Source organism: Sceloporus occidentalis, unplaced genomic scaffold (genome assembly GCF_023333645.1).
Source record: "Sceloporus occidentalis isolate IW3139 unplaced genomic scaffold, rSceOcc1.0.p SCAF_1, whole genome shotgun sequence".
Taxonomy (NCBI): Eukaryota; Metazoa; Chordata; class Lepidosauria; order Squamata; family Phrynosomatidae; genus Sceloporus; species Sceloporus occidentalis.
In genome coordinates, this window is record NW_028316981.1 from 237,937,033 (window position 1) to 238,081,211 (window position 144,179).

A 144,179-nucleotide genomic window follows, 5' to 3' on the forward strand; every position below is an offset into this window, starting at 1 on the left:
TTTGGCACAGGAAGGTGAATTGACTTGGCTTTTTTTGAAAGGCACCCTTCAGCATTCTGGTTGGCACATGGGCCATGAGCCAACCCCATCATGGGGTTTTATACAGCTGAGAGTGTGTGACTTGCCCAAGGCATTCCCCCCCCCCCCCCCCGAAGTAAGCTCCATTGATTTCAAGGGGACTTACTTCCAGGTAAGTGTGTACTGGGAGGAAAGATAGAATATGAATAAATGTATGTGGTTCTAATCCTACACACACGTCCCTGGGAGTAAATCTCATTGATTGTAAGCCCTGAGGGCAGGGAACCGTCCAATTTAAAAGACTGTATGTACAGCGCTGAGTAAATTTACAGCGCTTTATAAATAAAGCTTAATAATAATAATAATAATAATAATAATAATGATGATGATAATAATAATTTCAGTAGGGCTCATTTCTATGTAGACATATCAAGGATTGCATTGCATGTTGTGCATTAGACTATCTCTGTGTTAGCTAATGTTGATGGGCTTGTCTTGATTTTTGAAATTGTGTATCCAGATACCAGTGTCCTATCAGCACAGTATAATGTCCAATCATAAAAAGAAAAAAAGATTCTTGTGGCACTTAAAAATCTACAGAATAATGGCATAAAATTTTTATGGGCCAAATTTGCACTTTATCAAATACGTTGAGTGTGATGCAGAGTTAAAAGTATGTACACAAATGGTTGGGATGTGTGTAAACAGTGAGATCAGAGGAAAATGAAATGCAAGAAGTACAGACAGTGAGAATTAGTTTAATTCCTGCATCTGATGAAGAAGACTATTGTTGATGAATGCTTATGCCATAATAAATAATTTTTAAGACCCCACAACAGCTGCAACAGACTAACACACAGCTATTCTCTGGAATCTGCTCATTTCTAGTAAATCTATTTTATGTTAGGAAATAAACAACTGATTTAGTAACAGTTTAATGGGTAGATTTTAATAAAGTTTACATCCAAAACACTTGTGTATAGAAGTTAATATGAACATATCTGAAGCTACACCATTTATCAGAAATTTGCTAATGATTCCCACTGATAACAAAGCATCTGTTTGATATATATGTAAGTGCTTTTTCCAAGCTCATAACAAAGGCAGCTAATAATACTATAAACAGCACACTACCCCGAATTGTGTAAATATTATTTGTTAATAATTTCTTTTTCACAGAACTAAGTTATACTCAAATTAGGCAAAAAATTTTTTTCAACAGAATTCAAAGCCTGCTTAAGATTTCCCTTTCTTAGTAAAACAGATTAAAGAGTTTTTAAAAATGACTGTTAAAAGTTAAAAGAATGTATTTTTATAGACAGAAAGGAAAAAAAATCAAATTTAAATGAAAACTTCAGCTACAAAATATTTTGCTGTACTGCAGGCCTTCACAACTTTGCTTAACCACTGGAATTGCCAAGTCCTATTCCATGCAGTGACATTATGAATTCTTCTGTGGAATTTTGATTGTGACAGTCTTAACTTCTGTATATTCATGAAGGCCATACTCTCCCCTTAAAAGAAACAAACAAAGAGTAAGAATACAGCTCATAAGCATATTTATGTTTGTCATCAGGCAAGCTCGTACATGAGAAGTAAAGTTACAATGTTATAGCCACACAACTACATTTTGTCTCAGATGTAAATTCAGTTGTCAGTTAAGGGGAGTAGCTTCTGCTTGCATTGAGATCCCTTCAGACCATCTTAACTGACAACAGAAGTAACACTTTTCTTCTCCTGTATGATTTTTAATATCTTTCTTCACCATGTTGAAGAAATATGAGCTCCTTCCCATGGTCATGCAGAAGTGACTTGATTCTTTGGAATGTGGCTACAATGCCACCACGCTGTATTATCTTGCATTCACTGCTTTAAAAGAAAACCCCTTGCACAGCACGTCATGTTCTTTGTAGCTTTTACATTCTGGCTGGTTGTTTCTCAGCAGCTGGAAAAATGTTACAGAAGTATCTCCAGAAGTGCTGACTTTGTAATCACTGTTTCACTGTTCCATGAACACCACATTATAGGATATATATATATATTGTTAACAGTTTGCACAGCAATGAAATTTCATTTCATTTCTATCCCATTGTTATTTATGTTTCTCATAAGCCAAATCAGAGAGCTGGAATTCAGAATATAGAGACAAAAGCAACCTGAAAATAAGCATTTTGTAGTGATATTTTGCTGCTAAAACTGATAGTAAGTCCTTGCTTTTTAAATTCCTGTGAGTTTTTTTTTTTAATAGATGAAAATCCAGCATCAAGATCTGAAGGAAATACCCACTGGCATTACTTACATCTCACGGCCATTTCCTGACATTTTGAATCCTCCAAAAGGACACTGAGAAGCCACTGCACTATAGCAGTTAACCCTGAAGAGAAAAGATAGAAAGTGAAGGTCACTTGTTAGTGGTTTATAGGGAGTTACAACTAGCTGAGAGACAGTGTGGTGTAGTGGTTTGAGCACTATGACTCTGGAGATCAGGGTTTGATTCCCGGCTCAGCCATGGAAGCCCACTGGATGATCTTGTGTGAGTCACATCGGGGCCATACAGACAAGTCATGTTAGTGCAGCTTTGGCGTGGCTTCTGGCCTCTTAGGATGCATGCATCATTTAAAAAGCACACCTCCAAAGTGACCCGAAGCAGCTTTATTTTGACCTGTCTGTATCAGTCCATACTCTTGGCCCCAGAAAACCCCATGTGGTGTTTATCTTAGAGTTGAGATAGGTTGAAAACAAATGGAAGGCATACAGCAACAACTATCTGAGCTTCTTTACAAAAACTGATAGTATGCAATGTCAACCGGTGATTGTCATGTCAGTGGTGCAGATATTCAACTCCAGGTTTTACTCCAGACTTTGAAGGAATTCAATTATCAAAGATGCTGAACCATATTCTCCAAATAAATTCAGCATGTTGGATAGTTCCTTTAAAGCTACCCAAAAATGAGAATGAATTTACTGTTTCACTTGTATGGGAACCACCAGCGGAGCAATGTGTGGGATTTTCACAGAAGAAACTATGATTTTTCCATTTCTTAAGTCACTGAAGAAATTTAAGAGTTGTATATCTTCCATACTGTTCTGTCTGTCAACAAATAGAAGCAGTTTTGAATTATGCAACCCAGTTCCTAAAAAATACAGAAGTACCACACTATCTAGAAAGGGAATAGTGTTGGTTATTAATAATAATAATTCCCTTCAACTGTTCCTGGTTATTAATAAAAACAGTAAACTTTTACACTTTGATTTAAACACCAGCTTAGCTAAGGATTCCCTGTGTAATAAACAACTTTAACTTTGAAGTGCAATACTTAAGGCTGGATCATTACTTTCAATCTTTCCCAAAGATGAATTATTTACACATACCCAGGGCAAGCCCAAGGCATTTACTGACTGAGACAAAATGCCACCCTCTCTCCATGTTTAAAAGCTGACTGGCTTGGCAGCTGAATTTTACTTCAATGCTGGTAACTGGATATCATGTCTGAGGGAAACTGTATAGTCTTAAAAAAGGGGATGGGCAACTGTGTAAGGGCAAAGTTGTTTTTGGTTGCAAAAAGTTCTCACTTTTGCATGTTTTTAATTGTACTATTCTTTTAAATTGTAAGCTATCCTCTGAGTCCCAGGTTTGTGGCCCATGAGTTGCATTTACCCAACTTCTTTTCTAGTAGGCACAGAATAGTCTGTGGCAAGGGGGTTCAGAAAGAAGAGCTGGGGACTGCCACTGCAGCCCTCAGGTACTTGTGGGTTCCTCACTCCATCTAATGGAAAAGCCAGACATGGCCACAGTAAGCCTTACTTCAGACACACGATCTACGTCTAAGCAGCCTTCAGTGTGGGCATTCTTTGCAAATATAACTAGAAACTAGACTAAAGTATTGGAGTATAGGACTCTTAATTATACAACAACTTCATTGGTTCCTGCTTTGTTTTCAATACAAGATATTGACCTTGAATTGCAGACACACAAATTAGCTCATTGGGTTGCGAATAAGAATATTGCAAATGATATGAAGATGGTTTAGTTATATTATTATGATGATTGATTTAGTTATATTATTATAATATATAAAACATGAAAAATAGCATCAAGGATCCATACCAGACTGTTCCAGCCTGAAGAGCAGCTGTAAATGTCAGCGCTTTATCAATGTCTTTGGTAAACACTGCAGCTGATAGGCCATAGTGAGTGTTGTTTGCTCTTTTGATGACTTCATCAATTGTTTTGAATTTCATAATCTGCTGGACTGGTCCAAATATCTGTTTCATACCAGAAGAAACAATAATTTGTGGGGCAAATAGCAGTTTGAAAAAATAGTAAAATGGAAACTAATACTTTATTTACCACAGGGGTGAGGCTTAATGCAACATGGAAGGCCATTTTTGTGGCCTTTCCAAGAGTTGATGAATCTCAATGCCCAAAAGCTTTTGTAGGTTGGAAATGTTTTTCCCCAACATTTTCCAAACCTTTTCCAATGCCATTAACCAAAATCTCCAGCATGTGCTATTGCCTATTTTGTTACATTTAAATCCAAATCATTTAAAAGGCTTCTGCAGGCCTTTAAGAAAACAACCACCAGGAATTGACCACTTTACATGTAGTTTGTACGTTCTAGGAAGAGCTTTCTTTCCAACACCTCACTCAGAAAATCTTATATATAGTCTGGAAGCCAAATCCTGTGAAGAACAGTTGAGAGAGTAAGGGATGGACACTTTATTGGAAGTATAATGAGGATGGACAGTAGAGAGTACCGTATTTTCCGGCGTACAAGACGACTTTTTAACCCATGAAAATGTTCTTCAAAGTTGGGGGTCATCTTGTACGCTGGGTTAAGCCCCGGCCTGCTCCCAACTGCCCAGGCCCAGGCCTCTGCAGAGGCCGGGATGGAGCTCCGTGGCCGGCGCGATCGCTGCTGGCCTGCTCCTTCCTTCCAGGCCTCTCAGGAGGCCCTCTGCAGGGGCCTGGAAGGAGCGTGTGGCCCCCATGATTGCAGCCAGGCTGCTCCCTCCTTTCAGGCCTCTGAGGAGGCCGAGGCCTCCGCAGGGGCCTGGAAGGAGCGCGTAGCCCCCCGCAATCGCCGCGATCGCAACCGGGCTGCTCCCTCCTTCTAGGCCTCTGAGGAGGCCGAGGCCTCCGCAGGGGCCTGGAAGGAGCGCGTGGCCCTCCGCGATCGCAGCTGGGCTGCTCCCTCCTTCCTGGCCTCTGAGGAGGCTGAGGCCTCCGCAGGGGCCTGGAAAGAGCGTGTGGCCCCCCGCAATTGCTGCGATCGCGGCTGGGCTGCTCCCTCCTTCCTGGGCTCTGAGGAGTCCAAGGCCTCTGCAGGGGCCTGGAAGGAGCGCGTGGCCTCCCGCGATCGCGGCCGGGCTGCTCCCTCCTTCCTGGCCTCTGAGGAGGCCGAGGCCTCCACAGAGGCCTGGAAGGAGCGCATGGCCTCCCGCGATCGCTGCAATTGCAGCTGGGCTGCTCCCTCCTTCCAGGCCTTTGAGGAGGCCAAGGCCTCCGCAGAGCTTATGAGGGAGCACGGCAGGCACAAGCACCACTGGCCTGCTCCCTCCTTGGATTTGGATGAGGGGTGGTCTTATACAGCGAGTATATCCCAAACTCTATATTTTAACAAGAAAAGTTGGGGGTCGTCTTATACACCCAATCGTCTTATACGCCGGAAAATATGGTATGAGTTTTGTGAGGGAGAGGGGAAAAACTTTGAGTCTCTTCTCATCTGCCATTTGTTCTCAACTCTCATCCCTCTGAAGTGTGGGGATCAGACATAGCCCATACCCCACAACATTTAATACATGAAAGCCAAGATACATTAGGAATGTAGTTCTTCTACTTTCTTCTGCTTTCTATTCAAAACAACCATGTGCAAATTTTGCATAGAATACATCCTGAACTGTGAAAGTTGTCATCAATCCAAGATTTTCTTGTCAGGAGGGTTTCTCAACACTCAAGAAACATGCTTTTCAACAATTTTTGAATATTTTCTAATATTGTATCCATGTGGAGGACACATATGGCCAAGCAACATCAGAAAGTGGTGAGGATGACAAAAAGTTATTAATGAAGAACAACACACTTTAGGAGAGACTGCAGCAGTTTGCTTTTGCTTGAGCCTAGTGGGAAAGGCAAGATTCTGCCACTGCTCTTCTCTTCCCCCTGTTGAATTAATTGAGTGTGAGATACCTTTACACTCTGAACTCAGTTTGAAGCAACTGAAGTAAGCTGAGGACAAAGAAGGAAAGTGGGAAGAGAGAGAAATGTGGACATTTTAAAAACAGCTGAATAAGTGGATGACAGATCATTATTTGAGTCTGTCCCTGCCAAACCTGGACAGTTGGGGAGATGTAAATGTCAAGCTGCCAGGTTATTTGGATGATGAAGCAGAAAATCCTACAAATGCCCCTCACCTTCTCTCACAGTAAAAATATAACATCAAGGTAAATAACTAACCATGTTCTGTCCTTTCAGTGCTTAGAAAATTTGGTACGTGAGATGGCCTAATGCTCAGGCCAATGAGAAGTATAACTGTTGGGGATAGCAAAACGAGGGCATTCCCCCAAAAGTAAGACTTCTGTCCTTAAATTCCTAGCACAGCAGTAAAATGTCTTCTGAGAATTTATAAATACAGTTTAGGCATCCAAAGGAAAGGATCTGGCAAATTTACAAAGGGAATATGAACACAGCAAATATGAAAGTTCTAGGTGCAAATGATTTTCTATGTGTCTGCAATGCTTGGAATGCTTGGGCTGAGGGAAAATTTCTTTGGGGGAGCAGAAATCTTATTTAGAGGAGCAATGTCCTTATTTTGCCTTACCTTAGTAGCACCACTGAAACCAGCCCGAAAAAAAAAAAACACTCTACAAATGGATCTCTTATGGAAATATGGATATGGGAAGATAATGGTTGCAGAAAACATCCAAGATTAGGCAGTACTGCTGACACATCCTATTTAGCTAAGTGCACACATTACTGTAGAAACCCTTTATCAGGTTTTAAAGCAGTCTAGCCCAAGCGGGGGAAGTACTACTGTGTAAATGCCACTCTACACATATATATTTTTAAAAAATGCACATTGTGTGCATCTACTGAAACAGAACACTGAGTTAAAAAGCAGTCTGTCCTGCTTTCGCTTACCTCCTCTTTGGCAATGCGCATGTCATCTGTAACATCCGAGAACACTGTGGGCTGGATGAAGAAGCCTTTGTCTCCCCAGGGGCCTCCTCCACATTCCAGTTTGGCTCCTTCTTTTTTCCCACTCTCAATGAGTGACAGTATTCTATCATACTGCTCCTTATCAATCTAAATAGAAAACATTGTGTCCTGATAAGTCACTCTTTGGCCACTTATTTGGCCTCAAGATTAACAAAGCAGAAACAAACTCTTTACCAGCAAGAGGCGAAGTAACAACTTACCATTGAGATGCTGGATCTTTGCCAGTCTCATGAAGTCCAGTAATTAAGAATTTAAACACAGAAGAATCAAAAGATAAAGAAAGCACTGCTCTGTAAAGTTCTCAGCATGCATATCGGCCAAAGATTTTCTTAAACTCCCCTTCATTCGGAATTACACTCATTCCTCACAAAGTGTTTTAACTCAGTGGGTTACATTTTGAAGTCTGACTTCTCCACTAGCACAGATGCCATTCTCAGACCAATTACTCAGATGAAGCCCCACTGATTTCAGAACTTAGAAACTGATGTTAAGATTGCAGTCAGACACAGTTGTTAACAACAGCCAGCAAGAAAAACTGTGTAAAGCTTACATTATGGAGATAAAATTGTTTTTGCATTATACACACTTTCTTTCAGGTATTTCCTGGGCCAAATGCAAAGTATTGGAAATGCCAGGCTCATCATCCAAAAACACTATTCAACTGCATTATCTTGCAACTTAGCCTGGTTCCAGAATTTGGTGGATGTCTGATTACAGAATTCTGGGCATGTAGTTGTTGACCTTGGGATCTTTAGTTCATAGCCCCAGGATCTCTACATTTGTAGTTTTCCACCTGCCATTTTTCATGGGGATAACCCAAGTTATTTCCAATGGTGAATATTAGGATTGCTGAAGAGACAGAGGTCTGGTTTTTAGAACTCTTAAGGACTGGTTCAGACTCACAGTTGCCCAATGGGAGTCTGCTGGGAAAGAATTGCCAGAGGTTTTATAAGTCAACTAAAAAATGTACAGGGCAGGGATAGGAACTGTGTGGCGCACCAGATGTTGAGCTACAATTGTCAAGCTTTACTGAACAGGGAGTTCCAGTTGAGCAACATCCAGAGGGCTGCAGAATTCCCATGCATAGTTTAAAGCTACACATGCATTGTACATGTTGTGATGAGCTTCATTCTCAGTGACAAATGCAAAAATATTTGTGCTTTATTTGTCAAAGCATCACATGTTGGGATGGGTACTGTGCTTCCCTGCAGGCTTGTGTTGAGAAGTCAAGGGTGTGTCAGAATCACTGCTTAGAATGGCAGGCTGAGGCCAGTTCCCTGAAGGTAACCTAGGCAGGTGCTGGATGGAGGGGAAAAGAAAGCAGTCGAGTCAGCTTAGGAGAACCAGGAAAGCTTGAGAGGCTTTGAAGAGACCAGGAAGCAGTAAGTGGGAACAGACTGAGGAAGCTACTTGCCTGCCACAGGGCCTTGATCATTAAAAATAACTATCACCCGCTAATTTCTTACACATTTTAACAATTTTAAGGTAATTTTAATAGTTAAAAGTTATATAATTTTAAAGTAGTGATTTCTGCTTTTCATTTCTTTAAATCACAAATGGCCATTTTTTGTCATTTTAATTTTTTTAATGTTAAAGATTTAGCAATCAACGAATCAATGGAGAAATTAACTTGATATAATTTTTTAATGGACAAACCACATTTCTTTCACTAGCTAATAACAGAATTGGAAGAGACTACAAGGGCCATCCCGTCTATTTCCCTACCATGCAGGAATACACAATCAATGTTGTTGCCACTGATGGTTGTTAAGTCAGCTTCAATGTATGGTGACCCTATGAATGAGAGACCTCCAGGCCACCCTATCATCAACTGTCCTGCTCTTGCAGATTCAAGAGGCGTGGCTTCCTTGATTAAGTCTATCCATCTGTAGTGCAGTCTTCCTCTTTCCTGTTGCCTTCTACCTTACCAAGCATTATTGTCCTTTCTAGTGAGTCACCTCTTCCCATGCTATGGCCAAAGTATGACAGTCTCAGTCTCACTTTAGTCATCTTGGCTTTCAGGGAGAGTTTGGACTTGATTTTCTCTAGGGCCCATCTTTAACAGTCCACAGTATCCATATATATCTTCTCAAACACCACGTTTCTCAGCTTTCTTCACTGTCCAGCTTTCACAACCATACAATCCTGTATATATTTATCCTTGAGGATCTTGAATAGTTCCTTCATAATGGGCCTTTCAAGCCTAGTCTTAAGATTTCTTGACTTGTCTCCATTTTGATTTATGACTGAGCCAAAGTATGGAAAATCTTTATTTCAAGGTCTTAATCATCTGCTTTAAAGTAATTTTAAAAATCTGTGGCTATTATTTTTGTTTCTTAATGATCAACTATAAACCTGTCTTTGTACTTTCTTCTTTTACTTTCTTCAATAGTCCTTCCAAGTCCAGGTTAACATTAGCATGTCACTAATACAAATGCATCCTAATCCTGGCTTCAGTGCAACAAGGCTTTTGACAGGAAGGACAAATTTTTAGGGAGAGGAAAGGGAATAGCAACATCAGCTTCATTTATATACCGCTTCATACAACTCTAAGCTGTCTCTAAGCTGTTTACAACTATAAGCGAATTGCCCCCAACAATGTGGGTACTCATTTTAGCAACTTTGATGGATGCAAGCCTGAATCGAGGCTGAGCCCTGGCTGGTATTGAATTCACAATCTTGTGGGTGGGTGGGTGGGTGGGTAGCTGCAGTACAGGCATTTAACCACTGCACCACCAGGGCTCATAAGGGAAGTGACTAATCACACTGAGGAAGGCTAGTGAAGTACCTTGATTCAACAGGCTACCTTGATTCAAGAAAGGCTTGGGATTTTACAAAGACCACCTGATGGTGTGGAGACCAATCTAGGAGGTCTAGGATTCAAGTCTACATATGACTGTAAAAATCATGGCACAAAATATTACTCTTGAACTTACCTGAGGACCTTGATTTATTCCAGCATTCAGGGGATTTCCAAGCTGAATTTTCTTAACTCTTTCTATACTTCTACGTACAAATTCATCATATATTGGCTCTTCCACAAAAATCCTAGATCCAGCTATACAACATTGCCCCTGATGGTAGAATAGGCCAATATGTGCATATTCAACAGCACTGTCCACTGTTAAGAGAAAGCAGGAGTGGGTAGGAGATAAAATGAAATGAACTATACCCTCTGTCATGACAGCATTGTGTCTGTTGGTCAGTACTTGCTTGTTACACAGCTGTACTTTTTTATTTTAGTAAAAAAGTCTGTGGTTGTTATACAGTCATATTATCCAGTTGTCCACTTGCTTACATACCAGAACTTAGAAACCTGCTTCTAAAAAGTAATAATAATAATAATAATAATAAAGTTTATTTATATTTCCCACCTCTCCCAAGGATCGAGGCGGGATTACATCAATAAAATAATACAAATACAATTGATAAAACACTAATACTGAATTCACCACATTCCTATTAGTTCTCTAAAAAACAGTTCATCAGTAGCCAATAATCATAGTCGAGAGTGGAACATCATCATAAGCTTTTATATGGAGTCCGATGGATAAGCCTGCCGGAAAAGATCTGTTTTGAGTGCCTTCTTAAAGGCCTCTAAGGTATCGATGAGACAGATCTCTTCCGGTAGGCTATTCCATAATTTTGGAACCACAGCTGTAAATGCCCTATGGGAAGTTGTCATTAACCTAGTATTATGATGTTCCAATAAGTACTTCCCTGATGTTCTGAGAGTGTGGGGCGGATTGTGTAGGGAGAGATGTTCCCGCAAGTAACTTGGGCCCGAACCGTGTAGGGCTTTAAAGGTAATAACCAACACCTTGTATTGCACCTGGAAGCTAATTGGCAACCAGTGAAGAGATTTTAACACTGGTGTTACATGGTCAAATCTAGATGTGCCGGAGACCAATCTGGCTGCTGCATTTTGGACCAATTGAAGCTTCCAAACTTGGTACAAGGGTAGCCCCAAGTAGAGCGCATTACAGAAATCTAAATGAGAGATTACCAGTGCAAGAACCACTGCTTCAAGGTCCTTTTGGTCCAGGTAGGGACGCAGTTGGTGTATTAACCGAAGCTGGTACCAAGCACTCCTGGCTGTCACATCTATTTGAGATGATAACTGCAGGAGTACTTCCAAAGTGTGAACTTCATCCTTTAGGGGAAGTGTGATCCCGTCCAGGACTGGTTGACAAATCTCCATCCCTGGACTTGAGGTACCTATTGCAAGTACCTCTGTTTTCTCTGGATTCAGCCTGAGTTTGTTTTCCCACATCCAGCCCATTACCCACCCGAGGCAGGAATTCAGAAGAGAGATGCCATTCCTAGTCACTGCAACAGTCGGAGACATAGAGAAATAGATTTGGGTGTCATCAGCGTACTGATAACACCATGCCCCATATCTTTAAAGCAGTTCATTGCAGTTAAAGTTTCAAGACCCTATCTATCTGTTATCTTGGGAGCCAGTGTGGTGGTTTGAGAATTGATCTATGACTCTGAGAGACCAGGGTTCAAATCCCCACTCAGACATGAGAGTTGGCTTTGGGCAAGTCACATTCTCTCTCAGTCTCAGAGGAAAGCAAAGGCAAATCCCTTCTGAACAAATCTTGCCAAGAAAACCCTCTGATAGATTCACTTTAGGGTAACCATAAGTGTGAAATGTATTGAAGGCTCACAACATCTAATATTCTGCTTTTCTCCCAAAATGGGACTCAAGATGAAATCAGTGAGAATCAAGGAGTTTTCAAAGTAGGTTGTTACTAATGTAGCTACTGGCCTGAATCCAATCACTTAGTTCTAACAAGAGCAGAATTATTAAATTCATTGTTGAATGATGAGTCAACATTTGTATAAATCCTATTGATTAAGTGAGTCTACTTTAATTAGGACCAACAATAGTGTTCAGGACATTGTTTTAAAAAAGTAACTTTATTGTATTTGACCATGTAACATTCCACCTTTATCATTTGGTGAGGCCATAGTTTCAGAACAATTGTAGCAACTGAGGAGATGCAGTTATACTGCCAAAAAGGGTAATGTTATCCCACATTAAGGTGTAATTACAATGTGACTTAGTTGCTGGCAAAGTAATTAATTTCATATAATTAATTAGTCCTGGTGCCGATTTGTGTACATGGGCACCACCACAGTTATGTAAGTGCCACATGGCATCCGCACATTGTCGTGCGGTGCTTACATAATGAGTGTGCCAGTGGTGCACTTGTTACACTGCCCCTGCAGCTCAAAAAGAACCCAGTTTTTCTGGGTTCTGTTTCCTCTGTAGGGAAGCCACGTGGTTTGGCGGCTGTGGATTCCCTCTGAAGGAAATTAGACCACCAGCAGGCTGCCCTTTTGGGGCGGTCTGTCCCTCGCCTTTGTTAGTTATCCCCTGCAAGCTACATTCAGAAGACTCTTTAATGTGATAGCTTTTAAAAAAAGCAAATCGAAGAGAAATATGGCACTCACAGTCAGCATCTGCAAAGATGATATTGGGACTTTTTCCTCCAAGTTCCAGAGAGACCCTCTTCAAATTGCTCCTTCCAGCAGCTTCTTTGATCATCTTTCCAACCTAAAAGAGAATACAAATGGAAATATTCCAGTCTGCAAGGGATAGCTTGGCAAAGTTACTTTTTTGGACTAGAATTCCAAGAATTCTCCAGTGAGCATGGCCACTTCTCTCTCATTTTTACAAAAATTCCACTGATGCTTTCCATGTTATAGGGGCTCATTACAGATGGGCAAAATGTGCCGTGGCGGTGGCGGTACTAGGGTTAGGGAGTGCACACCATTCAGACGCTCCCTAACCCTAGTACGTACTCCGTACGTCAAAATGGCGGCACCCTGTAGACATGGGTGCCGCCATTTTGACACGATGAGCGCTTAGCATCCGCATGTTGTGGCGCACTTGTGGCACCATTTGCGCACTTGGGTGTCACAAGCATGACAAAAAAAAGAACCTGCTTTTTGTGGGTTCTTTTTCCGCCGGCGGGAAGCTGCATGGTTTATCCGCTGTGGCTTCCTGCTGGCAGAAAAGGAGGTGGTGGCAGACCACCCTTTTTCGGTGGTCTGTATCCCGCCATAGTGTATCTATTTTAGGGAAATGTGCTAACTGAATTGTACTTTTTTTGATGCTGCCTCCAGTAATTTTCATGGGTTATGTCTCCGTACCACCTTAATAAGATAAATGCTGAGTAACCTATTTATGTATTATGTTGTCCTTAACTTTGTTCTTTGATGTTTGTATTTTATTAAGGGAATTAGCCTACTCTGGTTGGTCAGTCCGTCTGTCTCTCTTTCTCTCTCCCCCTGTCCCCCTTTATGGAAAAATAAAATATGCACAGAATTGTGTGTTTACTTTAAAAATACAACCAGGCATATAATTATATCTTCTCATATACTTTTGCTTGAAAAGATATTTCTTCATTTCAAACAGTGTATTATTTGAGGTGATTGTAACCACAAAGAAATCATTAAACTGACATTGTTTAACAAGCTCAGTGCCAGAAAAAGTAATACAGTTACACAAAGAAAGTCAGGTGCTAAATCATTTGTCAGAATCATGGTGCTTGGAGACTTTCTAGTTACAATTATGTGCAGTTAGGGAAATACCTCGGTGGAGCCTGTGAAGGCCACTTTATCTATGTCCATATGATTGGAAATGGCTGCTCCAGCAGTGGGTCCATATCCTGGAACAATATTCACAACTCCAGGTGGAAATCCTGCCTGAGTATCAGAGGGAAAAAGAAGACAATTTCACCTTTCAGTCCTACAGTTATACTCATTTTATTTGTTATGCTTTCATCCCATTATATCTCAATGCAGCTGAAAATGGTGTATGTGATTTCCCTACTTTAATCCTTACAACAACCCTGTTGGATAGATTAAAACAGCTACAGGCCTAAGGTCACATAGCAAACTGTGTCAGAGCAAGGATTTGCATTTGAGACTGCAGCCATTCTACAGAAATAAAACAGTGTGATACCACTTTAGTTGCCATGGTTCAATGCTGTGGGATTTTGAGATTTGTAGTTTGGTGGGGCACCAGAGCCCTCTGATGGGGAAGGCTAAATATCTAACAAATCCCAGAATTCCGTAGCATTGAGTCATGGCAGTTAAAGTGGTGTCAAACTGCTTTATCTCTGCAGTGTGGCAGCAGTCTTCATCTAAGCAATCTGAGTCCATCTCTCTACCCCTTATAGCAAGGTGCCTCTCCAGAGTGAACGTATTCTGTTTTGCAGCCAGCTTTAAAGCTCATAAAACTCACATCAATCTTCTCTGAATCATCTGATAACAAACTGGCTTTGCTTTTTTAAACAGCTGTACGGTAGGCAGGCTTCCTTCATACAAGCAACATCTGCAGCTATGTGGTCTATATAATGTTTGAGAACTCTCTCTTGGGGTGGATAGGTGTTTTAAAAAAATCTTTATTTTAACTGTAGCCTACCCTTCCCCCTGCAGAGGATCCAAAATAGTTTACAACATAAATTAAAACAAAATACAGCTAAAATTAATCCTTCATGATGTTAGAGAAAAATTAAACAACTTTATCATATGAAAACAAAGCACATAATGGCCTCATATATACTGAAGAAATGTGCAATGCATAATAATGACACTTAAAGTAATACTAACACTTTAATATCTCAAGCACTGTTCCTCCTCTGTCCATGCTCATTGCCGCATAAGGCCCATTGTATCCATAGGATTCCCATCCCATAGCTAATCGATCTTATGGTAGGCAAAGTGCAGCCTGTAGGCTACCTGAAGCACCCCTAGCCCTGTTTCCCAGTATCTCATGCTCTGAAGGCCATTCAATTTTTTTTTCATTTAAAAAAATATTAACATTTAAGCCTTTCAAACCTGTTCTAGGTCAAAGTAAACTTTTCCGGCAAACTGGAATTACAGCTCCCAGAAACCCTCAGGCAATATGAGCATTACCCATTTTAGCTATAGAGTTCTGGGAGTTCTAGGCCAAAAAAAGGAGCTTTTCAAATTTCTGGTCCATCCTGATCAGTATTGCTTTCTGCACCATGGGATCTTAGTCTCTGGTCTCCAGATGTTTTAGACTTCACTTTTCAGAAGCCCTAGCTGGCATGGCCAATGGTAAGGGATTCGGGGAACTGATGTCAAAGTATTGGACTGCCAAAGGTTGGGAACCACTGTTTCATGCTGTTAATTGTCTTCCAGTGTCTTAGGGTGCATCTACACCCTCACAGTCCCTTACACAATGCAGTTTGACACCACTTTAAGTGTTGTAGTTCCATCCTATGGGAATGCTGGTGCCTCACAAAATTCCAAATCCCAGGATTCTATAGGACGAAGCCATAAAAGTTAAAATGGTGTCAATCCGCATTTCTACAGAGTAAATGCACCCTTAGCTAGGTTTCCTCTCACCACTTGCTTGAAATTGAACATGGGATCTTTTGCATGCCAAATATGCACTTCCCAGTTTAATTATGCCATCTCCTGGTTTATACCACCATCTCTTTACCATTTTATTTGGCTATATTTGCTCTTTTTGCTTAACTCCTGTTGGTATGAATTGGACTTAAATTGTTAGCTTTGATGTACAGCCTTACATCAGGTCTATTTTATCTCCTGGGGTACCCCAGACCTGACTAGTAGCTATTTCAAGCTGATACTCTTTCATTTCATGGGCAAGGTCAATATTCCAGCCAGGTCATTAAATTAAAACATCAAGGTGTAGAACAGCATTTTGTGAAGAAAAAGAATCTCACCCCCTTCAGCCATTACCCAACACTCTGCCTTTTTGAGTCCTTGTTTGCTTTTGCTTCTAGAAGACCTGGCGCTTGCCAAGACATTCAGTTTATTAACCCACTAATGATTTGTTTTCTGAGCAATTTAGGCTGGAAGATGATGCCAGCTTCTTGCACTTGATTTGTTTCAGTGGTTTGCACCACACTGCAGTTCCCCAAGACAAGGCTAGACATGCTGGGAGCTGGGGCGATGACACAAAACAAACTAGCCCTTGCTGTTTTATAAGCATTTGCGGCAATGGCAAGGTGAGTGCTCACACAGCATGAGCTTTCCTTCTTCAGGAAAATGCATATGGTAGTTTTGTTATGGCAACTCACCTCTATAATTAAAGAGCCCATATGAAGAGCAGTGAGTGGAGTCTGCTCTGCCGGTTTGATGACCACGGTGTTTCCGCAAGAGAGAGCAGGGGCTATCTTCCAGATGAACATTACCAGTGGGAAGTTCCACTAGAAAAAAAGAAAAGAAAGGCAGTGCAAAAATGGGGGGACCAACAAATGGCTAGGACATATCCCTACTATCTATTCATACTTTTTAATTCTTTGTGAGACTTGTATATTTCTACCATCAACAGCAGTGTAAGTCATTTACACACAGGATTTGTCAGTGCTCACTGATATCAGCTGGAGGGCTGGGTTGACAGGATACAGGTGACCCAAAGCAAACACCTCATTTTTACAACACATTGCTTAATTTGGGGACCAACTGAAGACAAGACCACTGCAGCATGTGAGAGCTGCACAAAGGCTCTCTGTGCCACATTGCTAATGAAGAAAGCTGTGGTGTTGTTACATCATATTGACTTTGACTTAATGGTCTTGTTGTTAACAGCCCTGTTTTTGACTACCTTTTAGTCAGTCCACCTGTAATGCTATTCCTTTTTTCATACTACCTTCAAGATGATGCTACCTCTCTGTTTTTCAGGAACACTTTAGTTCTCATCAACAACCTTCCATCCAGAGCCTGAGAAACTTAACCTTTTCAGATGACAACAACCAGAACACTCCAGTGCTGGTTGGAAAATGTGGGGAGTTATCATCCCCGAAAGTAACTTTCTGAGGCTTTGCTCCCACTCAGAGCATTGACATCTGCTTTGCAATATGGAAACTCACCCTTTCACTTCACACAGTGATAAATTCATTCTCTCCAAACCCTGAAGCAAATGCTGACCTAATTCAGAAGTATGCTAATTGGATTGATACATATTTCTCTCTCCAACTCCCTTTACTAAATAGACCTCCTCCTGTAGGAACTGAAGGAGTACTTTGCCACATACTTCCCTTTAGATTGGTTTTGTTGGCTGCAACTCAAAATGTTCCTTTCTTGGGCCTCCTTGAGCTTCAGAGATTACAAAGTGGTCAGTTCTGTCTCCATCTCAGAGATCTTGGAAGGATGGGGTCTGCTGAGCTGCAGTCAGCGTGAAATGTCTTCCAAGCAGCCTGTCTGTCTGCCCACAGTGGGCAGCATCAAGCATGTGAAAATGTTGACTGGTCTGTTCGTTAACACACAAAAGGCTTAACCTCATCTGAGCTTCATGGGTATTTAGAGGCTTGTGTGCATAGTAACTACTTGACCTTCAACATGACTGTAATTACACTCAAGTAATTCACAAGACCTGTCAGATTGTTTTGCATTAAAACTGTGTGTGTGTGTGTGTGTGCACGTGTACGCATTTGCATGCATACATGGATGCAAAGCTTGGAAAAGTTACCTTTTTTTACAACTTTTAGAATTCTTCCATCAGCACAGTCAGTGGTCATGCTGACTGGGAAATTCTGGAACCTAACATCCAAAACAAGTAGCTTTCCCAACTTGTGTGAGCACTCGTGTATATGTTAAGGCTACTTTGTGTTTTAGAGTGTATCTATTGCACAAACAGTTTTAATTAAGCAGTTTTTATATAGTACTTAACTGTCATGGATCCAGCCTACAGAAACTCTGGGACTTTAGTTCAGTTCAAACTTAAGGGACAGGGCTTCTGTGTCTTCTTGTTGTGCAGTTAATACCTGAGATTCCCTCTTTTGTGTTGTTGTTGTGTGCCTTGTCCTTATTTCACTTGGTGGGTCTAGTTCAGTGAGGTAATTAGAATTCAATCGTAAGGATCTCTAGTGCCCTCCCAAAAAGTACTCATGTCTCAGAGACTAAGTATCTCACCAGACTAGTGAGGATTTTGTTGGATGACGCCATAACAGTAAAACAGGTATCAAAATGTTACTGCAGTACACTGTAGATACACACTCAACTGAATATACCATGTATACTCAACTATAAGTCAACCTCATGTATAAGTCGAGGGCAGGTTTTGGGGGCAAAATTATGGATTTTGATATGACCCTTGGATAGGTCGAGGGTAAAATTTAGGAACATGCAACAAAGGATCCAAATGATGAAGCAAAGGAAAACAATGCCAAAGAACCTACAAATTTCTGGCAGGCATAATGGTTTTGGCTCACGCTAAAGGATGAATGGAAGAGAGAGCAGAGAGTGGTCAGTGCTTCCAAAACAGATACCACTCTTGCCTTTTACCAGGGATGGTTCTCTTTTTAATAAGAGTTAAAGTATAGTATTTACATTGACCCATGGATAAGTCGACCTAGATTTTTGGGGTCAATTTTTTGACTAAATTTTTTAGACTTATACATAAGTATATACAGTATTTAAAAGATGGCCATAAAGCAAGTTCCAAAATGTGTGAACATCTGCCTGTGTAAGGGACTGTAAAGGGATCTATGCCCCAGACACTTTTCTTATTTAAGTATCTTAGAGGTCTTGCCTCTTTGCAAAATCTCAGAATTACAGTGGGGGACCTGAGACTGCAAATGTTGTTTGATCTCACATTTTACTAACCCTAGCCAGAATATCTAAGGGTCAGAGCTGCTGAGATAAAGTCTGACAACATCTGAAGACCGACAGATTCTATACCTCTGTCCTGGAAAGTATCAAGGACTAGGTTTATTCATTTCACAAACTTGTCTCCATTGAATATGGTACTAAAATGACAGGAAGTAGATCTTCCTCACAACCGGTTTAATAATTTGGGTTTTGTCATCCACTGTTGCACTTTAAAAAAAAACAAAAACAAAATCTCAATCTGGTTTTACATTTACTATGTAGCTTACAGAATTGTTCTTTATAAAGCTACAAAAAAGATAGCAAAGCAAACATCATCCCACTTGCTATAGAATTGTGGGTGTTTCAGTATGTCATTAGACTAATTCTTTTTAAAAGTATCTTTCCAAGGTCTGCCAAGAAGCAAAGCTCTCCAAAGAATTCAAACTAGCTGCTGGGTAAACACATATTGTGCGCAGACTGCAATTATAGGAGGGCAGAGTAGACATCTGGAGTACTAGCCCTTGGTTTCACATTTGGGGGTGGGGAAGGACAAAGCAAGTGTAGGGGTTGGAAAAAGGAAAATACCTCTTCCCCACCACTCATACAAAAGTGAGTCCCAGTTTACATGGTCGGCAAGTGTGCAAGCCCATGGAGGGGGGAAAGGTGGAGCCAGGAAGGGATGTAATGTACTTATTGGGTGTCTATAGTGTGGGCAGGAAAAATGGGTATGTCCTGTGTTGACTTCTTCTGCCAGCCCTAATCCAGACAGCACATCAGAACTTCCATTAGCTTAGCAGAGGGTTGGTTCCTCCTGGACAAACCTGAAAGAAGAAGTATTCTCTCTGGTCTGCTATGCAGACATACATTTTTTCCTTTAGTTCTGCAGCCTCTTTTATCTGGTGGTAAGCTGGTTGGTGGCTTCTTTCACCCTAACAGTGAATGATTATTCTGACTATCCAATTTTTGTAGTGCTGCTGTTTGTATGCTCCACTGGGTGCAGGGCGGGCCTATCTATCTATCTATCTATCTATCTATCTATCTATCTATCTATCATATTTGTTACTGGGTCACTAATTCAGTAGATGGTGGGAATGCTGTGGTTGTCATTTATCTGGATTTTGGCAAAGCATTTTATAAGGTCTCACATATTAAATATGGAATGGATGGACTAAATATGGAATGGATGTGTCTGTGCTTTAAATTGGAAGGAGGTCTCAAGTGAAGTGCCACAGAGTTCTTTTCTGGGGCCAACACTTCAATACTTGTATCAATAATTTAGATGATGGGACGGAGAAAATCTTTATCCAATTTGCAGATGGTACAAAACTGGGAGCAGTTGCTAACACTTTGTAAGATATGAAAAGAATTAAAAAGGACCTTGATAAGCTAGAACACTAGGCTGAAATTAATAAAATGAAATTGACAGAAATGAATGCAAAATTCTACCTTTAGACCACAAAACACACACACACACACAAATGTACATATATAGGAGGGGTATACTTGGCACAGCAGTAGTACATGTGAAAGGAACATGTTGAGATTATTGTTGATCATAAGTTAAACAAGAGCCAGCAGTGTGATGGTGCAGCAAAGAAGGCAAGTGTTACCTTAGCTTGCATTAATAGAACTATAATTTTGAAGTCAAAGGAAGGAACAGTCCCACTATATTGGTCAGGATCCATCAGGAGTACTCCATTCAGTTCTGGACACCTCATTTTAAGGATTTAGACAAGTTGGAGCAAGTTCAGTAGTATGGAAAAGTAAGTAGTATGGAAAGCAAAACCAGCCCTCCCTTCAGCCACCATCTGGGAGAGAGAGGCAGGCGAGCTCCAACTGCCTTCCTCGAAGAGGACCAGCCCTCCCTTCAGCCACCATCTGGGAGAGAGAGGCAGGCGAGCTCCAACTGCCTTCCTCGAAGAGGACCAGCCCTCCCTTCAGCCACCATCTGGGAGAGAGAGGCAGGCGAGCTCCAACTGCCTTCCTCGAAGAGGACCAGCCCTCCCTTCAGCCACCATCTGGGAGAGAGAGGCAGGCGAGCTCCAACTGCCTTCCTCGAAGAGGACCAGCCCTCCCTTCAGCCACCATCTGGGAGAGAGAGGCAGGCGAGCTCCAACTGCCTTCCTCGAAGAGGACCAGCCCTCCCTTCAGTCACCATCTGGGAGAGAGAGGCAGGTGAGCTCCAACTGCCTTCCTCGAAGAGGACCAGCCCTCCCTTCAGCCACCATCTGGGAGAGAGAGGCAGGCGAGCTCCAACTGCCTTCCTCGAAGAGGACCAGCCCTCCCTTCAGCCACCATCTGGGAGAGAGAGGCAGGCGAGCTCCAACTGCCTTCCTCGAAGAGGACCAGCCCTCCCTTCAGCCACCATCTGGGAGAGAGAGGCAGGCGAGCTCCAACTGCCTTCCTCGAAGAGGACCAGCCCTCCCTTCAGTCACCATCTGGGAGAGAGAGGCAGGTGAGCTCCAACTGCCTTCCTCGAAGAGGACCAGCCCTCCCTTCAGCCACCATCTGGGAGAGAGAGGCAGGCGAGCTCCAACTGCCTTCCTCGAAGAGGACCAGCCCTCCCTTCAGCCACCATCTGGGAGAGAGAGGCAGGCGAGCTCCAACTGCCTTCCTCGAAGAGGACCAGCCCTCCCTTCAGCCACCATCTGGGAGAGAGAGGCAGGCGAGCTCCACCAGGCCTGCCTGGAAGAAGCAGAGCCCTCCCTCCGGTCCATCTGCCTTGGTCCAGGCCTCAGAGGGAGAGAAGAATGCTGGACCTGATCCCCTCCCCCCTCACCATTCCCTTCTCCTTTTGTGTCGTGTCTTTTAGATTGTAAGCCTGCGGGCAGGGAACTGTCTGGTTAAAAATAATAATAAATGTAAGCCGCCCTGATAGCCATTAGGGCTGAAGGGCGGGATATAAATACCTAAATAAAAATAAAAATAATAAAATATTAGGAGAGGCTGAAAGAGCTGGGTATGTTCAGCTTGGTGAAAAGAATGCGCCTGCTCCCTGTGTGAATGAGCCTGTGTGATCATGTCACACTCTTTAAATATCTCAAAGGCTTCCACAAAGAAGAGAGGGCAGGCTCATTCTCTACTGCCTGAGAAGAGGAAACTGAGGACTTTATCGCACCACCTCTGGTGCCTGACTTACCTCTTCTGAATTGGGCTCAAATTCGGAAGTCATACTGATTTTACCACATGGACATTTTCTTCAAAACTGCTTTCTGTTCCCTCCAGTGTAGTATTTGGCCCCCATAAGTTGCTTCAGCAGCCATTTTTTTTCAACTCGGAAGCTTCAGAATTGGAAAGAAATGGCCACCAGAGCAACAAGCCTTCCCTTCTTCAAAAGCCTGTCAGTGTAAAGAAGGATTTCTGCCACTAGGAGAAAGGAAATGTTAGTTGCAACCCATTTTTAGAGCTTGGAAAAGTTATCTTTTGGGGGCTACAACTCCCAAATCCATCAACCATGCTGACTGATGGATTCTGGGAATTGTACTCCTCAAGGAGTAACTTTCCTAAACTCTTTCCATTTTACCCCTTATAAGTAAATAGATCTAACTTACAGGAATAATTTGACCACAGACTCCAACAGGCTCGTGTCTTGTATATGTGAAATAGTTTCCATCTAGGTGAGATAATAAAAACAGACTGGTGAGACATAAGAAGGTAAATATCAAAAAAGCCTTTGTTATTCAGCATCACTGGACATTGTTATAATTATAATACAATCAGAAAAGACGATAAATATATCCAAGTTCAATATTGACCAAGAACAGAACACAGAGGATGACAGTGGTCAACCTTCTGGCAATAGGATTCCTGCATTTTAAACAATTACACAGAAGAGAGGAATGTTTCAGATATGAGATCAGGCTCTGGTGTTCACTTCCTTTGTTGGCTTTCTTTTTCATTGTTTAATTTTACTAGGTTGGGGATTTAAAATACTGAGAAACAACTCAAAAGGAAACAGTCATCAGTAGAGAAGATGGTGAATGACCAACTAATCAGAAAGGTTGTTAAAGATGTAGCCCAGATGATGAAAGCAGTGTTTGTAGGCTGTTCGTTATAGGAAGCTGCATGTTCAAATGAAGGCTGCAAAATGTTGAGAAATTCAGCTTCTTGAGAACACCTCCCTTCTATTTCTCCATCAGTCTTATGATTAGAAACTATCTCCTATCTCCTTTCACTTTTTTGGCTTATGCTGCTCTGTGGAGCATCATGGATATTACTTAAGGTGCTTATATAAATAATACATGGCAGTACAACAATAATCTCGTAAATACCAAATATCTAAACTAATGAAAATTTCTAAGACCAGCAGTTACCATCCTTGGAAATCTACAGGAGAAACCCTATTTCCTGCCTACCCTGGCTGGACTCAAGGATTAGGGGAAAAAGATATGGAAAACACAAAGTTGTACAGCATACGAAAGTATATAGGCAAATCATTTTTGTTAAGACTTATTGCCAGTTGAAGCAAATGAAAATTTATTACAAAATATTCATGTTGTTGCCCCAATAGCAACTGAAAGTGTCTAGAAAATGGGGCTGCCCAACTTACTGGGTCGGCTCTGTTGCTGTGTGGAGAAGTTGTGGCTCACTGGCGATCTTCAGGCCTGGCAGAGCCATAGCATCCTGTGTGTGGGGCCACCGGGATTGGGATTGGCTGGTGGTACCAGGAGGAGGAGGCACTTCTGCCCTGCGCAGGGACTACAAGTCCCATAAGGCAACGGGAGGATGGAAGTGCTTCCCATTGGGTGGCGTCATCACCGGGTACCGCCTGGGATTGATTGAGGGGCTAGGAAGGTGGGTCTACTGCCCCATCCTGGTCTCTCACTGGTGAATTGGCCTATATAAGGCCATGTCGCACCTGTGATCGGTGGCATTAAAACTTGGTTCTCCCACCTACCCTCCTTCAGTTGGGAGTAGGGTATTGCTGTCCCAACTTTCAGTTGTGTTAGCATGATTGGGCATGATTTCCAGAGCTCTGTAGCACTGGATCAGGAGTCCCAAGGGGGACCCAGGAGTGCTGGGAGTGTTGCAGTGTTGTCATTGCAGGAGCAACATCAATTCAGTGCCCCCCAGTGACAAAGAGATGCGACTGAGTAATCAACTGGTTACCTGAGATGTGGATGGGCATTTAACCGGGCAGCCCTTTGTCATCCTGAAGCTTGGCTGTGACCAAGCAATCAGGGATTGATGCCTGACAGATCCAGACCTCATGCTTTGAGGCCAACCCTATACTACAGCTATTCAATAAAGTTGTGGCCTTTTCCTTCCAATTGTAGTTTGGTGGTCATTCTTGTGGTGGCTCCCCTCCATTGCAACTGGTGGCTTTTATGCCGGTGGATCAGTGATCCATCCTGGAGTTTAATCTAAACTTTAATAGAGGTCTTCAACATGGTGAAACCTATCCCAAAATAGGTTCATAACCTTTTAAAGATCACCTGACAAGTAACAGAAGCCACCATCCACCACTGACGGAAAGTGGACTAGAATGAGGACAGTTTGGGAAAATTAAATACCAGTTCTGTGACTACTCTGCAGACTAAAATCTACAGTGTAGCAGAAATGTAAAAATACTGCAAAATGATGTAGGACAGTGTTTCTCAACCAAAGTTCCCTGGAACTCTAGGCATCTGTGAGTTTGCAAGGGCTTCTGCAAGACATTGTGATTAGATTTTTTTCTTTTTGAGCTGTAGATATAACTTTTATTCCCTGAGATCTGAAAATTACTTCAATGGTTCCTCTAGGATAGAAAGGATGGGAAAGGCTAATACAAATTATGGTCAAATAAGTAAGAAACTGTGTATAGAATTAAGAATTCTCTCCAAAATGTATCCCCAAAACTTTTCAGATATCACACTTTCTTAAATACACAGAACACAGCATCCTTTTCTTTTTTCTTTTTCTTACAATTAAGCATGTGCCCCAGCTCCTGAATCCAAATCAGGTGCACCATAGGAGAGATTTAAATCTTTCTCCTAAAACTGATTTTTGTCCTATATTCACCCCTGTCCAGCCAGAGATTTTTTTAAAATATATGAAAAATCTCCCAATCCAGATCAGAACCCCAAGAGAGGCTCAGCTACCTGCCACAGACGAACTGTAGCTTCTTCCTTTAGAAGTCACAGCTTCTGGAACTTTTACTCCCTAACTCCACAAGTCTGATCTGGTTTCACTTTCTGCACATTCATTTCTTTCAGATTCTGTTTGCTAGTTGTCTTTGACTAGATCCAATAACTTAACTGTAATGGTTGAAATTATGTGCTTGTGTGGAATGGATGGGTTAGAGGGCTACTCTACTTGCTAATGGAACCTAGACCCACTGAAATAACCACACTTGGGAAAACATATACAGAAAAATTGGATTGTTCCAGACATTTTCAAACAAGGATTGGGAAGGAAGTGTGAAGTATAAGGCCTGCTGACACTTAGCAATAATAACCTATTTTTTAAAAAAAGTATTCATATTGGAACTCTGCCAATCTGTAGGAGCTTCAAGGAAGATTGCAGAGCTAAACAAATGAATTCAGCAAAATGTGCCAATAGCATTTTAAAAAAAGAAGATAGCCACCCCACATTGATGCTAATGTAACAGATTTCTAAAGGTTACATTTTTCCAAGATAAGAAATTCTTTGAATGAAGAATGTTACCTCTATTTCAAATTAAAGTTCCATAATTACTAAATGGGCCCTGGAATCATAAAACCTTGTCAGAAGGACTCACCCATTGGGATGGTACGGCCGTGGATTTTATCAGCCCAACCTGCACAGTAGCGTAAAGTATTGATACAGCCACCTAAGTCCATTAGGTAGGAATTGGGAAAAAGTTTCCCTGCATCAATGCTCTCCATTGTCTAGAACAAAAGTAGTCAAGAAATTATTCAAGGGAAATAAAACAATACAATTGTCAAAACTACGAGTGTAACATAACAAATCAAATAGCTAAGATACTGATGCATTTTCATGACAGCTAACATCTGAGGTGGTTGTTTTGCTTTGCCTCATGATAGAGCTGACTCCAGAGCTGTAACATACTTTCCCTACTTTTAAAGTTACAGATTCACAGCAGTGGAATTGGTTATAAGGTATGATCCTGTCACAGAAGTGCTTACAGTAAATTTAACCTACTATTCATCTCCACAGGCAAATCCCACTGGTTTTTCTCAATCAATATGCTATAACAGGGTTTTATACATTGCACTCAGACATTCATGATCAGACAGGAACTAAGAGGGTTGCTCCTATCATTAAGCCATGCTAATTGCATGATCGGGACCCCGAAGATTATCACAGCCCCGCATGCTTATTCCGTTTTTTCCCTGTCCATAAAGAGTAATGGAGCCATCATTTGGTATTAATGGGAACACCCATTAATACAAAATGATGGCTCCATTACTCTTTACGGAGAGCAGAAGGATGGGATAAGTGTGCGGGGGTGTGATAATCTTCTTCCGATCACATGATTAGCATGGTTTAAGGATGAGAGCAAGCTGCTTGTTTGCTCCCATCTGATCATCTGGGGTCCCAATCATGCAGTTAGGATAGTTTAAAAACAGGAGCAAGCTGCTTGTTTGTTCCCACCTGATAATCTCCACTGCAGATTGTAGTAAGCACAATGCTTGGCAACTTTTTATTTCATAATTTTGGGAGAGGACATTACTGTTAGGATTTCTATGATGGAATTTGTCTCTTCATGAGTGAGAGAGAATGAATGAATGAAAAGAGAGAGGGAGAGGGAAGGAGAGAGAGTTGAGCTAAGTGTCAACTGTGCTGTTTATTACTTTATTCAGCTTTCACAGTTAGGGAGCTCAAATCCCACTGACTTCTGTGAGATTTAATAGTTTAACTGTGCACAGGATTATGATTTTTTTTTTAAAAAAAGGCTCTTCCAAAATTATTAAGAACAGTTGACAAAACAAAATTAAAAATACAGTGGTCCCTTCCCTTATGCGGGGGATCTGTTTCAGGAACCCCCCCCCCAAGTAAGGGGAAAAATGCATATGCTCAAACCCCATTTAAATGAATGGGGCTCGTGCTTGTGGTGGGTGCGTCGGCGCGTGTGCCATTGCGCTTTCTGGTACATGGCACCGCTTCTTCCAGCGTGGCTTTCAGCATATGCTTAAAGCCGTGTATACTGTGCCTGTGTATGACGCAGGTGCACTGTATCAGATATTGAGGAAAACAATAATAAGCAGAGAAATGTATTGTATGTGCCTTCAACTTGCCTGTTGATTTATGGTGACCTCATGAACATCATGAGGTTTTCTTAGGCAAGGAATACTCAGAGGTGGTTTTGCCAGTCACTTCCTCTGAAATATAGCCAACAGCACTTGGTATTCAGAAAAATAATCCATATCTATTAAGTACTATTTAAGATAAGGGAAGTCTAATAAGCTCAAGAATCATTTATAGATTACTTCAGTTCTACTCCCTTCTTTGCTTGACTGTTCAGTCTATTCCTGAAACAGGACCATCCAGTCCCTGGCCTGATCCTGAACCACAAACACCAACTGTTATGCAAAGAGATTTTGCAGCACCTTTGACACTAACAGAAAGATAGAAGTTGGTAGCATGACCTTTCGTAGTCTTGAGCCTTCTTCCTCAGATACTGAAATAGTAGGCTGAAGTAAAAAAGCTCATGCTACCAACTTCTTTTAGTTAGTTTCATAGGTTCTACAAGATCCTGTTGAATACTGATTTTCCGTACTAAGCTATGTCTTTGAATTCTGCCAATTGTTACTGATTGTTTTCTTCCTAGCCTTGAATCTATTAGTCTCAATCAGAGATTTTTGTTTCATATAGTTTAAAATAAAAAACTACCATATTTCTTCATATTCGGGATAGAAGTAATTCCAAAACTCTCCCATTTCTTCCATATTCTTTAATTTCGCATAAGGAAGCCTAGAGCTGATTAAGGGTAGATTATTGCTCCAGATCAGACATTAAATTTGTAATGTCTGAGGTCCAAAGATACTACCAAAAGTAGAAGAGTCCTGACCAAAGGATTCTTCATTAGTAAGGTATGGCTTTATAGAAAAACAAATATTCTAGACTAACAGTAGCTTTGTTTTTGTTGGCCTAGCAAAGACTGGAAAAGAAATGATTAAACTCTCTGGTATTTGTCTTGTGTTTCCAGTTCTTATTTTCATTCTTCCATACCAGACAAATACATTCACATTATCTGAGATAAGCCAAAGAGTTCATTCAGTTTTGTTAATTTTCCTCTTGTTTGAGAGATGATAATCTCAGTCGGGTTGCATAGCCAGTTTTCAATTACTATTTAAACAATAAACATACAAGTAGAGTCCGCCCTTTCCTTACACGGGGGATCCGTTCCGGCCCCCCCGCATAAGGGAAATTCCATATATGCTCTAGCCCCATTTAAATGAATGGTGCTTGTGTACGCGGCAGCAGAGCACACACCATTACCCCTTATGGGGCGTGCTGCCCCTTTTCCCAGCACGGCTTTCAGCGTATGCTGAAAGCTGCGTAAGGTGTGCCCACATATGATGCGGGCGCACTGTAGTTACTATTAGTTGTTTTTTTTTTTTTAAGGGAGGGTAAGGATTTACAACTGGTTTTGAGCACTGTGGGTTATATGTAATACAGTAATTCCAGTGTCAGAACTGCTTCTGTCAATAGAGGTGGGCAATGACACCTCCATCTCTTGCTTTCTTCCCTATGCAACCTCAAAATTTACAGTGGTAGTGATTCTTCCCCTGGTCTCTGCAGATTTTCAGGTGGTGAGGAGGTACACATGACATAAAGTTGAAGAGTGTCCGATTGTGCTAATAGACGTATGCCACTGAGATGCTGGACTTAAGCCTATACTTCTGGTTGCCATAGACATTCAAGAAAAGTCTATCCTTTCAACTTCCAAAGGCACATGTCTGGCTGATGCTGAAGTGAGAATGTAAAGAATATTCATTTTTTCTCCTATTCAGTGATAAAGGCTATCAAAAAACAAGTCAATCACAATTGTTTTTAGCCCATGCAAAAATGCTTCTATTCAGTACCAATAGAAAAAAAACTCAAAAAAACACATTGCTTTTATATCAAAATTGTACTTTGTAATAATAAATAAATAATAAAATTTTTATTTCTATCCCACTTTTTGCCAGGCAATCAAAGGTTAAAAAACATCCATAAACAGCGTGCCTGTGCCATACGCGGGTGCGCTTTACGTGGCTTGAGCATACGCGCTCAAGCCGCGGGGCGCGCACGAGGCGGAAAGGGCGGTGCATGCCATTCAATTGCATGGCGCGCGCGCCCATTGCGCCCCGCCACATTGCTGTGCACCGCTGCGCCACCGCACCGCCGTGCACGAGCCCCATTGTTTACAATGGGGCTTGAGCACAAGCGGAATTCGCCTTACGCGGAGGGATCCGGAACGGATCCCCGCGTAAGGCGAGGGCCCACTGTATACATAATACCCCCCTTAACACATGATTAAACAATGTAATATTAAAAACTACATATTAAAACCGGCTAAGCTAAATAAAAATCATCATGGGCAGAGTTCACTGGATGGGAAGTCTTATTTGTGGCCAAGCATTGTGCAAAAGTTGTATTTTTTATTAAACATTATGCACAAACTCATTGCATTTGGAGCCAACAAATGTGCAAAAATACAATTTCCCTCTTTTTTTTATCCAAAACCCCCTGAAATTGGGGGGAGGGAATCATCAAAATATGAAAAAAGATCTGATAAACTTGCCTAGCTTTGAAATGTTTCATTCTTAGTGAGAATGAATTAAGCTCAGATTTACATCCTTTTGTTGAAGTGCCATCAGACTCAGTGGATTTCTGGTGAGATGAAAAAAGAGTTGCTATGGTCTTATAATCCTAGTGTCAAACCAAGAACAAACACACAGTATTTTCTTAACCTGCTTCTGTTCCTTGAACTGATCTAAATGGAGAAGATATGCATTCATATCAGAGAAATGCTAATTTGGAGCAGAGGTCAATGGAGCTGGAGTCACACTGATCCAGGGCCAAGTGAGTTTGCTCAACCCACCTTTGCACTCAGAGAGATTGTGAGAGCTCTAATTGGCAGCCTCCTCCCTTCCCTACTTTTCTTCTACAGCAGCAGGCAGACATGACCTTAAAGTGGCACCAGCTGACTTTTGAGTCTTGCTGAACACAGAAAGAGAAATTTTTATCTAAGCTCAATGTCAAGCAAACACAATGGGCCACTCGTTTAGAAGGGAACTGTGCACAGAGTGGAATACAGCCATGAGTGTTGATTGGCTGAGTCAGACCTTGGAAAAGTTATTTCTTGGACTGCAACTCTCAGGTCTTGGTGGCTGTAAATTGTGGGAGCTGTAGTGCAAAAAGATAGGTTTGAGCTGAGCCTTTTCCTCTTAAAACAAATACTCTTTTAAAAAAAATAAGAATCCTCCTTAAATCTTTAAAAAGACATTTTATGTGTCAATTGACCGAACATTCAATATTAATTGTATTGCTGAAAATGTGGTCAATGAAAAATTCAGACTTACAGCTAAGAGGAGGCGATCCCTTTCAATTAAATCAGCCAGTTTGTTCAACAGCCTTCCCCTTTCCGAAGCATCCATTGTTCGCCAGCGGGAGCCAAGCTCAAAAGCTTTTCTTGCTGCTTTAACAGCCTTGTCAACATCCTCCTGTATGGAAAATCAGTATAAATACAGTAAGTGTAGGAAAATTCATTTATTTTAATGGAATAGGCACCAACCTGCTATTTTTGTCGTAATGGTGGTGTGATTTCAAGTCATTTCTGACTTATTGTGGCCTTAAGGTGAACAATCATGGGTTTTGTTTTGGCAAGATTTGTTCAGAGAAGGTTTGCTTTTGCCTTCCTCTGAGGCTGAGGGCATGTGAGACTGAGACAATGTGACTGGCCCAAGGGCATCTAGTGGTTTTTCATGGCTGAGTGGGGATTCAAACCCTGGTTTCCAGAGTCAAAGTCCAATACTCAAATTAGCAACCCGAAAGCCAACTATATCCCATTGGGGAGCAGTCACGTTAATTGTAAATGTGTTTAACACCAAAGAAATGTATCCAAATAGCCTCCATTACTCTAAAGATGTTGTACAATTCCCCTTTGTTCCTAGAGCTATCCTTCACTTTTCTGATGTCCAAACCAGTCTTTCTAGTTAGATGGGAGCCCATCCTGGGGACACATCAGCTCCATTCCTATGACTTATTGCAGTCAAGTGAGGATTTCATCACCTGAATTCACTTCCTCAAACTTAGGCCACTGCCTTGCCTACTCTGAGAATGCAGTTTCTTACGCATCAACCTTTTTGTTTATTTCTCAACTAAGTTTATAGCCTACTTTTCCTCTAATGAGCTCTTGGATGGCCTCCTCCCCATTTTTAACTTCACAAAACCCCTGCAAAGTAGATCAGGCTGAGAAAGAGAGTAATTCACCCAAGGTCATCCAGTGAGGACTTGAACCTGGATCTTACAAATCTGAGTCTAACACCTAAACCACTACACTAAAGTTGCTGTTATTCATCACCTGCCTCATTACTGGGAAGAAGGTTACAGAAGCATTGTTCTCCCTTTCTGTCACTCACGTAATTTCTTGTTGCTTCTTTCACTTATTTTTCTTTCTGAAACAAATCTTATAAAGAAAGAAATAAGGTGTAACTATGTACTACATAATAGTACCTGGGGCCCTTTCATACTACATCCTTATACACCATGGCCCAGTACATAGTGCCAGGAAGTGGTATCCAATTCTAGGGTTAGGGACCGTGCACCAACCACACGGTCCCTAACCCTAGCATGTCATGGTGGCGGTGTGATTGCGGCCTCCCATTCATACGGGGGCAACCATAGTGACATAAGCAACGCACAGCGTTTAGATGTCGCTGCACATTGCTTATGTCATGAGTGCACCAATGGTGCATTTGTGACATTTTTTCCGGGTTCTTTTTTGGAGCAGAGGGACGCTGCACAGTTGGTTGCTGTAGTGTCCCTCCAGAGGAAAAATGGCCGCCTCCAGCCTGCCGTTTCGGAGCAGTTTGTTTTGCCCCCATGATTCCATTTTTCACTGCCATGGCTCTGTCCTATGGAATCCTAGTATTTGTAGTTTGGTGAAAACTAGAGCTCTCTTGCTAGGGATTCTAAAGGCCACTCCCTAAGCTGCAAATCCCAGTATTCCACAGGATGGAACCAGGATAATAAAAATGGCAGTTTTTAAAATGGCATCACAGCACTACAACTGTGCAGAGTGAAAGGAGCCCAGCAGTACTGCATCTGAAAACACCACTCTTTTATCCTGGATAATGGTCTCAGGAAGTAGAAGGAAAGTTTAGAATGAATCAGCAAATCTAAAGCATGAGAAAGATTTTTAAAACACACCTTATCTCCTTCTTCCACCTCACAGATCTTCTCTCCAGTTGCAGGGTTAATGACGGGGAACTTTTTGCCACTAGTTGAAGCATGCCACTCATTATTTATAAATATCTGCAAGAAAAAAGGAGTAGGAAAAACTTCTATTATATTTCATATCTCACTCCTGTTATTTCTCACCCATTTGCAAAGAATATATTCTGAAATGCAAGATGATATTCAACAACCATCATAGAATCATAGAGTTGGAAGAGACTGCAAGGGCCATCCAGTCCAACCCCCTGCCATGTAGGAAATCTAAATCAAAGCATCTCTAATAGATGGCCATCCACCCTCTGTTTAAAGACCTCTAAGGAAGGAGACTCCACTACACTCCGAGGGAGTTTGTTCCACTGTTTAACAGCCCTTACTGTCAGGTAGTTCCCCCTAATGTTGAAGTGGAATCTCTTTTCCTGTAGCTTGTATCCATTGCTCCGGGTCCTAGTCTCTGGAGCAGCAGAAAACAGGTTAGCTCTCTCCTCAATATGGCATCCCTTCAAGTATTTAAACAGGGCTATCATATCACTCCCTTAACCTTCTCTTCTCCAGGCTAAACATCCCCAGCTCCCTAAGTCGTTCCTCATAGGACATGGTTTCCAGACCCTTCATCATTGTGGTCACCCTCCTTTGGACATGCTATTCTTGTTCAATAAAGTGCTATGGTAGGAAATTAGACTGAGGAAAAAAACTCAGAATTCTTGCTCAGAGTGGTAGCCTGTACTTAGGTTGCTTCCAGTTTTTATATTACAAAGTAGATTTTATACTACATAATAGATTTTTTTCCTACTCTATAAGTCAAAGCCAACTTGAAGGCAATTGATAACAACAAATTAATATGTCAAGGAAAGGGAAATATATAAGACCCTATTATGCAAAGAGGTCTATAAATTAGGACAACTTCTGATATAATCTTTGTAAATTCCTCAGGAAGTTCAACTACACAGCAGTCTTGGTGGTCCTGATCCTTGGTGCCTGATAATTTCAGGGGATGCCTCAAGCCCTTACTGCCAGCTGACTCTGGGGCCCATGCATGTGGACAACCGGAGATGTCAAAGACAGGAGAGCAAACACACTAGGTAGTTACATTCTTACCGTAGAAGATGTACAGAGGACATTTGAGAAACATACCATTGAGAAATATTTGTTTTTTTTATCCCCATGTTGGCTTTGTCTTTTAAATCACATATACAGATTTGTTTTTCCATTCCACATAATCATGAGTATTTCAGAATAATCGCAGTAAATATATAACTGGAAACATACCATAGTTTGGACACTCCAGAAATCATACTGGTTTATTCAGCAGAAATGCTGCAAAAGCTGAAATTCTAGTTTTAAAAAAGTGTGAGGGAGCCTTTTACATATGAAATGTTAACCTTTACACAGCAAGAAGCAGAAGGTGCCACAAATCCCTTTTTATTGTGATGAAAATAAATGCCTCCTGCACTGATGGAGAAACTTTATACAGAAGCTTATATCCAGACCCAGGTGTAGATTAAAAAAAAACACCATGAGGGCAGAATTGTGATCTGTTACTATGAAAACCAAATTAAGCATGAGTCCATAGCAAGCAGAATGTAAAATGAAAGAAACCCCTACTTGGCAGCACGGTTGGTTCCTTAACAATGAGAGCAAAAGAGTGTGTGTAAAAAGTAAATATTAATATAACAGCTCCCTGTGATGAGACACTATGTCAAATTCATATCTGTTTGTAAAAGAGAAAATTGTGAAACACCTTTTTTGGAAGTTCTCATAGCCTTTATTTTTGGCTACGTTTAAACCAGAGGCTCAATGACTTTCTCTCAGGTATCTTCTATTACTGCCTCATGTCATTACCTTAACATCAAAACTTGGCCATAGAAGAGCAAATATGAATTGCGAGAGGTAAATATTTTTAAGTTTGAAAAGGAGATGCAGTGGGAATATAGAAACCCAGATTGATTTGTTTGAAGTATTAATATCTTGCCCTTCCATTGAAAGTACCCAGGGCAGCTCATACAATTAGTTTGGAAAAGTATAATCACATAACATCACTAAACCAACACCAAATATATAACCAATTAAATATATAGAAATGTAAAGTAGCAAGCAGGTTCATCTGTATCTTTTATCTGTCCTTATTTTGAAGGCACACTTAAATATAATTGTTTTCTTGCTATACAGTCGACCCTGTTTTCGTGGGGGTTCTGTTCCACCCCCCACCCACCCGCCCCCCGCATGAAAACAGACTTTTGCATATATTCAAGCTCCATTGGCTTGAATATAGGCACGTGGGTGTGGGAGTGTGCGCATGCGTGCCTTGGGCAGGCGCTCCATAATTTCACCCTCCGTTTGTCCCTTGCACATAAGCGAGGGACGTGGTTTCCAAAACCACGAGAATGGAGGGAGCACTGTATAAAAAAATAGAAAAGGAAGGGCCTAGGAGGCTGGTAAGAATTTAAGATCCCTCTCAGCACCTGGAAAAACTGACAGCACTGTCCAGAGATAACAGTGGCTGAAGACTGGTTCCATTTGCCAACATTGTGGATACAACATTGGCTCTAGCAATTAGCCTTTTTGCTTCATTAGCCCAGGATGCCTAGAGAAAAAATAACAACTAGTTGGTAGGAGACAGCATCATGGGGCAATCAATTTCTAGAGTAGCTTGACAATTCTAGAGACCAATTGAGCCAAAAACCATGAGAATGTAAAACTTCCTGAGACTAATGCCTTGTCTGCATGGGTCAAAAGGCCCCACCCTGCCACCCCATGGCATTGGCTTATTCAGACGACACATAGCCCAAACTCCAGTTCTAGCATGGGCAGTTTGGACAACGTCCAGCCTGTCTTGCATTAGAACCAAGGCATAACAATGCTAAAACAAAATTCCACATTTTACCTTTTGCTTTAGATCTTCTGGGATGATCTGGGTCCTCTATCTCCACACTGTCTGTATGGGTATTCCACTGGGCTGCCTGGCACATTTGCTACCACCACAGGTCGCTCATTCAGGGGTCAGAATCCAGCCTGTAACCATCGCAGGAGGCCTCATTCTAATCTTAGAAGCAAGTGATCCATGGCAGCAGTGGATACACCAGGCAGCCCAGAGCGATGCCTATGCCATGGCACAGAAATGGAGGCCAGGGTAATGGAGGTAGGTCATGGCAGCTGTGGGACCAGGATACTTCAGGCTGCCCTGGAGTATACTGGCCAGTGCAGATAGTAAACTATGGTGGGTTACAGACCGCCATTAAAGTACGAGCTGAGTGCGTACTAGGGTTAGGAAGGGCCGGTGCTTCCGCACCCCCCTAACCCTAGTACGCGCTCTGCGCGCACAAAATGGTGGTGGCCGTTCCACATGCCTGCCGCCATGATGGCGTCATGAACACGCCGCCTCCAAATGAGGCGGCGCGGACGTGATGCCATCACTCCGTGCGAGGGCGCTTAACGCGCCCTTTCTGCAGAGCAGGAAGGAACTCCGAAACGGAGCTCCTTCCTGGTTTGCGTCGCTGGGCGCAGCCTTCAGACGGCTGTGCCCAGCGACACAAGGGAGAAAGGGGCCAAGCGGCCCCTTTCTCCTCCTCCCCGCCGCCACCGGGTGTCCTTGGGGCTTCAAGCCCCAAGGACACCCCTTTCCAGGCTTCGGGGAAGCAGCCTTTTGCCGCTTCACCGCGGCCCGGAAATTGGTGGATCGGGGCCTCAGCGGCTGCCGATCTGGCCACTGAGGCCCCGATACACTGGGGAAAGGCGTGCCTACAGGCCGCCCCAAAGGGGCGGTCTGTAATGCGCCTATGAAACTATTTTCACACATGTAGGCAGTCTTATGTGAATTTAGACTTGTAGCAGTGATAACCACAACTAACCCTTATGTAATCTGCATTATTATTTAAGCCATTACTGGGAGCTGGGTATAACTGGAGTAACTTATGAAAGCATTACTTGTGTGCTCCCATCCAACGGTATATTAGTTGCACCCTTCCCTTCTCCCCCTCCTCCATGACAGCAATCAAAATATGCTCAGTACACTGTTTTTCCTTAGAAGAGTCCAATATTAGACTTGTTAGCGGGGACTCAAGGGCTGATCCTGAAAGAAATAGAACTGATATGTTTGAAAGATTACAGAAGCCACTCAAGAGGACTACACAAGACACAAACACTGTCTGAAGGTCTGTGAGATTCATCTGGAGGACTTGTTCCTTGAATGCTATCTTAATGTTAAAATGTAAATTGTACTGCTAAATGCAGCCAGTGCATTGCTAAAGACATTGTCACCCCATGCCCCCTAGTGATGCCACTGCCTTGATCCAGATTTTAAAATGGATCTGGCCTTGTGAAAGACTTCTGCCTGATATTCTGGAAAGCCATTGCAACAGTAAACAATACTGGTCTAGTTGGACACTAAGGATTTTTATCACAGCAGCCTTCTGTTTTGCCACAATTGCATTAGTGTAAGAAATCAAAAGCATACCAGTTTAGGAGCATTCAATATTGCACTTCTCTGTAATAGTACAAAGGTGCTGCTTTGGTGATCTATAGTCTCATGTGCTCTCTTCTCCCCATAAACCCATCTCCTTGCCCCATGCCCTAGCCAGTGTGCCTTTTTATCATAATTGAGCTATTATGGCAATGCAGTGTAATAAAGAGAAAAGAAATGGAAAACAGACTGCTTGAGAATACGGGGGGGGGGGGGGCGGGGGGGGCGGGGGGGGCGGGGGGGGGGGCGGGGGAGAATCATGCCAATTAATGGAAATATAGCAGAGGGAACCTGAGACCATAATGGGAAAACAACAATATTAAGAGCCATTGATGAGTTATCTCATCAGTGAAAAGGTGCGTTCTACCAATGATTGAAATGCAAAGCAACAATGAGAGGAACAAGATGTCATGTGATAACTATGGCCAAAGTTGCTATTATCCAGCTTTAATTCTAAATTTAAAACTTTGTTTGATAAACTCTGCTTGAGTATAGAACAGCTCCCTACGTTCCCCCCATCTCATGGGTTTATAGGAAATAACTGAAAATAGTGCATAATTCCTATGGTGGTCGTGGAGGTAATAGTCCAAGTTTGTAGCTTTACCCTAGCTTCTAGATATACTTCTCTGGAAACTGTGCTTAATTTTGAGAAGGCAGAATGCATGACATTGTAGAAAGAATGTGATCTACTGAAAGGGAGAGAAGTCAACAAATAAGCCAGCAAAAACATCAACAGCTGTTCTGGGCCTGTTTGAACTGGTTCCTTTTGCTCTTGATGAGCTAGAACAAGTATTAGGATAATATGATGAGGTATACTTTCTGGTGTTTATTTTGCTAATTGTGGTTATGGTTTATTTCTGTAGCATACTGCAACTCTCTTGTAGTGTGGATTTTGTAAAAATGAACACTAATTCAAGAACAGGGATCTAAATCTTTGCTTATTTCACTCTCTGATGCAATAACAAATATTTCAAACATTTTATTCCCACTGGGTGAGATCATGAAAGTTTTAAAATGTTTTCAGTTTCATAGCATTTTGGGACCTTTTGCCAGTTAAAGTGGTGTCAAACTGCATTATTTCTTCTGTGAAGATTAGACCTGAACTTAAACTTAAATAACAAATAATGTAACTATCTTAGTGTGTATCCAAGCCTGTATATTTCACTGAAATAATAGCACATAGTGATGAACTAATACAGGGAATTTTTTTTCACATTCCAACTCAGCCATGCTACCTATAGAATTCTAGGAACTATAGTCCAGACAAGGAGTTTCCTAAGCTCTGGGCTCTACAAAGTTTTCTAACAGTGCATGAGATTAGTATGGTTAATTCTGTATCCATTGTAAAAGAACCAAAAACATACAAATGCTCCAGTGCTTATCCGTAGGAGTCTGCAGAGGCAAATGTCTCCTTGGAAAGTATACATGAAGTACACTGAATTCCTGTAACACTGTGCCATTTGGCACCATTCCCATTATTATTTTTTTATCATTTTCTGAACAACTTGCTTTTATAGGCTCCAATACAAGTTTACTTAGTGAGTCAGTAAAATTTGGAAGTGGAGTGGGGGAGGAAATTATAATGAAATGGCAGGAGCAGCGTTCAAGGACAAATGTCATTTAATTATTAGAACCATGATCCAAATATTAATGATTTACAGTGCAACCTTATACTGTACATGTTTATCAAAGGTAAGCCCCACAGAATCCAATGAACCATTTCCCCAGACAGGATTGCAGCCTTAGCTATTCAGTGACTGTGATATGCCAACTACCTCCCCTTTTCTTTACTCACAACAGCAACGTATATATGTATTTATATACGTCTTTTTCGCTGAATTCATTGTCTTAAGAAACATATGGATTGTCACTTGGAATGAATTGAATACCAAGAGCACTGATAATCACAATGGTACAGCACACAACAGTCAGAAACAGTCAGGAAAGATACTGAAGAGTCACCTTCATATAGTGGTTAAGGTATCTGACTAGAATGTGGAGCCACTTAGGTTAATATCCTTACTCAAGCATAAAGCTCACTGGGTGACATTGGACTAATCACCAATGTACCATCTAACCTGTTGTGAGGATAAGTGGGAGAATGAACTGGGGAAGAGACAACACCAACTTAACTTGGGGGAAGTGTGGGATAAAACTTAAGCAAACAAATGAGGCTTAAAACGTTGGAAAGGATCCATTCTATGCTTTTGTTTTGCATTCTACAATCATATTTGAATTACTCTGGCCCTATACAGACTGGCACTTTAGGCTGGCATGGGGGCGGAGTTGGGTCGCAGCATCCTCACAATGCACGTCCCAACTTCGCCCCCCAGGGTGCCTTGATGCCATGTGCCACTCCACACGGTGCGTGGCATCACTTCACTCCTCTGGTCCTGCGTCCATACAATGCAGTGCCAAAAGAGCGCCACATAGCCATGCCACCGCAACCATCGTTGCTTTTCGTGGCTCCTTTTTGCGCCCTGGAAAGGCCAGATCAGGACCATGGTGTGAGGTTGCCGCAGCCCCAATCCAGCTAGGAAAGGGGTGGCTGGAGGCTGCCCCTTCAGGGCTGTATGTACAGCCCCTCTGCCTCTTTTTACAGCACATTAGAGCTCTAACGTCTTCAGGAGAGGCCCTTCTCTCTGTCTCACCACCTTCTCAAGCATGTTTGGTGAAAACAAGAGAGAGAGCCTTCTTGGTGGCTGTTCCCAAAGTTTGGAACTCCCTTCCTAGGGAGGCTAGAATGGCCTTCCTCCTTGCTCTCCTTCTGCCATCAAGTCAAAATATTCTTATGCTGACAGGGTTTTTGAAACTGACTGTGACAAGCTTTTAATAGTATGCTGTGTTGTTTTCTGGTTTGTATTTAGTTTTTTAGGGAGCCAGTGTGATGTAGTGGTACTAGAGACCAGGGTTCAATTCCCAGCTTGGACATGAAACCCTCTGAGTGACCTTGGGCATGTAACAGGCTCTCAACCTCTGGAGAAGGCAATGAACAAATCTTGCAAGAGAAACCCATGATAGGTTCACTGAAGAGTCACCATAAGTCAGAAACAACCTGAAGGCACACAACAACAAAGATTTCGTATTTTAATGAATTTTAATAGTTTTAACTTTATAAATAGTTTAATTGTCTTTCAGATAACATTTTGCAGTGGGCTCTTGGTATCTTCTGGAGTTTGGTTCTAGGACACATTGAAATATTCCTTTTAAAAAACAGAACAGAGCAAATCCCTTCTCCTTGTGTAGTAAAATTTACAGTAATTCCAGTATGAGTGTGTGTCTATCTATGTTATGGAGTATTATAATTTTTCAGTGAAGGCAACTCTAGTGAGGTCAGTTCCAGTTTTGGACATTTGTTAAATATTTCCACAGTCATGTGACAACCCTGTACCCCTTATCAAAGAAATACAAACATTAAGATCGATGTGGGGGGCTATCTCTGGAGTGGTGGGAACAGACTACAGAACAAGGTAGTGCAGCATTAGAGGGAAATATATCCTTTGAGAAGAAAGATAATTTGGAAGTTCATGTTTATGTGTACTTTTGTTGTTTTTGTGTGCCTTCAAGACATTTCTGACATATGATGATCCTAAGGGAAAGGTATCATACAGATATCTTGACAAGATTTGTTCCTTGGTAGCTTTCATTGCCTTCCTCTGAGGTAGAGAGAGTATGACTAGCCTGAGGTCACCCAGTGGGCTTCCTCAATTGAGCAGGGATTCAAACCCTGGCTTAGTCTTAAGTCCATCACTCAAACCACTACACCTTGCTGGGTCTTATAATAAATACATACTTGAAAGCTAACATTCCTCTGATGCTTTATCATCTCAGAAGATGACTTTCCAATGTTGCCTTCTGTCATTTATTATTATGTGGACATTATGTGGTTGCAAGGCATTCCTGCCACCAAAGGTGGACAGCTTTCCATCTGAGTGGGAGTGAAGCAATCTGATTCTTCTTCCTCCACTGAAACCAAATGGTCTTAACAGTACTTAACTTTGGCTTATGGCTGCCAGCTGCCCAGGAATAAAACAAACAAACATCCAAAGGCCTGCCTCAGCCTGCCCAATCCTGTCCTTTAAGAGCACTTTAACATGCTGTAGCTGGCAGGTGAACATTTTCACAGTCCAGCAATAAACCTTATCACTTGCCAATGACTTGCACATCAAGTTAATGTTAAAGTCACAGGCAAGTAATCCTGGTTTGGCTCCACTGTATTCTTTGTTTCTTATCCAAAGTTTGACTAGGTTGTAATTTTCGGAGTTTATCACACAGACTTTTGCCCCCAATCTGGTCGCGGGTAGGGGGCACATTTGGCTGAGTGAAAATGCATTTTATCACATGCTGCACTGTCCTCAAGGCAGCTCCATGCCATCGCCTGGTGCCAAGCCATTCCTGATCAAGGCTCAGGTGAGTGAATCTTGAAAGGCGGAAGCTTTCTGGCGGAGCAAGATCACGCAGCTGAGTCCTAATCAGGGATGGCTTGGCACTGGGCAATGGCATGGGGCCACCTTGAGGACAGGGTGGTGTGAGATAAAATGCATTTTCACTTGGCCACGTGTATCCCCTGTTCGTGCCCAGATAGGGGGTAAAAGTGTGTGCAATAAGCTCCTTTGTTTCTCTTTACTATTAAGCCTCACAATTGCACTACCCTGTTTCCTCTTCTCATTCAGTCTCCCTGAGACTCTCCCACAGTTCACATGACTTTGCTAACCATTTGGTCAAAGTTCAGAAATACTTTGGAGAAATCATAAAGGAAAACAGGAGGAAAAAGAGAAAAGGTGGAGTGAATGCATGGAAAACTAATTTAAGAGTTAGACTGAGATAATATCTCAATATCTCTTATCTGTCTTTTTTGCATGAGCATGGAAAGAATTTGCTGAAATGCCTTTTACCTGATAAAGCAGGATCGTTCTCAGCAAGGGTTTTCCTTGCTCTGTTGGAGGCAGGATACATAGCTGGATATACAGGTTTATGGACAGGGTAATTTACTTTTAAAATGTCTTTCTCCCTCCTCCTAGTCTCTTGACATTGGCCATACTAGCTTGAACATCTGGGAGTTGAAGTCCCAAGACATCCGAAGAGCCAAATATTTTTCCACCACTACAACAATACTTCCTTGGTCCCATCTGTTTCAATAGGTTTTGCTTCTGGGATAACATGAATAGGATCACAGTGTAAAGTATGTGCAAAACATGTTAGGCTCAATCCTGTTATATCTGCTCTATGAAATTAATATCCCAGAATAGTAGATGGAGTTGTGTTTTGTTATCATGACCTTACTAAGATCTGACAGAGCTAACATAATCTTCATTCCACATCTGTGGTGCAAACAAGCATTGCATCATGTGTCTCTCACCTCAATGCCCAGTTACACCTGTCCTAGCTAGGAAATGATGCATGGAGGCTTGCTTCTGAAACCTGACCTATGGATCAGTGGATCTGAAAAGTGAAACTGAAGCCAATTTAGTCTTTCTGAACAAAACACTACCCAACTGTTATAAAACACAGATGTTGTTGTGTGCATTCACTTCTGAGTTATGACAACCCTAAAGTAAACCTACCACAGGGTTTTCTTGGCAAGTCTTCAGAGGTTTTTTTTTCCTATTGCCATCCTCTAAGGCTGAGAGTGTGTGACTTGCGCAAGGTCACCCGGTGGGTTTACATGGCCAGGATTTGAACCCTGGTCTCCAGGGTCTTAGCCCAATTAGCTCAAACTACTATGCCACACTGGTTCACAAAATGCAGATACTCCTTGCCACAAGCTGCTGAATGTTGGAAAACTCTGTTGGGGCATGTAGAATCAAGAATCTAACATGCAAACATGTAGAAGACATGCACGTAGGCCAGGAATGCCAGCAGAAGGTTCTGTTGAAGCTCAGCTCCAAGCTGCAAAGAAAAATTCCTCCCATGCAGAGGCTGCTGCTGCCTTGCTGAAGATCTGCTAGACAGCCAGTTACTCACAAAGAGGCTTTTGACTGTCAGGTTCAGATATTTACAAATCATACAATCAAACTGCTCTGCCAGACACCAATACAGCAACTCCACCACACAGAGCATTCCTCCCTCTCCCTTACATACACTTTCCCTCTCCTGGGATGTCACTTGGCAGCTATGACTTTGACCAATTGAAGCCTGCTGGTTTCACCTCCTGTGCCTGTGTCATCAGCTTCCTATGGCTAAGGAATCTCTAAATAATATATAAAAATTATATTAAGTGCTGAGTCATTATGGCTGCCACTTGATCTCTGGTAACCCTGTCCTCTTTGTCCCAGTTCCTCCTGTGGCCACATCCATGACATTTTCTGGACCAGAGTGCATTGTGCTCTGACAAAACCTGCTTGGGTGAATGTGACCCATTGATTTTACATGGTGGCTTTCTTCCTTCCTGGAGTTTGGGGAAATGGGGGGGGGGGGGGGTACAATGTGGGGCTTGGTATTGCATGTGGCCCACAACCTGCGTGTTCCTTACCCCCCCCCCCCCCCTTTGCAGTGTTTCAAATAGTTTATGAACCAGATTTCAAAGTAACATAGTGAAGGCCCTCCAGTCTAACTGCATTGGAGTTAAACCAAGCTTCATATTTTCAAACTTGATTCACTCTAGTGAAGTAACAACAGGAATGTAAGCATAGTCAATGGACTTAAAATTTCTTTCATTCAATACATCTTCTTGTGACCAGGTTCTTTAGCTTAATTGGGTAGGGGACAAGAGCTCAAGCTCTCCCACCATCCCATCTCTTGTCTGGAATGCCATGTGTTCCTTAGATTCTAATCATGTGGGCAGGGATTGTTCATTTCTTTTTAGCTCAAGAGTGGCTAATTTGCTTTTATGCACTAGTCTTCTAAGAAATTATTTATTAGGTCCCATCAATTTTCATGCTATTTACAAATTCAGACAAAGTGTTTTAGTTCAGAGCTTGGCAAAGTTACATTTTGGACTACATCTCCCAGAATCCTCAGTTAGTGATTATGCTGGTTTGGGATAGTTATACCCCCCCCCAAAAAAAGGGAACTAATTGTAAATGAGAGCCAGCAGGGTACAGTGATTTGAGAGTTGGACTCTGGAGACTATGATTCCAGTCCCTGCTCAGCCCTGGAAACCCACAGGATGGACAAGTCACACTCTTTCAGCCTCAGAGTAAGGCAAAGGCAAACCCTTTTCCCAAGAGGGTCCCATTATAAGTTTGCTTTAGGGTCTCCATAAATCAGAAACAGCTTGAAGGCACACAACAACAATAAACTGTAATAAGCTGTAATGGGACAACAGAATCATATTACACATCCCATTTTCTTCTTGCTGTTCTTAGATGCTAACCTTTTTCCTTTTAGAACCCAGTCCCAAAGATACTGCTGTGGTCTAGATTACAGTTTGTACAGAGCTTATTCCCAAAGAACACCCAGGTTGTATGCCACTTACTAAAAAGGTCCATTGACCGCATAATTCCACAAATAGAATCCCCAGAATACGTTCCACTAAGTGCAATACATTCTATGCCACTTACTAAAAAGGTTCATTTATAGCATAATCCTACAAATAGAATCTTCAGGATAAGCTCTACGAAGTTCAGTAAGGCTTACCAAACAAGTGCATATGCAGCTGTTATTTCACTGGGGCTTACTACAGTATACCTGCCCAGGTCCACAGCTGGAGCAAACCTGAAGTTTAAGATGCATTGAGTTCAGAGAATCAAACCTTTAGACATCCTTGTTCCACAGAGGAATGCACATACAAGTAATTAACAACTTTTCTACGACACTTCCTTGAAGAAGGAAAGATGATCCTGGAAAAAGTTCCGGTGTGTGTGCGCGCGCGCAACTCCCATGGGAATGCTGATGGGGAAATTTTGAAGTTTTCAATTTAAAAAGGGAACTTTCCCCGAGCTCTAGATGTTAAGCAATGATTAGAAAGCACTGTCAGCAGCTAGCATGCAAACTGAAAGAGCACAGGTGAATAAAACCACAACTGAGCTCAAGTGGGTTGAGCAACAGGAAAAACAAAAAACGAAAATCCAGTGTGCGCACTAGACAGGTACCACTTTTGGGAAGCTAATAAACATAACTCACCTTGGTATACTTAATCTTCAAGTCACTGAGGGGTGCAGGCAAAGTCGGGGGTGCAGGAGCTGAACTGGAATCCGATTGCTTTTTTGCAGATGACATGGTTAGTTCAGTTTCTGAAACACAGGTGTGGAAGGCTTAAGTTCAGTGATATTTGCCCTGACTGAGCACTTAAGTTTACTTGTGCCCTTTTTTATCTGAACAGAGCTATGGTATATTTGCATGCAAGAGTATGATTGGATGATCCACTGCAGAGCAAAGCAAAGGGGAGAGAACTACCGTGGATGTGTGACACCTAGGAAGCAGCCTCTATGCTCAGGGGCAAAAGTCTGTTTGAGGTGACGGCATGCTAGAGGTTTGCAAATAAGCTCCTGTATTTTTTGTATCTGTAAGAATAATCCATTCTTTAAAACATAAGTCTGATAGCCTAACAGGGTTATTCCTGAGCTTTAAAGATTAACTTGTGTGTGTGTGTGTGTGTGTGTATAAACACCTCCGTTCTTACAACAGCAGCATGACTGGCAAAAATTGAACAGATTTATCTTTTTTGGCAGAGGGTTGTTGTGAGGGGAACAGAATTTATCTCGAATATCTAGGATTGGCCCATTTAAAAATTCCATACTTCCCAACTCTCTCTCTCTCTCTGTGTGTGTGTGTGTGTGTGTGTGTACCTTTGTTCTTGCAACAGCAGCATGACTGGCAAAAATTGAACATGTTTACCTTTTCTTGGCAGGGGGTTGTGGTGATGAGAACAGAGTTCATCTCAAATATCTAGGAATGGCCCCTATAAAAATTCCATAGTCCCCTACTGTCCCAGTTTGACAGAGACAGTCTCAACTAATCCTCTGTCATCCCATTTTCTCAGCTGCTTTTAAAATGTCCCAGTTGCTCTCTCTTCCTCCCATTTCCCCCCTTTGTCCTCAGCTTATTTCAGTTGCTGCAAAGTAAGTTTGAAATGCAAACATAGTATGCCTTTAATTAACTCAGCAGGGAAGTGCGGAGAGGAAGAGGTGACATCTTGCCCTTCAAGGTAAGCTGATGCAGCCTCTCCAAGCTTGTGTGTTCTTCCTTGTGAATAGCTTCATACCATTTGACCACACTCTGAAGTTGCTTGGCTGCCTGTATTCCAGTTTTCAGCTATGAAAGGTTGGAGTTTGTGAGGAAGATCAGATCCAGAAACTGCAGAGTTAGGAAAGTTGAAAACAAATAGCAGATGACAGGAAAGCAGACCTTCCTATCTTCCCATTTCCCAGCCCCAGAAAACACATACCCTCCAGGGGAGGATCAGTGATGCTGATGCAGCAAAACTAACCAAGGCCCTTTCACATTACACTATTATAACACTATGGTTCCACTTCAAGACTCATAGATTCATTCTACACAGTTATAAGATGTGCAGTTTACGGAAAGGTATCTAGAATTTCTAGCTAGAGTGTGCTAGTGCCTCACCAAATAATGAACCTTAGAATTCCATAGGACACAGTCATGGAAGTTAAAGTGGAATCTTAGTGGTATAACTGCACAGCGTGAAAGGGCCCTGGATTCTTGTAGCATTTTAAAAACAATCAGATTCTTTGTGGCATAAACTTTTGATGTGCTGCTGCTGCTGCTGCAGCTGCTGTTGTTATGTGCCTTCAAATAATTTCTTACTTATGGGAATCCTAAAGTGAAGTTATCACAGGGTTTTCTAGGCTGAGAGTGTGTCACCCAGTGCATTTCCATGGAACTGAACCCTATCTCTACAGTCATAGTCCAGTGTTCAAACCACTACACCATGCTGGCACATAGATGTCCACAGTCCACTTGTTCAGATGCATATAATGTTATTCCTTGCTTGACAGGTGTATGCATGCACTTTCTGCCCTTACCCAATATTCTCTATTAATGCTATAGCTGCAATCTCAAAAACATACTTTGTATTTAATTCTATTGAACAGAGAAATACTTTCATTTCGAGTAAATGTACAACTGAGCAAATTCTGATTAAATGAAACAACAAAAACCTTTTGTCATAATGAGATTGATTGTTGTCATATATATGGATGGTATTGGGGTGGGGTGGGGGGGACCAACCAATGCAGCCTTTTCCAGCTCCAAAGATGCTGTTATATTGGGGAAAATTTGCACCAGTTGGATTTTTGCCCATCTGCCATTCAGATATGGGGACACAACTTCCATCAGGGGAAAAAGTGGCAACTGTAAATTTAAAGTGTGTGAGGGGAGTGGTATCACTTGTATCACTTTCCCAACTTCTCTCTCACACACACATCACATTTTTTCATCTCTTCACCATCCATGACAGGCAATTCTATGGCATAAACTCTCCACAGGGTGTGGTAATATTCTGGAGCATTAGCAAGGCTTTACTTACTTAGCCTTGCCCTTTAGTCCTGCATATTGCAACACAGAAGGCTTGGCAGAGAACAGTTTGCCTTACAACATATCTGGCCTCTAGCCTCAGCATTTCTTAAAACACTTTCCCCCTAATATAGCTCATTAATTCACTAATATATCTAGTGTAAAATAGCACTGGTGCTCCCGTCATGCAATGCAGGTATGCTAGAATAACCCTTAGATGTCCAGTGGGTTTTTAGCATCATCTAGTGTTCCCCTGTTACTGGATGTAGCTAAAAAACACAAAGTAAGTGCAGCTTTAAGGGCCATTCTCTTCTATTATCTCATTCATCCAGTGTCTTAATTAATATAGTTTAGAAAGAAAGAAGGACCAGGGCTCAGGCAGCTTGGGAAATACTGTGATCTGCACTCAAGTTTCAAATCTTTTCACTCGCTCTGTTGCTGTGACTTTTTATTATTCATTCATTCATTCATTCAATCAGTCAGTCATTCTTTCAATTTATACCCTTCCTTTCCCACCAAGGTGGTTTAAAAAATTAAAATAGAAATTGGCTTAAATGTTGCATTGCAGAAGTTTTTTTTAAAGCCCAATATTTTAAAAGAAGACACAGTCTAAAAATATTTGAAATACAACTGAAAAAAAATTACAGGATAAAAATAGACCACACCACTAACAATAGTATTCCACTCTATGATTAAAAATAATTAGTCAAAGTCTTGCTAAAATAATAAAGTCTTAACCTGATGGTGAAAATAAAAAAGCAGGGAGGGCCCCAACTGGACCTCCTTTGGAAGGAGCTCCACAGTTACAGAGCAGCCACTGAGAGGGCTCTCTCCTGTCTCCTGACCAAATGTGCCTGTGATGGTGGTGGGATCAAGAGAAAAGATCTTAGAACTTGGGTTGTCTTGTGTGGGGAAATACAGTCTTTTAGATAGTCTGGAAGCAAGCTGTGTAGGGCTTTAAGGATCATAACCAGCACTTTGAATTCTGGCTGGAAAAAGAGTGGTAACTAGTGAAGCTGAGGAATTGTGTGATCCCTGTAAGTAGCCCCAGTCAGAATCCTGGCTGCAGCATTTGGACTGGCTGAAGTTTCCAAAAGTTTCCAAAGGTAGATCCACATATAGTGTGTTGCACTAATCCAGACAGGATGTAATCCAGGCATGCGTCACTATAGCATAATAGCAAGCTAATATCCCTGCCATGTAGATAAAATCATGTAGACAACCTTGCTTGCTTAATTACCTGCAGTCGGGTTGGGATAGGGCAGTCTTAGGCTAGACTGGAAGTCCTATTGTCTCCATCCCAAAGTGAAAAAGTTGGCACAGCTAATCCGAGGTGGAAATAAAATACATGCCTAGTGGTACTACATTTATATTACATCATATGGACCAGAGTTGAACACTGGGAAAGAAAACACTTTAGCTTCAGATCAATATGGTTGTGCTTGTTCCGCGAATCCTTAATGATATAGAGCAAGATAGACTGACCATATAGAGCAGGTGTGGGAAAACTGCGAGCCTCCAGATGTTGCTGAATGCAACTCCCAGCATTCTTCACCATCAACAATGCTATCTAGGACTGATGGGAGTTGCAGTTCAGCATTATCTGGATGGCTGTACAGTTCTCACCTTGATAGACGGATAATTCCACCCCCAGTGACGTGATGGGGGTGGAATGAAAGGGAGCAAGATGGGGACAGAATGGGGCAAGGGATTCATTTTACCGCATGCCGGAATGCCACCGATGCCACCAGAAGTTCCCATTTGTGAGGAACTGACTCAAAACCAGCCAATCAGGTGCTGGCTGAGAAGTTTGAAGATTCCACTTGGCAGTTGGTTTTGTCAGTTAGGGTTTGAATGTTGAGAGATGAAGTTGGAATGTTGACAGTTGGGAATCAGTTGGAACTGGAACAGTTTAGAACTTCAGTTGGGATTTGGAATCTTGAGAAAGGTTGAAGTTGGTGTTCAGTTGGGACTGTGTTCCGATAGTTCCTGAGGGAACAGTATTTTGTTAGAGAGTGTGTTGATAATAGACCAAGAAAGGATCTGATAGGTCCAGAGAGGGACAGTATTAGTTTTGGGAGTCTAGAGAAGAGAGACTCAGTGTAGCCAGACTCTAAAAGAGGGGTTTGGGTTACATTATTTCTTGAGAGATATTATAGCCTTGGTGGCTGAGTTAATAAAAAGAATTGCCTAAAGAGGGACAGGGAAGTCCTGAGGTGGTTAAAGAATATCTGGGGAAAGAGGAATAACAGTAACAAAGTAAAGAGTACAAATGTAACTAACACGTGCCTGAACTAACAGCTGTTTAATGTCATTTAGTTCAAGTAACATCTGTTCAACCCTTTGTTCAATAAAGTTCATATTTTGTTTTATCTAAAGGTTGGTCTGGCATAATTATTATATCCACGCTGTTATTATATAATACTGTAAACCTGAGTTTTAAAGAGGGTCTGCTCAAGTTTGGGGGCCCACTGTTACATTGCATATTTGTGTGGCAGCAGGGTGGGATAACGAAGGTCCCAAGCACCTGCCACAATAGAAAAGGTTATTCGTTACATAATTTGGTGGCAGTGGGATAAAAACTCCTAGTTGCCTGCCATCACAGAAAAGGATTGTGGTTTGAGTGTATATCACATAATTTGGTGGCAGCGTTAGGGTGAAGGTTGACTAGACGGGGCCTTCACATAACTGGATGGCACAACTAGGAAAGGGTTCGTTACACCATTCCGTTCCCGATCTGTCCCAGAGGAGGTGATTTTCAGGAACACTTCTGAACAGTTCCTGAAAATCGCCTCTTCTGAGACGGATCGGGAACAGAATGGGAAATTCCGGCGGCATCTGTGGCGTTCCTGAGTGTGGTAAAATGCGTCCCTTGCCCCATTCTGTTCTCATCCCACTCCTTTTCGTTCTGCTCCCATCACATCCCCGGGGGCTGTGCAATAAACTCCATAGAGTTGGAAGAGATTGCAAGGGCCATCCAATCCAACCCCTTGCTTTGCAGGAATATACAATCAAAGCACCTCCAGCAGATGGCCATCCAGCCACTGTTTAAAATCCTCCAAAGGAGGAGACTCCATCACACTCCAAGGGAGTGTGTTCCACTGTCAAACAGCTCTTACTGTCAGGAGGTTCCTCCTAATATTGAGGTGGAATCCCTTTTCCTTTAGTTTCCCTTGATCAAAACACTATACTTCCATTGATGCAGCCTAGAATCACGTTGGCTTTTTTAGCTGCTGCATCATACTGTTTACTCAAGTTCAACTTGTGGTCTACTAGGACTCCTAGATCCCTTTCACATGTAGTCTTCTTAGGCCAGGTGTCCCTCATCCTATATCTCTGCATATCATTTTTTCTGCCTAAGTGCAGTACCTTACATTTCTCCCTGTTGAAGTTCATTTTATTAATTTTGGCCCAATTTTCTAATCTATTAAAGTCATTTTGAACTTTGATCCTCTTCTCTGGGGTATTAGCTATACCTTCTAATTTGGTGTCCTCTGCAAATTTGGTAAGCATATTCTCTATTCATTTATTCAATTCATTGATGAAGATGTTGAATAGCCCTGGGCCCAGACAGAACCCTGTGACAAGATGAAGGGGAGCTATTGCTGAGCACCTTTTGGGTTCAGCCAGTCAACCAATTGCAAATCCACCTAACAATTGCACTGTCTAGCCCACATTTTACCTTCTGAAGACCTTACTGAAATCAAGATATGTTATATCTACAGCATTCCCTTTATCTACCAAGGTAGTAATTTTATCTTAAAAAAGAGATCATATTAATCTGGCATGACTTGTTTTTGAGAAACCCATGTTGACTTTGTGTGATTACGAAATTCCCTTCTAAATGTTCACAGACTCTCTATTTAACTGTATGCTCTAGCACTAAATAAAATAACATATGTGGCTTTAGTGATTTCATTTTCACTAAAGAAATCCTAGCAGTATTAAGTATTAACCTAGGGATTATAATAATTAATGGAGAAGATTTATTGACTTTCATAGTTAGCACCATAGTACTAGTTTTCTAAAAAAGGTGAATAGAATTATGTTTACAGAAGAAAAGTTTCCCATTGCCTCCTCCCATCTTGTAGCTTCTTGTACTTTCTGTTAATCATCTCCAGAGGTTTAGTACGTTTTCTGAATAATCTGGAATGGGGCTACACAGAGCATCTGGAACAGAGGAAAAATGCCAGTGGTGTAGTAATATACATGATGAGTATAGCCACTCATCATGATTGTCCCCCTAGTCACACTCATGAGGAGGTTCCATCTGAACAAAGCTATTCTAGTGATTAACTCTACCAGGAGGAACTCTTTTGTAAACCCTAGGGGTCTTACTCCAGTTCAAAACCAGAATTTTTCTACTCAACATCAGAGTTTGGGGAGCAAAGGAATGGGAAATGTTTTGTGTCCAAACCAAAGATTCTTCCATGCACCATGGCTAAGAGGTCTTATTTTTATGTAAAAAGGTAAAAAATGGAAATTAAAAATTAAGCCGTCTGAGTTAAAATGGTTGAAACCTCAGGTAGGTTTATATGAATGCAATATCTATCCAGTTTGCTAGTTATCAATTGTCAGTAGATTACTTTTGCTGTTAAAGAATGTTCCCCCATGAGTGTTTGCATCAATGCTAGCCTTTATATATTTTTGTAATATGTAAAGCAGCTAGGGATGTTGCAATCTATAAAGCATCCAGTGATTATAAAGCATACAGAGCATTGTATTATAATTGTGCTGGCAATAACAAGACAAGTTTCCAACCATTTCTCAATCAGGCTATGGGCAATTAGGAGAAAGTTAGGTATGCCTAAATGAAATCACTGGATGTGTACTTTTATTATGTGCTCAGTATCTATTGATTTCAATGTCATTTTGGCACTCTTTGAATTGTGCCCACTGGATACAATCCAAAGCACATACGATGGAGCTATTAACTTCTATCGTGGGAAAGACTTTGGATCTAATCACAGTTGCACAAACATTTCCTATCGTGTGCAACAAGAACAGGGCAGCCTCTCTAAATGCTGCAGAAGTACAGTGAAACAATCATATCATCATGACGATGGGAAAATCCATGAATTTCTTTTTTCCAGTACTGATTTTTTCAAAGCCTGATATACTTTATCTCTTGAATGAGTGACTGGTGAATTTTGGTAAAGTCTGCAAAAATGAACTGTAATGAATATCTTCCCAGTCTAAATTTTAGTCTTAGTAGTGAAAATTAAAATAAAACTAAAATTAAAATAAGGAGAAGAAAATTAACATCATGCTTACAGAAGTAGCGTAGGTGCCCCATGATGCACCTTCATGTGAATTAGTTTACTGAAAACATAACAACATATAAAAACAATCTTGCACCTTTTAAAAAGGTGGAAAGATGTGTTCCTCTTCCCTTTCTTACCTCACCACACAGACAAGGCCAAAGAGTCTAAGGTTTGAGAAAATATAGAGATATAGGGGAAACAGGCCGTGGTGATAGGTGATCTTGAGGAGAAACAAAAGACCCATCCTGAGACACTCAAAATATGGCCTGTTTATTAGTTAAAGAAGACATGTAGAGTGAAGAAATGTGTGTGTGTATAATTATTACAAAAGCTTGTTAAATACACAAGCCTGTGCTACCAAATATCCCTGAATGTGTGATTACTACTCTCAGGGTGAAACAGACAGGTGGCTTGGAGTGGGACCTTGGCAACTGGACAGTTCTGAAAGCAGGCTGCCGCCTTGGTCCTAAACAAGTTGCTGGCAGGGAGCGAATTTTCGCTGCTCCTTTTCCCAGTGGCTTCAGGTCACCTGAGGCAGCCTCAGAGGGCTTCGAGCTGCTCCTAAGGTGTGCATCATCTGCATGCCACACACTCCAAATGGCTGGAAGCCACTCCTTTTGGCCCGTGTATTTTGGGCTTATGGACCAAAAATTCCGACACCTCCACCTCCTTTTTGGCAGAACCCTCCTCTCATCTGTAGTGCTCAGCTTTACCATTGCCAAACTCTATGATTTCTTGTGGAATGGTGTTGTTCCAAGAAACCATTCACTGTAGGAGCACATGTTTTGTTGTTCCTTATATCCCAGAGTAGTTCCCTCATATGTTTCTTAAGTGGTCTGATTGTTTTACATATGTAAACATTTTGACATTTCCCACTGTGTGGCATAAGTAGCACACCAACTGTTGCAAGTGGTAAAGTGGGTATTTCCACAAATTTACAATGGAATGATAATTGTACAAACATAATGAGAGAGAGAAAAACATCATCTTATAGGGTGGGTTGCCTTATTGGTGATTGTAGATTATCTCTTCAAACTAAAACAAACAGTAGATGTATGTGTTGGTACTGGAACAAGAAACATGCACCCTTTGAAGATATTTTTACAGCAACTCAAAAATAAAATATGTACTGCATAGGAAGAGTAGCCTAAGATCTTTTTAAGAGCTATACTAGAACTGATTGTTTATTGAATTAAGAAAAATTAAGATGACATTACAATACTTTTAACAAATTATATCCCAGCTCCAGTACAAAGACTAACAAAGACAGTGCAAAGACCATGCAAAGGGATCTTGAAGCACCTTTGAGATTAACTGTGTGAAAGAAGTTGTAGTATGAGCTTTTGTATGTGCTTCTCCCTCAGATAAAAGAAGATATAATAATGGTCATACTTCTCAACAGTCATACTGTTTAATTACAATGTCTAAAGTCTCAGATTGGACTGCGAAAGACCTCTGGTACAGACAATGCCAAGCTGGAACCCCCATACTGTATATACTGGGAACATAGTTCTCAGTTTTAGAAGGTACTTCAAAGGTGCTATGAACTCTCTGAGAGTTTGCATCACCACTATAAATAAACATTCATTTGAAAACACAAGGAGGGTGGAAAGATACCCTTAAAGTGTATGATCGTTCAAAGTTTCTGAAGCTGCCATCCTATACACATTTATCTAGGGAGGAGCTTCACTGAACACTCCATTTTTATCTGAGTGAAAATGCTGAACAATGCGCTACATTGGATGCTACAGTTGATACAGTGTCAGTGGATGTAACCTTGGCTCCTATCAGTCCAGTGTTAATGGATACTTTTCAACTTGTGAAACCTGATGATTTGGACAGGATCCTTGGAGAGGTAAAAGCCACCACATGTATCTTGGACCCTTGTCCTTCTTGGCTTGTTAAACAGGCCAAAGGAGGACTGGCGGAATGGGTAAAGGAGGTAATCAATGCCTCTTTACAACAAGGCAGAATTCCATCCTGTTTAAAGGAAGCTGTTGTGAGGCCTTTGTTAAAAAAGTCATCCTTGGATCCCACAATAATGAAAAACTATCGGCCAGTGTCTAACCTACCATTTCTGGGCTAGGTTTTGGAACATGTGGTGGCTTCCCAACTCCAGGGATTTCTGGATGAAACAGATTATCTAGATCCATTTCAATCTGGTTTCAGACCTGGCTATGGAACAGAGACAGCCTTGGTCACCTTGGTGGATGACCTATGCAGGGAACTGGACAGGGGGAGTGTGTCCCTGTTGGTTCTCCTGGACCTCTCAGTGGCTTTTGATACCATTGATCATGGTATCCTTCTAGAATGCCTCTCTGGGATGGGGCTTGGAGGTACTCTTCTACAGTGGCTCTGTTCCTTCCTGGAGGGGTCGAACTCAGAAGGTGGTACTGGGGGACTCCTGTTTGACCCCCTGGCCATTGACCTGTGGGGTCCCTCAAGGTTCTGTGTTGTCCCCTATGCTGTTTAACATATACATGAAACTGCTGGGAGACGTTGTCCGGACTTTTGGGGTGCGGTGTCATCAATATGCAGATGACACTCAACTCTACTACTCCTTCCCACCTCAGTCCAAGGAGGCTGTCCTGGTCCTAAACCAGTGCCTGTCTTCAGTAATGGACTGGATGAGGGCAAACAAGTTGAAACTTAATCCAGACAAGACAGAGGTGCTCTTGGTCAGTCGGAAGGCAGATCGGGGAATATGGATCCAGCCTGGGGTCACACTCCCCCTGAAGACACAGGTTTGCAGTTTGGGGGTACTCTTGGACTCAGCTTTGAACCTGGAGGCCCAGGTTTCTGCTGTGACCAGGAGTGCTTTTGCACATTTTAAACTTGTACGCCATCTGCGCCTGTTCCTTGAGAAGCCAGATTTGGCCATGGTAGTACATGCCTTGGTGATATCCCGTTTGGACTACTGTAATGGGCTCTACATGGAGCTGCCTTTGAAAAGTGTTTGGAAAATTCAGCTGGTTCAAAGAGCTGCTGCCAGGCTATTAACAGGGGCAGATTACAGAAATCATACAATGCCCCTGTTGAAACAGCTTCATTGGCTGCCAGTTTGTTTCCGGGCACAATTCAAGGTCCTGGTTATTACCTACAAAGCCCTACATGGCTCATGTCCACACTGTTTGGCAGACCGTTTCTCCTGGTATGAACCGGTCAGGACTCTAAGATCCTCTGGGGAAGCCCTTCTCTCCGTCCCAACATCATCACAAACACAGTTGGTGGGGACACGAGAGAGGGCCTTCTCAGTGGCTGCCCCTAGACTCTGGAACTCCCTGCCCAGGGATATAAAAACGGCTCCCTCCTTGATGGCTTTCTGCTGGCAGGTGAAGACCTACCTGTTCACACAGGCATTTAGGGAATTACTATAAGGACAGGCTGGGATGTTCGATGCTGGACCAGTTTAAATATTCTTTTCAATGTACTTTTTATTTTATTGTACTATTTTTTTATTTTTTAATACTGTGAAGCCGTTCTGAGTCCCAGTCCTGGGAAAAAAGCGGGATACAAATAAATAAATAAATAAATAAATAAATAAATAAATAAAATGGGCTGTCAGTGGTTCTTTGGACTGTGACAATAATAAGCTATGGTGACACATGCCTTGGTTACATCCTTGCTGTACTACTGTAACATGCTCAATGTGAGGCTCCCTTCAGAAATGGTTTGGAAATTTCAACGGGTCCAAAATGCTGTGGCCAGGCTGTTGGCCAGAGATTATGTAACCCTCCCCCCATTGAAATAGCTTCATTGGCTACTGGTCTGTTTACAGACAGAATTCAAAGTGCTGGTTTTGACATTTAAAGCCCTACATGGCTTAAATCCAGACTATCTGGAAAATCTTATGTATCTCCTTATATAAACCAGGGTGTATAGTGAGATCTGGAAGGGAGGGATTTCTCACACAGTCTCACCACTGTCACTGGTATGGTTCTTGAGGACAAGGGAGAGAGCCTTCTTCATGGCTGCCCAAGGCCATGGAACCCCTTCTACAGAGGTCCAGTTGGCTCTTTGCCTCCCGTCTTTCTGCTGGCAAGTGAAGACATTTTTATTTAGACAGGCTTTTGAATTTTAACTATGGAGTTGCAGTATGCAAAGTGGTATGCTGCATATGTGTGTGTGTGTGGGGGGGGTGTCAATCTTTTATTGAGACACTATTTGAAATATATATTAAGTGTTGTTAGTGCTTTAATCATGCTTTTAATAATATTTATGTTTAATTCCTTGTAAATTAATGTTTTAGTTGGATCTTTTAAAAATTATTGTAAGCCACTCTGGATCTCATTTTAGGAGAAAAATGGGATATAAGTGTAATAAATAAATAAATAAATAAATAAATAAATAAATAAATAAATAATAAGCATACTTCAGTGAAAAGAAGAATCTATTGAGTACTCTTAACATTGTTTCCATGTAAAAGACCCGAATAAAAGGGCTAAAAGCAGCAGCTTCCAGCCGCTTTGGAAATGTGGCATTTAGATGATGCCCACCCACAAAGTGGCTGGAAGCTGCTCTCACCCTGCCCTCCAGTCCAGAGGACCAGATCAAAAAGGAGTCAGTTTAAACCAGCTCTTGCTGGAGTCTGCTTGGGATTGCAAGTGGTGGACCACTTCAAGAGTGGGCAGTGCGATCATCATGGTCCCAGCCTGATCATGGCTGGAGCAGCCAGAGTTGCTCCTTCTCAGCCATCTGCTCCTCCCCTAAGGCCTACAGCCCCATTATTGTTGTTGTTGTTGTTTATTTATATAATGCCATAAATTTTACACAGTGCTTTACATAATTGTCTAGAAAAAAAACCTGCCTATGGCGTACAATCTTAACAGCCTTACACTAAAGCAAGCTACATTTTTGAAACCAGTTTTTAACCAGCAATTGTCCTGAATGTCATTTGGTAGAGGGAAGTAAAGCAGGGTATAAATAAAATAAAATAAAGAATAAAAGTCTAGTCAGTAATCACTTACAAACATTCTTTTGTAAAAACCAGAGACTGTGAGGGATGCTTGTTACTGTTTAGCAAGAATGATATGCATTTTAAATGACTTTTAAAAATGCAATCAAAAAACTAATAAACAACAGTAGGCTTTCAAAAGCAGAAACCCAAACATGCAATAGCAGAAGCACAGATTCAAATTTTATCTGTATTTCAGTGGGAATGTATGGCAGTGAGTTTAAAAACTGGCGTACAGTTCAGTAGTGGAATCTTCTGTAAGGAAATACTAAGAGAGCACTGAATGTGAGCATGTACTTGGGCTTAGGCTTAGATTAATGAGACTGCCACCTAAATATAATTATCTAAACGTAAGCCTCTCTAAACTAAATGAGACTTCTTCCAAAAAGCTGTGTTTGTCTTTGTGATTTTGAGTACAATTAACTTAAAGAACAATTAATTAAAATCACTAGGCATTTTTCCCCTAAGCAAAGTACATTTTCACACTGGTGCCAGTAACCTGAAAGTGTAACATTTCAGCTTAATTTGGATGGCTAACTGCATTATGAGATCAAAGAGACTTGACTTTGAAAAAAAACTGTAATATATTCTTATTGGTCTATAGCTCTGCCTAGAGAAACTGGAACTCCCAGAGTTGTTGACACAAAGTATTTGTTTTTGAGGTTTTTATTGCGCACTTGCCCTTCCTCGTTCATTGCATTTTATTAATGGTTGTGGGAAAATAACAATGAGTGATTCCAGGATTTTATTGTGGAACCATCCCATCTCAATCACAGAATGTTACTGGGAATTTTCAAGCAATTGCATCCACATCTTAGCTGTTTCCATAACACTTTTCTCTATCTCTTTTGCTCCTCTCACCACAGAAGGTACATACAGACTGAGGGTTCCTAGGGCTAGCCAGGGAAAAAAGGCACCATCCAGTGATTCTGTTTTCCTTAATAGATTTCTTGTGTTAGATTTTTTTCAGGTATAGAAATAAAAAGCTGGAAGGAATCCAGGGGTCTGAAAACTTAAGCCCTCTGTTTATAGCACAACTTCATCTGCATCACTTTCTGAATGGGATATTCTGAGACTGGGTTAAAAATGCAGACTTGAAGTATCCAGAAAAGAGCAGGAAAGACAAAATTGCTGCAGAATGTCCTTTGACTGGCAGCACCTGGAGGCACGTGTCTGGAAGCACCCACAAATGTCGGAGAAAATCTTCCGATAATAAGGTGTCATGGCATTAAATAAAAAAGGCATGTTTCTAGAGAAAAAAGTTAGGTCTGATACATATAAGATGTCAACTTCCCATAGATCATTTACAGTCGCAGCCCCCAAACTATGGAACAGCCTACCAGAAGACATCCGTCTTATCACCGCCTTAGATGCCTTTAAGAAGGCACTTAAGATGGATCTCTTCCGGCGGGCTTATCCATCCGACCTTTTATAGGAGATCTTTAAGATAAAATGCTTCACTTCTGGTTATGATGTATGCTTTCTAAATGTTTTAGATGTTCTTGATGTGTTAGCTATTTATTGAATTAATAATAATGCCAGTGTTTTATTCATTGTATTTTATATCTGTACTGTGTTAATTTGTTGATGTAATCCCGCCTCAATCCTCAAGGAGAGGGGGGGAAATACAAATAAAATTATTATTATTATTATTATTATTATTATTATTATTATTATTAATTCTTCAATGTCATCTGGACAGAATCTGAATGGCGGACCTTTCTGGCAATACATTTGACAAGACAATGCATACAATTATGTGATGTACCTTTCTGAAGCCAGGACACATGAAAATATACAATAATATTTCAGGCTATGTGTATAAAGCGTATATGAAACATAAATGAATGTTGTGTTTAGTCTTTGGTTCCATCTCCTAGATATCTCATTATGTATGTGCAAATATTTCCAAATCAAAAAATAAAATTAAAAAAATATCCAAAATACTTCTAGTCCCCAGCATTTTTGATGAGAGAGACTGAACCTGTACATTAAACATTAATCCTCTTTCCTTTTATGAAATCTGAATGCTTATGAAATACATGCCTGCAAAAGCAAATTGTGTATTAGAATAATTGAAATTATTATTGTGGGCTTAAAAGGTCATCACACGTATTATTGATAGTGTTGCAAATCACGCTTCCATTTGAACCATGAAGTGTAGATTCATCTAAAATTAATGCTTTTCTCCCTGATTTTTTTAGACCACAATATTTTAAGGATGTCTACATATGTTATTATTTTTAATAATTCCGTAAAAATCTTTAATACAGTAAAAGATCTTGAAATACTGGTTTAATCTATGTAATAAATTATGCAGGTTTTACTTTACAAATATTACAGAGAAAAACAAGGAAAACTCCATAATGAAATGCCAGTTATGTACTGGCATTGGCAATATTTATATCTTAAACTGGAAGCTGTGAGAAGCTGTCTTAATAACTCTATCCTGAATTAATTTTGATTGCATTTATACTTTATTAAAATATTCAAATAGAAAAGCCACTGGTATTTGATGATACTATATAATGATCTACACAATACCTTACAATGCTTCTCAAATGCTGATTTTATTATTAGCCATTAGACCACTATCAATTGCAGGGTACTGCAAATAATAAAAAAGTGTTTCAAAAGTAACATCAAAGTACATATATGAAACACATTCTCAGTTCATGAATACAATTTATATGCTCATAATGGCAAGTATCATCAAATATTTTTCTAGTATACAAATAATTTGAATATTTTTATCAGAATCTAAAGTTTAGTTTATACCAGTTGAGCACAGATTTAACAGCACATCAAAGACAGTCCCTAATTTTTTTGCATTTATTGAATCTCTTATATTTGTTCATATTTTGAAAGATGCTCAAAAACATATCTTGTGATCCATTTATTCCATTTATAGAGTTGTCTTGTGTATATATATTCAAAAGTAGATCCCATTGCGTTCAATGGAGCTTATTCCCAGGTAAAGTGAAAAGCTCAAGTCAGTTGTTTGGGAAACATGTCATCTGAGACATCATTTTTATTCGTAAAACAAGTGAATGCTAGAATATAATGTGCTTTCCTTTAAACAACATATCTAAGAGTGAAAGTATTAAATAAGGGAGGTAACCCCAAGTTGATTATATGGTTACAGAAGATTCCAAAGGAGTACTGTATGGTAGTCTAAGGACAGTAATGTGTTGTAAGAAATCTCTGAATTTTGCCTTAACATTCACTAAACAAACCTTTATCTTGCCTTCCTACATAACAGTGTCTTCTGCCTAATCTGGATTGCTTCTAGAATCTCTGGAAACACTCTGAAATGCCTCTGCCTAAAGGCATTTTTGAGACTGAGTTTTTTGCTACTTGCTATCATGCTATCATCTGATCTAATTGCAAACCAATACACTTAGTTTCATCACAAACTGTTTTAGAGCCTTAGCGATTCAAAACCAGAAGTAAAAGCAAGTTAATTCTTGTAAATGTTGCATTATTTTGATTCTTAATATGTTTTGGAAGTCCCTTTAATTTCAGAGGATGTAGTGCTAAGCTGCATAAGAAGGACTGTCTACTTTCTTCTCCCATATTATTTACTGTACATTTCTGTCTGTCCATTTGTTCAGCTTCTCTCCCCCACCCCCATTTGATATGAAAATTTGAGGAGACTTTCTGAATATCAATTAATATAAAATTTAAGAATACATAAATGCATTTGGAAACCAAAATGCCATTACATCTGTTAGGTTATTTGCATGGTTTATGCTTTTTGGATTTTTCCTTATAAAAACAGTAAAGCCTTTCTATTCGCTAACTATAAAAAGTAAGTGGATTTGAGGATCATAGCATCCATTTTCACCAGTTCAAAAAAAAAAAAAGGACGTATATTGAGATAATCAAGAATGCAAAGTCTTACCTTTCCCTGTCTGGTTGCTCTTCTAGATGTGATGCACTTTGCTCAGTCACACGCTTCGTCCTATAGTCTGCAATGAATTCTACAGTCAAAGCACCACACATGACCTCTATATATATGCACCCAGCAGTAGCTGCAACAAGTGGCTGTCGAGAGTCCTACTTCAGCCTTGTGTTTAACAAGCAAGATTACTCATAGAAAAAGATCCTTCAAGCAAACACTGAATCACCATTGAATTAGGAGGAAATTGAATGATACATGGGGGAGGGGAGGATCTTATTTACAACGTAGCAGATGAAAATACCCGCAGCCACTGCATGTATCATTTATTCTGTTAACCATGTAATATATATTGTCATTTTGACGTTCAGACCATTTCTCTTCTTCCATCACCTCCATGTCAATCCAATTCATTCATTCTGGTCAATGATGAAATGGGAGGGTGAGGGGAAGAAAACATGGAAAGATTGTTATCCTAGATGCTGTATTTGTGGGACATTTTAAAGCCGGTCAGATTAAGCATTGAGAAGATGTTAGCCTTGATAAAGGAAGCCCCACTGGCTTTCTGTCTCCCCGAGACAATGAAATCACATAGTTGTGTCTGTCTCTCTCTGTTTTGAATGGTTCCGTTTTAACACATAAGAATTTGAAGGCTGGCTACTATTCTTAATTAACTCAAGTTAAAGTAATGAGGGTGATGGAGGTGGGAGGGAGAGAGATGGAAGTTGGGGAGGAGAGGTGGCCACAAAACAAAAATGGGTTCAGTTTCAATGAGGAGGAGGTAGAGCGATTGATACAGTAAGTCCGCATTATGGGATGGGGAAGAGCTTGCAAAGTTTGATTCTTTTGCTTCAAGTAAAATGTGTTGTTCTAGCACAATTAAGGAGCCACCAAGGGCAGTTTGGAATTAAATGTTTACTTCCAGCTGAATGCATTTCAGACTACAGATTCTGAAACTGAACAGTGCTGCCCAGCCTAGCACATTCTTTCTTGCTTATATGGGGAAGCTCATGCATTGCTTACCATGTGTATCTTCCATATAACAACATTGTTCGGGGAACTTCCATCTCATTTCCCTAGGAATAGCTCTTAATAAGAATGTGAAAATCTCTCCGTCTTTGATCATTTTGCATTTCTCATACATTTTTCCCCCTATCCGACTGCAAAACTTTGGGAGTGGGGGGAATAACATTATATTGAAAGTTGTATGCATTTGAATAGATTTTTCCTAATACACACATTTATTTACATATTTTAGCTAATATATAAATTGCCCTTCCACTACCTAAAGGATGTTTGTACTAATTTTTTAATGTGTATATTTTTGGCCATTTACACTTTAAAATGTGCTTATTGCTTGATTTCTTCTAAAGGCCCCTTAAACTTCACAAATGTGGGAATATATGAGGTAAGGTGCATTTCTTATCACAACTGTTGGAAGATTTTCCAAGACTGCTGAATAGAACACAGTTTCCCCTCTGGCCATCAGTGGTGCACAATGAGTAAGAATCACAACGATTCATGGTTTTAAGATGGATTCCTTCTTCTAACCTTTATGTTAAAAAGGCTGTCACATGGACATATTTTTTGGTTTCTTTCAAATGAAGTTGTAGATTACATAAATAATGCATGCTTTAAAAACAAACAAACAAGCAAGGGAGCAATCGGTAAACTAGTCTACTTTAGCGCATAGTTTTGACACTCTGAGACCTGAGATGAACCTTTCACCCTATGAGACCTTGGGAAGATTGTGGTCCATCCCGTTCATAAAAGGAGCTTTTTGAGGGGAGGAGAAAGCTGTTGTGTATAGTCCCATTATGCAATTATGCTGTCAGTTTGGAAGCCACTAACATCCTCAGATCTTTAAGCATAATTTCTAAACATCAATATTCAGATTATGATAAAAAACGATTTAGTTGTAAACAATAAAATGAATCTAGCATGTTCACTATTTCTAATATATTTTACAGATAAATACAACCTTTTGAAATCTTTTGAACTATACCTGTAGTCATTATAAATTACATTAAAAGCAGCAACTAAAGACTTGTAAGAGGATACTTTAGATTATTTATCTCCTGCTCAGCATCGACATTGCATAATTAATACGATTAATTATAGTACAAATTCTATCATGGTAAGATTTTAAAAACATGGCAATAAAGATAGGCCCTGAGGCTGCTGTCACATTGCACAAATAATCCACTTTAACTGCTGTGGCGTCAATGCTATGGGATTTGGGGATTTGCAGCCTTGTGAGATATTTAGCCTTCCCTGTCAGAGAATTCTGGTGCCACAACAAACTACAAAATCCCAGGATTCCATAGCATTGCGCCAGCACAGTTAAAGTGGATTATTTCTGCAGTGTGGCAGCAGCCTCATGGCCTTCCTCTATTGCCATATTTTTAAAATCTTACTGTTATATAATTTGTACTAGAATTTCCATTTTCTCTACCTTTTATTTTATTTTATTAAATGAACCATAAAATACAAAAACTAAACAATTGAACATACATTTTCTCTTCTAACCTGATACCTAAATGCCTCTTGTTATAAAGATGGTATATAAACCTTTCAATAAATAAAAAACCCCATGCTTTTGATTCCATTTCCAGCCAACATTTCTATAATGCTTTCTGAGTCCAGTCAAATTCTTTCATATTTGATTAGGGGTGAATTAAAAGGACTGAGCATATTTAGGTGAGGTAACTGCTAAAATTTTGAGGGAAGCCTTTTTAAAGGGTTTATGCCATGATGCAATTGAACAAAACCTGCAGCTTGCAACCTGCAGCCAAGTGGGCAGAAAGAATTTAATTAATTTATTAATTAAATATCCTGCCTTCCTCCTTAAAAGGATCTAAGGTAGCTTACAATGGTACAAGTTTTGAACTATTTATGCAAAAGTTAAAATAAATAAATAAATAAAAGACACTCAATATGCATGGAGTGCATCTGAGAAAGCAGACCAAAAACCTTACTGCATTATTAAACAAACCTGGCAGACAAACAAAAACACATGTGTTTGTTTTTCTCCTTCCCCATAACGTTCATTCTCTTCATATTGTAAAAGCATGGGAGAGGGTTCTAAATGTGTCATTTTTTGCCAAACTGATTTTTCCAGCTTGGCAAAGGGAACATATGAAAACTCACACTCTTCTTTCGCAGAGTCTCACAGGTGCTGCAAGATTCCTTTGTATACTGATATTCTAGACTAACATGGCTATGCCATTAAATGACAGTTTAGAATATTTAATGGCTTCAGAATGGGAAACAGTCACCTCTGTTCCAAACAGCTGGCCATTTATGTCAAATGGGGAAGGCACACACCCGCACCCATAGGGTTGCAGGCCTGGAAACCCTCCGATAGCATTGTGGAATTCATTTACAGAAAACAGAGTAACTTCCATTTTCTCTTGGTTTAATTTGTACATGTGCAACGTGGAAATCCCCATGTTTGGAACTGGCAGTCAGCCACAAGCTCAAGAAATCTATTTTTGTTGATTGCTTCAGAGGAGTTATATTTTCCTTGGTGAGTCACAAGCTGTGCTTGCTTGATGCAATGCAACTGGGGGGCAAGTGTAATAGGCAGTAGCACTTGGCAGGTGAGAAATGTTGGCATGTCAGATAGTAGAAGGGAATATTTAGGTAATGACTTCTACCCTGGCTACAACAGACATATCTCAGGCGGGATACAGACCGCCCCAAAAGGGCGGTCTATTTGTGCCTTGTTTTGCTGCGTGAGGCAGCTGTGGTGGACAAACCGGGCCTGGAAATGTTGGGGTTAGGAGCAGGGGGGAAAAGAGAGGTTTGTGCCCTGTTTTGCAAGCCATGAGCCTGGAATTACAGGTGGCAAAGGGATGTATGTTTGTGTGTATGTGCGATCACATGCGCCCAGGCTTGTTTCCCCATTTTCCATGCTGGGACTGTGACCCTTGGGAGAAGTCCAGAGATGGAGATATAGGGAGGGAAGTGGTGCTTTCTTTCTCCCTTTAGATCTTTTGTAACATGCCCCAGTGTTTGACCCTTGACTTATCCACAGGTGATATCAAAAGCCATGATTTTGGCCCCAATACGGTACATTTATTCTTCAGTGTGGCAGCAGCCAAAGGCTTAATTCCCACTTATGTCTTGATTTGATTCCTGAACTGATTCCTGAAACCAGTTCAGCAAACACAGTGGTTCCCACTATATTTGTGCCGGTTTCAAGAACTGGTGCAGGAAGTGACAGCCATATCTTCCCTGCCATGCCTCCCTCTGTCCTCCTGGCCATACTGGGGGTGGAGGAGAGGCCGGGGTGGAAGAAGAGAGGCAGGCCGGGAGGACTGAGCAGGCATGGAAGTATGGCCAGGAGACCGGGGAAGCCGCTGCCAGTGGGAACCTGGGCGGATTCAAATCCAGTTCGAATCCGCCTGGTTTCCACTTGGGCTGAATCGATTTATTTCCAAATAAATCGATTCAACCCAAAAAACACTCCATTTTACCAGTGTCTTTTTGATGCGGGTTAAATGGATAAAAATGGATAAAAACTATGGCCCTCCTTTTCAAATCACTTTATCGATTACAATTAAGTAGGAACCATGGTGGTTTAACCCAGATCATTTGGAATCACAATCCGGTTTAAATCATAGTGGGAATGAGGCCAAAGTTTCTGGAAAAACGCTCATTTTCACACCCCTCAGCTTCCTTCCTCCTTATCTTCCAGCTGGCTGAAAGTTTTTTTAAGCAGCATTGGCATTCAGAGAATGATTGCAGTAAAATAAACTTGAGCTGGGGGGGGGGGGATGGGATTCTGCCCCATCTAAACCTAGGAGCTTATCGCACAGCTTTAAAAAGATACTTACCATTCCTGCATTGAATTCTAATTTGCAATGTATCGCGATATCATCACATGGATTTTTGCCACCAACATCACTTAGCGGGTGTAGTCTGGGTAACTTCCGGCTAGAATCTGAGTTCAGCTGTCCGATTTGCAAACCGGGAAGTTCTTGGCTTTGGAAAGAGGCCAGCTGAACTCAGATTCTAGCCAGAAGCTACCTGGACTATACCAATCTGGTGGTGTTGGTGGCAAAAATCCATGTGATGATATCAGGATACATTGCGAATTAGAATTCAGTGTTGGAGCTGTAAATCGCTTTTTAAAGCTGTGTAGTAAGCTCCCTACTGTAGCTGTATATGCCTGCCTACAGTTGGCAAGGTAAACAGCAGCTGCCTCTTGCATTCTTTACTGAGCATGTATGAGTGGCAAAAAAACAAACAAAAAAACAGAGAAAAAGAGACAGTAAATAAGCCTGCCTTACCAGCTATCCCAGCATGTTAGAAAAGCATAATATATGCATTTAGCCATCAAAATGGAACTCATAAGTGGAAACTAGTGAGAGGGGGGGAAATCATCCCTGGATGCATTTTGGAAAAAGCCTCTAGAAAGTTCTTTCTCTCTCTCTCTCTCTCTCTCTCTCTCTCTCTCTCTCTCTCTGTTTCTTCCGGTTTACTTGTGCAGGGCTTACCTGACCTGGTTATTTCATTTCACATATTGCTCATATTGTTAGTTTTGTTAGTTTTGAATAATTTTTTTTGCTAAAACATGCTGAACTGTTCGCCTTTTGTGTGTGTGTGTGTGGTATAGGAATCTATCAATTTTTATGCTTTCCATGCTATTTCTGCCTCTCCTATGATATTTTCTTTTTAAAGAAATAATGTCCAGGAATATAGCAACTCTGTTACCTCTGTTACCTGAGGCATACCTGCACACAGAATCTCCCCTCATTTGCCAAATTCACAGGGACTCCCACATCTGTTTTCTTCTACTTTTAACACTTCCCTCCTACTGCTTAATTCATCTTTTATCTTACGACAAAACATCTGTTAAGGAAAGCAAGGCTGAACTGCTACACATTGCTAGTACTGTGCAGAATTTAGTTGGTAGTGATAAAGGCCTTCCATCTGGAAATGCTAAGATTAGACAGGGGAAAAGGAAAGCAAAATTGGGAATGTGAAGAAATCTCAGTGTTGCTTTAGATGGGCCATTTCAGGATGGTAAAAGTATTTCCCAACCTCCTTAAGAGATTCTGTCTCTGCTACAAGAGTTAGATGCCACATTTTTGTTGTGGCTGCAATGTCTACCCCTCTCCCTAAAAAAACGCCTTTAGCACAGAATTCCAGTTTCTTTTCCACTCTTTGAAACTAAGCACCATGCATATGCTTACATGGTCACATGTGCATAGAAACACATATGATAAATACAACAGGCTAGGGTGATTGATAAATAATTCCCACATTTCCCCAATGTATTTATGGAAATACACACAAAAAAAGCACTTTTGAAAATGCACACATTTCCTCCAAGACTAAGGAGATTATCACACAGGACTAGCATGGGGCTATTCCCAATGGGACAAAAGCATGTTTAACCCTCAATGACGGATCTTACTGCGCTCTCCCATGGTCAGGCCGTAGGAAGCCCGTATGCAGCCTGTATGCAACCTGGGTTTATCTGTGGTTTTTCAAGAATGGGAAAATCCTGTTTTCAAAAAGCTACAGGACAAACACGGGCTGCCTATAGGCTGCCTATCGCCCAGCCATAGGAGAGTACAATAAGATCCGTCATTGATGGTTAAACATGCATCTATCCCGCAGGGGACAGTTGCGTGTGATAATCTCCTTATTTAAAAAACCCACAACCGTGACATGTTGCAGTGACTCCTCTCAAGGACAATTATTTTTCAGTGCCTCCCACCGCCAAATTTCTACTTTCTGCCTGAAGATAAATCAAGACAGAATTTACATTCTTGTTCAATGGACATAGCAAAGAATTGTTCATTTGTCTCCAGACCCCAAAATGTTGTTGACGTTGTTGTTGTTGTTGTTGTTGTTGTTGTGTGCCTTCAAGTCATTTCTGGCTAATGAGTATCAACCTATTATGAGTATTTCTTGGCAAGATTTGTTCAGAGGAGGTTTGCTATACCCCTAAGCCTGAGAGCATGAGACTTGCCCAAGGTGACCCAGTGGATTTATTTCTTTCTTTTAAAAAATATTTTTATTATTTCACACACACACAAATAAAACATACAGTTCTGTCCAATTATTTTCAATAAGGCGAATCCCAACGTAAATTTTCATTGTATATTGACTTCCTTAGTTCCTCCAACATCAAGCCTCATATCATGTCGTTATTTCCACAAAATTTTAAATCTATAATGCAATTACAAAATTTTAATATAGTTTTCATAAAGCTTATTCAAAATCTTATGGTTCTTCCCTTATAAATACTTTGTATTCTAATCATTCTTTTAATATTCCTGTACCTGTTTCCAGCTTTAATTTACAATATGTCATAATTGGGACCATTCCTCCTCTACTACGTCCATATCTTTGTAGTTTATGCAAAAGGTTAATTTATCCATGGGCTGTTCCAATGTTGTGCCAGTATCATTCTAGCCGCTGTTATTAGATATAACATTATACATCCAGATTTTCTTTCAATCTGTGATGGTATCTTGTTCAACATATTTAAAAGACATATTTCTGGTATCACCTCAGATTTTATCTGTAACCTAACTGTGTGTATCTGTTTCCAGTATGCTTTAAGCTTTGGGCAGTGCCACCAAACATGGAACCATGAGTCAGTGATTGCTCGGCATTTCCAACATCTGTCTAAATCAGTCTTATGAATCTTAGCTATTTTGTATGGCATTAAATACCACCTCTGTTCCATTTTCCAAAAAAATTCCAACAATTTTCTCGTAAATTTTGGGATTTAGTTAATTTCTTTGTTTTATTTCCAGCATACTTCCAGCTCGACTGTATCTATAATTTGGCTACAATCTGAAGACCATTTGATCATAACATCAGATATCAATTCATCTTCCTGTTCTAGGTTCCTTAGGAATCTATATAATTTAGCCATTCTTTTACTTTCATTACCAAATAAAATTTTATCTAATTCCAATGTATCTTCGCCAAGTTCTTCTATTTTCTGATCTATTTTAAATCTTTCTTTTAATTGTATATATAGGTGACCCAGTGGGTTTTATGGCCAAGTTGGAAATCGAACCCTGGTCTCCAAAGTTTAGTTCAACACTCAAACCACCACTGCCTGAAATGGAAAACAAGATTCTATCTGTTTCCATTGCAGATATATGAATAGACTAGTCTAGAGGTGGAATCTTATTTAAATGCTGGAAATGAAGAACTGTGCAGACTGCTCCTAAAGGGGCAGCCTGCAGCCGCTCCATCTTCCCCAGATTGGGACCAGAGCAACTGCACGCTGCAGCCCCAATCTGGCCTTTCCAAGGCGCAAAAAAGAGTTGCAAAACATGGTTCCTTTTGCACCCTGGAAAGATGCAATAGCCATGCTGCCACAGCTTTAAGGTGCTCCTATGTCCCTGTGCCATATGGATGTAGTACCAGAGGAGTGCCATGATGGTGCGCACCATGTGGAGCGCCATGTGGCATCACACCACCATGAGGGCAAAGTCAGGGCATGTGTCGTGTGGACACCACACCCCAACTCCACCCCAAGGCTGGCCTTAATGGCCAGTCTGCACAGCCCCTAAGTTATCATCTGTTGCTGAACACTGTTCTTTGTACCTGAAAGCGGCAGGCTACCTTAGAGCATCAAGAGAAGACTACAGAGAAGGCACAACTCTATGTTACATGGGAAAGGACCAGCTAGGCATCGTGCCATGGCTTCTCCTAAATCCCCACTTTTTGGTGCCTAAGTTGGCCACCTCACTTTCCTTAATAGTAGGCCTGGTGGCTCTGCCAAGAAGCAGGCCAGGGATTTTGAAGAGCAACGTATAAAATGCACCTCCTTTGAAGACACCAATTTGGTTAAGATGCGGTAGAAGGAGCAACCCCAAGAAGAGTTCAGAGACAGGATGGGGTCCTGTGGTCAAGAGCTTGTCGGGACGAGGTGTGATCTGGTGGAGACAGAATACGTTTGCCATTTTCCTGTGCTTTAGGTCAGTTACAAAATGAAAGCCGAGCCCTCAGCAAAGCCTTTGTTGTCTATACACATGGATAAGTCTTCCTCGGCCATGGCCTTGACCAGGGTTAATAAAAAAGCATTGGCTGCTTTAGCAAAAGCCAAGGGAATGTGACAGGTAATAGAGAAGGAAATTGCTGGCTGCCTTTGGCTGGCTGTTAGTCGAGTCTAACGAGGGCAGTCCGTCGCCAGCCTCTTTGCAGATGAAATGAAGCGATGGGCTGAAGCAAGGCAAAGGAGGCGCCGTGTCCTGACAAGCTGAGGTGTGACCTGATGTATCCTAACCTTCCCAGACATTGTTAGAAGAACCAAAAGAAGAGGAAAGAAAAGATTGAAAGCCTAGAGTTGGGCTGCCCAGAGGAACGGATTGAAGATGGAAAAAAGAGGAGGCAATGAGAGTACATCATTCAAAGCTAGAAAGTGTGGAGGAGGAAACACCTCCAGAGTGGAAAGAAACACTGAGATCTGGTAACTTCATCAGAATGACTGTTTTGTAGATCAGCCAATGTCCATACAGCTATGAAAAATGTGTCCAGATGGATGACAAACTGTAAGTGCACAAATTACAGAGTTTAAAAAGAAATAAATCCTAGAAGTTCTACCAAAGTACAGACACAATTCAGGAGACTTAATGGGATTTAGTTTACCTTTAGTTTTCTCCATAAGACATATATGCTGGTTGGACTAATGTTTCGTCTGCAGACACTGCCCAGTGAAGGGATAGTAGGCTATGTATTGTGCAAATATCATGAACCAAGTGTTTATATTTAATCCATCAACATCACTTGTTCTTAGTAGAAACAAGTGAGTTTACCATTATCACTGTTAAAATTCCTTTTGGGAAAAATAGCCAGTAGGCCATCAGGTCTCTTAATTCTTTGCTGTACTGAACTCTTTTTGTCTAGGGCCCAAAGTACATATATTATAGGACATTTGCAATCAGGTCTTCCATATTTTTAAAACCAGAAGTTACCATAGGAGCAGTACAGGGGGAATGGATGGGGGATTGGATGTCTAAACATTTTTCCTGTGCTTTACTCCCAATGAAATTCTTCCTTCCTCCTGCTAATATTAGTTCTGCTTGCTGGGTGCAGGGGTGGACATGGAACTAAAGCTATCTGTGTCTGCCTTTTGCTCCAGCATAGCTTCTTTGGGGAGGAAATTTCAATCTGGGGAACCACATAAGGTAAAGAATTTTCCTTCCCCAAATTACTGTCTCTCTTCAATTACACTTATTATTATTATTATTATTATTATTAACCTTTATTTATTTCACTTCCCATGAAAATGAAAGGTATCAGAGGGTACTCTTGTATCCATATCTGAGCCATGAGTCCCATGTTTCAGTAGTGACCAGGAGTGCATTTGCACAGGTAAAACATGTGCACCAACTGCAACTGTTCCTAGAGGAGCAGGATCCGGCATGGTGGTACATGACTTGGTAACATCCTGTTTGAATTACAGAAATGTGCTCCATATAGAGCTTTCTTTTGAAAGTGTTCAGAACCTTCAGTTGGCTCAAAGAACTGCAACCAGGTTGCTAACTGGGACAGGCTACAGGGAGCACACAACTCACTTGTTGTAACAGCTCCACTGGCTGTCAATCCATTTCTGAACCCAAGCCAAGGTGCTGGTTTTCATACAGCTTGGGCTTGTATTATTTGAATAACGGTATCTCCCTTTATGAGCTCCTTAGAGAGGCCCTTCTCTCTGTCCTACCACTTTCCCAGGCACCTTTTGGTGGCACCTTTGGCTCTCCTGTCAGCAAGCTGAAACACTTTTATGCCATCAGACTTTTAAAAACTGACTGGGATGGAGTAGTAATGCTGTGGAGTGCTGTTTTTAAGTTCTACATATGGTCTTTTAGTGAATTTTAATGTTTTTAATGTTTTAACTTTATAAATAGTTCCATTGTTTTTAAATAATTATTTTATTTATATATTTATTAATAACTTTGTACAATTTTAATCTGTATTGTTTTAAATATATTGTTAGCCGTCTTGAGTACCATTATGGGGAGAAAAGCAGGATATAAATGAACAAAATAATGAATAAATGAATGAATACATTCACTAACACCCTGATAATTTTCAGCCATTAAAAAGGGGATCTAATTATGTCTCTCATATCTTGTACAGTTTTTAGACTGCCACATTTGATTTATAAAGCCTTTATTGCAATTCTGTTTTCTGTTTACTTAGAAGTAAATCTCATGTATTTCTAAGGGGCTTACCTCTAAGTAAATAACTGGGCAATCTTATACATGTGTACTCAGACCCTAGTGCAATGTATGAGGGGAAAAGATTAGTTTTAGGGTTTCTGTCTAACTGAATTGAGAATGTTTGGCTTGGAAAACAGCCAAAATCTGGAAGAAAAAATTGAAAAATCCGCAAAGGTCTCATATAAGACAGTTGCTGCCTGGTAAACCACGAATGCTTAATTAAATATGATCACATAATCTGTTTTTAATATTTTAATATTTAATATAATTCAAGATTTTCATGCTGTTTGCCAAAACTGTGGCAGAAAATCATTACATTTTTTAAAAAATTGATAGTTTTTTATGATAACGCACCTGTTCATTTGTACATACACAACACATGGCAATCCAAATATGCTAAGAGTGACATATTTATTTATTTAAAAAAAAATTAAGGATGACAATCCTGTATGGGAGTTTCATCTTCAAAAGTAGACTTACATATGTGGGAATTAAATTTGGGCAGTTTTGTACTGTCCATATCCAGTAGAGAGCTACTTTTACTTTACTATGAGGCAAAGCCAGTAAAGTGCTAGTGCTCATTGTGCACTGTTGCACAGTCCTGATGCTCATAAACCACTCTTGCTGGTGTCTTGAAACACATCCCCACAATTCACAAACAGGGCTTCATGGCACCTCTGCTACTTAGCTAAGTGTATGTAAGTTGCATTAAGTAAAAGGTGATATAGGATTCAAGTGAAGCCTTAAAATTTTACTGTATGCAGTTAAAGACTGGAGTCCTGTGCACAGTGCCTTATACAGTACTGTTGCCAAGCCATCTGTTTTTGCCTCCTGCTTTTGTCATATTATAAATGTCAATTTTGCCACAATTTCATTGCTCAACACTTTTCTCACACACTTCCACTTTTCATGGATGGTCATAGGCAGTCCCTAGTGAAGACTATCATATTAAAAAATAATCTTTTATCTTTATTTTTATTTTTCAAACATAACTTAAATAAGATTTAAACATTCAAATGAAGCCTGAGTCCAATCATTTCTTTCATAATTTTTCACAATAATTGGTTTTAAAAGAAGGATTAGATCATATTCATTTCCAGCATGGGTGAAGAATAATATTCTTTTTGAAATGTATCTGATGAAGTGGCCTGAACCCCATAAGAGGATTTGCCAAATGAAAGGTGTTAGACTTTAAGATGTCATAAAACTTCTTATCCTTTTAAAAATTCAGATCAGCCCTGACAACTGCCACTATCTGTTTTCTTACTTTTATATAATTTTCCAGTGTGTGCAATCAATTATGGGTTTAGAACATTTCTTTTCTTAAATTGAACCATACCATTCCCCTGCTTCAACTAATATTGCAAACAGAATGTTTCATTTCTGAGATCTTCCACTGAGAACATCATTTTCCTCAAGGGTAAAGCTGAGAATAGTTTTTTTGTGGGTTTTTCAGGCTATGTTTCCATGTTCTAGCAGAGTTTCTTTCTGTGGCTGGCATCTTCAGAGAATGTTTGCCTGGAAAGGACTTGGCTATATATATGGAAAGCTGAGAATCTTGCTACAATGGGACTGCCACATGGTCAGGCTAGCGATCTGCAGACTTGAGCTCCTATGACTCGCCACACCACATATTATTCATGTGCATTGTGTGCATATGGATGTGCTAATGGGGACATGCACACATCACCACCCATTAAATAATATGACTGTCTGTGGTTTTCCCATCCACAACAGGCCCTGGAATTGAGTCCCACAGATGAGAAGGGTCCCCATATATTTTTATGAAGAGGGGAAAATGATAAAAGTGTCCAGTGTAGCATCCTCAATGTGGGACTGTATGGACTGCCAGTGATTACTTTGAAATACCAAAATATTTATATTTCTGGCAGCTAGTGATTGAATCCTTATACAAAGAAAAACACAAGATCAAAGAGAAAGAGAGAGAGGGAGAAAATGTCTATGGGACATCTGTATCCTGATATCAATGGAACAAAGAGTTTCAGTTCCTTAACAGAATATAGAACAGTAAATCTTAACAGAAAAGACCAAAGTCCTTTTGGGAACTTTTATGAGGGCATATAACCTAAAAGAGATTCCAGCCTTACCAAGAATACATTGCTGATTAGAAGTGAATTACTGTAAACATTAACCACCATACTGAAGAATTGGTTAAATGTTGGCAGCTGGAATGTTGCTGTGAAAAAAATCACTATTTGTGTTGGGGGAAAAAGTTATACAGCATACCAGACTTCATATCATCCACATACCACAAACCTGTATTGCAGAAAACAATTAATTACACTTTTTATGGGGCTAAAACATCTGTACAGATTTGTGCAAACTTCATTTTGTTCTTGTAACCCAGGTTGAGATAAAGCAAAAAATTGTAGAGCAGTGCCTTCTGTGTTGGATCACACTTGTTACTAACATTTTTTCTTGTAAGGTTCTGAGCAAAACTGTGTACTGACCATGCAGTTTGGTTTGGACTAGAGTGTGACTAAATGGAAAAAAAAGCTATTAGGTTCCAGCTGGTTCTGAGATTGTCATAGCATTCAGATCTAATTGTAGATTTGGAAATTCCTACCAAGTGATAATTTTCAGAAGAATATATTTGTGTGTGTGTGTACGTGCTTTCATAGGTGCAGGGAATTTTGTGCATGAGCAAAAGATGGGGTCATCCATCTTGGTAAGAACTTATTATAAAAATGGCATACTGTATAATGGTGGTCCCAGTTTAAAAAAACCAGAGGCCCGTTACAAACGGGCCTTTTAGTACGGAGTCAGTCCGTACTAGGGTTAGGAATGTGCGGTGCTTCCGCACCCCCCTAACCCTAGTACGGACTGAGTCCGTACAAAATGGCGGTGCCCCATCTACATGGGGGCCGCCATGACTACGTCACGACTGCGCCGCCTCTATATGGGGCGGCGCGGATGTGACGTCATCGCTCTGCGCCAGGGCGCTTAGTGCGCCCTTTGCGTGGAGCAGGAAGGAGCTCCATTTCTGAGCTCTTTCCTGGTTTGCACCGCTGGGCGCAGCCTTCACACGGCTGCCCCCAGCGACGCAAAGGAGAAAGGGGCCAAGCGGCCCCTTTCTCCTGCTCCCCGCTACCACGGGGTGTCCTTGGGGCTTGAAGCCCCAAGGACACCCCTTTCCAGGCTGCGCGGAAGCGGCCTTTTGCCGCTTCCCCGCAGCCTGGAAAGCGGCGGATCGGGGCCCCAGCGGCTGCCGTTCTGGCCGCTGAGGCCCCGATACCCCGGGAAAGGGGCGGGTACAGGCAGCCACTTTTTGGCGGTCTGTAACGCACCAGAGTGTTTCAGCAAGCTATGTGCAGTATTTTAAGTGGAAAGAGAATGTTTGGGATAGGATATACTGTAGTTCTTGATGTATGTGGGGTGTTTTTTAAATTCCTACTTTGTAGGATAATGACATAGCACTAGGATAATTATCACAGAGGTGTCTTAGTGAGGGAATCTGCAAATTTTCAGAAAAAAGGATTAAAGGCAAAGGGTTTAAATTTGCTGCTAAACCCTCTCAGGCCTCCCAGACTCCATTAAAACTTTCTAAGCAATTCCTGTTGCAGTGAGGGAGAACTACAGAGGAGACTGAACTCTGGAACCATCCTGAAATATATTACTGTCCCACAAAGAACTGTGATTGATCAGCTTTGATAAAGTGCAATCTATATTATTAAAAACAAAAGAGAGTGTACAGGCAGATAAACCAGATCAAAAATTATATCTACTTTCTTGGCTTCCTCAGAGATATACATAACAAACAAGCTAAGGAAAGTCACAGAAGTTGGGACTGTGCTGTCTGGCAACTGGGAATCCAGAACACGGAAGACTATTTTTAAAGAGAACAATATAATGACAATGTTGATGCCATCAATAACTGAGCAAGGGTAGGATGATATATTTAGTCTTCCATTATTTTATTCTTCTTAAGAGTTATTTTCTAAGCCAATCCATTAGAACATTACCACTTCAATGGGGACTGAAATGTTTTTAGGATGCTACATAGGTGAGTGATCTTCAGTTCTCTTTATTCCACTGTGTACTCTCCAGAACTATATGACCTTGCATCCCATCATTAAGACAGGGTATGCTAGTTTTAGCAGTCCCAGAGTTGTTGAAGTGGCTCCAAAGACTGGTAAATTCCACATTTTTGGCATTTTTAGCTTTTTCCATTGTTCTAGGAACACACCAGCTTCAATGAAACTCACTTTTCTGGTTCTGTTAATCAGATTTCCAAGTCAAGGGCCCTTATGAAAAGGTTGTAGAACTATTGGCTAACCAGAACTTCACTATGGCAAGCAGGTAGCTTATTCGTGGACAGTAAAAAAAATGACCAGTGATACTTTGAAAGGAACAAAGAACTGGAGATCTTTTCTAGGTTGAGCAGTTTATTTGCAAACTCAAGTCTTTGATCAGTGTTCGCTTAGCCATCATGTGTGGCTGAAAAGATGGTGGTATGCATTTTGAATCCAAGTCCAGAGAGAGCTTGTGGTAGTTTTAAACTTTAGTTGGACAACTCAAACAGCCAAGCTCTAACTCCTGAGTTCTCCCTGGTGAATGTTATTTTGTTCATTTCTCACAGAAAGCCTCTGGATGCAGCAAAAGAATGCTGCTGCATTGTGGGGTGAAGGTGGCACTTAATGGTTGGCATTAAAGTATACGCTACCCTTCTTTGTGCTGGGCTCTACTGGTTTTTGTTTTAAAATTTAATAATAATAATAATAATAATTTGTATTTTCCCGCCTCTCCTTACGGATTGGTGGGCCCTTAATTGCCTTGACTTCATTTGCCCAGCCATGCTTTGTGCTGACACAGGGCCTGTGCTTACCCACTCCTATATTTTTATTCCTATGAGTTTTAACAAACTAAGGCAGATTTGAGAAAATACTTGTCATAAAGAAAGGGGAGAAGTAAATTCTATTTAGTGGGTATGCTGACATAGGATTAAATTTCTACAGGACATGTCATTCTGACTGTTAGTAACTGGCCATTGGCTTCCATTATTTTTGTATTTCAGATTTAAACTGGCCTAATAGCCATTCTCTCATCTAACTGTAGTCATATCAGATTAGGGTTATCATATTACACTTTCCCAAATTGTTGCTTTTATGTATAATATGCAGACTGGGAAAATATGCAAATGAAATACACTGTGCAAATGTTTATATTATACAAATTCTATTCACATCGATTGCTGCCTTGTTTTTCTACCATTATGTTTCACCCTTGACTACATTTACACAATAAGCACTGATCTGAGAGAGCCACACAGTTTAACAGTTTTAGCCCGATTTGGGGCAGGAGTCTTAAACTCAGAGCCTAAAGCAGTGATGGCCAGCTAACCAAAGTAAAAGGGCTGCACTAATAATAATAATAATAATAATAATAATAATAATAATACTTTATTCTTATATACTGCTATTCCTTTTTCAAGATCATAGCGGTGTACACGTTAAAAGACAGTATAAAAACAGCAAAAAACAGCGTTAAAACATCAAATAACAATCTAAAAACAGATAATAAAACATCAACTCATAGGGGGGAAAGCTTGACGGAAAAGGAAAGTTTTTAGCATCCTCTTAAATCCATCAAGGGATGAGGCTGTGCAGAGCCCGTTGGGCAGGGTATTCCATAATCTGGGGGCTGAGATTGAAAATGCCCTCTGCGTTGCACTATTCCTTTTCTGCAGCATGGAGTATGACTTTCCCCATTTAAAGTATGTGGAGGATGTTTTGAGTTTCTCAAAAATGAATTTGCACAACTTTCTGACCTGTCACCTAACAAGTATCCTTGGGGCAGTCACTACCTCCCAGCCAAAGCTACTTTACAAAGTTTGGTTGAAGGAAATACTGTTGCATGAATCAGTGTGGTACTGTGGTTTGAGTGCTAGGTTCAGACATTTCAGCCAGCAGGATGCCAGGACTGGTGAAATGTGTTGTGACTCACACCAAGAGGGTCCTGCTTCTGCTGTCTTACTTTTCCTGCCACCCACCCCACTTCACTGTGGTTTTCTACCATTCCTCCATCTCTTGATTGATATCATGTGCAGCTAAATCTCTTTCTCTTTGCTCCCTCCACCTCCTGCCTTCATCTCCTTAACCATACAGGGACTGCTACTCCTCTTTCTCTTTGCAGGTACATCTTCCTGCTACCTCCTTCATCTCCCACTCACTTGCACAGCAGTGACAGGAGGTGTCCCCCTTTCTTTCTGCTCCAATTCCCACCAGTCTGATTGTGAGGCAGCCCTTGCTTCTTCTTGCCACCTCTGCTGGAACAGAACTTCCAGGACCAGGCCAGCAGTTTTGGTTAAAAAAAATTAGAAGAAGAGAGAGGCATTAGGCAGGGAATTGCAAAACAGAAGCAGTAGCAGCACCTCTACTTGCATGTCAAGGAGTGGCAGATCTTGGGCCTTGGATATCAATGACAACTAATGCAGTGGCATGGCTAGGGTGGGCATCACCTGGTGAGATAACTCATTTACTTCCTCCCATACCATACCACCCAGAATACTTAATAATTTTTTTTGTAATAATGTTACTCATATATCATAATTCCCGTATATCACTGAATGCAGTGCTAGTAGCTGTAACATAAACAACTAGCAAAATTAAAACTGTATTGCTAAATTACAATACCATATGCACAACCTAAAGGTATTGACATGTACATAGTTTCATGTGGTTAGATGTAATGTTTTTAAAGAAATTTTTAAAAAGAATTATTTTTTTTAAAAAATGAATGTTAACATTTATTTTTTTAAAAGACATTAAAACCTGGGGACTCTCTTTTCTCCTCCCACTGAGCCTCATCCTACTCAATCATCTCTTCAGCACTTTAAAGTGACTCAAGCAAGTGCCAGTGCCCATTTCTGCAGCTGTTTGGGGAGCAGTGGCATCACCCCCCCTTTAGGGTGTCACCTGGTGCAGCTCATATCCCCCACCCACCCCTTATGATGCTCTTGAGCTAATGTCACGTAAATCTCATTAATCTTTAAAGTACCATAAATTTCTTTTGGTTTTTTTTTTTCACTACATCAGATTAACATGGCTGCCTCTCATCAAAATTTGTATACAAATACATATATTTCAAAGCAAGTAAGACTCCAATGCAGCAGACCCGTGTTTCCCCATTAATGCAACCTTCCCATATTTCTGAAAATGCATCCCTCCCATACCCTATCTACCTTTGCCATTTTGTTACCCTGCTTTGTTGACGCTTTGTTACCCTGCTATGGATTACACTATAAATGGAAATGGGATGGAATCCTAATAAAAAAATATAAAAATCCTAAGCATACCTACTTTGGTCTAAGACCCATTTAACTTAGTAGGTAATATGTCTGAGTAAAGGGTTCAAAAGGTTATACAACATACCCAAGACAAGAAAGTGTGAAATCAATCCTTTCAAAGGGATTTCATAATTTTTTTATTTGAAACTACTTACTTAGAAAGATAAGATCCACAGAAGTCTTCTACCTTGCCTCAGTAAACTGCTACATGTCCATCTGTCTATCATTTATCTTTCTGTCTTTGCATTCTTCTTGCTTGATTCTCTCCTTTCCACCAGAGAGTACCAAGTTCATTTCTCATGAGGCTTGAGAAAAATAAATAGAGCTCACATTTTTCTGGTACTCCAGTAAAAAAAAAAGCCAGGTTTGTTGCAGCAAAAACAAGAGTCCCTAGCACTTTGAATTTTATTATGCTATTATAGCATTTTGCCCTGTGTTATGTTCTCGCTATTTTGTTCCTCCTCATGCCCTGACTTTGTTATTTTCCCCCACTATATTCTGGTACTTCTGTAAGAGTTTACAGTTGCTTTATGCAGAGACTAGCCTCCCTCCCCCCATATTGCAATTTAAATTTTAATAATGCTGTGACATCTTAACTGTGTTGTGGATATTGGATGTTATTGCACTCTTCTTAAAGTAAGTAATCCATCATGGTGAGCCTTAGAGTCTTAATTGCTGGCACCTCTAATCAAGTGGACAGTGCTTTGTTCTCATTGTTCTCAGTTTTGCCAACAATTTCAGCAGTTCAAATATTGTCTCATCAAATGCAATTTGACCCATGCCCTTATGCCAAATTGACTCTATGGAGGAATTCGTATTTGAAAATTGGTAAGGAACCATTGTTATGGAAGGTGTGGACCACTAATGGGATTGTTACCTTAAATCAGATACTTGGTGCTAAAGAGGAGTTTTTGCCTTTTTCAGTTTTGCAGAAGAAGTTTGAATTACCTCTATCTAAATGCTAAATGGCAATATTTATAACTAAAAAAAATGAGAGTCCAGATTTGGCCTTGTAGCTTCAACTGCATCTAAAAAGGTGCTTAAATATTAGAGACTTCAATGCCAACCAAAGATCCAAAGAAATATTTTGCTATATAAATTTCTGTTATCTGTAAATATATATGACATGTGAGATTTATAGCATGAATGGAATAGATTGGAATATCCAGGTATGACCAATCACTGGTCATTGGTTTTAACATCTATAACTAGTATGGCTATAGATCTCCAACTACATTTTATACTGTAGACATTGCTCTTTCAGGTATATTAGTTGCTAGAATGTTTATTCAAGAAAGGGCCATTTAAATCAGCAAATTGTTGGAGATGTAATCTTGCTAATGCTTCTTTAACACATATGCTTTGGAGTTGTCCCATAGTAGTTACATTTCGAGAAGAAGTAATTACATGGGCAAATTTGGTTTTGGAACATTTGTTGATATTCAGGGATGTACATGTTCATTTGAAATTATTTACCTGTTTCATATAAATTAACAAAAGCTGAACGGAAGTGGATTTTTCACACCTGCTTGACCACTAAAATATTAATACCTCCTTACTGGAAAGGTAATTGTTAACCAACCATGGTTCAATGGACAAAAGATCTAATAATGCTTGCAAAACTCAAAAGAATGACGTATAGACAAAATTCACAATTTCACTTATATTTGGACATTTGGACTTTCACAGAAATGTACGACTAATGTGGTAATTTTTCTTCTTTTATGTTTTTATGTGCCTCCTTTTGTTGTTCTGGAATATTACTGTATGTATATTTAAAAATTAGGATCATGCTTACTATCTTTCCAATGCCAGGTAAAGACATTCCTGCGCAGTCAGGCCTATTAAGCTGAGAAAGGCTGGATTTATAATGCTGGGCTATACAAATTTTAATGGTTTGTATGTTAATATGTTATATTTTAATTTATAACTGTTTTAATCCTTAAAATTGTTTATTTGTTTTTTAAATTTTATATTTATGTATTTTAATATTTTGTATTGTTTTTAAATTGTGTTGTTTTATACTTGTTTGCTGCTTTGAGTCCCTATATTGGGAGAAAGGCAGGATATAATAATAATAATAATAATAATAATAATAATAATAATAATATGTCACAAGTCTATCTTATGCCATCACTTATACTGAGCAGTATGCCATTTCTACAGCCAGAGTGGTATAGTGGTTTGAATGTTGGACCAAGACTCTGGTCCAGGATTCAGATCCCTTCTTAGCCATGGAAGCCAACTGGGTGACCTTGGGCAAGTCACACTCTCTCAGCCGCTAGTGAAGGCAAAGAGAAACCCCCTCTGAAGAAATCTTGGCAATAAAATTCTGTGGAACTATTCTATTGGTTTTTACAGCATGTGATACAATAATTCCACACCTTCTTGCAGGGTCAGTTGCAGAAAATGCCACTGACCAGGGACGTAGCCAGGATTTTAGGAAAGGGGGGGGGGGTCCAGACTAAGTGCCACCATTATAATGGGGCTTGGGTGCGGCGGCGCAGCAGCACGCGCCATTCATTTTTCTAATGGAAGGGGGGGTCCGGACCCCAAGACCCCCCCCCCCTTGGCTACGTCCCTGAACGCAGGGTGAGTTGCTCAACCTCACAGGATCTGAGCATTTATATTCTTCTTTTTGCTACTTATCATCTGTGTGAAGCAAGCATATGATGTCTGGGGGAAGTCGGACTAAAGTGAAGTCCCATTAATATACAGCTCTATTTTTCCTTGTCGTCTCAATCAGGTGAGTACTTATGCTGCAAGAAATGAATGGGTCAAAACAAGGAAGGGTGACAGTTTTTTTAAAAAACCTCCAGACATCTGCAAACTATTGAAAATATGTAGCAAACAGATATCTGGATAAAGTCCTATTGAAGTTAAGTTTTTAGGGGAAAAGTGCATAGTACATCATTGGCTATGAACTCCTTGCAGTAAGTGAATTGAAGCTCTCAGGGAGAAATTTAGTTAGGATAGTACTAAATGTGTTGCCAAGCAACCATCTCCACCATCTCTGGTTCTTAAGCCCATAATCACCAGGAAGGGAAAAAAAAGCTAAAAAGTTTTCCTTCCCTAAACAAAAGGAAATTGGTGAGTCATTTTCAGATGCTGGTAAGTGGGAATCTAGTGGGAAAGTGTTCTCTGTATTTCTGAACTCCCATTTAGGATGTGTGATAGATATGATGGAAGCAGTAAGATTTGCCAACAAACTTATAAAGCTTGTCATTCCTTCAAGTGGCCAAGATGAGTGGATTGAAAATGTGGGCTTTCCAGTGGATTTTTCATCAAAAGATCCAGATATTGATGATAAAGATGACAAAAGCCAAGTATTCTTGTACAAGGGAGATGTTCTATTGAAGGCTTAACATCTTTGCAGCATTGGGGACCCAGCCATTTTGAACAGGTAGCATAAAGAAAGAGACTAGATAAAGTTATCTGGGCATATTTAAAAGAAAAGAAAACATGACAGAAATGAACTTGGGAGCTTTGACTGGTTTGCGAATGGCCATGCCAAATAGTGTTTTTAAACCGTGTAAACAATGCTGTTTATATAGAATTGCTTTATTTAAAAAATGATTTTTTTGAAGCTGAAAAAATATCTCAGGCTCAGCAAGGAGATGCTACATCTCTACGAAGCCTTAGTGTTTTGCCTGGGAAATAGTTTATGCTGGGCATTTGCAGAAAAATTAATTACTATTAATTGGTATTTATTTGTCCTAATGACACTGTTTGATTTTGGACTCTTCTTGAAACAATTGCTGTACTAAAAGAAAATGCTGCTATGTCAGCAACTTTAACAGCCAAAGGAACTGAAGAGAGAAACCTTTTCTTCTCAAGGTAGGTGTATTAATTGGATTCTTTACGCTTATGGAATAGGATATGCATGCTGAATATGGAAGGATGCACACCAGTGTTTTGTAAAGCATCCCGGATACATTTTAATGTAGCTGTGGCTTTCAATGAGAAGCTAATTTTCAAAGTAAAGAGCTCGACTGTGGTCTTCCTAATCAGCACAGGACAGATGTGAGAATAAAATCAATCATGGAACATTTGGGATGGTGCCATTACAATTAATATACAGAGTAGCAAATAAGCTGCTATTTTATGAGGAAACAAATATGTAAAATGCTGCTTAAAAAGAGAAAATTATTATTCTATTTCAAATAGTTCACAGTTATCTGGAATTTTTAATATATTAACCACTTAGCAAAAATCATATTATGTACTACATGATCTTTTATTTTGTTTGTCTACTACCTGCCTAGATCCTGTAAGTAACTCTGTCAATATTGAGAGAACCTATTTCCTTGTGCCTTGAGTTGCATCATTTGGTGGAATTTATACTGTATTTACAGTGATGAAAAAAAAATGCTCCAGGAACTGGACAATAATGACACTGTGTTGTTATTTATGTCACAGAATTGAAATCCGTGAATGCTATTGTCCTTCAGAAAACAGATGAATTATTAGAAAATCCATAATTTATTTTTGCTTGATTTTTGATCTCAATAACATCTCAATAAAGGGGAGAATGCAGAGAGATTATACAAATATAAATTGGTTGTTAACAGTTCTGTTGCAAATATTGTCAAATCAAGAGTGCCAAATCAATGTTTATAAGAATGAGTTTTGTCACTAAAATATTCTAGCTATAGACACTGGCAGAATGCCGTATCATATTTTAATAGATGATGAAAAAACAATGTCAAGAGCAGTGAAAAACAGTGATAGATAGTGACAAGAAGTTATGTGTGTTCATGCAAATATTTTATTCATGTAAATAGTTGTGGATCCAACATGCTGACTTGTTGTTGTCAAAGCTATTATGGCTGCTTTCAAATGAGTAAATTAGAGTGGTCTCTTTTACTTAGCAAATACATTATTGTAAAGTATACTCGGTCAGCTATCACTTTTTGCTTTGCAAAGCTGCACACTTTTCTCTGTGATTATAGTGAATGTCCAGTCTAATCCAGTTTTAGGAATACTTGAATCACTCCATTGATTTGAAGTGGACTTACATACATGGACACTTTACTGTTGTGTCCAAAAGTACATAACTATAAATTATGAATATCTAAGGGCCCAAACAGACAGGCCAAAATAAAGCTGCTTCGGGTTTCTTTGGAGGTATGTTCTTTAAATGTTACACATGTCCTAAGAGGTCAGAAGCCACGTCAAAGCCATGCTCCAGCCCTAAGGACTGGAGCACAGCTTTGGCACAACTTCTGGCCTCTTAAGATGTGTGTGTCATATAAAGAACATACCTCCAAAGAGACCCGAAGCAGCTTTATTTTGGCCTGTCTGTTCGGGCCCTAAAATATCTAAAATATCTCATCCACACCTGGTTCTCAGAATATAATTTATTTTGGCATGAATGCAACTTCATTCCCAGTATGTTGTCCCTTATTTTCAGAGTCAATATTCTCTCTTTAAACTGTAACAATTATATCACATAGTATTGATGTTTGTTAAAGGAATTCCTTCATTTTTATTATTTTTAAAAATGTTTTGGGGTCTCACTAAATGCTTGATCCAAAGTTATGCGGTTAGCCACAACAGAACTTTAGATACTCATTAAAACACAATAAATAATGTAATGAAAGAAATCCAGTGACTAGTACTTCTAGAACAGCTTTGCTCAGTGTTGTGCCCTTTAAGTATATTGGACTACAGGCCCCATCACCAACCAGTCAGCACCTCACTGACTTTGCTGCCTGAAGATGATGCATTTGCTCTAATGTATATGGAGTACAGCAGGAGGAAGGTTATTCTAGACTCACTCTTATTATCATTTTAACCTATCTATAAATTCTTCAAGTCTGCAATCCTATATCTGCTCAGAACAGCCCATACACACACACATACAAAATGCTCAGAGATACGCTATGAACACTGTACTCTCAACAACCTGAGTAGTACAACACATGCCAATGGCAGGGTGACATCATGCAATGCGAATGCACAACACTTTTGCCAATGACAGCAGAATATGTCCATTGTGCAACAGTGACTTATGAGTAGTGCAACTTCTGCCTGCATATGTCCCTACTTGCCAGCCAAAGTTTCCTAGGTGAGGAGTACCTAGGTTTTAGAAGTTAATATGCATAACTATGGTATATGCCTCAGAATATCACAAACACACCTTATGGTGATTTTAAAAGATTACAGTCATGAAAAGGAAGAAAAATGATAGTGTCAAGGCCACAATGTGCATCTTGCTTAAGATGTTTGCTTAAGATGGTGGTAAAGGTAGTCCTGAGGAAGAGCTGATGCAGCTTGTGGTTACTCCCCTTCCTGGCTATACAAAGGTAGTAAAACTAGTGCAGGAAATTTACTTCTTTTTACTCACTGTCACTTCTTTTAAACCATCTTTCGGTTGGAACAGATGACCCTGAAGTGGCGACTTGAAGTTGTCCCCACTGAAGATGGATTGGGACTGAGGCAAACATATACCATGTCCCCAATCCACCTTGAATCCAGCCCAAATAGGAGCAGAATAGATCTGCTCCTATTTGGGCCAGGAAATAGCTGCCGTTGCCAGCTCTGCCACAGCCCCAGGGCGGCTTGAAGAAGCTATCCAGAGGAATAACATGACATTTCTGTCTTCCAGTTCGTACACTTAACATTTCAAAAACAACAATTGAAATAGTGATGTTATTTAAATTAATAAGGCATAAGCAGACTTCACATCTGCAGGGCAACAGTATGCGGTGTCTAAACACAGCACCACCAGAGCTTCTTGAAGCTGTCTATGTCTGGGCAGTTGCCTGGCTTCCAGCCAATTGGCTTCAAAAGCTAGTGTTATATACGTTATGCTTTTTTGGTTGACAAAGGTGTCACAGCAGTGTCTTACAGTCAGCCCTCTGTATCCACAGATTCTGCATCCATGGATTCAATAATCCATAGCTTGAATATATATATCTTGTCAAGAAATCCCCATGATAAGTTTGCTTTTGGATCGCTGTAAGTTGGAAATGACTTGAAGGCACACAACAACAACAACATATAAAATGGCAAAAATCAAGGTTTACCTTTTGGCTATATATATATATATATATATATATATATATATATATATATATAATCTGAAACCAAGCCACAGTGGATACCCACTGTATTTTGAATTTTTTTGTATGGACAGTATTGCTTCTCCTACTTTCCCCCAAAATATTAGAAACTCTACCTATGTCTAACTGGCATCATACACCAAGAAATACAATGAGATTCACCCCAGATCAAGGTATACTGGATTCTAAACTGAACGCTTTTTGTTAACCTATAAGATTGTGAATCTATGAGGATTGCTGTTCGTCAAAACTTGATATACGCACACACTGCTTAAGTGTGCTGGTTATGATATATATACTATCTGGCATTGACTTGTGTATTGATGTCAGTATCATGAAAATATTTTTTTCTTTAAAAAGAAAAGAACAGCCAGTTAAAGGCTGTTGTCTTATTTGTTTACTCACCTATCTGCAGACGTGAAGTCTGCTTATGCCTTATTAATTTAAATAACATCATTATTTCAATTGTTGTTTTTGAAATATTAAGTGTACGAACTGAAAGACAGAAATGTCATGTTATTCATCTGGATAGCAGCATTTAGTATTCTAAAATGTTGAGTTTTTTATTTTAACAAAACATTGATTGCCTTTTGTGAGTATTATGCAAATATGTATGTGTAATTTCAGTGGGAAACACACATTTTTATCCCCCACAATAATTCACAATATGAAACAGAAGCCTGTCTTTTAGCACTGGGGGTGGAAATGGCAGAAACCGCAGAGATGTATCTCATCTGTAGTCTCAATATGCCATTCCAGGTTTTGGATTCATGTTTACTTATGCAATGATAATTAAATGTTTTCACTAGATTTTCAATTCATCATGGAATAAACAGTTTTGTTATTTTGGGCTAGAGTACACCCATTGAATTAATGGAATTTACCCATATGTTGATTCACCATACCATACTTGATTTCATAGGTCTACTTCAATTGTGACTAACCATCAGGATTCAGGCCTGCAGTTATATTTATAGTGATAATGAAATGTATATATAAAATAAAATGTTTTAAACCCCTCCTCCCAGAGATTTTTCTTTTATTATAGTTTGCTGCTGTTGTGTGCCTTCAAGTCATTCCCCACTATATTAGAGCATTTAAGACTGTAAATCTATTTATGGTTATTTGGGAGTAAAGTCCAATTGAACTCAGTATGGCTTACTACTGAATAGATGTTTGGAGGTTTGAACTGTAAATTTGATAATAGCTTATGTAAATAAAAGACACCAGTCTTTGTAACTCTTGTGATTTACAAACTACCAGCAGGATTCAACCTTTGACTATAACTTCCTCCTGTTTACACAAAGTAGCCACCTATTTAACAAAGCATCTGAACACGTAGGCTCAGTCATGGTTTGTATGCATAACATGCAGTCATGAATCAGTTTTAACTCCTAATTAAAAACCAGTGATTCTTCTACCTTTTAGGCATGCATTAAATTCATTGGGTGTCAAGCATTTAAGGCTGCTACTACCATTGATTTGAAATAATGGAAACTGAGAGCAGTTGCAAAAATCCATATTAGGAAAAGATCTAGTGCTGTCATAATACCAATTTTGTAAGCTGATCTGGCTAACATTTTGTGTGTGAGAGAGATTGTGTTTCGTTTGTGAAGAAAACTATAATTCACTGAGTTTAATGACATGTAGAAGTTATATTATTATTATTATTAACCTTTATTTATAAAGTGCTGTAAATTTACATAGCGCTGTACATACAATCTTTTAGTCAGACGGTTCCCTGCCCTCAGGCTTACAATCTAAAAAGACACGACACAAAAGGATCTCTCTCTGTTGAACAATTATAATATTTTGTATATCTATGGGAAAATATATAGGTTCAATTGTTGCAATAGACCTCCCACTCATGGATGTTTACCTGGTCTTGCCCTTCTTGGTGATCTGCAGAATACAGAAACATTTGGCCATAAGGGTAAAGAATGATGAGCAGAAGCTAAGAGAAGACCAAGGCCTTGCAGCTGCAGAGGCATCTGGAAATTGTAACCTTAAAAGTAAATTTTCCAGTTTCTAGTATGCTATCCTAGTGCCAGGAAGGACAAAGTTAGATTTGATCATAGGAGTTTATCACACGGGAAGCTAAGTGTCTAAATCCCATGTAAAAATGGGATTCAAATCCAGGAAATACCCTACAAAAGCAGGATCGTTTTCACATGAGAGGCATTGAGCATTAACGTGAAAATAAACTGTACAGAAAGTAGACAAAATCAGCCATTTTTTTACTTTTGGGAGAATGTGCGGTTTATTTTTATGTTCATGTCAATGCCCATGACGTTGGGTGAAAATAATTTCCCTGTTTTAAATCCCATTTCTGCATCGGAAAAACCCCATATGATAAACTCCCTAGGATAAATGTTAGCATGTGATAATGTTTTTTCTCTTGTTTATTAAGAAAATTCAGAAAATACATTACAAAAAGTGGTTTTGATCAAACTTAGACTTTATATAATACTTGCTTTTATTAGAAAGATGTGTTCAAGCTTTTAAAATCAAATGGCAATGTCACTGGAAAAAGTTTCTGTGTAACCTCTCTTTTAGAAATCTTTGGTGCAATTCTGGTCTTTCACTGGTATAATGATGGCTCCTCTGATTCAGTATCACAGACTAATCTTCCATCTTTAAAGACTCCTAATGTTGATGCTGTGGTGCTAAAAAAAGGCAGAGGGAAATATCTCCTATCCCTGCTAAATTTTAAATCTGAAGTATGAGCAAGTATATAAGGATAAAATTCTTCTTTTTAAAGTAAGGGCAACAACCCAGTTCATTAAATATTTCAAAAACTGTTTTATCAGTGGCTTAGTGGTACAAACAGTCTGTACTACTAGGCTGCAAATAATAAAGCTATTTTATTCCATTATTCCATCATCCAATTATTTTATTATAAAGCTATTTTATTTCTGCCACAAGTGTAGTGTAAAGCTTTGACTGTCACCCAGGAGACCAAAGTTTGAATCCCTGCTCAGCCATGGAAGCCCACTTGGTGACCTTGGGCAAACCACTCTCTCTCAGCCCCAGAAGATGGCAATGCCAAACCCCCTCTGAAGAAACTTGCCAAGAAAACCCCAGGATAGGTTCACCATAAGTCGGAAATGAAGGTACACAACAACAACTAGACATGCTAAATATTCTTCTAAAACTTCTACTTGTCATTTCTATCATACTGTTAACTACTGTGGCCCTTTTCTGTGTTTAATTTACTCTTGTAGTACATTCTTCAACATGAGAAACATCAGGGAGAACCCTATCCATGGAACTTTAAAAACAAGCCTTTGTAAATGTCGTTTTTTTGAAAAATCATTAACCCCTGAGCACTGGTCTATCACTCAAGCTTTTTAGTTCTCAGAAGGGTAAAATAAACAAGAAACTTAAGATATAGTAGCTTGCCTAGAAAGCAACAGAAACTGAGGTCTCTGAAATAGAAACTTTTTAACAAGGATAGGTGCAGAGTTGAAAGAAATATGTTCTTGAAAGATATTGTTAAACACTTACTAGCTGTTTAACTTTCAGTTATACATAAGTGGGTTTTAACCCACCTTTGCTTGCATAAGCCATTTAAAGGAGGGCTAAACAAGTCTTAGAGGAACTATTTTTTTTTTTAAAAAAAAGGATGTATCTGATATAATGCTACTTTCTGTAATTAAAAACAAAACAAAATCTAAAAGCCTCACTGAATCCAATCTTCCAGAATTACAGACTACTTTCCCTTAATTTCTTCATTGAGTTGCCATGAAGCCAATGAATGAAAGCTCCCTCAGCCATTTTCAGGACTGGTCATAGTAATTGTTTTTGCAATAGATTAAATAATCTAATAAATATCCCTTCATGATTTCCAGTAGCACAAAGAACCTCTTAGGTCCAACAAACCATCATAATGCATGCTCCAGAAACTCCTAGCTGGCATACTCAATGGCCATATTGACTGGGGGTTCTGAGATCTTTAGGCCAAAAGGTATATTTCTTCCTTCTCAAATTATAGTCCTTTCATATTGTCATAATTTGCCTTCTAGAGCTGGATGATTCAGATGGAGCAGAAAAGTCAGATTGCCAGGATTCTGCAACTCCTGATGACGGTTGTCTCTCTGAGTCAGAGGAGAGATTGCACCAGTAAGATTCTGCAACTCCTGATGACGGTTGTCTCTCTGAGTCAGTAATAGATTGCTTGTTAAGTAGGAGATGCTAACCTATTTAGGCACCTGCTGTTTTGAGACAGCTGCCTATAAATTTCCCAGCCACTCCCTGATAGTTTTGTTGCTTCCAACCCTTCTTCTTGATGACTAGCAGTACTCTTTGGTGATTGTGTTTTGGACTGGATGCTGACCACCCTCTTGCTTCTACATTCATCCTGCTGGATACCCTGTGACTGACTTGGACTGAATTAACTACTCACCAGCTCTTGTAGTCTAACCACCTGATTCTTTGGACACTTGTTGACTGGAACATAGGACACCCATGTTGGTGATGTATTTCTGCAGAAGCCTGTAGAAGTGGTTAGGGGAGAGATGGTGGCCCATGTGGGGTATGTGTAATTCTACTTCCCAATTAGTTCCGTTTAATACATAATTAGCAGTATGTTTTGGGATTAGAACAGGAAATAGAAAATCAGGCCCCATATGGCCACCATAATTGGGAAAAAGAAAGGGGGGCTGTGTGGGTAGATACTTGTGAAGACTGCATCACTTAAGATAGGCTTTATATAGAAAAAAGGAGACATTAGGCCCATGTTAATGGAAAAACTCCAGCTTCTTCAAGAGCCCTTGCAAGTCAAGTTTTCCAAAGGAAAAATGCAATCTCAGAGAGGTATGCAAGTGGTGCTAAGCCACTTCAGATTGTGGGAATGATGCTGAGAAGATAAATTGCTAGTGAAAAGGAATTGTTCATGACCACAACATAGGCTTGACTGATAGTGAGGTCTGACCTGTATTTAGACTCACTGTGTGTCTACCTTGGTTTATTATGAGCCACTTGCTGCAATGTGTACCAAGGAGTTTACTCAAATGACTTTGCTCAGAGGGTGATGGTACTTGGGCACGATTGGAATGACCAAAGGTATCACAGGAGGGCCACACTAGCAGAAAAATATATCAGAAACTTCCGCACTCCGTCAGAATAGATTAGCTACTTTGGAGACTGCAACTAAGAGGGGATTGGGGAGGAGGGTGGCAAATGATGCCATAGCCCTAATTCAGTCCCTGTAAACTCTGGACATGACACAAGTGAGGAAGCTCATACAGAAATCCACAAGCTCCTGATGTTTCACAGTCCAAATCATGAAACTGTCCGAACCAGCATCTTGCCCCTCTAATATAACTAATGCCTGCTCATCATTTTAGTGTAGTCATCCAACAGCTCGGACTTTCAGCAGGAAGAATTTTCATCTTTCATCTTTCCTGGCAAAGTGAATGTGACAATCTTTGCTAAAACTAGCAAATATTTCCAAATTTTCTTCTCTTGTCTATGTTCCTGTTGCTTCTGTTGGAAGGCAAGCCTTTTTTCATGTACTCCACAAACATAAGATGTATGGCTTTGACATCTGCCAAATTTGTGATACCTGGGTATGTTTCAATTCCTCTTTTCACTGATTTTCTTTGGTTTTAAGCTTGTATATTATTGAAACTTTATTGTATTTTATGTTCTTCTGTATTATCCAGTGTGGTGTAGTGGTTTGAGCATTGGACTATGACTCTGGAGATCAGGGTTTGATTCCTTGCTCAGCCATGGAGATCCACTGGGTGACCATGGGAAAGTCTCTCACACTCAGTCCCAGAAATACTGTATATAATCATGTATACGTCTAGGACAACTTGCTTGTGACCACTAACGTATTTAACCTGTGTTGTTGTCACCTTTATTTGTCTTTTAAAAACTGTTTGAACTATTAGTAGCGTGGTAAATATTCAAGCTCCAGATGAGGCTTTCTTGAACAATAACAAAAACTTTATTTAAACAGTGATTTGTCAGTGTTTCACTTGCTAAGATGTTTTATATACTTGCTGTTTTACAGTCTTATTTTCTTGGTTTCACTATGTTACAGTAATAGTTTACTTTATAATGCTCTCTCCAGAAAACAATAGTTATTTCTATCCAGGACCCACTCAGTCTTTATATTAAGTTACTTTCCGAAAATTAGCTCTGTACAGCCACCAAGTCTAACAATATCCCGCAGGATATTACACTACAGCAACTCCCTTTCCCAGAGTTCTGTATGTATCCTGTGTCCCTCCCTTCTGGACTCTGAGGCTCGTTACAAACGGGCACCCTAGTACACGATGAGCACGTACTAGGGTTACAAAGGGGCATCACTTCTTGATGCCCCTAATCCTAGTACGGACCCAGTCTGTACAAAATGGCGGTGCCCTATACAGATGGGCGCCACCATGACTACATCACCACTGCGCCACCTCCAAACGAGGCAGTGCGGTTGTGACGTCATTGCGCCGCGTGAGGGCGCCTAGAGCGCCCTTTCCACAGCGTGAGAAGGAGCTCCGAAACAGAGCTCCTTCTGCGGTTTGTGTCGCTGGCGCAGCCTTTAGACAGCTGCTCCAGGGACACAAGGGAGAAAGGGGCTGAGCGGCCCCTTTCTCCTTCTCCCTGCCGCCATCAGGTGTCCTTGGGGCATGAAGCCCCAAGGACACCCCTTTCCAGGCTGCGGGGAAGCGGCCTTTTGTCGCTTCCCCGTGGCCCGGAAAGTGGCGGATCGGGGCCTCAGAGGCTGCCGTTGTGACAGCTGATGCCCCGATACAGTGGGGAAAGGGCTGGTTACAGGCCGCCCCAAAGGGGCGGTCTGTAACACGCCTAACTTTCCCTCTCTGGACATAACAGAACCTTTTCAGTCCAAAACCAAATACCTATCTGGCTATCTCTCTCAGCAACAGCCCTATTTATCTTTTCCAGCCTTCAATTTGATTGGCTGTCGGTAGCTCTCTCCCTATTGGCTGTTCCTATGCTGGCCTCAGTCTGCCTGTTCCCCACAGTAAATATTGTACTTTAACTCTCATATATATATATGGGGCAATCCCCTTTCTCTGAATAGAGTAGTAAAAAGCGAGAGCTTAGTCCATCCTGAGAGCACCAAAAAGAAGCATGGACCCCCTCTACTCTCTCATTCACTCAGCCTTTAGGATGAGCACAGTTATGCCTGCCAGAATGTTCTCAATTCTTTGGCATCATTTTCCTTTGCATGATTTACATCCTTTGTTACTTGAACCTAGGTTTTACCCTTGACTTACCCATGAGTCATATCAAAATCCATAATTTTGGCCCCCAAACCTACCTGCGATATATACATAAGGCTGAGTTATAGTCGAGTATACAGTATACGGTACATGTGGTAGGTTGTTATAAGTCAGAAATGACTTGAAGGCACACAACAACAAATGAGGTAGCAATTTTGCATTAATCCATAGTAATGTTTGCAACCTAGGAAGTTGGGGTACTAGAAAGCAGAAAGTGTGTACATTTCCATCCCTTCCAAAAAACAAAACAAAACTAAAACTAAAACAAAAAATACAACAGCGCTAGCAACTGCAGCATTTTCCTACGTATAGAACAACACAAGTGTTTCTTTTGCTGTTAGTAAATGTTTGGGGGTAATAGATAAAAATAAATGCTCACTGTGTCTGAACAGTATTATATTTGTTCTGCCTATGTCAGAATTATTTTCACTCAGTGAAAAAGGTAAGGTGAAAATGGATATTACCTGGATTTTGAAGTTAAGCAAAAGAAATATTTTTAAAAAACCCAGAGGAAATATGAGGTAGATAAAAGGGGAAGAAAGATAAAGTCACACTTTCTTAAAAAAAAGACACACAACAGTCTCAAAAATCAATATTGTTTATTTTACAGAAGAAGCAGAGATCTGAACTGTTTTAAAATTAGCTTTTAAAAGTGAGAAAAAATGGAGAAGTTAAAATAAAATTACAGATTCCAGTAATTGTACAGAGAGTGAGGAAAATGCAACAGAGAAAACCACATAAAGCATGAATTCAAGTAAAATAAAATAGTGCTTGGACAAAAAGTGAATATGCAGCAAAGAAAATCAAGTAAAAATAAGAATCCAATCCAATGTCAATTGCACCTCCTAGTGGCAAGCGCCAAAGTTGCAGTGTGTGAAAAATCTTTTGTCTAAAACGAGGATATTGTTGTGATTTTGAAACCAAACATAAATATTCACCTTTTTAAAAAGATCTGGAATGAAATATATGTATTTGTCAATTTATATTTCAAATCAGAATTTTACATTAAAATGCATGCTAGTAATACTGTACTTATCATTGTTACAGAAGTGACCAAAATCTGAAGAAAGTGAAAGATATGCATCTTGCTATTAAAAGAAGGATCTGTCAAGTAACTCAATGAAAAACCATAGTACAAATGTTATATTCCATTACCATCACAGTGATTATAGGCTGATTTACTTTAGAGTCCATGTGTGTAGGGACGTAGCCAAGATTTTAGCCAGACTAAGTGCCACCATTATATTGGGGCTTGGGTGTGGCGGCGCAGCAGCACACACCATTCATTTTTCTAACGGAAGGGGGGGTCCGGACTCCAAGAACCCCCCCCCCCCGGCTACGTCCCTGATGTGTGCAAGATGAAGTTGTTTTCTGGTTGCTTTTTAGCAATGTTAGGCAGACAGAAGCCTTTAATTTTGTTGGATAACATTCAGAGAGAGAGAGAGAATATACTGCCCTATGGCAGTCTGCTCCGTAGTCAGATAGTACAACAAGCAAGGGAACTTAACCACTATGCTGGCAAATACTGCTCGATCACTCCTATATGGAGTGCAAAGTGCTAAATAAACCATATATCGAAGGGTTTCACAGCTGGCATCCATAGCCCACAAAACCCACAAAAAAAACAACGTATCATTCTTTACTTCAGCATATGATGTTGCTGTATGTGGGTACATTCCTTTCTCTGACTATTTCTCTCCCAACAGATCAAGAAGGAGAGGGAAATAGTCCATGATGTGTTTTAGACTTCCTGATGGAGTTTTCTGGGAGGGGAACAAAATAAAGAAGTAACAGTGCTTACATCTGGACGAAAGACAAACCACAGAGTTTTTGTTGTTGTGTGCCTTCAAGTTGTTTCCAGCTTATGGCCACCTTAAGGTGAACCTTTCATAGCATTTTCTTGACAAGATTTGTTCAGAGGAGGTTTGCCACTGCTGTCCCCTGAGGTTGAAAGAGTGCTACTCATACAAGGCCACCCACTTGGTTTCCATGGCCCAGCGGAGAATTGAACCCTCGTCTCCAGAGTCATAGTCCAACACTCAAACCATTATGCCACACCGGCTTCCAGAGCTTGTTACCTGTCTGTAGTGAAAAGTGGTGCATGCTGCTGCTCGCAACAGAAAAGCCAAGGTTTCAGTGGTTCTGCTGCTTGTTGTAACATTGGAACCTGTCCACTGTTTCTTCTAAGGGTTTACCTAAACAGAACTACTTCATGTAGGGATAGAACCATACAGCTGCATCTGGGCCTACCTTGCTGCACATATTCTTGCATAGTCCCAAACCAGTGAAAGTCTCACTTCATCCCCCAGAACTCAGCTGCCATTAGCTAAAGAAAGAAAATACAAGAAGGCATGGTTCTAATCACAGTCCTTGGAGGGGTGGGATAATTTTGATTAGGGAAATACACCTCTTAATACGTCATAGGACTTTTCTCAAAGCCTATCGAGTGGCAATAGCTGCAGCAAAGAAGTCTTTCTACTCTGCATCTATTGCGTCTCTGAAGTTCCATCCAGCAGAGCTATTCAAGGTGGTTAAGAAGTTGACTCAAACTCCTTCCACCTTGAATCCTCTTTTTCAATCAATGAGAGCCTGCTGTGACGCCTTTAATGACCACTTTGCAGATAAAATCTCTCAGATAAGGGCCTACTTAGACACCGGCATTAGTACAGAGTCAACAAGAGCGGCATCTAGTGACTCCGTTAATCAGGTTATCTTGGATCACTTTCAGTCTATGAGTACTGATGACGTAGACAAGCTGCTTGGTAAAGTAAAAAAGACTACCTGCCCTCTCGATCCCTGTCCATCTTGGCTGGCCATCCAGGGAGGTGAGGCAACTTTGAAGTTGCTACAATCCAGGGAAGGTTGTTTTCCATCAAGTCTGAAATTAGCAGTGGTGAAACCCATTCTAAAGAAACCTTCCCTTGATCCCCTGGACAAAAACAATTATCGGCCAGTATCTCTTCTTCCCTTTTTGGGTAAGGTGATCGAGAGGGCGGTTGCAAACCAGCTCCAAGCAGTCTTGGATGACACCGATTATCTCGATCCATTTCAAACTGGCTTCAGGTCGGGATACGGAATGGAGACTGCCCTGGTCTCCTTGGTCGATGATCTACGTCTGTGCATTGACAGGGGAAGTGTGGCCCTGTTGGTGCTCTTGGACATCTCAGCGGCCTTCGATACCATAGACCATGGCATCCTTCTGGAACGCCTAAGAGAGTTGGGAATCACTGGCTCTTCTTTGCAGTGGCTACGTTCCTATCTCTCAGGCAAATTCCAGATGGTGATGCTGGGTGACAGCTGCTCCTCAATGAGAGAGCTGACACACTATGCGCCGCGGCACGGCCTTAATACATCACAACCGTGCCACCTCGTTTGGAGACGGCGCGGCTGTGACATATTGATGGTGGTGGCCATGTGGAACGGCTGTCACCATTTTGTGCGCGCGGAGTGCATACTAGGGTTAGGGGGGTGCGGAAGCACCGCCCCTTCCTAACCCTAGTACGCGCTCTGCGTGTACTTTAATGGCAGTCTGTAACTCGCCTTAGGGTCAAAACAGAAAGCCCTAAAGGGGCGGCTTGACACTGCCCTTTGGGTCACTAGATCGGGGCTGCGGCAATCACACACCATAGCCCTGATCCGACATTTTTCTGGCCCGTAAAGAAGCGGCAAAATGTCACTACTTTTTCAGCTGGAAAAAAGCTGCCCTTTCTGCCGTTGTCACGGCTTTTTGCTGCTCCTGTGGAATGCAGCATCTAAATGCCATGCCATCTGAGTGCTGAAAAGCTGTCCCTGTGTGGGCAGTGGGTTGGTATGAAGCCTGTTTTGTGGCAGTGTTGGGGTGTGTGTTGTCCGTATGCCAGGCCCCAACACTGCTGGGAAGCTGGCGTATTTTGCCGAACTCTACTGGCCCTTAGTGGACCACAGGCTGAACATGAGTCAGCAATGTGATGTGGCAGCTAAGAGAGCCAGTGCAATTCTAGATGTGCATCAGTGGGAGTATAGTGTCTGGACTGAGGGAGGTAATAGTATGACTCTATTCTGCTTTGGTCAGACCTCACCTGGAATTCTGTCCAGTTCTGGAAAACACAATTGAAGAGGGAAGTTAACAAGCTGGAACATATCCAGAGGAGAGTGACCAAAAAGGTAAAAGGTCTAGAAACCATGCCCTTTGAAAAGTGACTTAGGGAGCTGGGTCTGTATAGTCTGAAGAAAGGAAAGTTAAGGGGTAACCTGATAGTCATGTTTAAATATGTGAATGGATGTCATATTGAGGATGGAGCAAGCTTATTTTCTGTTGCTCCAGAGACCAGAACACAGAGCAATGGATTCAAGCTACAGAAAAAGAGATTCCACCTAGATATTCAGAAGAACGTCTTGACAGCAAGAGCTGTTCAACAGTGGAATACACTGCCTTGGAGAGTGGTAGAGGTTTTCCAAAAGAGGCTGGATGGCCATCAGGAGTGAATGCTTTGATTGTATATTCCTACATGGCAGGGGGTTGAACTGGATGGCTCTTGAGGTCTCTTCCAGCTCTATGATTCTATGACTGCAGGGACATTGAGCGGAGGAATTGCCTTGCACTTGGTTCCTCTGACAGAAGTAGTTCAGTCCAATGCCATATGTTCTGAATGAAGTCCAATCCACACTGCAGAAATAATCCAGTTTGATGCTGCTTTAACTGCCCTGGCTAAGTGCTAGGGAATCCTGTGAACTGTAGTTTGCTGTTGCACCAGGGCTCTCTGACAGAAATGTCTCTCAAAACTACAATTCCCAGAATTCCTTAGAATAGAGCCAGGGTGGTTAAAGCAATGTCAAACTAAATTGTTTCTGCGGTGTGGATTGGATCTTAGATCAGGAATGGGTGCAATAGAAAATACTACCCAGAATCAAGCAGAGCACAAACCAGACCTTCGGAGTCATTCTGCAGAAAGAGAAAGCTGGAGTAGAATAACATCATTCTTTTTATTTGTCAAGTGTAAGTTTGAACAATGGATGACTATATGCGGAATCACACAAATAGAAATCTATCACCAGGGCTGTGCTTTCCCCATAAATCACCTGTGTCATTATTTCATCCTTTCTTACATTTCTATCCCGCTTCTCCTCCAAGTTGCTCAGGGGGCAGCATATGTGGGGGTTTTCACCCACTTTCTATCCCCATAGTGCCCCTGAGAGGTAGGGTAGGCCCAGAGGCAACAAATGGCCCAAGGTCACCTCTGTGGAGGATTTGAACCTAGGCCTGCATCTCCGGGGCAGAAACAATGCCCTTTGGCACTGCTTTGACTTCCATGGCTCAATGCTATGGAATTCTGGTGTTTATAGTTTTGGGAGATACCTAGCCTTCTCGGCCAGACTGCTTCGGTGCCACAACAAACTACAAATCCCAGGGTCCCATAGCATGGAAGCCATGGCAGTTAAAGCAGAGTCAAACTGTGCGTGTGTGTGTGTGTGTGTATATATATATATATATATAAACCCAAATGCATCTGAGGAAGTAGACTGAGGTCTAGGAAAGCTCCTGCTGGCAAGTTCTTTATTTCACTGAGTGCTATAAGATCTCTCTACAGACTGATTCTACAGACTAACACAGCTATATCTTTGACATCCTCCTGGGATGTCCTGGCTGGAACCCCCCCCCCCCAAGCAGCCGTCCTCCGTTTCCAGGACGCGTCCTCCATGCCACCCTCCTGCCCGGGAGGACTGCCAAAAAGTCCAGGGCTCAGAAGCAGGGGGTGATATTACTAGGAGGGTCCTGTCCTCCATTCTCTTGGCAGGCCCCCCATTTTGGGGTGAGGACGTCGGGTCCCCCTGTGGCGGAGGCCTTGGAGTGCCCTCTTTCCATGCTCAGGAGCACTCCACTTCTTCTTCTTCCGTCTAGCTTTGTAGAGGCAGAGGCTGGGCGTCCCAGCGCTTGGCTCCAGCCCAGACCCAACCTCTCGATCGCCCAGCTCAGTCTCCCAGGCAGAGAAGAAGGAAAGCTGCGATCTCGGCAGGTGAGCCCATCCCAGAGGCAGGCTTTGCCTTGCTAGAAGCCCCCCCCCCCCCTACTTTGAGCCCAGGTTGCTCTGAGTGTCTGTCTACCCCCCACCCACCCACCTCTTGTCGTTTCCTTCTTGGTCAAAAGGTGGTTTTGCCACTTCTTTTCTCTGAGATCTAGCCTACAGTACTTGGTCTTCCTGGGGCGCAGGATGTGTGTGTGTGTCTCTCATCCAAGTACTAGCCAGGGCTGAGTCTGCTTAGCTTCCAAGACCAGAGGGGGACTTTTTTGCCTTTGGTATGCAGAGAGATCTTGTAGCGCCTTTGAGACTCACTCAGTAGCATGAGCTTTCGTCTACTTCCCCAGATCCAGATGCATTTGGTCATATATATATATATATATATATATATATATATATATACACACACACACACACACACACACACACACACACACACACACTAAAGATACAATGCAAAGATCTAGCTGTGTCACTCTGTAGAACCAGTCAGTAGAGAGCTTTGTAGCACCTTTGAGACTCACTCAATAGCATGAGCTTTCCTAGACTTAAGTCTACTTCCTCAGATGCATTTGGTCATATATGTCTATATACGTGTGTGTGTGTGTGTGTGTGTGTGTGTGTGTGAATATATACAATAAAGATACAGTTCAAAGATCTAGCCATGTTAGTGTGTAGAATACAGAAAGATCTTGTAGCACTTTTGAGACTGACTGATGACTGAAAGAAGTTGGCAGCAGGAGCTTTCTTAGACTTTGGTCTACTTCCTCAGATGCTTTTAGCCTTTAGGGTATTGTTCTTGCTGTTATTGTGTACCTCTAAGTCATTTTCAACTTATGGCAACCTTAAGGTGAAACTATTGTGGGGTTTTCTTGGCAAATTTCTGCAGAAGGGGTTTGCCATTGCCATCCTCGGAGGCTGAGAGTGTGTGACCTGAACAGAGTCACCCAGTATGTTTCTATGGCTGAGCGAGGATTCGAATTTTTGTCTCCAGAGCCTGGAGTCATAGGCCAGTGTTCAAACCACTATGCCACACTCACTTTCCTATTTTACTGAATATATTACTGAACAGCTATAGTATTCCTTCTTCATGAAAAACCCACCTCTGGTTACTCCAAGTTAAGTTTCCAAGTTCTGAAGGGAGAGGCGCTGGGTAATACAGTCTGCCCTTGATTTTGCTTTTTTATATACTGGACCCCATTTTACTATGCCACTGTATACAATGGGACCTGAGCACACACAGATTTCAGTATCCTTGGGGTCCTGGAATCAAAACCCAAGAGATATCAAGGTCCCACTGTATTGTTGCCATTGGCAATCCCCTAGGAGTCGGAAATCTACTTCAGATTGTTCAAAGATGTATCAGTACATTCATTTCTACCTTCTGCTCATCCTTGATCTCAAGAGGACATCTATACTATTTGTTGCAGTGTGAGGTGACTTTAATTGCCATGGCTCCTTTGCCTGGAATCCTGAGATCTGTAGTTTGTTGAGGCTCTCAGCACGCTCTGCTAAAGAGGTCTAGTACTACAGTTCAGTGGAGTGGACTAGAGCAATGCTTTTTAGACTGTTGATGTATAGGGAGAATTGGCAATTTGCTTCTCATATGTCCCAGGGACTGGTATGGTAGTTGTACCAGGTGGCTACACTTGTTTCTTTATTTCTTGGAAATTCTCCATGGAGTAGAACTGGTCCAGGGACCCCACTTTGAGTCACAGTGGAGTAGAGGTCCTTACCAATGGCCAACTAAACTAGAGACCCTAGGATTTCATAGGATGGAGTTTATGGTAATTAGAGTGATATCAGACTCCTATAAACTGCATAATGATACCTTTGTAGATATGATTTCTTTACAAAGGGCACAATTATGTCCTTTATATATGCTGAGTACAAAGTATTCAGTAAGAGGAGAAAAACACCCTGAGACCAGTTGTTTACATATTTCAAGTTACTGGGAGTGTGCATGAATCTGAAAGTTGAAACTATGGACCCGAACAGAGAGGCCAAAATAAAGCTGTTTCGGATCACTTTGGAGGTATAATGTTTAAATGACACACACAACTTAAGAAGCTGCTCCAAAGTACCGCTCCAGGTTTTGTTTTGTTTTGGTTTGGTTATGCGTGTGGCTTTAGCATAGCTCCCGGCCTCTTCGGACGCATGCATCATTGAAATAGCATACCTCCAAAGTGACCCGAAGCAGCTTTATTTTGGCCTCTCTGTTCAGGCCCTTAGTTTGGTTTTATATGGACCCTCTTCACTTTTTAGAACGTTAGCTCCTAAAAAGATATATTTATATGCAATAGTGGTAAACAGAATTTGTTCTATTTTATCGGGATGCATCTGGTGCAGAAACAGGATTAAAAAATCTGGGGAAAAACTGCAAAAGCGGGGTGATTTTCAGACATGTCAGGGTTAATAAGCTATATTAAGCCCGCTCCTTTTTACTTTCAGGATTTTATGAAAGTAAAAAGGAGCAGATTTTGTCTACTTTCCATTGGGGTAATGTCACATTAATGCTCATTAACCTTATGTTGTGTGAAAATCAACCCGCTTTTGTGGGTTTTGTCCCCTTTCTGTTTGGGTTAACTCCCAATATCATCTGAAAATCTACTAGATTTTGCGGGTTTTTTCCCAGTCTCTCTCTCTCTCTCTCTCTCACACACACACTTTGAGTACCTGTGCATTTTCAATGCCTTGCTTTGAACTGAACTTTGCTGGGAAACCAGGCAGGAGCATCATGCATTGATTTATTCACTACACCGTGGAAAATATCCATGCTGGTTATTTGAAGAATTGCAGCCCCCAAAAAGAAAATTTCCAAAGTCTGAAAAAGGCACAGTAATTGTACAGTTACTTTTAACTGGTAGCTAGGGTTCTTCTACTGTATCTGGAAGCACTCTAATCTTGAGGGGGATGTTGGGTGGGAATACCATTTTCTGAAGACAAGGAAAATGATTTTTTTCTCCTTAACATCCACGACTAATCTTTGGATAACTATATGTCATAACATTTTTGATCTTGTAAACTGTTTTCACTGCCAGTTCTGGGAGAAGGCGGGATGTAAGCCAAAGACATAAATAAATACTGACTAATGCAGACATTCAGAAACCAAAAAAATAAGAAAAGAAAAAAAAAAAGAAAAAGTAAAATAAAGGAAAAGGCCAATTATTTTTCGATACATCTCTGCCATCTGCAATATTTCTATAGGAATAAAAGAAGATCTTGGAAAAGTTCCTTTTTTGTACTGTAACTCTGAGGTGCCTCAGCTGACATGACCATGTTGGCTAGGATTGTTGGAATTATAGTCCCAAAAAGTAATTATGGTATAGTGGTTTGAGCATTAGGTTATGAATCTAGAGATAAGGGTTTGAATCCCTGGTCAGGTATGGAAACCCACAGGGCAGGTCAAGCTCTCTTGGGCTCAGAGAAGGGCAGAGGCAAACTCCCTGTGAACAAATTATGCCAAGAAAATAAAGTCACCATAAGTTGGACTTGCAGACACACAGCAATAAAGCAAAAAGAAATAAGTTTTTCAATTCTGAGTAAAATGTTTCAGTTAACAGTTGTAACTGTTCCTTTCCCTTTTGATGAAGACTTTTGTACTGCTAAAGATATGGAAAGGGTTCATTTAAAGGCATGTTTATACTTTGAAAGCCCTGGCCAAAGCATTATCTAGAACTCCCATTTCTGAAAACAACTTGAGATTCATTGCAAACATTACCACAACTAAGTTCAGGGGAGTGAAGCCAAAACTTGTGCCAGAAATTCTTCATCTGGAGAAAGGAAGGTTTGCAGTAAACAACCCTAGCTTTAGAGGCACAAGTAAGGAAAGGGCAGCTCTCTTCAAAGCCTCCTCCTTGCTTAGACTGTTCGTGCCAACAATACTGTATCTCAGTTCAAGACATCTTCAAACTACAGGCATCTGTCAGCAGAAACCAGCCTGGCTCAACTACCAGTCTTACAAGGTGGCTGCTTCCAAGAGGAGATGGACCTTGTAGTCAACCCACCAAACTCCCAGCAAGTTTTAGTCTATAACCACTGGGTTTCCACAGCTATTGACACAAGTTGGCCTTCACTTGTGGAAGGAATGTTAGCTTTTGGTGTGCTAGGCTTAGTGCCAAAGTATTTCATCTTCCCCCTAGTCACTTGGCATTTTTCATAGGAAATGCTCTGTGTTGTTTTTTCAGGACTCAGTCATGGAAGTTCACCAGATGATGTTGGGCAAGTCATATTCTCTCAGCCTTATTCCAACCTCTGAATAAATCTTGCCAAGAGCACCTTGTCACAATTCACACAACAATGAAAGTCCGTAACAGCACAACAGTGTCCTTTCCCTCTTTTTGTTTTCTACAGCACCACCTGAAAGGGGAAAAAAAAACATACTGTACTCTATCTGTCTACCTTATTATATCTGCAATAGCCAGAAAATGTTTTTTTCACACTACAGGCCTATTGCAATATAATTACACTTTAAGTGCCATGGCTGCATTTGATGGAATCCTGGGAATTGTAGTTTGGTCAGAAGTACTAGAGCTCTCTGGCTGAGAATTCTAAGTGCCCCTCCTTACGCTGCTAGTCCCAGGATTCCATAGGAGGCAATCATGGCAATTAAAGTGGAATTATAGCACCATAATTATGTAGACATGAAGGGCAGCAGAGTATAAGGCACAGGGCAAATTGGCACTTGAATCATGGGCCAATACTTTCCTCTGAAGCCACATCCCCATATATCTTTAAAAGAAATTCAGCTATAGTGTTAAAAAAAAGACATACCTCATTACATTGTTGATTTGATGAGATGTAGACTGCATATACACTACAGAATTAATATGGTTTGATACTGCTTTAACTGCCATGGCTCAGTGCTATGGAATTCTGGGATTTGTAGTTTTGTTAGAGATTTTGCCTTCTCTGTCAGAGAGCTCTGGTGCCATTACAAACTACAAATCCCAGGATTCCAAAGGATAGAGCCATGACAGTTAAAGTGTTGTCAAACTGCATTAATTATTCAGTGTAGCAGCAGTTTTAGTTATAACTTAGGAGTTTATCACATTGGGAAAAACTGGAAAGCTAAAATGGTAAGAACCCATGATTAACTCACAATTGCACAAATGGTTTTCACATGCAAAGTGCTGTTATCATGTGCAAAATCCAAGATTAACCTGCCCTTGCACGCAAATGCAGGAATGGTTTTCACACAACAGAACCAAATGTGCCTCGATCTCGATAATGATTAAAGTGCGTGCATCCCACAAAAGCAAACAAATACACAAATGATTTTCACACATAGACCCCCAACAAGGGCAGAGAAAGATAGAGAATGAATGAATGAATGAATGAATAGTAACTGCTCTTACTACTCACTCTTCCATCCTTCTTACTGCATGTCCTCCGTCCTCCCTCATCCGTGGATTGTACCTTCTCTTGCTTTTTGCATTTGGCTGCTCCCAGAGTAGGACTCAACACTTGCCTCCTGGTCTGAGCCAGAAGGAGGGCAGGCTGTCCCCTTTAAGGGATTTTGGGCTTCAGCTTCCAGAAACCTCAGCCATGTTTACCAATAGTCTGGGTTTCTGGGAGCTGAAGTCCAAAATCCCTTAAAGGGGACAGGTTGGGGATCGCTGCTGGCTCAGACAGGGAACCATTCATTCATTCTCTCTCTCTCTGCCCTTGCATCAGCTGCTTTTTTAAGAGCTCTGGCTAGAGGAGGAGAGACATTCACACACACAGAGGCGCAGGAAGAAGAAGCAAGCATTTTCTCTTGTGTGTCTTTGTGCCTCTGCCTTTACCTGAGAATATGTTGCTTTAAGAGCCCTAGCTATTATCCCTAAGGAACCATGGGAAAATCTGACAACAAGCACAAAAACAGGAAGAACCTTGCAAATGACTTTCACACTACAACTGTGCAAAGAAAGTGAATTCGTGAATGAAATGGAAGTGAAAACATGGTATTTTCTTGAAAATGACTATTCCCTGATTCATGTCACTTTCTGTGCAGATTCTAAGTGGTTTGCATGCAACATCATGTGAAAACCATTTGCGCAATTGTCCTAATACGTTAGGCACAATTCTGACCCATTTAAACTTCCAATTTTCCCTGTGTGATAAACTCCTTAGTTATAAGGGAAATAAGTGAAAAATACATTTATTACAAATAAATAACTAAATAGTAAACTCAGATGAATTCTACCAAGCTCTGCAATTACTTACAGGCATTAAAATGATCTATCTAATATAACATGCCATACTAATATTTAAGAAAAAAGATCATTTCCCAAGACCTGTCCAGAGTATAGGACAGAGGGTCTGCATACAAAGCTTTACCTGTTGCAGGTGTGTTGCATCACACTATTTCCAAATGTTTGGGCCTTTATTACAAGGGTATAGTAATAATCTGATTGTAGGAGTCTATTAGAGGATTAAACCAGAGAGAACCTCTGTGTTCTCGATTATATGAGGAAACCCTGAACTAAGAGGCACCAGGATTCTGCTGAGTGTAGAGAAGCTGAAACTGCAAAATGTCTTGCTTGAAATGGGTGTGCGAGGTGTTACTAGGGAAACAAATACCTGTAATTTCATTTTCTGGTATTTCTCCTTGCAGATCTTTCCTTTACTGATAATGAATTTTGCCACTATGGAGGTTTCTTTTTCAGAGGTCACCATTGCCTTCTTTATGGTGGCCATTATTTTAATGTCTATACAATTTTTAATGAAGAACAAGCAGCCCCGTCCACCAGGACCTTGGTCATTACCAATTGTGGGGAATCTTCTTCAGCTTGAGGAGCATTCATACATTTCCTTTGAGCGCTTGAGGAAGAAATATGGAAATGTGTTTCAGATAAAGCTGGGAATGATCCCTGTTGTGGTAGTTAATGGCCTGGATGCAGTGAAACAGGTGCTGCTGAGAGATGGGGAGAGTTTTGCTGGCCGACCTGACATGCACACATTTTCATTTTTTGCTGATGGAGAGAGCTTGACGTTTTCTGTCAAATATGAAGAAAGCTGGAAGCTTCAGAAGAAAATTGCCGGCAAAGCTTTAAGATTGCTCACCAAATCTGAAGCCAAGTCCTCAACTTGTTCTTGCCTCCTTGAAGAACATGTTTGTGCTGAAGCTTCAGAACTGGTGAAAACATTCTTGGAGCTCTCAAAGAATGGTGGTTTCGATCCTACAGCTGTGATTACCTCTACTGTTGCTAATGTTGTTTGTGCCCTCTGCTTTGGCAAGAGGTACAATCATAATGATCAAGAATTTCTAAGTGTGGTTAAGCTAAATGATGACTTTGTAAAAGCCTCAAGTGTCTTCAATCCTGCTGATTTTATACCGTGCTTACGTTACCTTCCACTGCCGACTGCAAAAGCTGCTCGTAAATTTTATGGGAAGTTCAATGACTTTGTTGCAGCACGCATAGAAGACCATGGCACCACATACGACAAGGTATGTTTGACTGCACAAAGGAGACTTGATCAGATGACATGGTACCAATACTATTACTATATAATGTAGGGTTGCATTACTGTCAACCTCCAAACCGGGACAAATGTAGGACAAAATTTAGGCCCAAATGTAGGACAAAATTTAGGCCCAAATGTAGGACATATTTTTAGAATGAGGACACACAAACAACTAAAAAATTTAATAATTTAAGAAAGCATTAATATATCCAATCCTCCCATTTAGGGCTTTCTTCTGATTTCCATGCTTTTGCTATTAGTATTCTTGCCGCTGTAACTAAATACAACAAGATCCTCCAACATTTTTTTTCCTCCTGTGGCTTCAATAGTGTTGTCATATTTAGCAAGTATAATTTAGGATTCATTATCAATTTGATTTCATATATCTGCTGGATTGTCTCATGCACCTCTCTCCAAAATTTCTGAATTTCTCTACATCTCCACCACACATGAAACATTGTCCCTTTCTCTTTTTTACATCTCCAGCAATGTCCTTGATCAAGGTTATACATTTTTTAAAGTCTCCAGGGTGTATAATACCATCTGTGCATGACCTTCATGTGGTTTTCCTTAAGTTCTTGAGCCACCGTGAACTTGTTTGTCTTCCTCCATGCATTTTGCCAATCATCTATTGAAAGCTCCGATACTATATCTCTTGCCCATTTTCCCATGTAATCTTTTATAATCTCTTGCTCCAAGTATCTTTCTAGTAGTAGATTATACAATTTGGAGACTTTCCCTTTTTTGATTGCCCTATTATTTGATCTAACGCACTTAATTTATTTTCGATACCCACTGATTTTTTATCTACATTGTATCTTTGTTTGATCTGCATATAATTAAACCAGGAGCTACTATAACCTTCAGTAGCTAGTTCTTGTCTTTATAACCATCTCTCCTTTTTCATCTTTTTTCATTAAATGCCTGTATGTAATCCACCTTTGGATAATATTTGGATAGTATGTGCATTATTTGTACTATTGTGAAATGCATAATAAAGATTATATATATAAGCATTAATATAAATGCATGTTTCTTAAGCATGCTCAAAATGGAGGACATTTTGGCATAATTACTAGACAGATGGCAGAAATGTACTTCCTTTTCTGGCCAACCCCCCCCCCCCCCCCCATTCCAAAACACACACGAAGCACATTTGAACATTTGACATGGTTTTATTTAACATGGTCTCTTGCATATTTTAGAGGCTTACTGCATAACCAAACCCTTTGGGATTAACACTTAACATGGGTTAACATGTCTATGCATATTGAACATGTCAAGGTGGTTTAACAAGAAGTGGATTTGCCCTCAGTTTCAGGTTTCCTACACCAACTGTACTTCTCAGAAGTGCGTACTTGGTCAAGGTACCTTGATTTTTCTTCACTGCTCATGAGTTTGTAAAAATCAGAGCAACTTACATTGGCTATGCCTCAGAGACTTGCTGATATCAATATCACCACCACCATCATCACTATCATTGTTAAAACAAGGCAGACCTGTTAGCATTAAAAGCACCAAAAATACACAGAAAACGCACGTTGAAAAAAGCAGACTTTGTAAAAAAAATACACAGGGCCACTTGGAGGTTTGTGAACCGTTATTCCAAAAATAGTGGCCAATTGGTCTTAAGTAACCTTTTACATTTCAAAAGAAAGTCCTGTAGAGGGCTGGGAGAGTTATTTATTTCTATGCCCTTATTATTATTATTATTATTATTATTATTATTATTATTATTATTATTATTATTGGTGGGGACACATCATAGAGGTATCCCTAGAAACAAAAGCTGCAAACTTTTAGGAGGGTAAGTGAAAAGGCTAGGCAGTTATGAGGCTTGAAAATGTGTTTAAAACCTTTTTTTAATAGTGAAGAATGGTGGCATTGTAAGAATGGCCACCTCCCTGTACCATCCTCACTCCACTCCAAAGCACAGTAACTGAAGTGTCTCCAATGAAACATTCAAAGTTTAGAAAGTGTACCTGTTAATTATTCTGCCTCGTTGTCCCTCTTCTACATCCTGGGCACAAGAAAACCCTCTTCTCACGAATGCTACCCTCCCCCCCCCCCCCACACACTTCTGACACCTGCCTAAAGCTTTAGGGAAAGTTCTATTCTATTAGATTTGGAAGGGAGTGTCTTTTACTTATAGAAATGCTAGAAGTGCGACAAAACAGTCTGGTTTCATTCAGGCTCCATCTGAAACTCAAACATACAATGTTGTAAAAGGCTATTTTAGAATTGCAATTTAGATCAACATTCTTTTTTAAAAATTCAGATATTTCCTGAATGTACAGATATTCTAAATGGTTTCTGTAGTAGTTAAAGCTTTCCAGTTTCCAACAAAATACGTTATCATATATTTTAAAAACCTTTATTTCATTGTTCTGAAGAGTGAAATGAAGCAACTACAATAGACAACAAGAAATAGAAAACAATCAATTCAGTTTAAAATTAAACTAGGAACTGTAAATGTACCAATAGCTGTTCCAATAAAAATCAAAGAAAGAGGTCAACTAAGGCTAGCTGTTCCAACTTCTAGGTAAGAGAATGGTGGACTGAAGTTTTTGTTAGCTCTCTGCCAGCGAGAAAGACCTTTAACACTGTAAGTGCAGACCAGAGGGATCTGAGACGGGTGAGAACTCCCTGGATTAAAAGAAAAGCAAATAAATAAAAGCATCCAGAATCCATTCTTTTTGCATATTTACTCACACTATTCATTATGAAGGCTTATTGTTTTCAAAAAAATACTCTCTATATAGATATTATGTCATTAAATGTTTGTCTTATGTTGTTTGTTTTGTTGATCTGATCTTTATATATCTTAATAGCTGTTACTTTCTTTTTGTTTTATTAAGTAATAAGTTTCATTAACTCTCTCTCTCTCTCTCTCTCTCTCTCTCTCTCTCTCTCTCTGTGTGTGTGTGTGTGTGTGTGTGTGTATGATACTCTCTCTATATACCTGACTGGAAGGAATAAGAACAAGAGAGATTCTGGGTATCTTAATGTAGAATTAAAGAACTTGCTGGCTATCAGGCAAGCAAGTAAAAACAGGTAATGAAAATAACATCCAGTTTGGGGTTTTTGTTTATTTAGTTCTTTTCTTCCTTTAGAACCATCTCAGAGACATCACTGATGCTCTGATTAATGTTGGCAATGAAAAAAGAGACGATGGGAAAACTGCTGCCTTGTCTGATAAGAAAATAATAAATACTGTCAGTGACATCTTCGGGGCAGGTGTGTATTAAATATTTTACAATTTTTAAAATATGTGCTTTAAATAACAGTTTTAGTGAATACTGAAATAGTAGTTGCCAGTTGCAGACCTCTTAACTAAAGTTTTGAAGTCTGCAACTGGCAACTATTATTTATGCACTAAAATTGTTGCTTGTAGAGGTGGCTGCAGATTTGACTTAAAAACTGGTGAAAATAAAAAAGAAGCATAACAGGCTTCAGTCATTCATAGAATCATAGAGTTGGAAGAGATCACAAGGGCCATCCAGTTCAACCCCCTGCCATGCAGGAAATCTCAATCAAAGCATACTTGATAGATGGCCATCAAGCCTTTGTTTAAAGACCTCCAAAGAGGGAGACTCCACCACTATCCAAAGAAATGTGTCCCTCTGTTGAACAGTTCTTACTGTCAGGAAGTTCCTCCTAATGTTGAGGTGGAATTTCTTTTCCATCCATTGTTCCAGGTCCTGTTCTCTGGAGCAGCAGAGAACAAGCTTGCTCCCTCCTCAATAAGACATCCCTTCAAATATTTAAACAGGGTTATCGTATCACCTCTTAACCTTCTCTTCTCCTAAACATCCCCAGCTCCCTAAGTCATTCCTCACAGAGCATAATTTCCAGACCGTTCACCATTTTAGTTGCCCTCCTTTGGACACACTCCAGTTTGTCAACATCCTTTTTGAATTGTGGTGCCCAGAACTGGACACAATATTCCAGGTGGGGCCTTACCAAAGCAGAATACAGTGGCACTATTACTTCCCTTGATCTAGACACTATACTTCTATGGATGCAGCCTAGAATCGCATTGGCCTTTTTAGCTGTCGTATCGCACTGTTAACTCATGTTCAACTTGTGGTCTACTTGGATTCCTAGATCCCTTTCACACATAGTCTCATACAGCCAAGTGTTCGCCATTCTATATTTGTGCAGTTCATTTTTCCGTCCTAAGTGCAGTACCTTACATTTACAACAGTGAAAAAGGTATCAGTGTAATGCATTAAATTTAGCAGATGGATCTCCTAATGCTCTATTTATTTTGGCAGGTTTTGCTACCATGTCAACATGTTTGTCATGGATATATCTATACTTGATAAAGAAACAAGAAATTCAAACCAAAATTCAAGAAGAAATTGGTAACATTTTTCTGATTTTTTTAAAAAAATGAGACAAGATTGCCATTGCCATTAGTGAAACACATTGCATTAAATGTACTCTATTTTATTCTTTGTAGATGAAAAGATTGGACTAAGACCACCAAGGTTTGATGATCGAAAAGATCTCCATTACACGGAAGCTTTCATCAATGAAGTCTTTAGACACAGCTCCTTTATGCCATTCACTATTCCTCACTGGTAAGAAGCTGAGGAATGGTTTTGGTTTCATTGTAATCATGTTCTTCTAGTAGCACTCTTTGTGTTTTATATTAGGAATGCACAACCTGTAGCCAGTCAGATTTCATCCACGGTTTCTTGGCTTCTCAAATTGCTTTTCCTGCCTCTATTAGCAGTGGAATAACATCACTGGGGTGTGTGAAGGAGAATAAAATAAAGTACTCCCTCACCATTAAAAAGTCCTTCTGCAACAAACTGTCAAAAGCTTTTGCCTTTCAGAAGAACTTTTCCTATGGCAAGGTTCCTCAGCATGAGAGCATCCACCAAGAAGGCACACTCACATGTTCAGATATGCCAATTGCAGTGATCGGACCAAGAGACAGCTCCTTTGAGGTTCTTAAAAACAGGTTTACATTGGGAGATGCAGTGTTTCAGATATGGGCTTTATATATCATAACTCCCACTTTGAATTGTGCCTTAAAATGTATAGCCAATGAAGCTATTACAATAACAGAGAATCTTGTACATAGCTATAATGGTTATATACGTATAAAGCTAATCCCTTGCTTAGAATGATAGTAGAGAATGTGTTCTTCATTGCAATCACTTTCTGTGTTAACAAATGTTACCATGACTGTGGCTGAATTTACACAGGCTAAATAATGTGTTCTTACCTGAATCCCAGCCCTGAAGGCTTTGAAGGAGTTTGATAAGCCCTCCAGTTTATTCCACTGTTTCTGGGAAGAATTGAGTTTTTAAGATGTGAGGTTTGAATCCCAAATTGGGATCATGGTGGAATCATGGGTGGTGGTGAGAGAAGGATAGGACCAGATTATTGGATGGTCACCTAGGTCACCTGATCATTTCTGCCACAGAAGAATAGCTCCCTGTTTGTGTCGGCATTCGGGAAAGGCAGTGTTGCCTCTTTTTTAATTTGATGTTTGTATGCACACATTCACAGGCTGGCATTCACTTTCCCTTTACTGGCTTCACTTTACAAAAGCACAGGAGGGCAATCAGAACAAAAGGAAAACAGGCTATTTGATTTAGTGAATATACAGATATACACATGTGTTGCAGGAATTAAAAAAAAATCCCACAAACATGGCTGCAGCAGTCATGTGACTAGACATAAATGTATATAACACACAAGCACACACAGTACAAACACCTCCTTGCACCAATGTGGCTGAGAGTCCTGTGTGTTGTAGTAAAAGGGCCAAACTGAGGCAGGAGTACCACAATGGGGCTGTCCACATGGGCCAAAAGGGCTATATCCCCTCTGGCGTCATGTAGCCCTGTTTAGACGATACTAGCCAAAACCCCAGGACCAGGATTGAGCTGGATCCTGGCCGAACAGACATGGATCTGGTGGATCTGGCCCTCCTTTACAGCATTTACTCTAGGTCAATTTGACCCATAGTTTGTTGTGGTTTCTGGGAAAGTCTGCCTCAAACCTTGGCAGTTTGAACACACACCCTTGCACTCCTTACCTTACTGTGCTGTAGTTCCTACTGAGAAACCCCCTGTTGCCACACCTGGGATGAAAACAAGGCACCTGGTCACATAGGTGCAGTCAGGTTACCCATTTCTGCATCTGATGCAGTGAAGGGGGACTTTGCAGTTGGAGAATAGTATGGGCTAAGTCTGTGTTATCCTGTCCCATTTGCTCAGCCCTACAGTGGAGCTGGGATGTAGCCCTCAGGTAGATTCAGCCTATCTTAGCAGGAAGTGCAGTCCAAAATGGGTTAGTAATAAAACCTCTGTCAGGGCATGTTAGATTTATATTCGTGATATATAAACTATGGTTTAGGGCAGGGGTGCCCAACTTGGAAGGAGGTAGGGGCCAAAATTAAGATCAGCTAAGGTTGTTCGGGCCGCCAACAGTTTTAGGTAAAATTCAGGACATTTAGGTGAAATGTAGGACATTTAAAAAATGGGGGGCATGACCAAATAAAACCTGGAAGCAAAATGCAAATCCATGCTTCTTGGCTATGCTCAAAATAGAGGACATTGTGGAATCCCTTCTCCTGGGGAAGGCTAAGATGTCTGGGAAAAGGAGGGAAAGTCTAGTCACCCTACCAGGCGGCTCCTCCCTCCTTCCCTCCTTTCTTTCTTTCTTTGCTTCCTTTTTTCTTCTCTCTCTCTCTCTCTCCCCTCCTTTCCTTCCTTCTTCCTTCCTTCATTTCCTTGTTTCTTTTCTCCCTTCCTCCTTTCTCCCTTTTCCTGCTTCCTTTGTCCCTCCCTCCCTTTTCTTTCTTTTGTGGGGGAAGAGTCCATTGCTCCCATTCTCCAAAGCCCTGTGTGATCAGGCGAGGACTCTGGGAGCCAGGACATCCCCCTCCTCCTGACAATGGGGCCCCGGGCCTCCAGAAATCTTTTGGCGGGCCGCATCTTGTGCAGCCCTAGTTTAGGGCTTCACATCATGAAGGGCCTCTAAATAAGAAAAATAAACAATTAGGAAAAACTATTAAATTTCATAGTTTTTTGTGGGTTTTTCGGGCTATGTGTCCATGTTCTAGCAGAGTTTCTTTCTGACGTTTCGCCAGCATCTGGCAAATAAGAAAAACTATTAAATTTCAGTTTGACATACATTGCTCTTATTGCTTTGTGGTAATGCCATGTGGCCTCTTAAACAACATAGTTCACAATGTTTTAACTGAGGTGACTGAGATGTCTTCTCACATATTTCTCAAAAATATTTTGTATGGGGTTTTTTGCATGAAAGGGGGCAATATGAAATTGTGCAGACTGAAAGGCACCATGATAGGCTAATATGTTGTTGTTGTTTTAATTTTTTTTAGTACCACCAGAGATGCTGTTCTCAATGGGTACTATATTCCTAAAAACACTTGCATCTTCATTAATATGTATCAAGTAAATCATGATGAGTAAGTACCAGAACAACTTTTACTTAAAGGATTAAGAATGACACTGTAGTATTACTTAAGATGCGGCTTTCCCCTCCATTATATTTTACCAAATCTGGTTGTACAACATGTTTTACACACAGTAGTGAAAATAATGCTTAGCCAAAACAATTCATCCAGCTGTTTGTGGCACTTTGATGGGGAGCAAAGGAGAGGAGAAATCCCTATTTGAAATTCAGAGGCATAAACCTCTCTGTGTGTGTGTGTGTGTGTGTGTGTGTGTGTGTGTTGGAGGCAGGTGTGGGGTGCTTTTTTTTTGTTCTTCTCCATTCAAAACATAGTTAAATTGTTACCCCAAGGAGGGATTGGGCTGCACTGTGTTTTGTAAATCTGGTCACAATACCCCAGGGGAATGACATCATGTGAAGATGTAATTGCCATCATTTTTCTAACCATCCCTTAATTATGTCATGAATTTGATTTTTCTGGGTCTCTAGACCATAATAAAAATTGTTATTGTTGTAATTATGTCATGAGTGGGTAACCTAATCTTTATTTGCTGTTTGCTACCAAGTGTTTAAAGTATTTTATTTCATTTTAAACCTTTCTGCGTGCATGAGGAAAAGGTAGATTCTTTGAATTCTAATAAAATCGTTTAGAGAATGTTGCTTTCTTCATTGTGTGGGTTTGGCAAAATTAGCTAAAGCACTGTGTTGAAATAAAATCTTCTAAATGGACTGTTCGAATTGGCTTCAGTAGCTGTGTGTACTTGAATCCTGTTAGTATTCCCAACTAGAGTAGACCCATTAAATAAAAAGGTTTATTCTACTCAATATGCAGTAATTGATTCAGTAGGTATACTTTATATTTGGGACTAAGCAATAGCATTTTGTTATTGTTTCCAGTATGAATAATATTTTTCAGAGGCCTCTAAAATCAAAGCTTGGATAGTAACAGTAATTTTACTACTCCAGTGACAAAAAGTCATTACCAATTTATTGAAACACTGGGGTGAATCTATCAAGGGGTTTTCTTGGCAAGATTTGTTCAGAGAAGGCTTGTCTTTGCCTTTCTCTGAGGCTGAGAGAAGGTGACTTGGGTTTCCATGGCTGAGTGAGGATTTGATCTATGGTCTCCAGATACATAGCCTAATGATGAAACTACTACACCACCCTGGCTCTCTTGGAATAGTTACTTGCTTGAATTATAATTCCAAGAATCTCTCAACCAGCATGACCACAGCTTTCAAGGGTTCTGAGAGTTGCAGTTCATTAAAGGGTGTATCCACATTGCAGTAATTAAGCTTTTTGACACCAGTATAACTGTCATGACTCTATGCTACAAAATCCTAGGGTTTGTAGTTTGTTGAGGCACTAGTGTTCTTTGACAGACCAGGTTGAATATCTCACCAAACAACAAATCTGAAGATTCTGTAAAATGGAGCCATGGCAATTAAAGTGGTACCAAACTTCATTATGCAATGTGGAAGAGTTGGCATTAATGTTCCCAAGTTCCATGTAAAATATGTTTTCTTCTCTTTACAATAGAACTGTGTGGGAGGAGCCATACTTATTTAAACCAGAGAGGTTTCTGAATGAAAATGGAGAACTCAACAAGAGCTTGACTGAGAAGGTTTTGATCTTTGGAATGGGGATACGGAAATGTTTAGGGGAGGAACTAGCTCGCAATGAGACTTTTGTTATCCTCACCACCATCTTGCAACAGCTGAGACTGGAGAAACCTCCTGAAGATCAGTTGGACCTGACTCCATTGTACGGCCTCTCTATGATACCCAAACCATATCGAATTCAAGTAGCACCACGCACTTGACATGAAAGATGGTTCAAAAGGCACATCTTTTTTGTTACCTGGAAACATCTGTTTGATAAAAGACACACTCTTACAACTGTCTCCTGAGGGAAGAGAATTAAAGTGCTACGACATCCTGTGGTAAGGCATAGAGAAAGGTGCTATTCTCCCGCTCTGTTTCCTCTTTGTTTTCTAGTGTGATATGGCTCTAAGACTTTTTCTGCAGCATAATACACCTAAGTATTTAAATGTATTTTTGCATATTGTTAGTATAATTTCAACTACCAAGTTTCCCGCTTTGTTAAATTGCTCTTGCTTACTTTACTTGTTCCTGGAATACTGTCCACACCATTTTGAAAAACATGAGGAAATAACGTTTACTTGGTACACTAAGTTCTGATGTCATAAACATAGGTATTTCACTGTCATGTGCTTGTTTCTGCTTTGGAAGTCTTGCCATTTTACTTGAGAAACTGCATATTTTGCCCTCATCTATGCTGTACTCAATATTTTTCATGGTGAGACAAGTTTCTATTCTTTTGGAAATAAATGAGTCTGATGTTCATTTTCCTAAAGTGTTTTGTTTATTTCATTATGTGAAATGAACATTCATTCCATGTGCAAGTAGGGAAATAATAAAATTCTGGGGGAAACAACTGTAAATGTGTCAATGGCCTGTTACAGACTGCCAAAATAAAGCTGCTTTGGGTCTCTTTGGAGGTATGCTGTTTAAATGATGCATGCATCCTAAGAATCCGGAAGCTGCACCAAAGCTGCACTCCAGTGCTTAGGAACGGAGTGTGGCTTTGGCGTGACCTCCGGACTCTTAGGACCCAGGCATCATTTAAATAGCATACATCTAAAGAGACCCGAAGCAGCTTTATTTTGGCAGTCTGTAGGGTATAGATGACATTTGCAGATATCTAATGTACATTTGGATCTTGACAGTATTGGCCTGCACTTACTGTAATTGGCCTTCATCTAGAACAACAAAACCAGTTATGTCCTGATTTATAACTTGGCTCTGGTTGTTATTCCCTTGAATAACAGCAACAACAATAATATTTATATCCTGTTTTTCCACCAAAATTGGGACTCCCAATTAAAAACAAATTTAGCACATGCAAAAAGTGAGCATTAAAATAGAATTAAACTATTACTGTATTAAAACACATCACACATTAAAAGAATAAAATGCAATTTAAAAAGGTAAAGTGCTTAAAAACAATAAAATTAAAATAGTATAGCACCCTCAGCCCATTCTTTAAAGACTTTCTGTCTTTAAAGCATATCTCTATAAAAATATTTTAGCCTTCCAGTGGAAGGACAACAAGGAGGGGTCCATTTTGGCCTCCCTGGGAAGGGAGTCTAGGGACAGCCACTGTGAGAAGGCCTTCTTTCATGTCCTCACCAAGCATACTTCTGATGGTGGTGGGGCAAAGAGAAGGGCCTCTCCAGTGCCCAGTCGGACTCATACAGGGAGATACGGTCTGCCAAAGAGCCTTGGCATGAGCCATATAGGGCTTTATAGGCCATAATTAGTACTTTGAATTGGTTCTGGAAACAGTAAGGGCTGTTCGACAGTGGAACACACTCCCTCAGAGTGTAGTGGAGTCTCCTTCCTTGGAGGTCTTTAAGCAGAGGCTGAAGGGCCATCTGTTGGGGGTGCTTTGATTGAGAGTTTCTGCATGGCAGGAGATTGGACTGGATGGCCCTTGTGGTCTCTTCCAACTCTATGATTCTCAGTATGACAAACTGGCAGCCAGAAGACTGTTTCAAAAGGGGCACTGTGTGGTGTCTGTAACCTGCTCCAGTTAACAATCTGGCCACAGCTCTTTGGCCAGCTGAAGTTTTTGAACACACTTCAAAGGGACAAAATCCCCAGCAAGATCAGAGATTATGGTGACCAGATGAGAAAATAGATACCACTGCCTGCATGCATCATCCTAGAGAGGTGGGAACCAAGTTAGTAGGTGGAATCCTGTTGAGCATTCTTCTAGAATAATACCAGTAGTTGTACCATTAAGTACTCTCTTACACAATATGTTCCCCATTTGCTGCCAGTGTAACAGCAGATGGGTATAGTTTTTTTTACTCCACAACTTAAATGACTGCTGGAATATCTGAAGAATGGCTACGAGGATGTCCAGAAAGCTACCAGGTGGTCACCCATCACTACAGATGGATACCAGCAAAGGTTTATGCTCAAACAGTGTAGAACTGGATCTTAGCTGGTATGTTTAAATAATGTATACGAGATGTTTAAAAGCTTAAGAGTTATAACAGACATTCCAATCCAATGTCAGATCTGAAAATAGATAGTGAGTCATAAAGATACTGGAGAAGTGAGGACTACTTTAAAATGGTACAATAGAGGCAAAAAGATGGATGAAATCCAAGAGAATTAGAGATGAAGGTTAGGGTCCAGTTTTGTGAACATCATGCAGGATGTTTCCACATACAGATTCTACTAACATAAGAAGAAAGTTCATATAGAAATGGGAAAGGTCAGTGACCAGCTGTGCAAAGAAGGGATCGGAGAACAGATCTGGGGAATTTGCTACTGACCCATCACAATTGAACTTTTCAAAAGGTAAGTGTTGGCTTGAGGAATTTCAGTTCTTCTCACATAAGAGTTTAATCTGAGACCTCCTGCAGTTGATGGCCCATTCTGCACAATTCTCTGAAGCAGCAAAATCAGAACTGATAGAAGTAAGGATCAGTGCAGAGTGAAAGTGTTCTTTGTAGCCAGAAATGGATGTGAACATTGAGCATGTAATATCTAAAATTGTGCATATCTAGAAAGGAACTGAAAGCCATCTTGTACTGAAGAAAGACCTCAGCAAAGGGCAGATAAGACAAAATTGCACCCCTCCCAGAGTAAGGATTATATCAAGCTAGTGGACTCTGCACTGCTATACAGCAGGAAGCAAATCTTACATCCACCTTCATATGCAGCCAGTCTGGACAGATTTCTGTAGCTATGCCCTGTGGAAAAGGATGCAGCTGCTGAGTAAGTTGTAGATATTAGATGTAGACACCTGCTCAAACTTAGATCAAGAAGAAATCCATTGCATGTTCCCTGAACAACATGGAGTACCTCACAACAACTCATGTGATAGCTACATTTCTGGGGGCTGCCTCTGTGGCTACATCTCTGGGAGTTTTTCCTAATGACGCCCTTTAAAGGTCCCCACTATAGTAGAAGCATGAACACAGGAAGCTGCTTTACATTGAGTTAGTCTATCTGGGTTAGTGTTGTCAACTCTGGCTGGTAGCAAATCTGAAATGCTTCAGGCAGGATTCTATGCTGGCCCTATCTGGAGATTCCTGGTATTTTCTGAAGGTCTTGCACCAACCATGTCCAAGCCTTCATAGCTCCTGATATCAGGTGTGACTGGATGTGTTCATAGTGACATGCTGAAAATCTAAGGGAAGCAAAGACATGGTCAAATTAGGTCAAATTTATTTGCATGGAAATATGACTTTATAGCACCTACATGATCATGTAGGTTCAGGGAGTTGTAAACCAAACAACTCATTTCTAGTTCTGCTTTCACTGTAAGGCCAACTTCACAGCTGAAACATCAGACTGACTCCTGATATGGATGAAATTTTGTGTATGGGATAGTATATAACTAGTCACTAACTGAATCTATTTTACTAAAGCATTAGTAATAACTTACAGCTACCTTTGCCCTCCACATATAACAGTGAGTTACAGTGATACTCCTGCATAAAATATGTTGGCTCTAGTGTCTGAGCCAGTAAGTTGGATTGTAGTGTATATAAATACTTCAGCACAGCTTTTTTGCTTTCAAACAACAATCCTCCAGACAGTGTGCACATGTGAAGGATACTATGCTGTTTTTAAAAAGGGTAATTCTTGACCTGCAGTGCCACCTTCTGTATATTTCACACACTTGTGTCAACCAGTTATTACACATACAAGCAGAACAAAGAAGCTATTTTTTCCATATCAAGAGTTCACTACTATAAATAGTAGTTATAATTCTGTATCAGCTACTTAACAAGTTTGAAAACATCAGTTGGTTCAAAATATGGCAGGTGAATCAGCAAAAAGTTTAGGGGAAATGGACACTCGGCAATTTTATTTAAACAGTGTGTTGCACTAAAATGCAATGAATGTATTTTTAAAAATGTTAAAATACAAAGCTAGCGATTTATAAAAAGTAGTTCAAGCCTGTGGGCCACGCCCTACAGACATACACGTAAAATGAACAATCAGTACTGGGCCAGAAAACTACAAATCCCATGGGAACATATATAGTACAAAAAATATCAGTTCATTTGTGCCTCACAAAATGAGATAAAAGGGTATACAACCAGTTAGAGAGTGCACAATGACTAACAAATTAAAAAGGGATAATGCAGTATGCCCATTACAAAATACTAGATATTGACCAAACGCGTTTCGACATATGTGTCTTCCTCAGTGGTCATGTACAAACTGTAAAGATAAAACGAAAATGGGTCACATACATTGCCATATAAATAGTAACAAAGACCATATAACTAAAAAAGCATGAAACAATCTTGGAAAGATACTTATAAGGTGTATGGGGACATCCCGTCTCTATGGGTAAGTTGTAGCTCCCAATGGACCAAATATCCTGCCTGAAAGAATATACATGCAGGCAACTTATAAAGATATAAAGTATAGTCCTCAGGGGGAAAAATATATACATATATAAACTCAAAATATGGCAGCCAGATTGGTTGCAGGAACATCCAGGAGTGAGCATATTACACCCATACGCAAGTCACTCCATCGGCTGCCAATTAGTTTCTGGGCAAAGTACAAAGTGTTGGTTTTGATGGGTTTTTGTGGTTTTTTTGTGCTATGTGGCCATGTTCTAGATGATTATCTTCCTGATGTTTCACCAGCATCTGTGGCTGGCATCTTATTCTCTGAAGATGCCAGCCACAGATGCTGGCGAAACGTCAGGAAGAAAATCTTCTAGAACATGGCCACATAGCCCAAAAAAACCACAAAAAACCATGGATGCAGGCCATGAAAGCCTTCAACTTCACATGTTGGTTTTGAACTTTAAAACCCTACATGGTTTGGGTCCAGGTTATCTACAGGATCGTCTTCTCTCATACAATCTGTCCCAAACACTGAGGTCCTCTGGGGAGCAGTTGCTGCAGCCTGCAAGAACCCGACTAGCAGTTGTTACCCAGAGGACCTTCTTATTGGCCGCCCCAAGACTATGGAATGACCAGCCGGAAGAGATCCCACAGCTAAACCATTTTGAAGACTCGTCTCTTCCTGCACGCCTGCAGTATTTAATCATGAATTTTAAATATGAATTTTATATTTAGTCATTGTTCCACATATTGTAATATAAATATTGCATAGATCTCTTGATATGTGTATTTTATGCAGCTTAATATGTATAATTAACAAGTTGCAAGCAAGTCTGATAGCCTTTTGGCTGAAGAGCAGGGTATAAATAAATATTATTATTATTTTATATAATGATTGTGTTTTAACTATGTAACCCACCTCAAGCTGTGAGAAGTGTCAGGTAAGAAATAAAATAATAATAATAATAATAATAATAATAATAATTATCATTATTATTAATTAGGGATGCAGCTACACTGTAGAAATAATGGAATGTGACAGCATCCTGTGGAAGCCTGGAATTTTTAATTTTACAAGGTCTTTAGCCTTCTTTTTCAAAGAATGCTGGTGCCTCACAAAACTTTAAATCCCAAGATTCAAAGGATAAAGCCATAGCAGTTAAAGTGGTGTCAAACAGTATTATTTCTACAGTGTAGATTCACCCCCGCCACCCTAAATCTGAAAGAAAGAAAGAAAGAAAGAAAGAAAGAAAGAAAGGAAGGAAGGAAGGAATTGGTAAGAAATCACAACTAAGAAAACACCAGAGGTGTCAAAAAGAAAATCAAGCAGGACTGTTTGAAAAGAATAATGTATTCAAAACATATAGAACGTACAGAATAAGATAATTAAAACATATATACAATACAACACATTTTAGATAATATCCATTTCAACAAACAAGTCTGAAGAGCAGGTTATAAATACCCTAATAAATAAAAATAAATTCTTTAAAGTATAAAGAATATTTATAGTAACCAGTTTCTGTGAGTAAACTTTTATCTTGGTAATACCTAAACTTCACCTACTCATTTAACAGGAGCAATACTCTCACAAGCAAGTCTATTGCATAAGCGAGACAATGATAGAACAAAACAAATATATATAAGTAACACAACATCTAGAGCCGGCAGGGATTGGAATATGACTCTGGAAACCAGTGTTTAAATCCCCACTTGGCCATGGAAACCTACTGGGTGTCAGGATGCGAATCTCTCAGATTTCCTGACATGGTTTATGGGCTTATAGCATTTTCATATTGGATGATATGCTGTGCTGTCCTGGGTTAAGTATGGTATTGGTACCTACATTCCTTGGAGTGGTTAACAAGCAGATGTTAGAAGCAATGAGAAGCAGAGATTGCCCTGGGAGCTTCAATCCAATGAGAATGGTTGGTATGGGGTTGCACAGAAGGAGAACTCTGGGTATAAGATAATGCAAAAATGTTGAGCTCCATGGACAAATGGGGTGTAAGCTTACACCTAGTCTCAATTGCTGTGTGCTTTAATTATACTGTGTAAACCACTCATGCCTCAGGCCTGACAACATATGTCTGCTGTGAACATCTTCTGATTAAAGTTTCCATGTTTAATTACTGAAGCTTGCATTTCTGAACTGAAGTGATCTTGTGCATGACACTGGGTGACTTTGGGCAAGTCACATTCTCTCGGTTTGAGAGGAAGGCAAAAGCAAACCGATGTGAACAAATCTTGCCAAGAAAACTTCATAAGTTCACATTAGGGCAGCTATAAGTGGAAATGACTTGAAGGCACACCACAATAACACCACCAGCAACAGCATATCTAAATAATAAGAAAGCATCTTCAAAAGAAAGAGAAAAAAAAAAGAAAAAAATAATCATACTTCATACATACTTCATATATGCAAATAATGCAAACAGGAGAACAATACTGACCGGTAAATAAAGACATACCCCAGAGTTTATTCTGCTTGCTTGCTCTTCTCATGAGGGAGGCTTTTAACAAGGTTCTACAGCCCATGGTTAAAATAACAATCACAGACAAGGCACATACAAATCTATAGATTTTTTATCACATGTGTGGACAATCAAGGATGCCCACAAATGAAATCTAATGTTGCTCACTATTAGAGACTGATTGTAGCTATGTGCCTTCAAATCATTTCTGATGTATGGTGACCCTTATGTGAGGTTTTCTTGGCAGCATTTGTCCAGAACAGGTTTGCCCTTGCCTTCCTCTGATGCTGAGAGAATGTGACCAGCCAAAGGTCACTCTCTAGATTACCACACTACACTCTTATAGTGCCGCTATTCCACTTTTACTGTTCTGGCTGCTTCCTGTTGCATCCGGAAGTTTGTAGTTCAGTGTGACTTAAGAGCTCTTTGACTGAGAATCTTAAATGTTCCTCTCTCAACTGCAAATCCCAGAGTGCAACAGGAGGCAGCCAAAGTAGTTATAGAGGAATAGCAACACTATAAGAGTGTAGTGTGGTAATCTAGCCAGTGGGTTTAAATCCTGGTCTCCAGATAATCCAGTACTCAAACTGCTACCCAACACTGATAGCATAAGAAAAACAATGGTCCTAGGGCATAGAGCACAAAACACAAAATCATATGCAAGGTCCCCCCCCCCCCCCCATTTCACTTCTGGTCTCAAGGTATTTTGTTGCCTGAATCAAAGTTCAAAATGGCAGCTCTTTTCATTTCATATACATAAATAACCTAGACTGGCAATTGAACCTTAATTCAACACTGGCAAATCAATAGTGCCCTCCAACAGATCAGAGGGTAGCAGACCAGTTAAGGTGGTGCAGATATTTCACCCTTAGTTGGAGGTCACTACTTCTCCCCACAGAATCTGCTGTAGTTTTTGCCTCACCTTCTTAATGGACCTATAACCTCTTGGCTTGCATCAAATGCCACTGGTCAAATCCTTAAAGCTCAAAAGTAGCTTTGCAAGGAGTGAAGAGGCTAGTGTGAATCTGCACGTGATTGAAAGTGCTTGGTGTATGAGCAGAAAGTCACCAAGATTCCAGCTATTATTTTTGTGATAAGTTGTTAGTATTAGATTTTGGGAAATATGAAAATGCTCAGGGGAAAAAAAAGACTGCTGCATTCAGTATCCTGAATTGGGTTATTTTAGTATATTTGCAGCATGTAACAAACTTTCCTTGGGCTGAAAGTGTGGTTGCTATTAGTAACCTTGAAAATCAAGCAGATACTTTCATTAACTAAATGTAGAAAGAGTTTGTCTATTCATGTTGTCAGCAATGCATTCATATTTGGATAGTTATTGCACTGTTCACTTTGTAGAAGTTCACAGATCTCAGTCTCTTGCTTCTGTAAAGACTCTCTGATCAGCTCCAAAATGGTTTTCACTTCCAACAAAAGTTTCTTTTGTGGCAAACATCCAGGCACCTCCTCCATCTCCACCTGAGAGGTATCAACACATCTTGATAATCTTTTCAGGCAATATAGCTTAACAGTAAGTGACAAGATATTCTGTTTAAATTAATAAAACAGAACAAAAGTGTGTTGGAGACAAAAATGTTATAGAAGAGTAAGCTTTACAAGCAGTAGTAATAAGTCACACAACTTTTGTAATGTGAACAATACAGGTATGTGGTGATGGTTTCTTCCAATGTGTTTACTTTACCCAATTCTCATCATGCATAGTACAACTCAGGCTGTTGCCACACTACAGAATTAATACACTTTGACACTGCTTTAAGTGGCTCCATCCTATGGATTCCTGGAATTTGTAGTTTACCATGGCACCAGAGCTCTCTGACAGAGAAGGCTAAATATCCCACAAATCTAGAAATCTTGGAATTCCATAGCATTGTGCCATGGGAGCTAAAGCAGTGTCAAGCTGCACTATTTCTGCAGTGTAGATCCAGCCAAAGAGTTGTTATCTTATTACGTAAAATTAGATTACTTACTTTAAGAACGTGGTTATGTTTTAAGGAGATCATATTTTCCCTGTATTCAGTTCACAATATATTGTGATTTTCAGTTAATGTAAACAATGCAATACATTCTGTAATGTTGGTTGCATGAGTGCTTTGGCATATTTTGGATAGTGACTACTGCAACCTAACATGGTACAACTCCTCAGTTTCAGACCCAAACTATGTTGAGGCATGAATTTCGCAGTTTGTAGAGTCAATTCATGTAGATCCTCAGACTATGGAATCTCAAGACAAAGTTAGGAACAGCCCTATATGAGAATGGCCAAATCTACAATTTTGTTTTATCAAATTTATCCTTTTCCCTACTGCAAATGTTTTTCAACCATGTTTGCATTCACATCAGTTGGCAAAATATGCCCCTCAAACAAAAGTCCATGTGAAAATTGTACATTTCCCCAGATAGATAGATAGATAGATATGCATTTCTATATTAACTTTTCCCATAAGGGCATACATTTTGCCATTTCCCCCTAATATAATGCATTTTTGTGTCAGTTTTGTATGCATCTTGCCTTACTATAGGCATTCTTGTTCACATTTTTTTTAAAAAAAGTTGTGGACCAGATGACAGAATTCTTAAAAGTATGAATTACAGCTTGCAAATATGCCCCAAATCGGTTATAATTGGAGTGTCCAAATGCAGTAATCCTTCACACTTGATGAATTTCTCCTACAAACCCAACCGCATATCATAGTCTATGCAAGCTGAATTCTCTTTCTTCCCATCATGAGCCACATATCACCGAGCCTTTGAAGCAAAGGAAATAGAGATGGTACAAGCAGTAAAATTATTGCTTGCACTAAGTATATTTCCAAATAATGTCTGTAACCAAATATTGTAATATTAGCCAGGAAAAGTGAAAAGAAGGCATACCACAAAAGATGCAGAACTTTCACTTAGTTCAGTAGTCTCTAACTCATATGCTGTGACAACAGGCATCTTTTTATTTGCAGTCTTCTCTGTGGTTTGGTTTTCTGTTACCTGAAAGAAATATGCCCTTTTGGTATATTTCAGATTAAACATGTTTTTGTTTTGAACTGAAAAAGTTTCCATTTCTATCATTACAATAGAGAAGAAAATTCCAAACACAAGGAAATCTTTGAGAAAGTGTCTATTGCTTGACTTTTTTGTATTTGGGATAGTAGAGCACCATTTAATGTAACAAAACAGAAAGGTAAGGCTAGTAAAATTTTCTGTCCAATTTCTTTATCAGGAGAAAGATTATTTAAAAAAATTATGTGTGAAGAACTGTAGTGTTTACTAACAAATAACAGGCTAGTAATCTAATCAAGGCATAGTAAGCCAACAATTCTAGGACACTCTCCAACAATGCAAAACAGAATTCCAGGACTGGAAAAATATCATCCTATTTCTATACCAGTTAAATTACCTTAAAATAGATCAAATATTTTAAGTATCTTAGGACAGGAAGACATGGCCAGGAAGGGCCAGCTTGAAGACGCCCCCACCAAAGATGCGTTGGGGCCATGGCAAACACGTGCTGTGGCCCCAATTCACACTGAACCCACTCCTATTTGGGCCAGGAAAGGGCCACCTTTTCTGCCCTTGCTGCAGCTCCAGGGTGGCTTCAAGATGTTCTTGAAGGCATCTTGAAGTCACCTATGTCTCGGCAGCTGGCCGGCTTCCGGGTGGCTTCAGAGTGTGTGGTGTGTAATCACTGTCCTCCCAAGACACCTGGAAGTGGGCTTTAATGGGCCATCTGTTTCAGTCCTTAATCTCCAAAGGAAAAATGCATCTTTAATTCTACCTTTTCATTTAAACCACATTTACCTCATCTGATGTAATTAATGCTCTTCGTTGATCACAAGGCAAGTCCATCTGAAAATCTACAATTTTCTGCACTTTTTCAAGGTTTTTCCTAGTCTTCTGAAACTCCTTGACAGCTGAAGAGTAAGAAAGATTAAAGATTAAAGATTGTTAAAAACACTGGTAGCATTTTAAGGGGGGAAAAATTCCACAATTCTGGCAAACCCTCTCAATTCATATATTCCCTGAATGCCAGAAAAGATAGAACAATTGTAGATATAGCCTTTTGATTGATAGCACTAAGAACTGTCTGCCTCTTGGAGTAACATTTGTCTGCAATGTTTTCAATCCAAATCCATAATGATCTTTCTGTCATTCATCCACCTGATAAGTAAAAGAATAGAGCAGTCTATTCCACCATGCTTGCCCACCCATGTTGTTTCCAGCTGGCAGTATCATTTTCTCCTGCCTTTAGATATTTATAACTTTTGAGTTCCTTCTGTCTTAATGAAATGTGAAATGTTATAACTTTTTGCAAAGTCTTCAAAAACAAAGTGATTTTTTATTAGTCAGATTCAGTATGTGCACCCAGTCCTAAAACCGAGTGGACTATTTATGACTGCTTGCTGTGTAGGTGTTAAAGATGAGGTGTCACTCCAAAAGAGAGGGGGGGAGAGGGAGAGAGACACAGTCCTACCCAGAACAAGCGTTGTTGAGCATTTATTTATTTATTTTTATAATCTGCTTAGATCTGAGAATTTCAAAGCAGTATGCAACTGCAATAAGCATGTCATATACACGATACACACAATGAGAATACAGTACCTGTGCTGTTCACAAATATTTGTCATTGTATGCCTTCATGTCACTTCCAACTTGTGGTGACTTATAGGGAACTTATCATGGGGTTTTCTTGGCAAGATTTGTTCAGAGGGGTTTTGTGTTTGCCTTACTCTGAGACTGAGGGAGGCATATGATTTGAGACCCAGTAGGTTTCCATGACTGAACAGGGATTCAAACCCTGGTCTCCAGAGTTGTAGTTCAACACTCAAACCAATATATTATGCTGGGTCTTGGTCACAGATATACAAGGGTTTGAACTCAGACGCTTAATTAAGCACTCAAAGTTCTGGGCCTTGATGTTTCTACTTCATTCCATTTCAATGATTATGAAATCTGCAAATGTTGGTAAACTCTTATGAAAAACAAACTGAACCAAAGTCTCTGCCAATTCCCTCGTCCCAAGCTTTATATTTCTTCTCAGCCACAGCTCCATCTACTGGAGGACCAAGGCCTCACTCTTTGAAATGTTGTTCTAACAATGCAGTGCATCTTTTCTGAGGGTGAAGGGGGGTCTGTACATACAGACACCCATGGCCATGAAGTGACTAGAAACCAAAGCTGTAAAAGGAGAACAATAAATATTTTCTTTCACCTTGGCAGTAACAAAGCACCACCATGCTTTGTGTTTATGAGGTTCTGGTACAATGCTTCATCTGAAATCTGTCAGATTTCTCTTCTGTTCTGTTTCAGTAATGACATGAGTGGGAAGCTTCTTATTGTCCAAAGCCATAAGAGTGAACTTACAATGAAAGAAAAATGAATACATACACAATGAATGCATTGACCAAAAAGAAACAATGTTCTTAAAGGAAATAACTTACTTAAGGTGTGTTGCATGTACAGACAGTTTAGCTTTTGAGTAGTAGTTTCTAGAAGCCAAGCCTACAAAAGACCACAAAAATTTCAATGGCAATGAACATCTTCAGTCTTTTGATATATAAATGAGACAAATGAAATGATATACCTAGTAGATATGTACTTTGGAGAGCCTGAATTCCCATTAGAAGCCAAAATGATTAAACTGAGGCTATCATACTTGGATCTACCAAGAGATGACATGGTGTGTTAGAAAAGATGATAATACAGGGGAAAGTAGAAAGCAGCAGGAAAAGAGAATGATCATGTTAAACAAAGATTGATTCAATCATGGAAGCCATGGCCCTGAGTTTTCAAGACCAGAGCTGGGTGGTTGATGACCAGGACTCTTGGAAGTCTCTTATTCCTAGAGTTACCATAAGCTGAATTCGACTTGATCACAAACATCAGCAACAAATATCTACTCTAGTTTTGATGTCGTAACTCACTGTATGTGGCGCAAACCAAGCTTTAATATAAGCCACTATTACAATATTACATTGCAGATGATTAGATAGATAGATAGATAGATAGATAGATAGATAGATAGATAGTTTTGAAGTGAGAGGATGAGAAAAGTGTATGCTTATTGTGAAATGTAGCAGAGAATAAAGGAAACTACTAGACTGAAGATCAAGTATTGTATTTTGCCCTTCACCAGTATCTTATCACTTCCATAGCAAATTACTACAGTTTGATTTATGTTTTATGATTTCTTGCAAATTTTAGTTATCCAGAACACTGTTGTTAGGTTACTGACTGAAGCTAATGTGTTTGACTAATTCATAAAACGACTTCAATGGCCACCAGCCATATGAACCTGATAAAAATCATGCTGGGCATACTGAAAGCTTATCACAAGACAGAAATGTGTTAATTACAGCACTAAATTAATAATAATAATAATAATAATAATAATAATAATAATAATAATAATTGCAATAGCATTTCCTACTCACTTCTCCCAGCAATTGGTAATGCCTTTTTGCATTTTGGGGAATTTTTTTTTTTTTTGCAAAAATATGGGGAAAGGGATATTGAATAAAAATAGCACAGAAACAATACTTTTGAGTAAAAAACATTGCTTTTGTGCATCATTCCACAGTTTTCACAAAATTAATACTTTTGCCATTTTGAAAGCAATTTTAGCAAATTTAGGAGGAAACTAATATAATTTTCTTTTGAAAAAAGAATAGCTGAATCCCTTCCATTGTCTGGGTAATGAGAAGGAAAAAATCCAGAGTAATCCTGATTTACCTTTTCTTTGTCCCAATTCTCCTTTTGCAATGTAATCTGGTTTAGGAACTCTTCTTTCTCCTGTCTCAGTTTACTGTTTTCTTCCTCCAGTCTCTAGACGTGCAATAATCCATAAAGGAAATTACTGGAACAGGTTGTGAAAAGAATGAACTGCTTCTATGTTTGATCTATGTGGTATGGAATTACACTGCCTTACTATATTTATACCTTAACATATTGTAGTACTACATTTATGTCTCTTTTAAAATTTCATTTTACTGCATTTTATATCAACTAATTATAAACCACATCTGCAACTATTAATAGATTGTAGGGTGTTATAAAATATCTCTCTAAGAACAGATGGATAAGGATTCATTGAAAATACATATTTTTAAGTGCTATATATATATACAGGATTGGCCATAAGACATATATCATCTTGGAATTTTCAGGTGGCATCAGTATAGTTCAGTGGAATGAAGTTACATTTCCAATAGCTGATATTTGTGGATACATGATTGAACCAGCCCTACCATTAGGCACAATGGGGCAAGTATCTGAAGAAGTTGGGGAGGGCATCAGTGAGAGCTACCCAGCTGCTCCTCCTAAGTCTGCTGGGCATTTCTCTGTTCTGAAAGCAAAGTATATCCACATATCATAAGCTTGTCTTCTGCCCTCAAGTGTGATAGAAAATCCTAACCCACTATTGAACTGAAATTCAGTTGCCCACTAGTACTGTATCTATATATGGAGTGGAGGAGGAGCAGCGATAGTCAATGAATCCCATCATGGGAGTAAGGTGGGATATAAATCCTTGAAATAAATAAAATAAAATAAAATAAATTTTCTCCTTTGCCTAAAATATCTTGGTCTGGCCCTGATCAATGCCTGTGGATTTCTGAAGATTGTGCAAATGTTGCAGTGGTCCATATTTTGCTTCCTGAATAAGGATACTTGGGAATCAATAAAGGACAAATGTTCAGTTGTTGCAGATTAAAATAGTTCAATTTTGTTTCAGTGTGCCCATGCTGACTAATTTATCTCATCCTCAGTACTTTTCATAAAACTGCATGAGCTGTAGGAAGCAGTTCATAATGCAGCCATGTTGTGTTTATGTAGTTTGTAGCACCTGTATCCAAAACAAATGCCCTCCCCTGCATTTTTTTACCTTTGTTCTGTCTTGCCAGTATTGGTTTTTCTTGTCTACTACTTCTTGATAGGCTTCTAACTGAGCTTTCAGGTTCTTCATTTTGTTGTAATACTGATTTTTCACCACCATTATGGCTTGCTCCTGTGCAATATATTAAAGCAAAGAAAATAAGGCAAAATGCAACTCAAACTGGAAAGAACCGTTAAAAAAACAAACCATTCAATCATGTTCCTTTCTATGTAACCCCATCCAGCTTTGTATGTTAGCTGTCCATGCTTGGTAGAAGACATATGGAGAACTCCTTATGTTTGGTTAGGATTTCTGACTACAGATGCCTATATAAAGTTTGCATTTGTGGCCCATTCCTACCTCTGTGTCTGGTCTCGGCCTGGAGGGAGAGGGGTTACAGGGCAGTATCCATTCTCTCCTACCCCTTTTCCCTTTAAAATGTGGACATACGTTTGTGTATGTTTGAAATTATATAAGTTGCTTGAAAACATACCTCTCTATTGACTAAAGCATGCATAAACAGCATTTTTCACAAATTTTAAATGAGCACATTTTTCTCTGTGTACTTTTCAGATATTTCCAAGGGCCATGCATAGAAAATGCATCAGGTTCACAGTTGGCCCCAGAATTATGGACCAATAAAAGTAAGCAAAAATCTTTTCACATATCCTATGTTTCTGATTTCCAGTTTCTGTACAATAGCTGTAACACTATGGCTCTTCCTACTCATCTTAAATTATACTACTAAACTGAAGAGAGCTTAGGGTCACCAGGAGTGGATTTCTATGTGCAAGAACTGTAAGCTCAGCTCATCTTTGGTTCTTGAACCACATTCCTGGGCTCAGAATTCTTCAATTTTAACTATATAGATCATGTATTAGACTCTTGTGTATGGATCTCTGAGGAATTAGTGAAAGAACAAAGTAGCACCCACAAGCCTGTTGTTTGCCCATTGTTGGACTGAAATGCAGTGAGGAATGAAACATAAGGCCTTTTCCAGATGGTAATGTTGATGTGCAGTACATGGAGCTTTGGGGAAATTATTTGCCCATGAAATGGGAATGCTTAACAATTCTCAGATAAATCTGTATTAAGCTTAGCCTTCTGGCTCACACCAGAAGGTTAAGCTTAATACAGATTTATTGGAGAATTAAGCATTCCTGGCCTAACACCCAGAGCCACTTTATGCAAGCAAGTGCTGCCTGTGCTAATGGAGTAGCAGAAACAGTGTGTGTGTGTGTGTGTAAATAAACATGGATAATTTTGGGTTTCCATGGAGGGTAATATTTTGGGATTGCATAAAATACTACTCTTAATAGTAGAAGAAGCTTACCATCCAAGGTTCAGCTGCTTATTTCTGATCAATATGTGAGCCTTCACTGATTATTTCTAATCAATATGTGAGGCTGCACCAATAGCTCTACTTCTGCTTTCTTTAATCTGTCAAGCTGTGAGCCTGACGTCCAAAGGAGAACTGTGCACAAATGAATCCCTTGAGCTTTTCCACCCTACTTTTGGGCAGTGAAAGGGAGGGACCATTCTGCCACAGTTCTCCAGAAGGAGGAGCAATTCTCCAATGATTTCATAGCAGTGAAGCTCACCTTGAGTAGGTACAATATCATAGCATTTTCTTATCATCCTAAGGTTTGCCTTTGTAGTAATATTTGGTATCCAGCCTCAGGGGAAGGCAATAGCAAACCTCCTGTGAACAAGTCTTACCAAAAAATGTTGGAAATGACATGAAGGCACACAACAAGAGCAACAATATCAAACAGATTGCAGCATAAACAGTAAAATATGTGCTTGTGGTAAAAAAAAAAAAAACCACTCAGGATGCTGCTACAAAGAAAGAAAGAAAGAGAGGAGAGAGAGAGAGAGAGAGAGATAGATTTACATTTATTGTTCCAGGAAATCTATCTTGGGATTGGAAAGTGGGTAGATAAAACAAGATTGCCTAGATTTCAGTAGAACACCCCTAAAGCTAGATCACATTTGTGGATGTAATCCATATATGGGAAGCAAAAAAGACTTGCATACATAGATCAAAGAAAGAAACAGAGGTGAAACAAAAGGACAGGTCTGTTCTCTCGAATTCCCTTGCACTAATCACTTTATACAAGAGTTGATGCTTCTTTGGTTCCAACAGTTTTCAGGGAGGGCAGTAGCCCGGGGTGTAGCTACAGGGGAGGCAACATGAGACCATTATGTCCCCCCATCACTAAATTCTCCTCCAGTGTCCCCACTTCTAGCACTGCAATAACTTAAAACTTCAGTTCAGCATTTAGAAGTACCCTTTAGGCAGCTAAAGAAATGGGGCAGGCAAAGTTACTGCAGGGATACAAACCAGGGTCAGCTCTAGGTGTTTGGCCACCCTAGGTGAGAAATATTTTGGCACCCCCTGTCACCTCACAGGGTGGGCAGCGAGAAGAGATGGGGCTGTTGACATTGAGGTTACATTCAAGGCACATGTGGAAGGCTGATGATGTACCATGTGACCATACCACGGACCAGAGGGGCGCACATTTATGCTTTGGCCATTGTACAAAGAAATCGTCATATGATAGCTTGCTTTTACATTGCTTGCTGTAATGAGTTGTCACTTTAATATTGTTTAATTATGCAAAAAATATATATACAAAAAAGCTGCCAAGCTGCCCCTAAATTTTGCTGCCCTAGGTGGCTGCCTAGTTCGCCTATATGAGCCGGTCCTGATACAAACACAGGAAATAGAAGTTTTAGGTGTGAATGATCTTCAGTTTCTCACTCTCTGCAATGCTAGACATTTGGGGGAGGGAAGCAAAATTGCATGGGGCAGAGTTCTTATTTGGAAGGGGGATGCTCTCAATTCACCCCCTCCATTGCTGCATCCCTGGAACAGCCCCCTTTAACTTTCTTACAGGACTCCTTGGGCATCTCCCTCTCTTGGAATAAAGAGCTGTATGTGTCTTAGAATCATAGAATCATAGAGTTGGAAGAGACCACAAGTGCCATCCAGTCCAACTCCCTGCCATGCAGGAACTCTCAATCAAAGCATCCCCGACAGATGGCCATCCAGCCTCTGATTAAAGACCTCCAAAGAAGGAGGCTCCACCACACTCTAAGGGAGTGCGTTCCACTGTCAAACAGCCCTTACTGTCTGGAATTTCCTCCTAATGTTGAGGTGGAATCTCTTTTCCTGCAGCTTGCATCCATTGCTCCGGGTCCTGTTCTCTGGAGCAGCAGAAAACAAGCTTGCTCCCTCTTGTGGCTTTCTAAGTCCCCACTCCTCTCAAGTGCAGGTGAAAAAGGCTGCCTTGTCTCTTGTGTTAAATAAAGATTCAGGTTCTCATTTATTTGGCTTCTGGAACAGAGAAAAGGTCACCATGTTTTCCTTTGCTGCATGAAAGAAAAATCCCAGGATTCCATAGGATGGCTTTACAGCACTTAAGGTAGTGTCCAACTACATTATTTCTACAGTGTAGATGAACCCCTAAATCTAATTAGTGGCCGAGCACTTGCATGATAGGACTTGCTTCCTGTCCTCCATAACAATTCATTGGTATTCAAAAACTTACTTTTCTTCCCAGCTATCTGAACCAGTTTTGAGGAGTGGAAAAAACACATTGGACCCTAAGTGAAAGCCTGTTTGAATCATACTACTTCACACTTTCTTTGTCTCGAAGCCTTCTTCCCCTCACATAGAATAGCTGTGCACGACAGTCTTGGTTGGACTTAGGTCAGGCCCTCATGGAGAAGAACTCCCCTAGATTTTGGTCCCTAGTGAATAAAGGCACTAGAAATTCTCAAGGGATTACCACTAATCAGATCACTTCCTCTCAATGGCAAGACCATTTTTCTGGCCTTTTTTCCCATCCTTACCATGATGTAACACAGAGTCCTTCTACTAGACTGGATACATCATTATTTTCCTGCTGTCCTGCTTGGGATCCAGTAACCACTGATGAAGTTAATTCTTTGATTAAATCTCTCCCTAATAATAAAGCACCAGGAGAAGACATGCTTCATGGTGAATTATTCAGATCAAATCTAGACAGGTGGGCTCCTCCTCTTGCTTCATTATTTACTTATATAAACCAGTATGGCAAAATTCCTCAAAGGTGGGCTGTAACTATTGTAATTCCTGTTCATAAAAAGGGCTCTATGGCTGATCCTAAAAACTTTAGACCCATCAGCCTATTAAATATTATCTCTAAACTTTATGCAAGATACCTGTTAGGCAAACTAGAGGTCTGGGCTATGGAAAATGACATTTTTGCAGAAGAACAAGCCGGGTTTAGGAAGGGTAAATCTACTCTAGATCAATGCTTTGTTTTACACCATGTGATTCAAAAATACTCCCAAAAAGATAGAAAAGAACTTTTCACTGCCTTTGTTGATTTTACTTCTGCTTTTGACCTAGTCAACAGAGATCGACTCTGGTCAAAGTTAGCGGCAGCAAATATTGATAGAAAACTGCTCCTTCTAATTCAAATGTTACATCATAATACTACCATCAGGGTTCGACTTGGGGCAAATGGGGTTCTATCCGATAGCATCCCCACTGATAGAGGTGTATGCCAGGGCTGTCTTCTGGCACCTTTTAAACTTTAATTTCTATATTAATGATGTCGTCCAGGCCTTAAAAGGATCAAAAATTTTCCCAGCTACTGTTCAGGATGTTAAACTTTCAGTTTTGTTATATGCTGACGATATTGTTTTGATTTCGGTCACCTTAATTGGAATGCGCAGACTCTTAAAGAAGCTAATTGAATACTGTACAAAGGAAATGTTAATAGTCAATCACTCTAAAACCAAAGTTGTGGTTTTTGGTAAAAAAAAAAACCTTCATTGGTGGAATTTTGAGGCAAAATCTATTGATCAACAATCCTATTACAACTACTTGGGTTTAAGATTTCAATCTAATTTGTCATGGAAAACTCATTTTGTTGCTACTAAGCTAAAATCATCCCTCTCTATAAATTCTTTGTTGAAATTTCATAGACTTCAAGGAGGTCACTTAGTAGCACCTACTATTGAGGTTTATCAAAGAAAAATTGTTCCCCAGTTATTATATGGAGCAGAAATTTGGGGATACAACAGTGTCTCAAATTTAGAAATTGTTCAGAACTTATTTCTAAGAATGGCTGTGTTCCATACAAATAAGTGGAAGAAATGTAACAGAAAATCCAACTTGGCATCATCCCTTGCACACTGCCACTTAGCAAGTCCTTTCTTTTATTTTTCTCATTAAAAGAGCCACCAGAGGGAGCTGTGATCTTATATGAAAACTGGACTCTGCACTAAAGTTGTACACATGTCTCCAAGACATTGAACTCTGTACTCAGATTTATTTTTGTGGGGTATGAGATAGTAAGGAATGTCTGTGTTCCTTCCTGTCGCCTGTTGATTTATGGTGACCCCATGAATTACATAGGTTTTTCTTAGGCATTACTGAGAGGGGTTTTTGCCAGTTCCTTCCTCTGAAATATAGCCTACAGCACCTGGTATTTATGAGTAGTATGCCATTCAAGTACTAACAAGAGGTGACTCTGCTTAGCTTCCAAGACAGGATCCAACAAACAGTATTACATTGGAAATTAAGAAGATCATAGTGTGGTAACTGTTGCTATATTTTTTAAAAAGGGTTTCAGTAATGTCTTTCCATTAAAGTTGATGTGACTATTCTCAAAAACCTTGCAATGGCCTGTTACAGACTGCCAAAATAAAGCTGCTTCGGGTCTCTTTGGAGGTATGGAGGTTTAAATGATGCATGCATCCTAAGAATCCAGAAGCTGCGCCAAAGCTGCACTCCAGTGCTTAGGAATGAAGTGTGGCTTTGGCGCGACCTCCGGACTCTTAGGACCCACGCATCATTTAAATAACATACCTCCAAAGAGACCCGAAGCAGCTTTATTTTGGCAGTCTGTAACAGGCCAATATGTGACATTTGTGAACTTAAACATATCGTTTTCCATTGGCAAAGGACAGGCATAATTGTGTGGCTCTCCAGATGTTTTGGGTGTTTCAACTTCCAGCATTCCTCACTATGCTGACTAGGGCTCCTGGAAGTTGCAGTCCAGTAATATTCCCACTGCTAAGCAAAGATCTGTCCATCTTTGCATAAGATCAGGCTGGTTTATACATGTTTAAAAAATTCCCCAAACCCAGACCCTAACAATGTAATTGTACAGAAATCTGAGCAATAAATCCTACAGAGTTTCAACCCCGGGACAAAATTTTAGATAAGCATTTATGAGATTGGAGCCTGAAAAAAGTAAACTGTATTTCTCAGAGTTTGATTTTTTTTTCTTTTTGACCACAGTTGTTAGGATTCCTCATCTCAGAATGGCTAGGCTGATGGGGAGATTTTGGCGAGATGTAATTTTGTAAATAGTAACATTTCCAAGCTGTGGAATGTCTTTATGAAAGAGTGGCATCTCCTAAAACTGTTTGACAGATCTTGTAAAAGAGTAATTGAAGTAGAATATAGTCTGGCATCCTCTTAGTGACTTATGACAGTGTAACACTCTTGTAGTGACCCTCAATCCCTTCACTTGCTCCTGCAGCCTCCACCAACACAGTCATTTGAGCAAAAGGAGCATCTTCCAGGCTCTCCAGATGATCACAGGGAGGTCCTAGAAAATGTCTTTGCATTCTGCCTCTGGCTATAGGGACATAGCTGGATGCTCCTCCAACACCCCCCACTACCGATCGCTGAATGAGAAGACATTTACACTCTGTCTCCCAGTCCAGGGTCTTGATGCTTGTGAGTCTTGCTTGTTCTAACAGTAAAATGAAAGAATTGAGGGCTGCTACCACACTGCATAAACAATACAATTTGGTGCTGCTTTAACTGTCATGGCTTCATCCTATGGAATCTGGGGATTTGTAAATTGTTGTGGCACCCAAGCTCTCTGACAAAGAAGGCTAAATACCTCACAAAACTACAAATCTCAGAATACCATAGCACTGAGCAATGACAGTTAAAGTGGTGTCAAACTGCATTAATTTTGTAGTGTAGATGCATTGCCACACCATTTTTATCTTTACCCTATGAAAAATCACCTGGCTCTCTTTCCCAACCTGCTCTAGCTCTTTGATTGACTTCAAATATCCGGTTTTCATCTGGTGCATGTCTTTTGCGATCTGAAAGAAAATGCAGAGAGGAATATTCAGCTCAGAGCTCTCAATAGCTGGCAGTAATGTACAATCTAACCAAAACACAACACCATAAGAATGCACACTATAGGCCAACATTAAATTAATACCTGAATGCTGAATAATTGAAGAAAGAATAAAGGTGAAGTAGTACCACTGGGCTTCAGGATCAGAAAAAAAGATTTTATAAAAGCATTCTCCTGTAGCATGCTATGTAATTTATGATAATTTATAATATTGTCTTGTCCCAAATTGGTATTGTGATTTTTAAGAACTTTACACAGGATTTCTTAGACTTTAGGAAAGAGCAATGATGTTTTGAAGGTAATGTTTTATGCATAAGCTGGTGGGGTTTAGGTTTATTTGGAAACAAACTTCTCCTTGAATTCAATGGGACCATTAAGCGCATGAGGGATCAAAGCTTTAAGGAACTTAAAAACCAAAATTGCTAGAGGTACAGTAGTTGTAGTTGTGCCGGCATCCTGATATGCCACATCTCAGTCTTGTGGGTGCTCATGCTCTTCCGTGGATGAACTCAACAAAGCTCTTTGGTTCTGGGAATGGCAGAAGGATGGGGATATAATTCTTAACTAATTGCATTTTTGAAAGAAGCAATGAATAATTTTAGGAAATTTCCTCTCACTTTGGAAAAAGTACATTTTTTGAAAATTATTCACAATTTGAGACTATTGGATGCAAAATTTGCATGCTGCATAGCTACAAAGAAAACATTTTTTTTCCTGCAGGAAACAACTTTGCTTTTATGCATGAATTATTTTTATATTTTATTTATATAATTACTTCTAATTAAAATAATAATAAATTAATTAATTCTAATTCTAATTTTTAATTATTTTATTAATTTACAGTATTTAAATGTGTGTGTGTGTGTGTGTGTGTGTGTGTGTGCATGTGTGCATGTGTGCATGTGTGCATGTGTGTGTATTTGATACATTTCTTTTTGTGCAAAAAAAGCTGTTTCCTGAGCAGAAAATGCTTCTTTCTGCATACACACAAAAAGGAGCTCACATGCAAATTTTGTGCAGAAGTCTTGAACTGCAAAGATTATCATCATTCCCAACTCCACTTCCTCGGGTCTTCCTGACACTCAAGGAAAGCACTTTTTGTACCATTTTGAAATGGCTGGAGACTCACTTAAGTCCTTAAAAGAAAAAGAAAAAGTATTGTATTTGACATGAACATAAGAGGAGCCCTGTTGATGAAACCAAAGCCCTATTTACTCCAACATGTTGTTCCAAAGTAGCCAAAACAATGAGATGCCCCACATTTGTGATATGAACACAAAAGCACCCTCTCAACCACCTTACACAGCAACTGGTCTTGTGAAACATGCTGTCTCTGACAAAGGAAATGTATATCACTGTCCTGACTAGCGTTCATTGACAGCTTAAATCTCTTGAATGTATTTAATCCCATTTAAAAGATGTCCAGGTAGATGGCCAAGTTTATTGGTTTGAGTAAACATTTATGCATTGGTCATTGACTTTTATTACCTTTTATCAGAAGTCTGATTTAGTGGACAATGGTGGTATTCTATATGGATGTCTTACTCTGAGTCTCTCCTGGACCATATTGAATTCAATCTTACTTTGAGCCTCTCTTACTCTAAAATATTGCTTTGATCTCTATCCTGCAAGAAATATGTGATAGGCATGTCTCTAGCTCACTGTAAACACAAGCCATACCTCAAAGCATTTGGTTCAAGTAGACCAAAACAGAACCATTAACAGACTGATTTTAGATTACAGCTTCTAAAAGCTTATTTTATTTTTCATTTCAACAGAAGCAGACATAAAACATTTGTAGGCATTCCTCCATTTAATACTTCATTTGCTTCTTTTTCTCTGACTCTCTGCCCCAAAGACTTATTTTTTGTCATAGACTACATTTTATAATCATCTTTCTTTGGTTGAAGTAAAGCAGACGAAAAACTATCAGGTGCACTTGTCATGAAATTAAGAGTAGGGTGATTGTGCAGGTTAAAAGAGTCTGCACTGCTGATTTTATATTTATTTTTTCTTTTATATTTTAAATTCCATGTTGTTGTTGCATGCCCTTAAGTTGTTTCTGACTTATTAGGACCCCAGGATTTTCTGAAGATTGAGAGTGTGTGACTTGCCCAAGGTTAACCAGTCTGTTTTCATGGCTGAAAGGAAATTCGAACCCAGAGTTGTAGTCCTGTACTCAGAAAACACTATGGGCCCATTCCCACTTACAGTTTAAAGTGATTTCTGATTCGGCTTTGCTCCATGTTGGGAATCGATTCCAAATTATCCCACTATGAAAATGGGATATTTTCCTTACCCCAATGTAATTGCTTTTTTTTTTTTTTGCAAGATTGTCGTCCCCACTATTAGTGCCGCTTCAAAATCCCCCATCAATCATCTGTGATGTAAGTGGCACCTCGGGCAGCCAGGCTTGGGAATGGCGGGGCAAGATTTCTTCAGAGGAGGTTTGCCCTTCTCTTCCCCTGAGGCTGAGAGAGTGTGACTCACCCAAGCTCACCCCATGGGGAACGAGGCAGGAGGATGAAGCCTGGGATAGAGGGAGAAAGAGGATGAAATGTGGGATCTGGGGAGGAGGAGAACGAAGCCTGAAATTGGGATGGAAGAAGATGAAGCCTGGGATCAGGAGAGAAAGAGATGAAGCCTTGGATCAGGGGAAGAGGAGAATGAAACTTAGGAACGAGGTAGAAAGATGAAGTGAAGGATAATGAAGGGTTTTTAAAAATAAATTGACTAAAGAATTGATACATTGATTTAGCAACGACTTGCTTTTTGCAAGTGTTTGCAAAATCAATGAGTTGAATTTTCTATTGATTTTATTTAAAAAAAACCAAAAACATGCACCCATCCGTGGCACAACAAGCACAAAGGCAGCACTGACAGAGTGGGGGAATGGCGGATCTACCAAAAACTGAGGAGGGATGGTAAACACCCCTCTGCCTTTAATCCCTCCCCTCCAGAATGATGCAATTATGATATGTCATTCCCACTTATTGAACACACTTTCGAATTGATTCTTCTCAAAAGAACCATTCAGGACTGAGGCGTGTCTGTTGCCTTGATCAGAAGACTTCTGACTGAGGCAAAGAATGTGCCTCAGTCCTGAATGGGAATGGCTTGGCACCGGGTGATGGAATAGGGCCTTTTTGAGGACACTGACGATAGAAACTGTCATAGCCAGGAATTCAAAAGCCAGTTTGCCATTTCTTTAATCAGAGGCCTAAATGACTGTAAATTTAAAGTCTTAAAAGGCATGGGACTTAAAAGGCAGGGGCCTCAGTACTTGATACTTGAAGGTCTGCTGAAGGGATTCTTCTCTGTGTCCCATCAGCCAGAGCAGTATACTATAAGAAGATGTGGGAGTAGGTCTTGTCTGCAGTGGCACCCTATTTATGGATTACCCCCCATCGCCAGAAGCCCAATTGGTTCCAAAGAGTTGCCATCAATGATTTTAAATTGTTTTAAAGTATTTTAATCATGTTTAATATGTTTTTGAACCTTTTAGATTGTTTAATATTGTTTTATCCTTTTAAAATAATTTTTTTAATTGCTGCTTGTTTTAAATTTGTAAGATTGGTTTTATTGTATACTAACCTGGGATCTTTGGATAGACAGTGAAATATAAATATTTTATTAAAAACCAACCATCAACAACATGTGGCCAACAGAGTGGCACCCCTCTACTGGGTGTCACCTTGTGTGGGAGTGGGGCTGGGGTCTCTGGGGGCATTGCATGCTCCCATGGGGAGCACACTCAGGGACGAGGAGCGGGATGTGGAGATGGGGAGCAGTACTGGGGAGCACTTGGAGGGATGGTGAGGGGAAGGCCTGACCAGGTGTCACCCCTCATCTGGGATTCACCCGGTGTGGGATTCATCCGGTGTGCCCATTTTTCCTGGTACTACTACCCCCCCAATGAGAAGTCAAGCAACAGTAAATGCTCACCTTCCTGTTTTGCTGCAAATGAAGTGCACTGGAAGCATACTCACTGCTTTAAAGGATAATTTCCCTGCTGGAAAGCTCTCAGAAGTATGATTATCCACGAAAACAAGGCCTGTTCTCTACTATAGGTCTTGTTTTAAAGTGAAAATATTTATTTAAAACTTCTCTCTCTGCCTCACTGCTGAATTTTGATGTGTCTGGCAAGCGAGGAGTGAGAGAGTTTGCAGCCTCAGAGGGCTAGGCACTGGCACCTCCATCCAATAAAATTGTCATCCCTGCCTTGAAAGAACAACAAGAAAATATCTGCCACAAAATACAGTCGGCCCTTCTTATACACTGATTTTTTATACACGGATTCAAGCATCCACGGTTTCAAAATGTTCAAAAAGTATAAATTTCAAATATCAAATCTTGATTTACCATTTTTATAAGGGACATCATTATGCTCTGCCATTATGTTTAATGGGACTTGAGCATCCACGGATTTTGTTATCCACGGGGGATCTTGGAACCAAATCCCAGTGTATAACAAGGTCCCACTGTAATACCTTCCGGCAGGGAAAGTAGAAAAAAAATACTGATTTTTCAAGAAAGAGTTACTATGATAAGTAAGGTAAGGTGAACTAGTAATGAATTCTCAGTGAATTATATACTACACTCACTTTATATCAGAAGTAACCTTCTTTGACTGTATTACCTTGATAATATATAATTTAGCTAATCTGTATGGAATGTAAAGTTGCTCATCTTTGGATAGGCATCCATCCAGCTGATTGTCATGAGAGAGTACTCTAGGAGTATTTGGATGATCTATAATATATACAAATAAATAATTATTGACTATAGGAGATATCAAGCAAAATGGAACAGAAATGCTGACTGCTGCAGAATGCTCTTAACACTCTAAACCAGGGATACAAATCTTGGACATGAAATAGTTCAACATTCATACATTGAAGTCCTGTTATTTTGTTCTTCAGCATTGTGATTATCTGTGATCACTGATCAGAGATAAGAGCTGGGGTTTCTTGACTCAAGGCTAAAGAAAGCCCTTCTTCATCTCTGTGCAGAAAAACATCACAGTTATCTCTAATCAGTGACTGGAGATAAGAACATATTTCAAGGTATTTAAACTTGAAAAAGACTGCCATTTATCCTTAGTTTTCAAAAAGGCATATATTTTGAATTGAACCATGGCTCAATTCTATGGAATTCTAGGTTCTGTAGTTTTGTGAGATATTTAAGCTTCTCTGTCAGAGAGCTATGGTGCTACAACAAATCCCAGAATTCTATAGGATGGGGCCATGATAGTTAAAGCAGTGTTAAACTGCATTAATTCTGCAATGTAGCAGAGGTCAGTCACCATAAAAGCACATAACTGATTCTTTTTGAGC

General features: G+C 40.2%; 3 protein-coding genes across 5 annotated transcripts in view; 1 reads left to right on the forward strand and 2 right to left on the reverse strand.

Annotated features, from left to right (window-relative positions):
• Positions 1-1,307: 1,307 nt before the first annotated feature.
• Positions 1,308-61,261, reverse strand: ALDH1A1 (aldehyde dehydrogenase 1 family member A1). 3 transcript variants are annotated; one of them, XM_089490682.1, is made up of 14 exons: positions 61,204-61,261; positions 44,730-44,839; positions 32,183-32,287; positions 30,334-30,474; positions 25,560-25,689; positions 22,393-22,454; positions 16,330-16,458; positions 13,844-13,957; positions 12,701-12,803; positions 10,174-10,358; positions 7,160-7,324; positions 4,127-4,284; positions 2,318-2,392; positions 1,308-1,532 (listed from the first exon to the last, which is right to left on the reverse strand). In XM_089490682.1, exons 2-14 carry the CDS (start codon positions 44,823-44,825, stop codon positions 1,460-1,462), a joined length of 1,536 nt encoding a protein of 511 aa, XP_089346808.1. In that variant the 5' UTR covers positions 44,826-44,839; positions 61,204-61,261; the 3' UTR covers positions 1,308-1,459. The 3 variants fall into 3 exon arrangements, with proteins under 3 accessions (XP_089346808.1, XP_089346785.1, XP_089346796.1); XM_089490659.1 differs by lacking the exon at positions 61,204-61,261 and adding an exon at positions 48,803-48,970; XM_089490670.1 differs by lacking the exon at positions 61,204-61,261 and adding an exon at positions 45,707-45,794.
• Positions 61,262-99,977: 38,716 nt separating this feature from the next.
• LOC149323656 (cytochrome P450 1A1-like) lies at positions 99,978-117,260 on the forward strand. The gene is made up of 7 exons (XM_089490696.1): positions 99,978-100,020; positions 106,622-107,455; positions 110,586-110,709; positions 111,750-111,839; positions 111,938-112,058; positions 114,842-114,928; positions 116,455-117,260. The coding sequence occupies exons 2-7, from the start codon at positions 106,640-106,642 to the stop codon at positions 116,735-116,737; spliced, it is 1,521 nt and encodes a 506-aa protein (XP_089346822.1). The 5' UTR covers positions 99,978-100,020; positions 106,622-106,639; the 3' UTR covers positions 116,738-117,260.
• Positions 117,261-125,100: 7,840 nt separating this feature from the next.
• Positions 125,101-144,179, reverse strand: part of LOC149323657 (uncharacterized) — a 28,505-nt gene continuing 9,426 nt past the window's right edge. The window contains exons 4-11 of the mRNA XM_089480052.1: positions 143,483-143,595; positions 138,725-138,805; positions 131,690-131,812; positions 130,540-130,632; positions 129,249-129,309; positions 127,609-127,721; positions 126,691-126,798; positions 125,101-125,277 (exon numbers count right to left, since the gene is read on the reverse strand). Of these exons, the coding sequence (XP_089336178.1) occupies positions 125,101-125,277; positions 126,691-126,798; positions 127,609-127,721; positions 129,249-129,309; positions 130,540-130,632; positions 131,690-131,812; positions 138,725-138,805; positions 143,483-143,595 (869 nt within the window). The remainder of the gene's footprint in view (positions 125,278-126,690; positions 126,799-127,608; positions 127,722-129,248; positions 129,310-130,539; positions 130,633-131,689; positions 131,813-138,724; positions 138,806-143,482; positions 143,596-144,179) is intronic.

Bases quoted from the DNA above. Each gene is read 5' to 3' on its own strand.
- ALDH1A1 (XM_089490659.1), bottom strand. From the start codon at position 48,842: ATGGGAACTTCTGGTGGCATCGGTGGCATTCCGGCATGCG. The intron at 32,288-44,729 runs GTGAGTTATGTT...TTTTTCTTGCAG, and splicing joins TGAAGATTAAGTATACCAAG to ATATTTATAAATAATGAGTG. The intron at 4,285-7,159 runs GTAAGCGAAAGC...GGTATGAAACAG, and splicing joins TGCGCATTGCCAAAGAGGAG to ATATTTGGACCAGTCCAGCA.
- LOC149323656 (XM_089490696.1), top strand. From the start codon at position 106,640: ATGAATTTTGCCACTATGGAGGTTTCTTTTTCAGAGGTCACCATTGCC. The intron at 107,456-110,585 runs GTATGTTTGACT...TTCTTCCTTTAG, and splicing joins ATGGCACCACATACGACAAG to AACCATCTCAGAGACATCAC. The intron at 111,840-111,937 runs GTAACATTTTTC...TATTCTTTGTAG, and splicing joins CAAAATTCAAGAAGAAATTG to ATGAAAAGATTGGACTAAGA.